Here is a 142,419-nt window from a genome sequence, read left to right on the forward strand (position 1 = left end):
GTCGTGTGGCATTTTTTTCGTTCCAGGAAGAACGTGTGCAGATAATTACCCACGTTCGTCCTGGAAAACAAAACCGCCACACACCGGGGTAGACCCAGGGCAGCTAAACGAACGCACCCCATATTACGTGGTAGTTTTTATTGACCACGTGTCCGTTGTCAATTTCTGACAACAATACGTGGTTATTTTTGTTGACCACGTGTCCGTGGTCATTTTTGACAACATTGGTGTTGGTGCATATGTTGACGCCGGGAACGTGGTTAAAAATAACCACATCGTGGTTACTTTTTAACCACGTATTTTTAGGAGTGTGTCTATGGCATAATATGCGTCTCAACCTAGCATGTTATACATTAGCTTACACATGGATAGGCAAATCCCCTTTTCATAGCACAGCCACATAGACATGTTGAATATAAAGTTAACGTAAAAATATGCCTATGCAATAACGTTTTCTTACACTGGAACATATTCTTATCGCTAGGAAAAATCAAATAAATTCATCTATAATATTCCAGTCAAGAGGATTAAGTATAGTTTATCTCGTTAATCCGCGATTGGATCAAACTACAGTCTTAAATGCATATGCTTTGGTATTCGAAGCCCCATGTATTATTTTGATAAATCTTATAAATCTCATAATATTACTCATCGATATAACGCAATGGCAATTGAATATTGCGGTTATTAAACTCACAATTCTCAACATTACTTTCGTAGGCGTTTAAAGGCACTGGACACCTTTGGTATTGTCAAAGATTATTATTCTCACTTGGTGTATGACAAATATTATGCATAAAAATAAGTATGTGAAAGTTTTGATACAAATCGAAGTTGCAAGAGAATGATGCAAGAAAAACACCATTGATAATGAAGGAAGTTTCATGTTATATAAATGTGGGAGTAAACCCTAGATAAATATTCCAGGGAAAACCCACGCAGTCAGGTAGGGACTTAAACCCACCTAGCGCCCCCGGTAGGGTTTGAACCGTGCTCCCAGAGGTAGACTGCAAGGCAGGATACCCCTATACGCCAAACCGACTGCCATATCATAATTCATACCAATTATTTCATTACTGTATTAAGGTTTAAAAACCATTGTTCTCTTAATAGTTCGGGAAAATTAATAATTTGAACATTTCATGGAGCACCCATAGGCTATGGGGCTTTGAGGCAGGCCTGGGGCATGGCCTGGGACAAGGCCCGGGGCAACTACCTCCATTGCCTCAATGCAGTACCGTATCCTTCCAGCAGTCGATTTCACAAAACTCTTCCTAACTTAAGACTTATCTTAGGACTTAGGACGAGACCCAACCCTGCACTGTAGTATGCAGACCTTAAGATTAATCCTAAGTTAAGGACGCGTTACTCGTCCTAACTCGAGATAAGACGAGTCCTAACTCTTTGTGAAATCGACCCCAGGCCTTCATACACCGTCCCATGTATAACTCGTTACCTCGACGCGAACACTGACATTATCAAGTTTCGTTTCCCGCGAGACGAACAAGATTCCATCCCGGGATTCTCGCCTAAAATGTTAATGCTATTTATACACGACATTGACGTTTATGTTTCAGTATAAGAGCCATGTGTTGAATCCAGCCACGATCATTAAAGGCACTGGAAACTGTTGGTAATTATTCAAAATAATTGCTAGCATAAAAACCTACCTGGTAATGAGCAATGGAGAGCTGTTAAAAACATAATACATTGTGAGAAACGGCTCCCTCTGACAACGTAATTTGTTTGAGAAAGAGGTAATTTCTCACTCAATCAACTGAAGCCTTTCAATATTACGCATCTGGAAGCACATACAATATTTTGTGCTACAAGGGTGTTTTTTTAATTCAATCATTCTCTACCGACTTCGACGACCAATTGAGCTTAAATTTTCACAGGTTTGTAATGTATGCATATTATGTTGGGATACACCAACAAATGAGAATACTGGTCTTTGATATTTACAAAAGGTGTCCGGCGTCTTTAATGGTATTTATAAACATGACATGAACCTTTATACATATTATATTATGTTTCAGTCTTTAAAGCCCGCTGTTGAATCCGGTCGAAGCCCCAACCATGATCATTATATTCTTTCCCTCTTAGGATTGGATTTTCAGAGCCTACACCGGACTGCGTGGGTTTTCCCTTGACTAGTTCTCTGGGGTTTTCCTCCCACATCTCAAACTGAAACTTCCTTCCTGATGTTCTCTCCATTGGATTCTTGGCTAGTAGATACCGTGATTAAGTTTGCTTTTCTGAGAGTACTTGGCTTCACGACCAGCAATATTAAAAGAAATAAAATTTGATAAATGGATTATTTTTACTGCATAATGATAGGCGAAATATTGACGAAAATGTCAGCTCTGCTCCAAGCCTGCCTTGTGAGGGGACAATTATACTGTACACTCGGGGTTTCCATTAAAAACTAAATCCATACATTTGCTGCAATAAAAAGTGCATTTTAGACGAAAATCTGTGGTAACTCAAAATGAACCTTTGTTCACAAATGTTACGTTCTAATAAAAACTGTTAGTTAGAAGTGCAGAAGCTTCCGATACAAAGTAATTTGTAAACATGTATAAAGTAACTTGAATATAAAGCAATTTGAGAATAATTTCACTTCGAAGTAGAATATTGGTTGCGGAAAAACACATTACTTGTTATCCTCCAGCATTTGAATTTGAGAAACACTACTGTCAGTCACGGTTCTTAGATCATGTATTATACGCGCCGGACTTTCGACGATGATCTCAAAAACACCTTATAAATGAATATTTAAAACAGTTAAAACGAACAGTTCCCGATGCCAAAATGTGTTTTTTTTCCTTTAATAACTTCAAAACAACCTCTGACAGTCTAAATCAGTTTTCAAACTATACGGGAGCGCCTGCATTATTTTATTGAAATGATCAATGTTGCTTTCAGCCCTGGCTTGAAAACGGTCCTTATAAAGGACCCAGTAATAATGAGTGTCTACTATTGAGTGCATAATCAAAGCAATCCAACAGCTCCCAAAACCAAAGGTTTGCGATCCATTTGATGACTAAAAAATAAACCATCTGAAAGTCACGTTTTAGTCAAGTTTAAAACATTACGGGCACAGGCACGTATATTTTGCTTTTGAAAGGGCCAGGGCACCAAGGCATTTTATCCATTCTCCCCTATGCGGAAATTGTGAAATTCTACAGGCACCAAGACAGTGACCAGAGGGGCACACACGCACATCTGTAAAGTATTAGATCTGCGGGTGGGTATACCTGCATTATTTAATTGGAATGATCAATGTTGCTTTCAGTCCCTGAACGAAAACGGTCCTTTATATAGTACCCGGTAATAACTATACTGCGCTATAGTGCCAAGGGTTTCCGGCAATCGGTATTTCGCTTGTATAAAATGGAAAACCTTCCATGCTACCATCAACCTCGTTGGCTTAAAGGCACTGGACACGTTTGGTAATTATCAAAGACCAGTATTCTCACTTGTTGTATCCCAGCATTTGCATAAAATAACAAACCTGTGTAAATGTGGGCTCAACTGGTCATCGAATTTGCAAGTGAATAATGAAGACAGAACAAACACCTCTTGCATTACTTTGTGTGCTTTTAGAAGCATAATGAAATGATTCAGCAGAAGTTTTTTATTGTTTGATTGATATTAATTTACCCCTTTCTCGAATATTCTTCAAAGGGAGCCGTTCCACACATTGTTTTATAGTATCAACAGATCCCTCTATTTGATCGTTACTAAGTAAGTTGTTACGACAACAATTATTTTGAGTAATTACCAATAGTGTCCACGGCCTTTAACGTTTAGTTTTTCAATTAAGTTTACAGATACATCTGCAATACACAGAGAGTTTGGATGACCAATTCCTGTCGGAGTTATTTAATTTTGGGCAGAGGGCACGTTGTATTGTGTATAACTGGAGGCAACGGGTTCCGAGCCCCACCTTGAAAGCATTCCGGGGTTCGATTTCACAAAGAGTTAGGACTAGTCCTAATTTAGGACTAGTCCTAACTTAGGACTAGTCCTAACTTAGGACTAGTCCTAAGAGATATCAAAAACGTACAGCTAGTCCTAAGTTAGGACTAGTAACTCGTCCTAACTCGAGATAAGACTAGTCCTAACTCTTTGTGAAATCCATCCAAGGCCTACTCTAAAAACTCTTTTAGTAAAGAAAATCATACGATCATAGTATACTCGAACCATATACGGAACCCTTCAGAATAACAAATGATTAAGAACATTCAACCCCCCCCCCCCGCCCCCCGAAACTGTGGGTCGGGGTCGAATCAAATAACTGGAAAATCGAAATTCAGTTTTCAATTCCAAAAGAAGAACTGTCGATGAGCATGCTATTGTTAAAGACACTGAGCACGTATCCCAACATATGCATAAAAAACAAGCCTGTTCAAATGTTGACTCAATATCCCAACATATGCATAAAAACAAGCCTGTGAAAATTTTGACTCAATATCCCAACATATGCATAAAAAACAAGCCTGTTCAAATGTTGACTCAATATCCCAACATATGCATTAAAAACAAGCCTGTGAAAATTTTGACTCAATATCCCAACATATGCATAAAAAACAAGCCTGTGAAAATTTTGACTCAATTGGTCATCGAATTTGCAAGAGAATAATGAAACACCCTTTTTGCATAAAAACAAATGTGTGTGTTTTGAGATGCCTAATAACAGGCTTCAGGCCTGAAGTCTTCAACTTTTTTTTAGAGAAATTACCCTTTTTTCTCAGACACTACGTTAATTCAGAGGGAGCCGTTTCTCGTTTGTGTTATACTATGAACAGTTTCCTATTGCTCGTTAAAAAGTTTTTACGCCCCAAAAATATTTAAAGTAATTACTAATAGCGTCCAGTGACTTAACAAAAATTAAACGGGTGAGTCAAACCGGCTAATTTCAAGATCAAAATATTAAACCTCTAAGTTGCCTTTAAACTTTATTTTGTAGCCAGGGTATTTTTACTTTGGTAAAAGTGTATCATCTTTCAGAGGGGAGCGCTTGAATCAATATTTATACTATTCATGGCGACATAACATAAACAAAGACATTTTACTGAGATCATGCAAAGCCTTTTACTGAAGCTGGCACAATGACAGAGCACTTCATTAGTGTCGCGTCCCCTTGTCACGTTTTATTTTCTTCCCCCGTTGTTTGACGTATGCGAAACGAAATAATGGGTCCGTTGAAAGAAACTTAACAGGGGAAACATTGTAACATTATATTCCTCACTGCTATTTCATGACTAAGTATTTAAGATTATGTGGAATACAATATTATTTCCCCCCTGAAGTATGGATATCTTCTTAGGAAATACACACACTCGACCTACTTAACGTTATTAGAAGGGGCGTCAGCGTGCCTTCACATTTCAAGCAAGGCCTACAATTTCATAGAGCTTTTTGGTTTGATGCCTTTTGCAGTTCAAGTTTTTGGCCATGACATGAATCCCTACTCACTGTGAGTGAAAATTATCCTGTAGAAGTTTCAGCTTCTTTTAGTCGCCAAGTGAAAATCACAGAGCAATGCTTCAGAAGAGTGGCGTAAATCCATTGTACATGCTAAAGTAATGTTCGTCTCACTACACGAACATTATTTACGTTACATTGTTTTACGCATTTCTCAAAATCTTCAGCAACTTCAGCAAGTATTACTTCAAGGGAAGCTTTCTACCATCATTATCGTTAAAAGCAGTGGACACTAGTGGTAATTACTCAAAATAATTATTAGCACACAACTTCGTGTGACAAGGGTGTTTTTCTTTCATAGTTCCTCGCAACTTCGACGACCGATTGAGCTAAAATTTTCACATGTTTGTTATTTTATGCATATGTTGAGATACACCAAGTGAGAAGACTGGTCTTTGACAATTACCAATAGTGTCCACAGTCTTTAAGGTAAATGTAAATCTGTGAACGTTTGTGTTTTGTATCGTACAAAAAGTATCCAAACCCTTGAAGTAGAAAATACCGCGTAACAATGTTCTGCTTTATAGGGTCATAGATACCGGTCACAAATTGTTCACATGACATAGTAGTTTGGCTGGTACCCTCATTCTGAATTTTGTTCTGTACTGGATTACTCGTTTGCTTAAGCAGCTCTATGAAATTGGACCACGGTCCACAGGAACATACTGCACAGTATCTCGCCAATGAAAACATTTACACAAAATACACAATTCGGACACCATGTTCTTAAAATTGTCAACGAATTTATTTTGACAAGAAGGTATTCCCAAGTCCAGGGTGCGTGCTCCAACAACACCATTAGAGAACAACATGGTCAAAATACAGTGACATGCACATAAGACGTTTGTCCTGCTGTATACATACAAACTGTATAGAATTCGCGTAGGCTATTTGTACGCCCACTTTTTGTCCCACAGTGTAAATAAAGTGGTAATGCCTTCTGTTTTCAACATTTGGTGCTCGATTATTACATGGTGTAGGCCTACCACCACCACCCCTCCTGGTGTGTCTTCGTTGTGTTCTGGAACTCTTAGGAATTCTTTACAGGATTTTAGGGGGAGAATCTTTACAAGAATAAGATACACAATGCAGTGTGCTAAAGTATGGGAACATTGTTGGAGAGTGGGGGGGGGGGGGGCACTCTCTGCCACAAATCGGGTATTGTGAGTTTGCAAAGATTGACTTTGGTTTTTTACCCATACACCGATGTGTGTTAGCACTGTATACTCAGTACTTTCCCGAGTCATGTGAAAAAGTATCACAGGCATATTACTAGGGTGGGATTCGAACCCACGACCCTTGCAATTCTAGAGCAGTGTCTTACCAACTATACAACCGAGGTTGCCCGGAGGGCCAGTTCGAATCGTATGCTTTGGCAGCGGGTACCGCAACGATGCACTTGCAATTTATGACCATTTTTGCCAGTGAGCATATCAGTTGCATTCTCTTTCCAATTGCGCAATGATGGCAGCTTCAGCAAACACACAATTATGTTACGTCAGCAAATATGTTGTTGTTTGCTCCAGTCATGCTCCATCTATCTGATCGCTTGATTGCATTTACGGTGACGTCATGTACTATCATTAGCAAACACTATAAGTGCACATTTTTTAACACGTGTTCGTTTAATCCCCATATCATGCGTGGACTGTGCATCTTGATTACATTTTACAATATTCTGCCATATGTTTTAGCCTAGGTGGTTTTCATATAACATCTGTGTTTTCCACTTTAAAGGAACATTACATTTTGTTGTTGCTATCAAAACAGTTGCTGTCAGTAAAGTTATGTACATGTAATCCTCCATATGCATTTAACTGACAAACTTGTAGAAGTTTGGGATCGATCGGCCATCTTGGTCACGAGATATAGTGAAAAATAAGACACGTTTGGTAATATGATAAAGGCCAGCATTCTCACTTGGTATATCCAAACATGTGCATGCAAATCTGTAAAAATATTGTCTCAATTGCTCATGTTGCAATAAAATAATGAAAGAAAAAACACCCTTGTTGCACAAATTGGTGTGCTTTATTCAGATGCCTGAGAATGGCTTCAGGCCTGAAGTCTTGCTCATGTTAAAATATTTTAGTGAGAATTTCTCAAAAACTACATTACTTCAGAGGGAGACGTTTCTCACAATGTTTTATACTATCAACAGCTATCCATTGCTCGTTACCAAGTTAGTTTGTATGCTAACATATATTTTATAATTACCAAACGTGTTCAGTGCTTTGAAGCCGATGTCCATAGTAATTCAGTTTACATCAAACTGCTGGTACTTGCAAACAAAAGTACGTACCGTCGAAAATAAATATTGTGTACAAAAGTCTGGCATGGACATTTAATCAAATAAATCACCTGCTGATATGAAAGCCTTCTATGCTACTGTTTATTAAATCATAGAGTAATGATTAAATTAACGTTCAAAAGAAAACATAGAAGACGAGAAGGGAATACAACAAACAAATAGGCAGCGTTGCCATGGAAACCTTCACACGTAAATCACACCAAATAAAACCGCGTTAATTACGTTACAGACTGAGTGTGTACTGTGAAGATTCTCCACTAATAATGTGTATATATCTCTGTTTGTTTCGTTATACGATAAAAGTAATGTGAAAATTTCATCTCAAAAGGCTATAGCGTTTTTGAAATATCGCTGTACCTGTATATCTGGAGCAGTTATACAGGAAGAATAATCGGTAATTTATACACAATCTGAGCAACGTTTCATGCAGAAACTTTCCCCAGATCAAAGAATCCTTCTCTAATGACATACATTAGAAGGGAATTGATTCTTTACATTACCATCAGCTGCAGTGCTTTTACAAAGTAAGTTTGTATGGCCATTAAAGGAACACGTTGCCTTGGATCGGACGAGTTGGTCTATAAAAAGTGTTTGAAACCGTTTGATCCAAGGCAACGTGCTCCTTTAATTGTTGGACTGACTATAAATTATAGTCGATACAAACACCAACTGACAATAAATAAAAGATGGGCTCCTTTACAATGAACTCGTTTTTGGAAAGAATTTTGGAATCCAACCTACAAGTCTAAAACCCCACATAAACAAATTGGGAAAAATACCATGTATTATTCTCTTTCAGAGCGAAATTTAAAATATGACGTCATTCGATGTCAACAATTGAATATCATGGAAAGTGCAAATGGCTGCTTTTTGGATGATGAAAATGTTGCACCAGATAGAAGGGTATCGAATACAACGGCATTAACATTGTTTCAATGCGTTGTCAGACTCAGAGACTTGCAATTATCTTTCCATTTTCAAAAGTAATATCTATTTGGAAATTTTGATAATTGAATTTGACCTTGGGGTCACTTATGTAGGTAGATTGGTGTACTGTCTACCCACTACCCAATTAATGCGTTGATCACTTTACAGCGCCTTCTTCAATAAAAAAGCGTCCATAAAATATAGTCATTGCAGAACTTGGAGGCAACCAACTACAGTGCTTGCTACAGGACCACTTTGGTAGCACATGAGTCACTCTTTAATAAGTAATGTATTCCAGTCCCCAAGAAAAATATGCGAACACTGAAATGTGCGGATGGCTTTTCTTTTTTGCTTGTACAGGGGTCGATTTCACAGAGAGTTAGGACTAGTCCTAACTTAGGACTTGTCCTATAGGACTATATACAAAACGTGTGGCTAGTCCTAAGTTAGGATAAGACTAGTCTTAACTCATTGTAAAATCCACCCCTGGTTGCCTGTAAATTGCCTTGAGTGACATGACCCTTAGTGGATCGAGAAATAGATGGTTGTGATGTGAATAAAAAGTATATCCTATAATGTCCTTTGCACTGTAGATAGTTTGGTACATGGTCTCTCCAAGTGTATGGATGGTCTCTCCATGGAGGAAGGGTCTCTTAGTCTCACTCTGTGATGTACAGATGTAACACTGGCTCACAAGGCCCAAGTTGGAATCCATGGACTATTTGCGATATCCTTCATCTTCTTTACACTGGGGTTGAGCTAAAAAATATGGTTGCACAAACCCCGGGTCAAGGCAAACCTTGGTCACATAGCATCCAACTCGAGTTTACACCCTACACCCTATCGGTGTTCTGTCCATTTCATGCCGAGTGTATATTGCCAGTCAAATAACTAACCATCATAAGCATGCATTTAAAAACACATCTTTAAGATGCAATTGATTTTAACTTGTTAACACCCTTTTTTTTGTCCGACTTCAATACTCGTCCTCTGGACTCGAGAAATCAAAAGAAACACCATTCCTTGTCTCATACGAGGAATGTCTAATGTTCAACTTATCGTTCGATTTCGAAACTCCCCTGTTCTTCATGTCACACGACACGGCTCGCCCCCTGAAGAGCTGCTCATAGTTGTTATTATTCGGCGCCCCGAGCGAGGACGGGTCGTTTATGCATTTCCAATCATGCCACGCACTCTCGAACGCCTTGCCGATGAAAGCGACGATTTTCTCGGCTTTCTCCTTTGAGGAGCACACGAACACATGGCATATCAAGACACTACTGTATGTTTTGCAGATGAGAGCCACAGCTCTTGGGTAGCGGAGGTCCGTAGCGCAGTACGCAACAGTCGCAATGGGGATAGTTTCATTGACCAGTTTCTCGTCGTCGTCGATGACCACACATCGCTTGGTGATGCTCAGACAGCAGGATTTAAAGAAAGACTTGCTGGTGGATTTCGGGCGAGGCGACTTCGGGGTGGCGAGGTTGGTCGGGGAAGAGGGGCGTAACAACTGCGGGGACGATGTGGATAAGTTAGAGGGTGATGGTGACGATGATAAGGAAGGGGAGGAGGACCGCTGGCCCCCGGATGGAGAAGACGCTGCCAGGAGGTCTTCAGTTGATGATGAAGCAGGCGATGATGATGACGATAATGCAGTGAGATCAGGAGCAAGTTTCTTCACGGCGTTCACGGCCTCGCTCACCTGTAACGTTGTCACCCTGGTCCGTCCCTGGTACCTCACGTGGAATTCTTTCCCCGTGAAAGTCGACTCCGACCCGGTATGGTGACTGCCACTAGTCCCAGTGCTCACCCCACCGTCCCACGAGTCCCTGCTGCCGTTGTTAAGATTTGCCGGTGGTTTGATCCTCCTCCTTAGCATGGATGGAGAATTCTTCAATGTGCTGAGGAGAGTTCTCTTGGTCTTGGGGTGGGTTGATGGACACATTTCTGGCGAGACAAGAGAAACCGGGTCCACAGATAGGGTCACCACCGGTAACGGTGCTGAATTATTGTCAGACATTGTTACTCTAAAAGTTGGTGAGTCCAATGTAGGCATGTGACTGGCTTGATGTCAGAAATCCAATAAGAAGTTCTCACTACTCTTTAGGAGTAGAATTAGTAGTAGTAGTAGTAGTGTACTCAACAATCTATCAACAAAGTCAATTATCAGCGACCGATTACTGCAGAAGCACAAACAAACTGCTCCTTTTTTCACCCGATGTAGGTGGGTAGAGTGGCCCAGCGGGTTGTATGCAGGTACGGAAATATTTCCTGTCGATGACTCATGCATTAGTTTCACTCACAGCAAAATATTCGTCAAAACACTATCAGTTCACGAAAAATTCAATTCAGCAGTGATAGTATAAACACACCCATCGCACATAACAGAGGAGCGCTAACACATGTACAGTACATTACATCCTATGTGTATGCAGCGTAAACACTGAATGGGACAGGTATAATAGTCAAACCATGCTCAACACAACAAAGTAATACGTCATAACTGTTGACGACTGTTGCGTGACTCATGAAGGACGTTGATTGCGTTACGTCCAGTCGTCCTCCGTCCATAGTGAGTTATTTATAGACTTTTAATTTTATGTTTCCATGTTATGATTAAACGGAAGACGGGACTCACCATGTACATGTAGAAGGTTCCCCAAACCCTGTAGCGTAACAACGGGGTTCATTGTTTTTTTTCTGATGAGTTCATTTTCTTTTAAAGGCACTGGCCACCTTTTAAAGTTATTGTCAAGTATTCTTACTTGGTGTATACCAACATGCATGACATACCAAACATATTTAAACTCAATTGGTCATCTTAATAGCTGCAAGAGGGTAATGCAAGAAAACAAAAACACCCAAGTTGCATTACTTTGTGTGCTTTCTCAGATGCCTAATAAAAGGCTTCAGCCTCAGGTGATGTCTTTTAAATGACCCATTACTCACAAAAAACTACGACGTTACTTCAGAGGGAGCCGTCACTATCTCCAAATGTTGTATACTATCAATAGCTCTCCATTACTCGTTACCAAGTAAGTTATTTATGCTAACAATTATTTTGAGTGATTACCAAACACTGTCAATGCCTTTAAGAGGGTAAGTACAAAACAAACAACTGATGAAAGGCTTGGTTATGAATCATACATCGTAACGGTAATTGTCTCAGCGTGATTTCTCCTTCATCAGTGCGGGCAGGAAACCCTCTACTGTCGGCCAGCCTCAAGGGTGCCACCCCACTAAATAAACGGAAAAGTTCCTGTATCCTGCCAACACTCAAGTTTGCATTCGTCGTGAAATAAAATAGTATTTAATTTACTCAAATGAGATATTCGCTTTTTGTGTGAAAAATGAGTGCAAAAGTGGTGGCAGGATGACACGGAAGGTTTTCCAAATAAACTCCCATAGAATACAGTGCAAACTTGTAATTGTTCAAAAATACACAAAACGTACTTAGAATCGAAGTCTCATAATTCTTTACCGTAAATGGTAAATTGTTCATTGACTCGTTACTATCTGCTTAATTTAATTTTGGGAGTCCTAAGGACTGGCACCGAATAAAACACCCCTTGCGGCAGTGTAACTTTCCACTTGAACGTCCGAACATATCGGCAATAAATGTGCCCCATCTAACCGCTGATTACACAATCACTAGATTAAATATTTTCGTCTAAGTAGTTACTGAATCACACTTTCTTGATTTGTGTAATTCATAATCATAGACGTTAAACCAATGTTTGTATGAGAGAGATTTGGCTGTTCAGACAAACAAACAAACAAACAAACAAGTTGAAGTCGAACCCCCATGTGCATTTGACTTCCGTATTAAAATTAACTTGTTCAGTAATATCCATTAAATGCTAATTAGATTAATTATATAGGCCTACTCGGACCTGGGTCAAATTATAGTCGCAAAAGCGATACTGCTTTAACAATTCTCTGCAAAGCAGAAACAATTAATGAGGATGTCACAACTTGTACCTGTGACACAGTTTGCTGGTAGTTTAATTTTTGTTGTTGTGGTAAGCTACTTTTTATACTTATTGAACACTAAGCCCAGGATACTTCACCATCCGTGTGCCACCTTTCAATGATTTCAGGAGTTTGTTTTGCTCATGAAACAGTCGTAAACACACCTGTTTTTGTTTCGAATAGATGACCAAATTGCATCACGTGGTTTAGTATACAGTTTAGTTACAGTTGTTTACATTACTTTGAGTTGACCCGTGGTTTACCCATACCCTATGTCCAATTTTGGTTATGACGGTTCATGCATCCATGGGGGATTTGTCATGGTCCACTCACGATCACCCCAATTTTGTAGTTGACGTCATCATCTGGAGCAAGGACTATAGACTTGCAATCAAGTTATTACTCTCACGATACCATAAAATATTACTTCAAACACTAAACGACCTTCCAAGAGCAATCGGGTGTATTCCGAGAATCACCGGTGCATAATACAAGTTCTTTTATGAAGCTTTTTTTTTTACAATGTTAGTAAACCCATGGCGGTTTATTTCTTCCTACATGGTAAACCATGCGTGGACATACAATGGTTGATCGGAAAAACACGCAGTGATCTTGTGGCAGTCGCGCAACCGAGCGAGGACGAACTTCTGGCATCAAAAATGCTGCCCTCTGTTGGCAAGATGAAGTGATGCAAATGCACTCGGTATGAAACATTTATCACTCGACCTAGCCTGAACGTCTGACGTCATTCTTCGAGGCTCGTGAATATAAAGACAGGGGCCCAGTCTACACTCGACCCAACACTTTATTTCAGACTAAATTTGGACAGTTCGATTGTTTTGATCCCGTAATGTAAATTATTGACAATAAAACATGATATTGACATTTCATGGCCGCGTTCTTGAGTCATTGAAAATCCAGAGTGAGTGTGTTTAGGAAAAAAATAGCCCTTAAAAGGAATACATAATCTGAGAAAAGTTACTGACAACGCTTCTGAGGTTCAAATTTGTGGCCAAATCTTTTTGAGTCCTCAAAATGCTCTATATTATTGAAGGCTGTACGCTTCTAATTAAAAGTTGATACAGTTTATAAAGTTTTTAAGAGTTTACGAAACAAATACATTGTGTTAATGTCTTAGCAAAATATCCTTTGAAAAAGACTTGCCCATAAGCTTAAATTTAGTGGATGAAAAACATTAACGGTATATATTGTTCTAAGAAAAACATTGAATTATCTAAATGGTCCGATGTGGCAGGGGGTCCCCCCCCCCCCCACACACACACCCCACTCACCATACGACGAACTGTGTGAACAAGAAAGTAGCTGGAGTACTTGCCCACTCATGCCCACTCCAAGCGGCGTCAGGGAATTCTGTACGCTGGAGACTATGTACCCCTCATGGGAAGTCGCATGGGCTCGAAGAGGATAATTCAAAAGAGGGCACACTGTATCAGACCAAAATCTCCTGCCACACAGGTGACACCCTCAAAGTTAGCAATGTGAACACATGTCAAAGGTCATTGCCACTATCCGCACCCCCCTCCCTTAATGCGAAGGCACAGTGTCTAGTTTTAATCACAGCTTATAAATATTCCTGGCGCAGAGATTACATTGTTGTAATTGCTCTCTTCCTCCGTCCGCGTCTGCTTTGTGGAAATCACAGTCTTTGAAACAATTCCAGTATAGAAGAATGTTAACATATTATTAAAAATAATATCACTGACTGATCCGCTGAACTGACTTCAGCGCAGTATAGTGTGGCATTCCGGCGAAATATTAACACCACAGGCATAGTGCAAAGGTAGGTAGCATACATGTTGAATCTCACGGGGCACCACCCTCTGGGGCACCACATGGACTTTTGTGAGCACAATAATACTAAGAGCCCAAAATATGTTTCGTAGCAATACTGCTGGAAGTTAGGGCACATTTTGGGCGCCTTTAAGTTGTTGGGCTTGAAAAGGCGTTTGTTATTAAATGAATGGTTTGAGGAATTTTAAAAGTGTAATTAATAGGTCTATAATGATTCACATCTCTAATCTCTAATTTCTATTAGAGTATTATATATGCCGAAAATATACAAGTTTTGATATCATAGGCACACTTTTAAAGAACTCTGAAAACACATTACTTTGTATTACATAAAGGAACTTCTTTATCGTTGCCATGTGGGCGTATGCTACAGTGCTACAACCATCTTCCGCGCGTCTCCATGGGCCGATTTCACGAAACTTTACGCAAAACTGCGTAAGTCCACTTGCGCGACGTTTATGGCGTATTAGTCGGCCATAAACGTTCCGCAAGTGGACTTAAGGCCGGTTTATAGTCGGTCGCACGATGGTCGCGCGATGGAAATCTTGACGCGCAATCATAAAAAGACACAGTTTTTAAGCCTCAGTCTTAGGATCGCGCGCAAGATTTCCATCGCACGACCATTGCGCGACCGACTGTAAACCGGCCTTTACGCAGTTGCGTAAAGTTTCGTGACATCGGCTGCATCATGCCTTTACCGTATGTGGGTCACTTCTACGAGAACGAGTGAGCGAAGTGCAAAGCTTGGTGGCACGGAGTGTTCCACTTTAGGCCACGAGAATTTGTTTTAACATTATCTGCACTCTATGACACTTCAGCTGCATGTCACACATTGTTTCCACCATCTTGAACTTTGCTTTATTTACCTTTTAACAACTGTCGGCGTTGAGGGGCCACTCGACACAGTTTTAAATACAAAAGCTTTCTAGCCAGCTCGATTTAGGGTCCAGAACGACGAGCAAAATATTGCGAAGCCTTTATGTCGTGGGGTCCGTGGCCGCTCTTGGGGCTAAGTATATGAATGTTTCTCCGTATTCTCATTTTTTACATTTTTTTTTAAACTAAGCACTTTTATGTAAAACAGCCGTTGTGCTGATATTTGCATCTTGTTGCAGATTTTGAAATAAATAAATAAACAAATAAATAAATAACTAAATTTACATCAGATTCTCTCCGGTGCAGTAGTAACAGTTTTGTTTTCTCAAGCTGTCCGTACCCCCTTTGGTGACGACCAGTCTTAAAGGCAGTGGAGTGGACACTATTGGTAATTACTCAAAATAATCATTAGCATAAAACCTTACTTGGTGACGAGTAATGGGGATAGATTGATGGTATAACACATTGTGAGAAACGGCTCCCTCTGAAGTGCCATAGTTTTCGAGAAAGAAGTAATTTTCCACGAATTTGATTTCGAGATCTCAGATTAAGAACTTTAGGTCTCGAAATCAACCATCTAAACGCACACAACTTCGTGTGACAAGAGTGTTTTTTCTTTCATTGTTATCTCGCAACTTCGATGACCGATTGAGCTCAAATTTTTACAGGTTAGTTATTTTATGCATATGTTGAGATACACTAACTGTGAAGGCTTGCCTTTGACAATTACCAATAGTGTCCACTGCCTTTTACATGGGTTGTGTAACCGTGTTTTAAGGTCATGTTGATGTAGGGCCAAGACCTTAGTAATCGCTCTTGAAACTAGTGGCAATAAAAACGTACGTGGTTAGAAGTCCTCTATCAAATTTAGAGAATCATTTCACTTTGAAGTATTGAGGTTGTGAACAAATATATCACTTGCTATCCCCTAAGGTGTGAATCCCAGAACCATTACTGACAGTAACGCCTCTCATTATTGTGATTTCCAATTACGGGTTATTCTTCTTGCGTGGACATAATCGCTTAGAATTTACAGCGTTATCTCATAAAACGCGATCACTGTTTGAATTGATATTGTCACAGTTACGTTTTTGTTGTTGGCCTATATCTTTATTTACATTAGATTAAAACAATTAAACGATTCCAAAATGTAAATACCAAAGGTGCAGTTTGACAATAAAAGTTATCGCTGCTTGCCTGTACCACCATGTATTCCTCATGAAAGGTCACTCTTTTGTGAAAGTGGCACCACTCACAGGTGAGCCTAACAACACACCGCATATTTGAATAACAATACATCACCGATTTGGGGGGAGTTGATGCATGCAATGGTGTACCGTGTGTAAAGTGTAGTTTATCTACAGATGGATGTGCAAGTGTAGTTTACCTATTAAAATAAACATGGCGTAAACAGAACCACGATCGACCAAGGACTTGTTGGTAAGTTATGGTTTGTCGACCTGTAGTGTGTTTTGCAATCGGTTTTGAGGTGATAGTATATTTGAATTTTGGTTTAACCATGGATGTAGAAATAGAATGCTACCTCCATGGTTGAATATGGATGAAGATTTAATCATTCAACCAGATGTCAAGCATGGATCTATCGACAACGTTGCTATTTAATTTCCAATGCATTATTGTTGGTTATCAGTGTGTGGGATCGATTGTAAAAAGTAGTGTTTGCCAAAATACAACGTTGGACCAATTATATTGGAGTCATCGCTTTATATGCCCATAAATAACACAAACACTACCTTTAGAGATCATTAAAGGCAGTGGACACTATAGGTAATTACTCAAAATAATTATTAGCATAAAACCTTACTTGGAAAGAGTAATGGGGAGAGGTTGATAGTATAAAACATTGTGAGAAATGGCTCCCTCTGAAGTGACGTAGTTTTGGAGAAAGAAGTAATTTTCCACGAATTTGATTTCGAGACCTCAAGTTTAGAACTTGAGGTCTCGAAATCAAGCATCTGAAAGCACACAACTTAGTGTGACAAGAGTGTTTTTTCTTTCATTGTTATCTCGCAACTTCGATGACCGATTGAGCTCAAATTTTTACAGGTTAGTTATTTTATGCATATGTTGAGATACACTAACTGTGAAGGCTTGCCTTTGACAATTACCAATAGTGTCCACTGCCTTTTACATGGGTTGTGTAACCGTGTTTTAAGGTCATGTTGATGTAGGGCCAAGACCTTAGTAATCGCTCTTGAAACTAGTGGCAATAAAAACGTACGTGGTTAGAAGTCCTCTATCAAATTTAGAGAATCATTTCACTTTGAAGTATTGAGGTTGTGAACAAATATATCACTTGCTATCCCCTAAGGTGTGAATCCCAGAACCATTACTGACAGTAACGCCTCTCATTATTGTGATTTCCAATTACGGGTTATTCTTCTTGCGTGGACATAATCGCTTAGAATTTACAGCGTTATCTCATAAAACGCGATCACTGTTTGAATTGATATTGTCACAGTTACGTTTTTGTTGTTGGCCTATATCTTTATTTACATTAGATTAAAACAATTAAACGATTCCAAAATGTAAATACCAAAGGTGCAGTTTGACAATAAAAGTTATCGCTGCTTGCCTGTACCACCATGTATTCCTCATGAAAGGTCACTCTTTTGTGAAAGTGGCACCACTCACAGGTGAGCCTAACAACACACCGCATATTTGAATAACAATACATCACCGATTTGGGGGGAGTTGATGCATGCAATGGTGTACCGTGTGTAAAGTGTAGTTTATCTACAGATGGATGTGCAAGTGTAGTTTACCTATTAAAATAAACATGGCGTAAACAGAACCACGATCGACCAAGGACTTGTTGGTAAGTTATGGTTTGTCGACCTGTAGTGTGTTTTGCAATCGGTTTTGAGGTGATAGTATATTTGAATTTTGGTTTAACCATGGATGTAGAAATAGAATGCTACCTCCATGGTTGAATATGGATGAAGATTTAATCATTCAACCAGATGTCAAGCATGGATCTATCGACAACGTTGCTATTTAATTTCCAATGCATTATTGTTGGTTATCAGTGTGTGGGATCGATTGTAAAAAGTAGTGTTTGCCAAAATACAACGTTGGACCAATTATATTGGAGTCATCGCTTTATATGCCCATAAATAACACAAACACTACCTTTAGAGATCATTAAAGGCAGTGGACACTATAGGTAATTACTCAAAATAATTATTAGCATAAAACCTTACTTGGAAAGAGTAATGGGGAGAGGTTGATAGTATAAAACATTGTGAGAAATGGCTCCCTCTGAAGTGACGTAGTTTTGGAGAAAGAAGTAATTTTCCACGAATTTGATTTCGAGACCTCAAGTTTAGAACTTGAGGTCTCGAAATCAAGCATCTGAAAGCACACAACTTAGTGTGACAAGGGTGTTTTTTCTTTTATACGCCGACGACCGATCACGCTCAAATTTTCACAAGGTTTGTTATTTTATGCATTATGTTGAGATACACCAAGTGAGAAGACTGGTCTTTGACAATTACCAATAGTGTCCACTGGCTTTAAACAGTCAACTACAAAACAAGTTGTATCGTTTAACACCGCCCAGTGAGTGGATTAGACAACTTCTGCACAATGCATGCTACTTTATTTTATACAGCAGGTAAGGTGATTAACGTTCCGTTTTTCCTAAACACAGATTTCGATTGGTTAAGAAAATTCACAAAGGTAAGTGACGAGGCAATAGTAGCATAAATGTACTTTGTCATCAGTTTGAGGAACAGTATATTTAACCAAACAGTGTATGATATGACAGTCAGGTTGGCTCAGTGGTTTCTTTCCCTGCCTGCACCTCTAGTCTGTGGACCCCGGTTCGAGCCCGGTGTCGCATGCAATTATGTCCTCTATACAATACTATCCGGAGGACATTATTGCATATGCAATAATGTCCGCCGGACGGTTTTGCATATGCTGGCTCTCGAACAAGTTATGGTGGTTCGAAACCCCGCTATGTCCTTGAGCAAGGCACAACTACCTCGCTTCATCCAGGTTAAGCCCTATGGTATATGCGGGGAAAGAGGTTGATAATGTTTTAAGGGATCTATTTGTTACTGGATGTTCCCCTTTTAAAATATTCCTCTTGATGAATTGGTGGCTGAAACGCTAAATTCAGAAAGGTCCAAAAGAGGGAAATTCAAACGAACATTTCATCGCGCGGACGGAACTCTTATTACTGTTCTAAAAACGTGCAGTTTTGGTGAGGCACTTCAAAGACCAGATATAGTGCCTAAACCGAAAGGCGTCAAAGCTCACCAAGCCGCGGTTTCGAAAACGGCCTTATAAAAAACCGTTTATAAAATCATCATAATGTTACGGAGCTCTGGAAGTGCCATCCGACTTGTTAATTTCCTTTGAGACCCGTACCCTGAACGTAGATGTCAACTTCCCGAAATAATATACGGATAAAACGTCCTGAAAAGGACAAGAACCCGAGACAAATTATTTTGGAAAGACGACACCTATCTTTACGTTTATGATGTCATCATTCTACAATTATGATCTTCTCATGTTCACAGCAAGTTTGATGAGACATTTCCAGAGCTAGTTGCGCTTCAACCATCTCGTTATATCTCAATACATTCAAAGAACAAAACATCTTCAGTCAGCCCCAGGTATCACTAATCTTCCTATGGTTCTCGCTCCTTCCAGAGCGCTGATGTGCATCTTTGGAATAGTTACCACACAATGCCAAACAGGCTGAAACCTCTGTGTTAAAACGCAGTGGTTCAATCAATGCTGTCATAATTTCATTTTTGTCTGAATTTTCAACATTTTCCTTCTCTCTTTAAGTGCATGAGGGACCTTACGGTGGTATGCACTGTCTATTGGTATTGCATATTTACAGATTCCATTTTTCCTTTGAAACACAGGTGAATGTTCCAGATATCGTAGGAGCCCCTAATTACATTTCTTGAAGCTGTTGGAATTTTGGGAGACAGTAGACACCCAGGAACCGTTAACTTTATTCCAGTCTCTGAAGGCTTTTGATAGATTCATCATGCTTGATCTAACCGGTATGTGGGTCTCTATCGGGGTCTTATGCGCCGCTGTTGCCTCCATGGTCGTCTTCGCAATGTACAAGCAGCTCTTCGGTGTCATTGAGCTGCCTGAACGGAAACTGGAGACCGTTGTAGTAGAGCCACCAGCAGCCAGCACATCCAATGATAAGGCCGAAGGGACCAGTGATGAAGTATCTCCTCCATACGTTTACGAACAACAAATCCAAGTTGAAACCAGCACCTAATTACATTGTATAGAGAAACTTAAACCCACATAGGCACGTAGTTAGCGAACTTATACCCAAAATTGGTATAATCCAGAGCAAACTTTTCGAGACCAATGGGAGACTTTGGAACGCTAGGGGGCAGCAGACATTCCAGAGCATGCGCAAATTACCGTGAACGATGGATTTTACCTGGTAAGTCTGCTGCCACCAAGCATCCGCAAAGGTCCCCCATTGTGGAGCCATCGCCAGCCAGCACCTCCGGTGACAAAGCCGAAGGGACCAGTGATGAGTACCTCCTCCATAAGTTTACGAACAACAAATCCAAGTTGAAACCAACACCTTATTTAAATTAGAGAACTTATACCCCAAAATGGTCACGTTACCCAAACGGGCACATAATCCATAGCACACTTTTCGAGACCATTGTGGAGCCATCACCAGAAAGGACCTCCGATGACAAGGCAAGGGACCAGTGATGACCTCCTCTACGTTCACGACATCAATTCCAAGCTGGAACCTGCACCTTATTAGAGAACTTTATACCCGAACGGGCACCCATCCAAGGGTGGATTTCACAAAGATTTGAGACTAGTCTTATCTCAAGTTAAGAAAGACGACTTACTCGTCCCATCTATTTGATGTCTACCTCCATGCTCATACTACAAGGACTATCCTGAAGTTTTGTAATAACTCCTAAAGAGTCCCGGACTACATGTAGTCCAAAGTTAGGACTACACGTAGTATCTTTGTGAAATCGACCCAAAGCACATGTTTCTCGATGTATGTATAATTATGAACATGTACAGTGTATTGGCACTTCTTAGTCAACTTGTTAAAAATAGTCAATTCCCACTCGACGCTGTTTTGAAAAAGAAACTGGTTTACTGCATTGCTCTTCTAACATATGTATTTCTCTAAATTGCGTGGTTTTCCCTTTACTTTGCGAACTAATTATAACACGGTCAGCCATTTTGTGGAGCCAAAATGGTTGGCGTGCCGTGTTACTTTAAGTTTACGACGTATAATAATAAGATCGTATTTTTGACTTTCAAATAATTTTGTTACAGTTTAATGGATAGCAGTTTATTACGTGTACATGTACACATGAAAATGTTTTTGTATCGTTTGTCTTTCACCCCCCCCCCCCCCAAACATTCTTGTAGCTTTAAAACGAAGGTGTCCGAGTATAGGTTTTTAAAGGTTGTATAGTCTTCCTATTAATGTTATATAATGCAGTATAATCGTCTTCCATACAAACAGTTTGATAACAAAAGTAATAATGTTTAGTTCTATTGTTTTACTCATACACCGATGTGTTGTAAGCATGGCTTGGTTATGAGCACTATCTCTCGAGCACTGTACACCTGTGGTAACTAACTGTCAAAGACCAGTATAATGAACATAACAAATCTGTGAACATTTTGACTCAATTTGGTCGTCGAAGAATAAAAATGAAAGAAAAACAGAAATTGCACAAAATGTGTGTGCTTTCAGACGCCAAAAATATTTAAAGACTTTAGGCCTAAAGCCTTTTTTTACTTTGACTAAGAAATTACCTCTTTTTCAAAAACTACGTTACTTCACATAGAGCCGTTTATCGCAATTTGTTATACTACCAACATCTCTCCATTGCTCATTTCCAAGTAAGTTTGTATGCTAACAATTATTTTGAAGTGCCTTTAAAGACAGTGGACACTATTGGTAATTGTCAAAGGCCAGTCATCTCACTTGCTGTATCTCAACATATTAATAAAATAATAAACCAGTGAAAATTTGAGCTCAATCGGTCATCGGTTAAGTTGCGAGATAACAATGAAAGAAAAAAAACACCTTTGTCACACGAAGTTGTAAGCTTTCAGATGCTTGAATTTGAGACCTCAAATTCTAAATCTGCACATAAAATCTATTGGGGCATATCTCAGGAAGTCGCTAATGAACTCTAGAAGAGCAATGTATTAAAGTCAGTGGACACTACATGTATTGGTAGTTACTCAAAATAATTATTAGCATAAAACCTTACTTGGTAACGAGTAATGGGGAGAGGTTGATAGTATAAAACGTTGTGAGAAACGGCTCCCTCTGAAGTGACGTAGGTTTCGAGAAAGAAGTAATTTTAATCGAATTTGATTTCGAGACCTCAGATTTAGAATTTTGAGGTCTCGAAATCAAGCATCTGATAGCACACAACTCCGTGTGACAAGGCGGGTGTTTTTTTCGTTCACTCGCAACTTCGACGACCGATTGAGCTCAAATTTTCACAGGTTTGTTATTATAATTTTATACATAGTTGAGATACACCAACTGTAAAGACTAGTCTTTGACAATTACCAATAGTGTCCAGTGTCTTTAGTGTCCAGTGTCTTTAAGAGCAGCTGTAAAGATGTTATGCTTATAAAGAGAGCAATGTTTTGTATTAAGTCCAACATATCATGCTTTGTGTTTCTTTATAACGACGCTGATGTTATATAAAGAGGTTTGGCCGGCAATGGTCTTTATATAACGAGAGTAGAGTTTTAAAAGTGCCTAATCACACAGCGGTATAGTACGAGTACACAAGCATTTTAACAAAATATTTTAACAGAGATGTATTATTACTATTGTTATGCGAAACAAACCAAGAAATCAAGTTGTAATTGAAACGCAAAATCCCATTGGAATTTTACTTATTAAATAGTTGTCTTCCTTCATATTACACTATAGACTTCTGAAAATATATAATTTTAGAATAAAAGACACTACGTAAAATAATAATATTCACAATAGGTGTGTGCTATTGATCTTTGTTTACCTGTTTATCCCGAGTCATACAAACAATTAGTTTGGCTTTACCCTTTCAACAAGTTTGTTGAAAGGGCAAAACCAATAAGGGGAATCCTTAAAGTGTGGGGCGGAGGAATACGGACACAGTGGCTTTGTTTGCTGTGGTTTATTTGAAAATTCGAGAACAATAAGTATGATCCCTGTTCTTGTTTCTTCCGCTCAACGACGTTGTGAGCCCCAAAAAGTGATTTGGTAGGCCTACCATAGAGAAAGAACAATCTATTGGTCTACAGATCCCAAGTTCGTGGCTCCTGCTTACTGCCGCTGCGCTTACGATCGCTTTCACCGCTTCCCGTAAGCGCTGTTTCTTTGCTTACGGTAAGCAGCAGAGCCATTGGGCCCTATGTTAAGTGATAGATTGTTTAGAAGTTGTCGGAAACCTGACGGTAAAAAGAGACCTAGCTTTCGACCTATGTTTCTTTTGGATGACTATAATTAGCTAAATATTGTTAACTTCCAACTTAACAAAATAAAATCTATCTTTAGAGTCATTTTGCATCTAAGTTACTGATTCTCTATAGAGGTAATGCTGCCATTTTGTAAAGTATTGTTCTTAAAACCCCCGATGAAAAGCAGTGACCATGACGGTAGAAATAAAACTCGGGCCCGACTCAAGCTCTGAGTGTGTGGTGGATGCGCCCATTTCAAGAAAATAATGGGGGCGCCCTTTACTTAGTCGAGATGTTTGACCCTTGACCCTTTTTAACAAGTACAACAAGGAAATGTGTTTATCGTCAAGTTATACGGGACGGGTAAGGCATCGGCAGTACGAATACACTATTTCTGCCGAAATTTAGGTATGTCAGCATTAACAAATCATCACCAGTGTGTTGAATAAGGTTTATTTATAATATCTATCCCTCGGTGACCCGCAGAAATAGGGCAATTATGGCCCTTTGCAGCGGGGATTTCAGTCGCCTTGATGAGGTGGACCCTCTTTCGTTTGGCCAAGACGACTCCTGGACATACCCGGAAGTCAGTGGTCGCGACAGTCGAGTTAAGCTCACCCCACTCGACGAAATCCTCAAGACAATATCGCTGGAGGAGTTTCTCATGAGGGACAAGGCGAACGCCAAAGAACAGGAGAAGAACTTACTTTGGTTCCACGGGAAGATCACGCGGGAGACGGCCGTGCACATCCTCCAGGAGAACGGCAACACCGAGGGGTTGTTCTTGGTCCGCGAGAGCACCACGGCGCCCGGGGATTTCGTGGTGTCGCTAGTCCACGACTCGCAACCGCAGCACTTTCAGATCCACTGCCTGGGTGATTTCTACTACCAGGTTGATAACGGGCCGCTTTACCATGGCTTGGACGCTCTGGTTAACTTCTACATGGAAGGGGCCAATGGTCTGTCTACGAGACTTTATGAATTTTGTAAAGGGGAAGTGCCACCAGCGACGGCTAGACGAAGGGGGAGAACGACCCCGTTACACAGGTACATAATTACAAATAGAAATACGGGTTGAAAATTTGTGGACAACCACAATCTGCTCTAAATCGTTGAGGTACCCACTGCTAAAATATATCCAAACTGTCAGATTGCTCTGTTAGTGTTAGAATAGTAGAAATATAATTGCAAATTGTGTGGGTTCGAATCCCACCCAAGTAGTATGCCCGCTATTTGTTTTACACTTTTACAGAGCTTGGGACTGAGTCAAGTAGCCAGTGCTAACATTACAACAAACATCGGTGGCTAAAACAAAAACAAACATATCTAATCTTGTCTTGACTTGACACCAACACTAGACCCAGTAACTGGGGCGCTGTATTCCGTTTTTTTTTTCTCAAAATTTTGACATCGGTACAGTGCCCCAGCTACTTGGTCTTCACCAACACCTCTTCTTAACTTGTCCTTAACGGTTCTGAAGTTGCCCCCCCCCCCCCGACAAAGACGTAAGCTTTTATTATGTTCAATCCATGATCCTAGGGATGAAGCAATAATGTTCTTTATAAAGTCAAATTGTCAAGAACTGGACTCGAACCTACACCCTCTGCCGTTTGGAACACCACACTAGCTCGAGTCTGGTTCCCTTGACTGATTAGCCAGTCACACCACCAACAACAATAACATCATATTAATGTTATAAGTCAGCATTTTTGTCCAATGGATCACTTCAATTTAAAGTCAACACTGAAGTTCTGTGGGTTTGAATCTCGGACCAGGCACTTGTGCCATTGAGCAAAACACTTTTAATTGCTCCTTGAGCGTTAATGTCCAAGGTTACTTATAAAAATATGCAGGCATGATACTTCATGGAGGAAACACAGGGGATCGCCTCCATGCCTGTCACCCCCTGGGTAATGCCCGTGTGCCCCTTGAAATTCTCCAGTAGAAATTTACAATTTTCGTGAAAAAAAATGCCTTGGTGCCTTGGTGCTCTTACAAAAACCAAGCATTCAGGCATGCATGGATCCTGCCCGGGAGCGAAGTACATGGTAGAAGTAAAAGTAAGCCCAAACATCACCTTTAAACATTTGTCAACGACTAGGAAGTGCTGCCTTTGTGCTGTCCTTGATTCTTACATTTGAAGTAAAGTTGAAATTGGTTTCATAGGCCTACTATGAGAGAAATTGACAGGGTAAACTTTAAAATAAGTTTGGGATTTAAACAAAGACAAATTAACTAAAACGGGACATGAACCTGTGACCTCCAGATTAACCTGTAAAGTATCAGGCCTGCTTTGTTATTTGTGTGTCAACAAGTTTCAGACAGAAACATTACATTTCCTTTTAACCTTTTTGGCCACAGAGCTGTTTTGGACGGCAACCTGTCTCTCGTCCAAAAGATCTTACAGAGTCCGTACTGCAGCCCCCTGGATGCGCGTAACACGGCTGGCCAGACAGTCCTACACGATGCGTCCTTTATGGGTGACGCTCAGATTGTTGAGAAACTGCTGGAGGGCGGGGCTAACGTCAACTGCAAAGACAGTAATTGTGTCACACCTCTTCATGTAAGTATTGCAAGGGTAAGCAGGAAGTACAATGCCAAAGTAAAGTTCAACATAGACTGGTCCCCTGTCTTCATCCGCAACGATAAAGATACAGTCCAGTTGTATTGACAAACCTGCTGTGACGTACATTTAAGCTCTCCATATGTTGGATTGGTCCGAGGTGATGTAATGTCACCTTGCACTTTTGACCGTCTGTATGTCTGTTGTGTAAGTCATGAAACCATGTGTGAATTGACTGCAAATCTTCATGTAAAATGAATGGAGGTCAAAAGTACATTTGTAAGGATCAGAACATCTGGTCTGGTATTATTCACGAGTTTTTAATATTGAAGTGTTCAGTTGAAGGTTGGACAAAGCATCAGGATAGGTTGTGTATTCTTAGAGAGGATGAAGTGACGTACACGCCTCTGGGTCTTCTCATGGTGGTTCACCTGCCTCTGGATAAGGCCAGCATTCCAAACAGGGGCTGCGCATTGGAGCACTGGGCGAAAAAAAGCCTTTGAACACTGTGAGAAGCTCTTCAGTAACTAGTCGGGTAGTGCTTTTGCATCAATGGTAATGATCTCCACACTATGTCATGTCCGTGTGTGGAGTGCACGGAGACCGATGACATTAGTGATTGGTCGGGCACACATAGACCCCTTTACAGATGGGCCGGAAGTGGTGATTATGATGCATTTTGGGAGAGTTTGCGAGTAAGCTTTGCACATTGATCTCCACGTCAGTATAATGGAGATCAATGGCTATGCACGTTTTATGTGTGACGAACATCCCAAAACATCGCATCCTATCCCAGAATGCATTGGTTTTTTTCCTATCTGTAAAGGGGTCTATGGAGTAAAGGGCTTTAGAGGACTGGCAGTTTTTAACCAACATTAGAACACACGATGTGCAATGTATGTATGCTTTCCAAATTCTCCACTCACAGGCAGGACTCCCCGTAATGTCAAAAAACTTTTTCCCCCATATTCTCCACGCGTTGTGGAGTAAATTTTGTTCATTTGAAACTGTAGTCGCCATCAGAATTGATGTAAAATACAGTGTATTCACTTCACCCATTTGCCTTGATATGTGATGTGTTTTTAGCAGTTGACACCATATTCAAAATTTAATTTTAACTTCCTGAAACCTAGCTCGAGTATTTACACATTGAAGCTCGGTATTTCCCCAGATCCCTTTGAAATCCTGTCCTGTCACGGATGTACATTATCGTGTTCCCTCTAGTTTTAAATAATAAACCACAAGGGAAACTGCGTTGGCACTATGTACATGTCTATTTTGGGGTAAAAGAGCTGGACTTGAAACTAGGTGCCTCAGTACTGACCTGCAGGTACTCTACCAACTAAGCTACCGATAGTAGGGTGTCTTCCTATTCTTATCAGTAGGGAGTTTTCATTTTGGATGTTGGAGGATTCAAAAATTTACATTGTATCAAGTATGTAGGCCTATCCTTTTAAAGCCATTGGACACTTTCGGTAAACAGTGTTGTCCAAGGCCCACACTTCGTGTACCACAATTTATATAAAAAATAACAAACCTGTGAAAATTTAGGCTCAATCCGTTATCGGAGTCGGGAGAAAATAACGGGAAAACCCACCCTTTGTTTCCCCACGTTTCGCCGTGTCGTGACATGTGTTTAAAATAAATCCGTAATTCTCGCTATCAAGAATTGATATTGTTTTAATGTTTTCTCAAAAAGTAAAGCATTTCATGGAATAATATTTCAAGATAAGTCTTTCACCATTACCTTCTGTAAACCATGTAAATTATTTGTAAATCTGTGAACTTTTAAATTTGTTTCTGTACCGAAAGTGTATAATGGCTTTAAAGGCAAAGTAGGCCCCTACACCTTGGTTTTTGGAATGTAGTTCAATGTTTTTCCTATGTAAATGTTGTAATAGCGTAAATGATAAAGGTGATCGCTTTTTAGAGTCCATACAGGAAGTTTAGTTTCACATGGCCCAGGCAAGGAATTCAAAGAGATGCAGGGCATGGAATAAATAAAAAACTTATTTGTTGCTACTGTATGAAAGCTTTTAGTTAGTCTTCAAGCTCTGCGCTTTCCTTGTAATTATATAGGCAAAATCTATTGAAGGGTACGGTTGACTTAGGGGGAGTTTATTTGTGTATCTCCAATGTCACTCAAAAAGGAAGTCAATGCACATGTAGGGTTAGTTCTGCTGGATTCTGAGTGACACACTAGGCAGTAATGAAATGCTTCCCTTGTGATCCTATCAGTGACAACGATGTACAGGTTTGGGTTGATTGCTGAGGCTTTTAGGCTTTATTGACTGGAGGCTTGGCAAGTTATCTCAGCAATGGCCTCCTCTTAAAGGGGTAGCACACTAATTTATCAGCAGGATTTTAAGGGAACACCCCACTACATGAGTAGATAACAGAACATATTCCTCATTTAAAAACAGCTACTTAGAAGCAAGTTATCTCATCAATGGCCTCCTCTTAAAGGGGTAGCGCACTGAATTATCAGCTGGATTTTTAGGGTGCACCCCACTACATGAGGAGAAAATAGAACGTCTTCCTCATAAACAGCTACAGTACTTGAGTAAGTTATCTCAGCAATGGCCTCATCTTAAAGGGGTAGCCCACTAAATAAGGAGAAACAGAACATCTTTCTCATTAATATTGTGTAGGCCTAAAAAATCTGATATGAGATATTTGCAAATCTGTCTCACATGAGAGCCCAATAAAAAGAGAGCCCAGTAAAACATTTTGTCACAATTGTGACCTAGTGGTTGGTTGTTGCCTTCCAATTTGAGGTATTTTGGTTGGATGACATGCCTGAAATAAACAAAATTGTCTTCTTTGCTGAGAGGTGTAGAGGAATTTTGTTTCAAGATTGATGTTTATAATATTGCAGTTAGAAAATGGCACTGCTGTAGGGTTGTTTTATTTTGAGGGAGATGGGATGTAACTCGGTGGGACGATGGACTCCCCAAATAAAATTGAGCAGAGGATTGAAGTTCAAGAGTCAATGGACAATAATTTCCTTTTACTGTAGAAAGCTGTGAGACTTCTTTTAAGAAGTTAAAAGTCTTCTTTGGTGTATTTCTGAATATTTAGTGATTACAGGGATGAGATTGTTCAGACTTTTGACTTTTTATGTCGGCCTGGTGAAGGAAATCAGACAATATTTTTTCCCACAAACAAAGAAATCCTGCTCATTGGTCTACTTCTCTAGTGCTTTAGATACTGTTTCCAAAAGCTCTTTGAAATCTATAACCCCAGGGGTTACCAAATAGATGAAACGGCATCATTTCAGCATACCTTTGAAGTTGTGAGTCGTGAGTAATGACTCTCACCCCTGTGATTAAAAAAACACCATAAAAACTTACTTGGCATTGGCAAGAATCAGTGTAGCTGTTGTATGTCTAACTTTTTGTAGAAGAAAGTATTTTTTTTAAGGAGAGTGATTAAAAAACATCAATGTGAGAAATGTTTTTGCATAAAAAGTTTCTCAGATTGTGTATTCTAATAACGGAACATGGGTGAACAAAACTGCTCCAGATTTTCAGCGCTATCTCAAAAGTTCTACCACCTTATAAAATAAAACTTTCACAGGGTTAGTATTATTGTACTTTGTATGTGGAAATATGGATTAAATGTTCTATTGGTTGATTGATTATACAGTTTAAAGGATTAAAACAACTGAGCTATTCCAAATCAGTTGTATATTTGCCTTGTAGTATCAACTTCTAAAAGTTGATAAAATATATTGTAGGGAGACTGTCAACAGTTTGATATGTTTTCCTCAGATGTCACAGTTATCAATTTAACTCAGATTAAGTAACACGCTGTTTTTTTGAATACGTAATGATCCAACAAAATAATGTTTTGGTGCAATTTGAACATGATTCTATGACTGATTATCTACAGTTTGACAGCACCTTTCAGTTCAAGACTCGAGAGACTTTAACATTGACCTTGGGGTTCAATGACTCAAATTTAATGCAGTCATGTCAGTAGACAGACATGCCTACTATGAGTGCCTGCATCAGGGCTATTAAACGTCAAATAAAGCCGATTCAAATGCAAGTTGACAACAAGGTATTGAGACTGCCAGTACATTTTCAATGATATTCTTTTTTTATAAGGCAAGGTTTGCGGTAGCACCATGTGAAAATCTCTTTTGAGAAGTGATGGATTCTGAAATGAACCGATGGTTGACAACTCAATGTTTCAGTCAGTATGCTCTGATCGTCTTCAGGAGAATGCAAACCTTGGCGTTGTGGGTGAGATTGTTATGGGGCTGTTGGCAGCGATTCCCCCCCCCTGTCTTCAAGAGAAGGTCAGAGCATACTGATCAAAACGTTGAGTTGTTAATCACTAGTTCTTTTCAGAACCAACACTACTCAAAAGAGAAAGCAGAGCGTCAGCCTCCATAATATTTTCAAAATGTTCTTTATTAGACAAATTTGAGAGCCTAATAAAAGGGTAGAGTGTAAATCGCCAACCTCAAACCTCACCTAATTATACTCCCACCATGCGAAGTTTCAAATCCTACTTTTGATATTCTTTTTCAAACATCTAGACGGCCTGTATCCACGCCGTCCCCCACATCTGCAAGCTTCTACTCCAGCGTGGTGCGGACCCCACACTACGCCACCCCATGACGGGTTGGGTACCCCTTCACGAAGCCGCCATGCACGGCCACACCAAATGCGTTCACGAGCTGCTACGGTTTGGAGCCCCTTGTCACCCCCGTAGTGTAGACAACGACACGCCGTTGGATCTGGCGCGCCGATACAACCACCCGGAAACCATCAGATTATTCAGTAAGTCAGATCTCAATTTTTTGTTTGCATTTTAGGTGCTTTGGCAACTAATAGTGGGTCACATGGGCAGGCCTGGAGCTGGTTTCACGAAACGCTAGGATGGGTTCAATGCGTCCAAAGTATAATGATAGGGAACTTAACAAGTCCTAATTAATCTTAAGTTAGAAAGGATTTGGTGAAATCGAAGGCTTGAGTTTTATCTCTGCGTGGGCAAGATTTTTTTTTTCAATTTGTGACGGGCACTTGTTTTAGAAAATCTTCAAGGCTATGGGAAACTTTTGAAGGAGCACCAAGGCCTTGTCCAAAATCACCCCAGCCTGTGCCTTCTCAAAACGGTGCTGATCCTCTCCACTCCGATCCTCTCCACTTGACAGCCTGTCGACCAGAGACACCCTACACATCCACCTGATCATTCTCATCTCTGCTCTTTCTATCTGCTGGATGTGCCCCACCATTGTGGGGCATGTCCAGAGCCATACACCATGCAGCTTCGGACACAGGCGGTGTGTATACCTTGCCCTTCATCTTCAGGGCAGCGCCTTGGATGTCATAAATGGGGCCAGCCCCCTGAACTAAAGTTAAAATGTATTTCACTTTTGCCAACAGAGAACTATCAACCTGCGACTCCAAAGACGATGAAGGTGCACTGGGACCACGGCACCCTGGATCGCAACACGGCCATGGAGATCATTCAGAACTACGGGGCACGAGACGGTCAGTTCCTTATCCGCAGCAGTCTCAACAAGGAAGGCATCTTCGTGCTGTCTATGGCCGCCAATGGCAGCATTTACAACTTTGAAATCAACAAAAAGGTTTGTACCCTTGCACTTTTCTCACTTGACCAGGGTGTTGAAACCCTGAGCGGCAGTTAACCAATGTTTTTATTGCCCTGTGAGGCCTGGTTTTCTTTTGTTAAATATACTAAATAATTATTTTTATAGTATAGACTTATACAGTGCACCTGATAAGGTGCTTGAACAGTTTTTAATGATTTTTGTATTGGTTCTTTTACTATATTACACAACACATGGGACCTACGGCTCTGTGTCCCATTCGAAGGACAAAGCAATAATGGTTCAGACTAGAATTGCCCATGTGTACTAAAATATACATATAACAATTATGCGAACAGAAAACTATCAACTTACAATTCCCACTTGCCACCTACTCCTACGGCTGAAACACATTATCTTTTTTACAGTCTGTAAGGATGTAGGCATGGGTATCATCCAATAGGAGCCTGGCTGGTAGAGCACAATGTAGGTGATTAAAGTACAATCCAAGTTGTGCAATCTGTGACCAAAATACCTGCGTTGTCTTATTTGTTTGTCTACAAAAGGGCGATCAGCTTTTCATCGATGACGGTCCGTACTTTGAAACCTTGGAGCATCTGGTCAACCACTACATGCATTACGACGATGGACTCCCCATGCGTCTACTGCACCCAATCAGCCAGCACGGTACCCCGCCCAATCAGCATGCCACAGAGAATCAGCATCGTAATCTCCCCAATGTACCGGTCAGGAATGGAGATCGTCCCCCGACACTGGGTCCCAGACCAACTGACCTGACTAGGGACTCTCCATTACCTGGAAGTGCCTCACCGTCGAGCCCATCAAGAGCCATGAAGAAAGGACCCTTTTCGGTAAGTAGGGATTTAAAAAAGGACCTATTGAGCACTTAAAAATATAAGTTAAGTACGTTTTAATGCTTACTTGTGTATACGAACAGTGCAATTTGGTACATTGAAGATGGTTGTGTACATGGTGGAATGTTTGTCTGCCATTTTTAGTAATTACCAATAGTGTACAGTGCCTTTAAACAGTCAGACAGTAGAAGGGTTGAACTAAAAAAAATTTGTAGTCTGGCATAGTTTTGCTATCATTAAAAATAGCACTGGATGATATGGAAGGGGTCAGACAGTAGGAGGGTTAATATTTTATAATTTTTTTATTAACAGAAATTTGACACACACTATATCACAATTAAGACCTTTCTGAATACCAAATTTCTTGAAAATGTTTTGTTTGGGAGTGTAACTTTTTGCACTCACTCACGTAGGGTATCAATTTCAATTCTGCTGGGTAAGTCATTGGAGTGTAGGTGCGAATACCAGTCGTGACACTTGTGTCCTTGAGCAAGATGCTTTACTATAATTGCTGCTCTTCACCCAGGGGGTACAAATGGGTACTTGTGAGGGTAGAGGTTCACCCAGGGGGTACAAATGGGTACTTGTGAGGGTAGAGGTTCACCCAGGGGGTACAAATGGGTACTTGTGATAGTAGAGCTTCACCCAGGGGATATAAATGGGTACTTGTGAGGGTAGAGGTTCACCCAGGGGGTACAAATGGGTACTTGTGAGGGTAGAGGTTCACTATGACTAGAGATGACTAGAGCAAGCTAGTCGAAACAATGAGACCAATTCAGAACTGACTCCGCGGCAGTACAGTTAATTACGATCCTTTAAGCTAAAGTAGTAGTCCAGTCTATTTTCTATACCATCCGCCTTGGTAATAGTTAAAAAAGCAGGACAGTTCTTTTCAGAACTGAGAAGTCTCCCAAACCTCCGATTATCTACTCCGCGGCAGTAGAATAAAGCAAGAAAGTTCTCTAAGAACAAACTCTACCTGGCAAGTAAATACACACATGGTGTTACCGCAAACCAAATACACAGTGATACCTCACCATGCAATGCCTCAAATCCTTTATAACTACCACATTATTTTCTTTCCCTCTCTGTCAAAGCAGGACCATCTTGACCATCATGCCTCCACCAGCAAGCCAGCAAGTGGCTTCTCTCGCCTTTTCTCTCGGACGAGAAAGCGCGAGCAGCAGAAGCTGCTGCAACAGCAGCAGCAGGAGCAGTTGAAGGCTGCCAGCGGTGAGAAGGACATGGTGAATATTAACGTGAAGGAAATCCAAAAAGGTAACTGGTTATCTCAGTATAGCCTGATAATTTGATTTCAAGAGGCTTGTGAATAACGCCAGATGACGTTCTTGAGCAACTTGCTTTGCATCCATTCACGTGGCAGAGATTTGCAGTCTACATTCATGTGTACATGCATTCATTGAGAATAAAACAAAAATACAGGTACAAACACTGACACATGCTCAGCTGCAGACGATCAAAAAGTTCCTACTGATGGTGATAGATATATAGTTTAGATAGTTTAAGTTTATTGTTTTTACATTTTAAACTAAAATAGTTTACATACATTGGAAGCTACATTAAAAGATTCAAAGAGACGTGCATTTGTGTGTAAATAAACCACCAACAAAACACACAAACGAAAGCAACTGCCTATTTAGGAAACTTAAAAAATAAGGAATAGGACTGTTTATGAAACGAGAGGTCCTTGTATGTACGCGGCTGGGAAAAATAATTGGCACTACACAGATTGCGAGAATGACTCTCATATCTAGTAGGAGGGAGAAGTCCATGGTTCGGGTAGATTTAGGAAGTCCCTCCACAAACCGCTGACAGTGATTCTCCCTCCTACTTACTAGATAAAGACTCAAGCTCGCAGTCTTGAAGAGCGTCGTTGTATGAAGTAAAGTTAATACCCAAGACTCTCCGGCATGGTCCCCTGTGTAGCTGACAAAACATGTCACTTCAGAGGAGCCCATTCATAACACAGATACGGAAAGATAACGTTGCTGCACATTGTTACTCAATAAAATCCTTGTATCCAATAAAATCATTTGGTCTGTAAGACCACCGCCTGTCTTTATCCGCAAGGATTAAAGAAGGGGGACAAGTCTAACAGACCTACAACTCAACGCCCATGAGAGATTTTTGTTATTGTTCTTTCATGGAGATAGGACAGGAAGAACACCATGCATGAATCTGGTTTTTAATGAACAGTAAAGAGCACCAGTTTTTAATGAACAGTGCATGACTGTTCAAATTACAAACACATTTTCTAGTTTCTTTATTATTGTTGTTTTTCTTCTTTCCATGTTAAGATATAGGACAGGGAGAACACCGTGCATGAATACGGTGCGATTTGATGAGCAGTGCATATCTATTCAAACCACAAACACACATTTTAAGTTACCTCACAAGCGCGAGTGGAATACAAAAAAATATAGCGCTTCTGCGTCCCATACCCAACGAGGCCGAAGGGCGCGCGTGTGATAACGTATTTATCTTCAAGCAAACTTGGCGCGTGACATAGAACACACAAGACGCATGGTAGTGATATTAGCCGTGCAATATAGGTTTTTATCACCACTCCATTCTGCCAATCTGATTGGAGGATTAGCGCGTACTTGAAGATAAACACTGTAGCTATTTTGTTCTTCTTTCTAGGTAAGGAGATACATTTTAGAGAGAGAACAAACACTGCAAAATGGTTAACATACATGTAACAAACACAGGTTTAGTTTTGTTTTTATTCCTCTTCTTTTTAGGGAAAGAGATAGGGCAGGGAGAATATGGCTCTGTTCTCCAAGGGAAGTGGCGGAATCATGACGTGGCCCTCAAGACGCTCCACCAGGATCATCTACAGACCGGTCAGAGAGAGTTCCTGCGGGAGGCTAGGGTCATGCATGGCCTGAACCATGCCTGTATCGTCAGACTACATGGTGTAGTCATGGGCCCTCCCATGATGCTGGTTAGTACAGTACTTCTTCAGGTGTTAACACAACAGTTTGATAATAATGCACAGTTCCTATGTAGCACTCACTCACTCACTCACTTGGTCGCCCACAGGTGGGCTCGAGTATGGCTTTTCCATTGCATTTGGCTTTGCATTGTGAAATGGAATAGTCCAGATTTCACATCATGATTATATTTTTTGAGGCAATGCACTCAAATCCAGCCAAAATTTGTAAATAATGGGTGCGTTCGTTTAGCTTCCCTGGGTCGACCCCGGTGTGTGGCATGTTTTTTTCCAGGACAAACGTGTGCAGATAATTACCCACGTTCGTCCTGGAAAAACAAACCGCCACACACCGGGGTCGACCCAGGGAAGCTAAACGAACGCACCCATAGTTAATCAATGGAAGCTGGTGATCAAGAGGAATCTACGTATAGCTTGTAAACTGAAGTAGGTTCGGCACAGCTCCACATCTCCTTTGTTGAAAGTAGTGAAAAACAAGCCTCAAACCTGCAAAATTACTAATGGGTATTAGAATTACCACAGTTATTAATCCAAGACTCTAAAACTTTGGGGGGTTTCCTCACTACAGATTAGACGAAATACACTACTTTTTAAGTTTGGCAAGAAGTTATTGAATTCTGTTAAATTTAGGCAAATGCTTCCCCCTGTGAAAGGAAGCTGAGGGATACACCTCTTTTGGGGTTAATAATACCCCATTGTAGAACCCAGAGGTATTACAACTCCACAATTCATACTCTAATGAGAATTCTATCATTTTTGCTTTATTTATTTTAGCATGGCTTACTCTTTACTTCGCTTGTACACAACTGGCTTTTAGTCCAACTGACTTTGATGTCTTTGCTCTTAATGTGTAGTTTTGTAAAACGAACTGTATTCTTCTCTTTTAATGGTTTCAATGTCGAGTTGAAACCAACGGTTCTTTTTAGAACCACCCCAACTCATTAGAGATAGTCATTACATGGTGTTACCGCAAACCTTTCTTTATATAAACTTCTTATTGTTACAGGTGCAAGAGTTAGTGTCGATGGGAGCCTTGCTTGATCTCCTTATTGATCATCCTGATCAGATATCTGAGGAGAACCTAAGATTATGGGCGGCTCAGATCGCATGTGGGATGATGTACCTCGAGACCAAGAAGTTTGTTCATCGAGATCTAGCTGCCAGGAACATCCTCCTCGTCAACAAAGAGCAGGTCAGTTGTTGGATCAACATTCAATTCAATTCAAATCAAACTTTAAAGGGTCTATGTACTTTAATCATAATTGTATTGTACCTTACTTCTTATTGTTCTTGCACATGGCAGGTCAAGATAAGCGATTTTGGACTTTCACGGGCGACCGGTGAGAACAATGATTACTACAGAGCGACTACAGGTGGCAGATGGCCAGTCAAATGGTAGGTTTGGTAATGGTTACGTTTTAACTCGTCCCACGTCCTAAGATTAATACTGAGTTAGGAATAGTTTGGTGAAATCGAAGACGGGGCATTTAGAGCATTCTGGTTCATCCACTTGCATCTGATGCGGTTAACAAAAGTTAAGGCATGAAGTAGAAACTTTCTTCTTGGTCTAAGTACAGTGTCTCTGTTGAATTTCTTGATTGTACATTAGGTACGCTCCAGAGTCCATCTACTTTGGGACTTTCTCCCATGCGTCAGATGTTTGGAGTTATGGTGTTACTGTCTGGGAGATGTACACCTACGGGGACCAGCCCTATGGAGATATGATGGGGGCAGAGGTAAGTAGTAGTTACTATTATAACACCCCTTACCAATATTCTGCCTGCTCATTGGTTTAGAGCGCGTCACATGACATGTCTTAGTTTTGCTAGACGACGGCCGTGTGATAGTGCATCGGTTTGCCGTGCGCTAGTCCGAAGCACTATCACACGACATGCAGTACCCAGACGTCCGTTGGGTGTAGGAGGATGATAAATTAATAGTCTGTAACCATTTCGGATTGCACGACACTACATGCAGCACAGTAAAAGTTTTTGCAATCTGTATTCGCGTCGTCCGTGGATTGTAGCATTCAGGTCTGTAACTTAGTAGTACAGTATTTAGAAATGTTTGGGGTGTTATCAAACAAATATTGACTGCTTTTACTCGTGCAATGGTTAAACCTATAACTCCCTCGGCGATCCCTGTAGCGTTCTAAAATCCCAATTGTGTATTGCACTAACCATAGGAAAGATGTATCAATGCAATGATCAATGCATATCACGTTGTACCCATGATGCCAAGATTTTTAATTAATCATTAATTATTGACGTACTTTGACTGATTTTAACAAACTGAAACATCTCTTATTAGAATCAATAAATTTTTCAACACAGAATATGAAATTTTGAAAACGAACAGATAAATTATTTTGAAGTTACTGTCAATTATTGTGTTTTTGACTTGTAAAACGTTTCCACTTTTAGCTCTATATGTTTTGTACACAGAAAACAAAACGCGCAAACGTACGACGTCATGATGACGCGACTGAAATTGTTAGGCTGGAAGTCTTATCTACACTTCAAGACAAGTCCATGACCGAAAAGAAAATGGGATCGGATATTTAATTCTTGAGATATGACTTTAACAATATTGCCTAATTAAATATTCACACGGCTGTAACTTGAATAATTAATTAAGAAGTTTAATCTAATTAAATCTAAAAATTAAGTTAGGCCATAAACTTTCATATGATATATGATTTGTCACTTTCTGATAATTATAATTTGACATTTGACAATTTTAAAAGTCAAGTGTTAAGTCAATACGATTTTGAGGAAAGAAAGAATAATAATAATAATAATAATAAAAAAAATCTTGACGATTACAATAGCTGTTCCGACTGAAGTTCGGAACAGCTAATAATAATAATATCGAAGTCTTATATATAGCGCACGTATCTACTAAACAAGGTACTCAAGGCGCTGAGTATATACAAACTTTCAGAAAGATATGTTAGTGCAGTGATGAATTCTGAGACCCAATTATTTAGCACCTTCCAAGGGTTTACAAGGTGCTACGGTGCATACAGCAGCCAAAGCCAGGAACATCGGGGCGAACCCCTTTTCTTTTTGATAAGTGCACTGGGTTGTTTTATATGCGTTACACAACACATGGGACCAACGGCTTTACGTCCCATCCGAAGGACAAAGCAATGGTTAAGGACATGTTTGGCATGCGGTTAATGGCCATGCTCTCGGCCACTTTTCTATCGCAGTAGAAGCGGCGCCTATGTGTGAATGAGGTATCAGCTTCTTGTTAGAACATCTAGAATGATGTCTTGGTTTTTTTTACATTTTTATAGGTGATCCAGATGATTGAGAGAGGGGCCAGGCTGACCATGCCGGACGGCTGCTCCAGGAAAGTCTATAACATCATGATGGAATGCTGGTCTTACGACGCATACAAGAGGCCGACCTTTAATGACCTCAATAAGATGTTCAGCGAGGACCCAGACTACCGAGAATTCTACCACGCTGGGGTGAAACAGGCACCCAGCAAGAAGAGATAAAAGGTAGGGGTTTGGTTTGAGCAACAATGGTGAGAGCTGGATTGGAACAACATGCATGCCATGGAGGGGGGGGGTAGAATTTGTTGAAGCAGATACCTAAATACCTCACACACTCGTTGACAAATTCTGGAGGGGTTTGGTTTGAGAAAGAAGAGGTAAGCGGGGGTTTGATTTAGTTGAAGCTGATACCTAAATACTTCATACACCCATTAAAGGCAGTGGACACTATTGGTAATTATTCAAAACAATTATTAGCATTAAACCTTACTTGGTAACGTGTAATGGGGAGCTGTTAGTAGTATAAAACATTATGAGAAACGGCTCCCTTTGAAGTATGGTAGTTGTTGAGAAGGAAGTAATTTTCCACGAATTTGATTTCGAGACCTTAGATTTAGAATTTGAGTGATACTTTTTTTTTTAAGAAAGAAGGGGTTCGGGTTGTGATGGATGGTGCTGTATTTGGTCTTAGCAGGCAGCAACCAATAAGAATAAGAGCAGAATCGGTGCTTAGGTGGGGTGTGGGCGGTGGGGTGTGGGAGGGAGGGGGGGGGGGACACAGAAGATTTGGTAGAGGAAGTATGTAGAGGATGGGTGGTTTATAGCTGGAGCAGGTATCTAGCAGGCAGAGAGGACTTAGTTCAGGATGTAAACTGAGAGTGACAGGAAACAGATTTGTATAATATAGTGAGAGACAAATTTAAAGCTAAATAAAACATTTTGTTAGAAGTAACTGAACTTCACTTACATGTAAGTCAGTGAAGTTGGTGGAAGGAAGTACAATATTATATTTTTGTGAGATGTAGTTGATACTAAAACAGGTTATTTGTTCCTTTTCACTCGCAACCTCGAAGACCAATTGAGTTCAAATTTTCACAAGTCTGTTATTTTATGCATATGTTGAGAAACATCACGTTACCACATACTCCTTGAGCTAAAGCAAGGTTATCCTATGTTTTAATAGGGATGTAGGCTTTTGTATCATCCATCAGTAGCCTGGCTGGTAGAGCAGAAAGCACTATCTCCTAACATTTTCGAAGCAATCATGGTTAGGGGTCTCGTATAAGGACACAAGTGTCAAAACCGGTGTGGTGTTTCAGTCTTCCGCCGTGTTCAGTTTTCCGGGTGACGTAGCCGGATATTTCAGCACGTTGTTTGAACGGTTTTAGCTTTCCGGCGTGTTCAGTTTTCCGGGTGACGTAGTCATACCGCCGCGCGTTTCCTGGCGAGTACTGTAGTTCTCTCAGTGACCCCCAATTGTTTCTATTTATTACAATTCTTTTCGTTTAGTCACATTCTCTTGTCCCATCTTTACACGTGTTCATGTGTACAACTTTAAGCAGGTCACACTGCCACTGGTTAAATCCAGGATAATTTGCTTGGTCTTCACACCAAATTCTCTTATACGATCCACGCGTTCGCCGCTCGTTGTACTCGTGGACGCCGCCATGACAGCTACCGGAGGGTAACACGGATGACTCAATACGGCACTAAAAATTTACTTCTTTCGCTTGCTGTGCGCAGGCATCGCATGAAGTAATGTTACCGTATTTGGTCATTCGGAAAACTGAACACGGCAGAAAGTTGAAACCGCCACAACGGAACTAGAACCAATGCTTGAAATAGTGGTCTTAACTGCTAGGCAATGACATGCCATGTTGGGTTATTGAAATATTTGGTCTCAAATTGATTGATATGATAACATGCCCACTTGAAGGTCAATGCTAGAGTTCAAAGTCAGAGGGGGACACAACCTTATCAAATTAAAGCAATATTTAGGTATAAATTTGTATTTTTCAAAGGTGAATTTGATATGCGGACAGTTGGTATATATTCCACTGCTTACTAACATATTTTTTTTGTTTACGTTATATTTTGGAAAGTATACACAGATGGTTTTACATATTTTTGTTACTGTTTAAATTATGACAGCAATCAGACACTGATAATTACTCAAGAGATTTGAAAAGTAACGTTGACGTTCTTGTTCCAATTGAAACAGATATTATGTACAATTATTAATAGATGTAAAGTCTTGCTTTATGTAAATAGGGGGACCGTCGTCACGATCATAGTACATGTTAGCCTTTAGTCAAGGCGCACGCTGCACCCCCCAGATGTCAAGCACGACCCCAAATATCACGCACGAAAAAAGACCAGCACGAGCGGTGGAGCGTGCATGCCCCATGACCCACACACACACTCAATGGTGCACATAAAAAGTCACGTGCTGAAGGCAACACACAGAAGGTGCATATATGAATAACTAATTAGATAAACGAGTTGCTAAAGGCGCTTCGCGGCTCTGCCGCTCGCACTTGTCTTCATTCACGCGTAATATCTGGGGGTGCTGTCGCCGCGTGCCCCTTGATTAAAGGCTAAGTACATGTTGGCCATACTGAATATGAAGTCTAACTGCAGTTACTGCATTGCCTGTATGCGTTGGCCATCACAATTTAACAATGATGGCGCCTTTAAAACTGTGACTGTGTGCAGTAACTGGGTTCATAGTTTTAAGTACAACCATATGCCTGTGCCAAATTTTATAAAGCTGTCAAAAAGAAAATACTGCTTGACAAATTTCTTTGCTATTGCAAAAATGTAAGTGGGGCACCAGTCACAGCTATGTAAATCTAAGGTAATTTTGGCTGGTAACTTGTTTCTGTTTAGCGATACTTTTGTGTGCTCAGCAAGCTTTTGTGCTTACAGGCTTTTTAAAAATTAGGCCATGTTATGATCCTGACGATAGTCCCCATTTAGGTTGTAACTTCAAAATCGTAGCCAACACTGACCAAATTGTAGGCTGGTACCTATGACACCATCATTCATGCTATATATTATATTACATCAACTTCAGGGTAATATACTTGTCAATGATTATGCGTAAGTTCATGTACTTTGCTCTTTGAAATAGTGTCTTTCAAATACAAAACAACTCAGAAGAAAAGAAGTCCTGTGACTCTACTCCCAACCTTATCTCAAATACTTGGTATGCGCCCGTTAGGCGAGGAATGAGGGGCATGCTGGTCTAGCTAGCGATCGAGTAAACAGTGAGCAATTGCGCAGTGGGTATTCGCGAAAAGGTGTCTCTGTGAAGTAACACATCCTTATGAATTATTCATAAGCTATGCGTTTTCAAAATGCTTTGGGCCAGTATAATTTGGCCAACTGAATATAATAAACCATTTTCTAGTTAGATTTGTCTAGTACAATGATTTGATTTGAATTGGACACTCCAATTGGAGGGTGAGAACTGTTTGAAGTTTGAAGGTTGAATTAATGAAAAATTTAATAATTATAAAATAATTATATATTTTGTTGTTAAATACTCGGTTTGTACAGAAAATGGGTCACAAGTGACTTAAAAGTGATGATGATGTGCTCATTAAAGGATTTGGGTACTTTTTGTAAAACAAAACACAATTTCCACAGATTTACATCAAACTTACACCGCTTGAAGATAATGATAGTAGAAAGCGTACTTTAAAATATTACTTGCTGAGGTGCTGTACTTTTTGAGAAATGAGTAAAATAATGTCATGAAAATCCGTTTTTACATGCTGAAATAATTTTCGTCTCATGATCACCGAGGCGAAAATTATTTTCATGACATTGTTTTACTCATTTCTCAAAATACTGCAGCACCCCAGGTGCTAATATTCTCAGGGAAACTTTCTCCCATCAATATCTTCAAACTGTGTAAGTTAAATGTAAATCTGTGGACATTGTGTATTTTGACCTACAAAAAATACATAGACCCTGTACTAATACTTTCAGATATTTAGAGGAGTCAAGTAAAATTTAATGACAACATTTTTGCAATTATTGTTTAAAAAACATAATGCTCTGGCTACATAATATACATGTAAATGGTTTCATTTATTTTCAGGGATGCAGCTTTTTAGTATTTTGCCAAGAATGTGTTAACGGAACAAATTGTCGCTGTGCATGTTAAATTGATTAGATTGTAACTACTGTTGTATATATTAATGCGATTAATAAAAAATGAATACGAGAATACATATCACTGGTTAACTCATTCCTCACAAACAAAACCTCAAGTACAAGAACATACATAGTCTTTATTTTCTGATCATAATCATAAAATGTGAACCATTAAAGGCAGTGGACACTATTGGTAATTGTCAAAGACTAGCCTTCACAGTTGGTGTATCTCAACATATGAATAAAATAACAAACCTGTGAAAATTTGAGCTCAATCGGTCATCGAAGTTGCGAGATAATAATGAAAGAAAAATAACCCTTGTCACACGAAGTTGTGTGCGTTTAGATGGTTGATTTCGAGACCTCAAGTTCTAAATATGAGGTCTCGAAATCAAATTCGGGAAAAATTACTTCTTTCTCGAAAACTATGGCACTCCAGAGGGAGCTGTTTCTCACAATGTTTTATACTATCAACCTCTCTCCATTACTCGTCACCAAGAAAGGTTTTATGCCAATAATTATTTTGAGTAATTACCAATAGTGTCCACTGCCTTTAAGTGGTGACCTGATGTGTTTATTTATGAAAAAGATTAACTGATTATTGTATTTGGTTATAAAAGTAATCAAGCAAAATCAACAATGTGAATTACAAAGAAAGCCAACCCAGAAAACAGTTTAAAATGTTGTGCTTTGAAGAATAAAACGTTATTAAAAGAATACTTTATAATAAAGCATGATATGTCGGATAGTAATTTGGTTTGCTTCCATATTTATATTAAGTCAAGTGTCCTGTCTAAACTCATGGTCAAACTCCAGTTCTGTTGTTGTCGCTAAGATCCCGAGCAGGAAAATTTTGTATTTGAGCATTTTACTTAAACCCTGAAACGAGACACAGCTTTAAACTATTGGCAATTACTCCAAATAGTTGTAAGCATACAACTCATTTGGTAACGAGCAATGTAGAGCTATTGATATATTATAAAACATTATGAGAAATGGCTCCCTCTGAAGTAACATGTTTATAATAAAGAGGTAATTTCTCACTCAACATTGATAAAAGACTTCAGCTGAAGCATTTGTTACTATTGATTTGAAAGCACACAAACTAATGCAACAAGTGTGTTTTTGTTGTATTATTCTCTTATAACTTCGATGAACAATTGAGCCCAAATGTTCACCGTGTTTGTTATTTTATGCACATGTTGGGATACATCGAGTGAGAATACTGGTCTTTGACAATTACCAAAGGTGTCCAGTGTCTTTAAAACCCTGGAATGAAGCACACTCATTTCATTCTCAAACCCCATTAATTTAAGCAAACAAATGAGCCCTATTGTCACCCTATGTCAAACTTCAGCAAAATTTAGCTAAAACTGAAAGGTTTACAATTCGTGATTTGATGTTGCCACATTCAGACTAAAATGCATCCCCCTTGTCGTTAGAAGAGTTTCCCATATATTTAAATTATTTGAGCTGTTGTCAATGTGACTCGTCAGCTGTTTATCAGTAAAGTTATTTTAATGTAAACCTTCAACTTGGAACCCATTTCTCCAAGACCAAGGATCCCGACCCACTGGCCTCATGCGTGTGTTAACCGAAAATGTCGAAGAGCAGTTTGAAAGTCCTGTTGTTTCTTATTATAGTTCTCAGTCTATGTTTGTACATTATTTTGTTTGATTCAAAGTTGCATAATTATTCATTGGATCGTTAAGTGTCACCGTAGCTTGATGGATTACGCTATGGACTGGGAGCCACGAGACCCGGGTTCAACTCCCACGAGTAATCTTTTTATGTTCTGCTTGGACTCAGTGAACTATATTATAAGTAGGGTCTAAAACCACCTTCAAACACCAACGGGCACTGTGGTGACACAGTGCACTGGATAGTTCAATTGCGTGCTATTCAGAGCTGGTACACCCGGTTCGAATCCTGCCCGTACCAAAAGGGACATGACTTTTACTGCTCGCACCAGTAAGTGATTGGGGTCCGTCATGTCTCTCCCCAAATTAGGTAGGAAAACGGGTGGGAAAGTAAAGGAGGGGCCGGGACCTGCCAGTCCCTTAAGGGTTCTAATGGGTGATCACCACGCTGGTTTCGACTAGACTTTGAGTCCCCTGAATGCCTGGTCTTCACTCTGACTAACTTTCTGCACAAATTTGCTTTAATTTTAATTAATTTTCACAACCTATAACTATACAAAAGTATTTTGACAACTCCCCTTGACATTTGTTTTAAGCATAATTTGAAAAAGAGGTCTAAGCTTATACTCCTTGTGATTTTATATGATTTTGGCAATATTTTGAGGAAAAATGCAAACTTTGGACTAAACTGCAAGGTCTCTACCCCCTTTTGATTGTATGCAGTTTGAGCACAATTTAGACTAAACTGAAAGGCTTACGCCTTGCGATTTTATCAGATTTTAGCCAAATTAGAACTAAACTGCAAGGCTTACTTACCCCTTACGATTTTATTTTGATTTTAGCCAAATTTAGATAAAACTGCAAAGCTTACCTCTTGTGATTTTATCAGTTTTTAGCCAAATTTAGACAAAACTGCAAGGCAGTTTTCTCTTGTGATTTTATCAGATTTTAGCCAAATTTAGAAAAAATGCAAGACTTACCCTTTATGATTTTATCAGATTTTAGCCAAATTTAGACAAAACTGCAAGGCTTACCCTTCACAGTTGGTGTATCTCAACATATGAATAAAATAACAAACCTGTGAAAATTTGAGCTCAATCGGTCATCGAAGTTGCGAGATAATAATGAAAGAAAAATAACCCTTGGCACACGAAGTTGTGTGCGTTTAGATGGTTGATTTCGAGACCTCAAGTTCTAAATCTGAGTTCTCGAAATCAAATTCGTGGAAAATTACTTCTTTCTCGAAAACTATGGCACTCCAGAGGGAGCTGTTTCTCACAATGTTTTATACTATCAACCTCTCCCCATTACTCGTCACCAAGAAAGGTTTTATGCCAATAATTATTTTCAGAAATGACCAATAGTGTCCACTGCCTTTAAGTGGTGACCTGATGTGTTCATTTATGAAAAAGATGAACTGATTATTGTATTTGGTTACAAGGCCTTATGATTTTTTGGAAAAGTTCACAAGGCTATAGCCTTATGATTTTTTTCGAAAAGTTCACAAGGCTATTTATTACCTTATGTATTTTTCGAAAAGTTCACAAGGTTATTACCTTATGATTGTTTTCGCAAAGTTTACAAGGCCTTATGATTTTTTTCGAAAAGTTCACAAGGCTATAGCCTCATGATTTTTTCGAAAAGTTTTTTCGAAACAACCTTATGATTGTTTTCGCAAAGTTTACAAGGCCTAATGATTTTTTCGAAAAGTTTACAAGGCTATGATTTTGTGGAAAAGTTCACAAAGCTATAGCCTATGATATTTCGCAAAGTTCACAAGACTATAGCCTTATGATTTTCTGGAAAAGTTCACAAGGCTATAGCCTATGATTCACAAGGCCTTATGATTGTTTTCGCAAAGTTGGCAAAGTTATGATTTTCTGGAAAAATTCACAAGGCTATGTTCACAAGGCTATGTATAGCCTTATGATTTTTTTCGAAAAGTTCACAAGGCCTTATGATTTTTTTCGAAAAGTTCACAAGGCTATGGCCTTATGATTTTTTCGCAAAGTTCACAAGGCCTTATGATTGTTTCGCAAAGTTCACAAGGCTATAGCCTTATGATTTTTTTCGCAAAGTTCACAAGGCTATAGCCTTATGATTTTCTGGAAAAATTCACAATGATTGTTTTCGCAAGTTTACAAGGCCTTATGATTTTTTTCGAAAAGTTCACAAGGCTATAGCCTTATGATTTTTTGGAAAAGTTCACAAGGTTATTACCTTATGATTTTTTTCGAAAAGTTTACAAGGCTATGATTTTTTGGAAAAGTTCACAAGGCTATAGCCTTATGATTTTTTTCGCAAAGTTCACAAGGCTATAGCCTTATGATTTTCTGGAAAAGTTCACAAAGCTGTAGCCTTATGATTTTTTTCGCAAAGTTCACAAGGCCTTATGATTGTTTCGCAAAGTTCACAAGGCTATAGCCTTATGATTTTCTGGAAAAATTCACAAGGCTATAGCCTTATGATTTTTTTCGAAAAGTTCACAAAGCTGTAGCCTTACGATTTTTTCGAAAAGTTCACAAGGCCTTATGATTTTTTTCGAAAAGTTTACAAGGCTATGATTTTTTGGAAAAGTTATTATTTTTTTCGCAAAGTTCACAAGGCTATAGCCTTATAATTTTGTGGAAAAGTTCACAAAGCTATAGCCTATGATTTTTTTCGCAAAGTTCTTATGATTTTCTGGAAAAGTTCATAAGGCTATGTATAGTCTTATGATTTTTTCGCAAAGTTCACAAGACTATAGCCTTATGATTTTCTGGAAAAGTTCACAAGGCTATAGCCTATGATTTTTTTTCGAAAAGTTCACAAGGTCTTATGTATTTTTGGAAAAGTTCACAAGGCTATAGCCTCATGATTTTTTCGAAAAGTTCACAAGGCTTATGATTGTTTTCGCAAAGTTTACAAGGCCTTATGATTTTTCGAAAAGTTCACAAGGCTATGATTTACCTCATGATTTTTTTCGCAAAGTTTACAAGGCTATATGATTTTCTGGAAAAATTCACAAGGCTATAGCCTTATGATTTTTTCGCAAAGTTCACAAGGCCTTATGATTGTTTCGCAAAGTTCACAAGGCCTTATGATTTTTTTCGAAAAGTTAACAAAGCTATAGCCTTATGATTTTTTTCGAAAAGTTTACAAGGCTATGATTTTTTCGCAAGCCTTACGATTTTTTCGAAAAGTTCACAAGGCCTTATGATTTTTTTCGAAAAGTTTACAAGGCTATGATTTTTTCGCAAGGCTATAGCTTTACGATTTTTTCGAAAAGTTCACAAGGCCTTATGATTTTTTTCAAAAAGTTTACAAGGCTATGATTTTTTGGAAAAATTCACAATGATTGTTTTCGCAAGTTTACAAGGCCTTATGATTTTTTTCGAAAAGTTCACAAGGCTATAGCCTTATGATTTTTTGGAAAAGTTCACAAGGTTATTACCTTATGATTTTTTTCGAAAAGTTTACAAGGCTATGATTTTTTGGAAAAGTTCACAAGGCTATAGCCTTATGATTTTTTTCGCAAAGTTCACAAGGCTATAGCCTTATGATTTTCTGGAAAAGTTCACAAAGCTGTAGCCTTATGATTTTTTTCGCAAAGTTCACAAGGCCTTATGATTGTTTCGCAAAGTTCACAAGGCTATAGCCTTATGATTTTCTGGAAAAATTCACAAGGCTATAGCCTTATGATTTTTTTCGAAAAGTTCACAAAGCTGTAGCCTTACGATTTTTTCGAAAAGTTCACAAGGCCTTATGATTTTTTTCGAAAAGTTTACAAGGCTATGATTTTTTGGAAAAGTTATTATTTTTTTCGCAAAGTTCACAAGGCTATAGCCTTATAATTTTGTGGAAAAGTTCACAAAGCTATAGCCTATGATTTTTTCGCAAAGTTCTTATGATTTTCTGGAAAAGTTCATAAGGCTATGTATAGTCTTATGATTTTTTCGCAAAGTTCACAAGACTATAGCCTTATGATTTTCTGGAAAAGTTCACAAGGCTATAGCCTATGATTTTTTTTCGAAAAGTTCACAAGGTCTTATGTATTTTTGGAAAAGTTCACAAGGCTATAGCCTCATGATTTTTTTGAAAAGTTCACAAGGCTTATGATTGTTTTCGCAAAGTTTACAAGGCCTTATGATTTTTCGAAAAGTTCACAAGGCTATGATTTACCTCATGATTTTTTTCGCAAAGTTTACAAGGCTATATGATTTTCTGGAAAAATTCACAAGGCTATAGCCTTATGATTTTTTCGCAAAGTTCACAAGGCCTTATGATTGTTTCGCAAAGTTCACAAGGCCTTATGATTTTTTTCGAAAAGTTAACAAAGCTATAGCCTTATGATTTTTTTCGAAAAGTTTACAAGGCTATGATTTTTTCGCAAGCCTTACGATTTTTTCGAAAAGTTCACAAGGCCTTATGATTTTTTTCGAAAAGTTTACAAGGCTATGATTTTTTCGCAAGGCTATAGCTTTACGATTTTTTCGAAAAGTTCACAAGGCTATGGCCTTATGATTTTTTTCGCAAAGTTCACAAGGCTTATAGCCTTATGATTTTCTGGAAAAATTCACAAGGCCTTATGATTTTTTCGCAAAGTTCACAAGGCCTTATGATTGTTTCGCAAAGTTCACAACCCTTATGATTTTCTGGAAAAGTTCACAAGGCTATATGATTTTTTTCGAAAAGTTCACAAGGCTATATAGCCTTATGATTTTTTGGAAAAGTTCACCTTATGGGTGTTTTCGCAAAGTTTACAAGGCTTTATGATTTGTTTCGAAAAGTTCACAAAGCTGTAGCCTTATGATTTTTTTCGAAAAGTTTACAAGGCTATGATTTTTTCGCAAGGCTATATCCTTTTGATTTTTTAAAAAAGTTCACAAGGCTATACCCTTACGATTTTTTCGAAAAGTTCACAAGGCCTTACGATTTTTTCGAAAAGTTCACAAGGCCTTATGATTTTTTCGCAAAGTTCACAAGGCCTTATGATTGTTTCGCAAAGTTCACAAGGCCTTGTGAACTTTGCGAAAAATTCACAAGGCTATAGCCTTATGATTTTCTGAAAAAGTTCACAAGACTATAGCCTTATGATTTTCTGGAAAAGTTCACAAGGCTATAGCCTATGATTCACAAGGCCTTATGATTGTTTTCGCAAAGTTGACAAAGTTATGATTTTCTGGAAAAATTCACAAGGCTATGTTCACAAGGCTATGTATAGCCTTATGATTTTTTTCGAAAAGTTCACAAGGCCTTATGATTTTTTTCGAAAAGTTCACAAGGCTATGGCCTTATGATTTTTTCGCAAAGTTCACAAGGCCTTATGATTGTTTCGCAAAGTTCACAAGGCTATAAGCCTTATGATTTTCTGGAAAAATTCACAATGATTGTTTTCGCAAGTTTACAAGGCCTTATGATTTTTTTCGAAAAGTTCACAAGGCTATAGCCTTATGATTTTTTGGAAAAGTTCACAAGGTTATTACCTTATGATTTTTTTCGAAAAGTTTACAAGGCTATGATTTTTTGGAAAAGTTCACAAGGCCTTATGATTTTTTGGAAAAGTTCACAAGGTTATTACCTTATGATTGTTTTCGCAAAGTTTACAAGGCCTTATGATTTTTTTCGAAAAGTTCACAAAGCTGTAGCCTTATGATTTTTTTCGAAAAGTTTACAAGGCTATGATTTTTCGCAAGGCTATAGCCTTACGATTTTTTCGAAAAGTTCACAAGGCCTTATGATTTTTTTCGAAAAGTTTACAAGGCTATGAATTTTTTGGAAAAGTTATTATTTTTTTCGCAAAGTTCACAAGGCTATAGCCTTATAATTTTGTGGAAAAGTTCACAAAGCTATAGCCTATGATTTTTTCGCAAAGTTCTTATGATTTTCTGGAAAAGTTCACAAGGCTATGTATAGTCTTATGATTTTTTCGCAAAGTTCACAAGACTATAGCCTTATGATTTTCTGGAAAAGTTCACAAGGCTATAGCCTATGATTTTTTTCGAAAAGTTCACAAGGTCTTATGTATTTTTGGAAAAGTTCACAAGGCTATAGCCTCATGATTTTTTCGAAAAGTTCACAAGGCTTATGATTGTTTTCGCAAAGTTTACAAGGCCTTATGATTTTTTCGAAAAGTTCACAAGGCTATGATTTACCTCATGATTTTTTTCGCAAAGTTTACAAGGCTATATGATTTTCTGGAAAAATTCACAAGGCTATAGCCTTATGATTTTTTCGCAAAGTTCACAAGGCCTTATGATTGTTTCGGAAAGTTCACAAAGCTATAGCCTTATGATTTTTTTCGAAAAGTTTACAAGGCTATGATTTTTTCGCAAGCCTTTTGATTTTTTGGAAAAGTTCACAAGGCCTTATGATTTTTTTCGAAAAGTTTACAAGGCTATGATTTTTTCGCAAGGCTATAGCTTTACGATTTTTTCGAAAAGTTCACAAGGCCTTATGATTTTTTTCGAAAAGTTTACAAGGCTATGATTTTTTGGAAAAGTTCACAAGGCTATGGCCTTATGATTTTTTTCGCAAAGTTCACAAGGCTTATAGCCTTATGATTTTCTGGAAAAATTCACAAGGCCTTATGATTTTTTCGCAAAGTTCACAAGGCCTTATGATTGTTTCGCAAAGTTCACAACCCTTATGATTTTCTGAAAAAATTCACCTTATGGGTGTTTTCGCAAAGTTTACAAGGCTTTATGATTTGTTTCGAAAAGTTCACAAAGCTGTAGCCTTATTATTTTTTTCGAAAAGTTTACAAGGCTATGATTTTTTCGCAAGGCTATAGCCTTTTGATTTTTTCGCAAAGTTCACAAGGCCTTATGATTGTTTCGCAAAGTTCACAAGGCTATAGCCTTATGATTTTCTGGAAAAATTCACAAGGCTATAGCCTTATGATTTTCTGAAAAAGTTCACAAGGCCTTATGATTTTTTTCGAAAAGTTCACAAAGCTGTAGCCTTATGATTTTTTTCGAAAAGTTTACAAGGCTATGATTTTTTGGAAAAGTTATTATTTTTTTCGCAAAGTTCGCAAAGTTTATAATTTTGTGGAAAAGTTCACAAAGCTATAGCCTATGATTTTTTCGCAAAGTTCACAAGACTTATGATTTTCTGGAAAAGTTCACAAGGCTATGTATAGTCTTATGATTTTTTTTAATCCAAGCTGTAAACCATGTTAAGTTTCCTAAAAAAAGTGAAGAATTTTGCCAAAATACTTTTCAAAGTGCAAAAACCCTTTCAAAACATACCAATTGTGGTTGGAATTGTCTATACTTCACACAAAATTTAACCGAGGGTTGGATAGTTAATTTGGAAAGTAAGAGGTTGCAAATAAATTAAAAAGTCTGACTTTCAAGAAGGTGCATTTGTATAGATCATTATTTGGTCATTATTACACTCCCCTTTGTTTCAGGTACAACATTAAAAGGAACTTCACTCTGCGCTCAAAACACGCATCGGGTTAATGGCGACACCAAGATTGAGCTTCAGCTGCCGATGACGTCACCAGTGCGGCTAGAGTTCACAGGCATGAGCAGTGATGTTGTATGTGTGTTCTTTTCCCCAAACAGTCCTGGCATTGGTGAAGCTTTGCACGCAGTACGTGATACTGATAAGTACTGATACTGATGACACTCTCAAATAAAAACATAAAGTTAAACCATAAAAAGGTATCTTAAAGGAACACGTTGCCTTGGATCGGTCGAGTTGGTCTTTGAAAAGCGTATGTAACCAATTGTTATAGAATGCATATGATTAGAGAGATATTTTAAAAGTAGAATATAATGATCCACACAAGTATTACTCGAAATTGCACGGTTTTCCTTTTACCTCGTCGCCAAACACGGGCGGCCATTTATGGGAGTCAAAATTAATTTTGACTCCCATAAATGGCCGACTGTGTTAGTTCGCAAAGTAAAAGGAAAACCACGCAATTTCGAGACAAATGTGTGTGGATCAATGTATTCTACTTTTTAAACATCTTTCTAACCATATGGATTTTATAACAAACGGTTACAAACGCTTTTCAAAGACCAACTCGACCGATCCAAGGCAACGTGTTCCTTTAACACTGTTTTATCTTAAAACCCATCCTAGTCTGTATAACTAAAAATGAAAACTTAAAGAAACAACATTATTATCGTGAAGCATGTTGTAAAATAATTTCCCTCAACGTTCAGATAAAAATAATTAAACCCTTGTCGAACTCTTGTGCGTAGAAACTGCGGAGTTATCTTATACGGTCAAATCTTGTGAAACAACCCATGTTTAAAGAATAATTTAATAATATCAGGTACTTCATTGAAAAAAAAAATGTAAAGCCGTCTTCCAACCTAATCCATTATTTTCAAGTACCTGATTGAAAGAAAAAAAGTCAAATCATTATCTTATTAATAATAGATGAAATTATGTTAAAATTTTATTTACGTATACGCACTGTAATTATTAAAATAAATACAATGCGTATATTAAAACAGGTCCATTTCAAGCTGTAGCCACAACATCTCCAGACTAATTACTTTCAACATAGAATAATTACAAACTAGATGACACACACACTATTAAAGGATACATTTTACGAAATTTATTCATTTTATTTTATTAGCTTTTTATTTCGTAGTTTTGATAACCGTTTTGCAGTGTTTGCAAATAATGACAATTCTTCATGATATTATGATTACGTGTATTACTTGCACTCAAATCTGTTCACTGATAAAGCTTACATCCTCAAACCACTACCATCATCTGCCAATTGGCTAACCGTTCAGATTAAGAATGGCTTAAACTACATTGGAGTACCAGTTGTCATCACCTACGATAACGGTCGCTTTGAGGTGGCAATTCAAGGGGTGCAAGAGTCTACCCGGACCTATGACGTCACATCTCTACCTCAGCCCACCAGTTGGTATGTTAGTTTTTTCGCCGCTACTGGGGTTGAATTGGGTTTCACTGAGCCATGTATTAACGATTTTAATCCACAGTTCAATCCATATTATCGCTAAGAAACAAGTGAGAGAAAAAAATTCTCTAACTTTACCATAATAATAATAATACAAGCATTTATAATAGGCCCACAAAGATCGGAGCGCTTTACAATTTACATAAAAACAAACAATGCAATGACAATGCAATGACATTGCAATGACAATGCAATGACAATGCAATACAAAAAAGCAGTACAAGGACAATAGAAACAAAATGGCCGAATTAAACGAATATATGAGTTTTGAGTCTATTTTTGAACAGCTCCAGTGTGTTGGCTTCCCGGATGATACGGGAAAAGAATTCCAGAGCCGGGGAGCAGCGGCTTTAAAATCATGATCTCTCTAACGATTTCCCCGTTAATGATTTATTCATCATTGTAAAAACATCCAACACACGCCCTAAATAGTTCATTTCATCAAAACGAAAATGTAAGAGATGTTTGTTTACGAATTATTAAAAGCATGTAAAGAGTGGCAGTCATGCGTGATCCGGTTGTTTCAAAATATTTGAGCAAAGGTGATAAGTCTACGTTTGACTATGGCCCTTAGTCTATCGGCAGCCCATGCGCTAATAAGCATAATGGGAGACTTTCTGGGACGATAGAGGGCAGAAGACTTACCGGGTAAATCCATTGTTCTCAGAATTATGCGCATGTTTAGAACTACGTAAACAATGGAAATTTACCCGGTATGTCTGCTGCCACCTAGCGTCGGAAAGTCTCCTATTGCCGGGTTTTACCCGCAGCATTTAAGTGTGTTTTTTCATGCGTGACCTCGGTTTGAAACTTTAATTAGTCCAAAGGGCTGCTGAAATTCAGTCTTTTCGGCCTTACCTGAAAAGTATAAACAGAAATAATGTAGCAGTTCATTGAAATCAAGAGCACATCTGTCGTTTTGTATGAAGAACAATCTGTGCAACTCAAAGAAAGAAAACAAGCCACAAAAACACGGAGGTTTTCCCGATATGAATGTCGGCAACAGTCCCAATTAGTAAATACGGATAGATTATTTCATATTCTTCCCGGAAATGTTTAAAGCGAGACCGGATCGTAGCTAGTGTAGTCCAAAACTCCCGTTACGAAAAAATCAACCATTAAACAGCATGGTTTTCTTTCACGGTGATTGGCTGACGATGACATCATGCATTGATGTGGCAGCTTCCTGCTTTTCGTGGGTATGGTGCCCCGACTGCCGAGCCAGCGTTAGTCAACACAAAAGCACCTGTCTACTATGAGCTGACCCCCCAAACTCAGCTCATTCAGCTCATAGTAGACAGCTTTACAAGAGCGTTACCGAAGATTTGTCATTTCAGGCGACGCCCGCAAAGCCACATAGTTAGAGTAGTAGTCCCTTATCCCATGCAAATTGACAAAACAAATGACGAACAGTAAAGCCGCACGATTTACACCCTGGTGCAACACCTCCAAGTATTCACATTTTCATAAACAGCAACGATAAATACTTTCTGGATTACAATTTTTTATACAATTGAAAAATACAATTCAAGGATTGTATATATTATGTACAGAGGGATAATATTTGATTAATTTCTAAATATCTAAATATTTTAATATAATTTCTTTATATTAACAAGCAGAGTATATAAAGTTTCAACTGTAATCATTCATCACAAAACTAGACTTGTGGACAAGTCGTTTATGGTCTTACGCGGTGAGATAGTCGAGATGCAGCGGTACTGCAAGGTGCTCTCCGCGTTCGATAATGTGACCACGCTAAAAAATACACAAACCGTGAAAATTTAAGTCTGCTGCCACCTAGAGTTCCAAAGGCTCACATGAAAACACACTGTGCTTTAGTGAATGACAAAATATAAAGAGCAATTCCAAACAGCAACATATCGAGAGATTTGAAGGCAATTTTGCCCTTTTAACCTCAGAAGTTCTAAGAGGTCGAACATGGCCCGTCCATGGCAACATAGCCTAACCCGATCTGGTAAATATATTTTTGAATACATGTACAACATAATTTTGGGTAAATTTAGGGTGCTTTCGTATTTCAAAGTTTCAAAGGCATACTAAATGTTTTTTTATTTATTTTGTTATGCAAGACGCCAGCATACAAGGCCTAAAGGCCACTTCAAAGTGTGGGCTACAATTATTATTTTTCCAGTGGCCGTTGCCACCTTATCCTAGGGCTGAAAAAGGGTTACCCCTTTTACAGTCCATACGGATGTAGGCTTGGGTATCATAGAATATCATTTAATAGAACACGTCCCACCTTGGCTTATTTTTTTTACACATTTCTGTTTTTATGGCAAAACAGCTTATCTCTGTACCTGCTTTCCCCAAAAAGTTAATTTTGCGAGTTAGACTGTTTGTCATGATAGGGCTGAGCAGCTATCTGCATGTACTCATCTGACTTTCCACAAAGTGCTAGAATGCTGTCGCTGACGTCGTGTTAGTCTTTCGGGTTTGTGTATCTGAGTGATCGCTTGAATGCCCAGAAGAGGCCGACACTTTGTTCTTTCCCCGCCGCTTGAATGCCTTCTGAACCTGTGAATGGGGTTACAGTTTTAATAGATTGTTAAATTTGCATCGGGGATAAAGGAATGTTCATTTTGGTTTTACCCATATACACACCAATGTTTGTTAGCACTGAATACTCGGCACTTACCCGAGTTCTGTGGACAAAAACATCACAGGCCTACTACTCCGGTGGGATCCGAACCCACGACCTTTGCAATTCTAGAGTCAGTGTCATACCAGCTTGACCACAGGATTTGCCCGGTAGCTAGGAGCAGTTTGAATCCTATGTTTTAGCAGCGGGTACTGCAAACGATTTAGTAGATTTTAAATTTGCATCGGGGATGAATAATATTATTATTTTATTTTAGGTTTTTTTTTTTGACATTTGGGGGATTAAAGTTACTTCACATGACATACTGTTCAGATTTGACCCAATCCTGTTCAGGTTCAGTCGCACTTTCGTCGACTAGACAGAGTTTGGACTACCTTTGGTCGAACTATGGTCAACTGTAGTCCTTGTGCCAATTTGGCTTAAGCATGTTGGTTTTAGATTTTGGGAGGGAAACCTAAAGTGGGGGAAACCTACGTGATCAGGTATAGGAAAACCCAAACCCTTTACTTTGTTACGGCTGAGATAAACCGGGTTCTTATAAGGCTTTTTGAGATAATATAAAGTTTGGGTAAATTTGTCTGTATATACCCAAAACCAAACAGTACCCTCCTATCACGTCCGCCATACCTAAAAAAAGGCTAATGAGGCGAAAGGCAGAGAAAAAACACCAAGCCAGCTCCAACAAACGTCCTCGTATCAATGCTTCCCGAGCCGAGGGATTGTTAAAAAACTGTCTTCTCATCACCCTGGCGTTTAAAAATTGTTGACAATTTTGTACGCGATGGTCGCAACATTTTTACAACCAGAGACTAACAGCAAACTTGAAATTCAAAATATTTTAGAGATGTTCACAGTTCTTTACCAATGAATAAATACTGTGACGGTAGCTTTCAACAATCTCGATAAGGTCCAAGGTAAATTTCCTGTGAGATGATTAGTATAAAACTTCTAACAAATACCCAGGAAAAACATAAAGTTCAAGGTTGTTTCTTACCTCACTGTTCATAACCACATGACAGATGAAAACCATCAATCCCTTTGGAAGATAAGAAAATTAACAAATCAGAATCAATTCAATTTTTTTCTGATGGAGCTGCAAGAACATCGCTGTTTCGATACTTTCAAGCCTAAAATAAAATGAGTTTTCCCGGTCAATTTCCGCTAAAAGTAATTCAATTTCTGTAACAGCATGCAATTTCGTTTTCGTGCGAACATAATTTTCTCATTCAGTACCTCTTCAGTCATGCTATTTCATTTATAAGTATTTCAGACTAGACTATACTTTGAACGATAAGTTTTATTTCCACTACCTAGTTACTAAATAATGGTTAACCAGCTCTTGCTGCTCGTGGAATCTTGCTGTCTATCTGTCTTCTTCATCGACTGGCAAGTTTTTGGTTTACATTTTAAACCACTTCATCATTTCATCTTAAGGGTTTCTTATGCACGTGTGATTGGTTCCGCAACCCTTTTTGATTCAGGTGATTTCACCAGGTATAAGACACTGGACACTATTGGTAATTGTCAAAGACCAGTCTTCTCACTTGGTGTATCTCAACATATGCATAAAATAACAAACCTGTGAAAATTTGAGCTCAATTGGTCGTCGAAGTTGCGAGATAATATGGGGAAAAAATACCCTTGTTACACGAGATTTGTTTGTTCCTACCTGTGAAGAGTTGAAGATGACGAAGAGATATTCAAATGCGACTGACGTACTCTGTAAGAAGCCGAATACCCACGTGAGACCAAGGATGGGTACGAGGACCACCATGGCACGGAAACTAGCTCTGAGGAGATAAGACAACGATCGCTGGTCATTAACGATGATCAACAGACAACTAAAATACTAATGAGCATAGTCTGAAGTAGTTAAGTCCTATGTCAAAAAACATCCGCATCACGTCTACCTTTACAAAATACGATTATCGGTACAAAATCTCTTTCGAGTAATGTTGACTCAAAAACAAATTGTGTTCACCAACTGTCACATCTCTTCTAACTAAACTCCATGTAAAGCTTACAATCCTATTTGAAAGGAATGTACTTCAAATCTAATCTCAATGGGAGAGAGTGTTTATAACAGTTGAGCAATACTGCACTGTGAATACTTCAAGTCAGTTTCCTTCTTTAAATGCCATCTCTAGTGCAGACGCTTGGTGGCGCACTATAATGTCGTACCCTTAATGGTGCAGCGTGCCAGAAGGTCGCCCTGGCACTTACTTATTTAAAATAGAATCCAAGTCAATACTAAAGGCACCTTTTGTAAGAGTCAAAGACCAGTATTCTCACTTGGTGTATCCCAATTTATGCATCAAATATCAAATCTGTGAACATTTTTACTCAATTGGTCCTCGAAATTGGTCATTGTTACACAAACTTGTGTGTTTTCAAATGCATAGAAAAGAGTTCTGTGAAGTATTTTAATATTTGATAAAGAAATTACCCCTTTCTCAACAACTACTTTTCTTCAGAGGGAGCCGTTCCTCACAATAAATTATACTAAACAGCTCTCCATTGTTTGTTACCCTGCAGTAACTTTATTTTTTGCTTACAATTATTCTGAATAAATTACCGAGTGTCCAGTGCCTTAAAGCAAAGACTGTACAATTTATAAAGATGAACATTATAAATTTACCTGATTTTGTCGGCGTTGTCTTTGTCCGTGTTCATTTTGAGTGACATGAATGTTCGCATGACCATAACAAGAATCCCTAAATTCACCTGGAATAAACAGAATAAGCCTTTTTGAGGTATGGCGGACGTGATAGGAGTGTACTGTTTGGTTTGGGTGTTTACAGAAAAATTTACCCAAACGGTATGGAAATCACAGCATATTCACCTTGCGCTAAAATCTGTCACAGACTTGTATTACTGTAATCTATTGAAGGGGAATCGAAGAGAGGTCATTGAAGAGGACCCGGAGAGACAAAAATAGGCCTACATTTCTTTAAACTATCATTATTGGCTCAAACAAATCTCAAAAACTACAGCTCAAAGACCACATTTCAACAAAGAAATAAAACCAAACACCGACACCAACAAGCATTGGTGTAGGATTTGAAACTTTGCATGGTGGAAATATGATATGGAAAGGTTTGCGGTAACACCCTGTAATGACTGTCTCTAATGAGTTGGGGTGGTTCTGAAAAGAACCGATGGTTTCAACTCGACGTTTCGATCAGTATGCTCTGATCGTCTTCTATGGAGAAAGCATTTTTGTGTAATGGCCTTCAATCGTTGGAACTCTTCTTCAGTCAACTATTAATTTGTCCCTGCTATTATAGGACCACAGTGTTTCCCTTTGTTCTAGCTATCGAGACTTGTCGTCACTGTTGATCATCGATTTGAAAAATTTACTTCAAATACACTCATCACCCCAACACTCAACTAAAACAACAAACGAACAAAACTCAACTTACCAGGATGACGACAATAACTAGGGACACAAACGCCCAGATTTGTCCTCGTTTTGTGGACAACCAGCAAGCACTGTGTGATTGAAACAAGAAACGGTTGCATAGTTCAGCTGATAAGTGAAACGTTTGTGAACCTTCTGTGGGAAAATAGATTAAACTTGACACTCTTTTATGTTACACAAAGCATTCAGAAATTACATTTTTTTAAAAGTAATTTCCATTCATACAATAAATCATTTTAAGACAAAAACTGATAGAATATTATACAGTTTATATGGGATTAGAGGTTTGCATGGTGATGTTTCGATGGTTTGCGGTAGCACCATGTGTGTGTCTACTTGCCAGGTAGATGTTGTTCTTTAGAGAACTGTTTTGCTATTATTTTTCAAACCGCGGAATGAAACGAAAGGCAAATGTATGAAAGAGAGTGACATCAGAGAGAAGGAGAAGGCCCTTCCGTATAGACCAAAGTCTTCTGTCATATTATTACAGATTGAAGTAGTTTATAATGAGCTCTACTCACGGTTCACGTCCATAATCTTCAAAACCAACTGCAAAGGATATCACCGTGATCAAAAATGGAACACCTGTTGATTATCCAAAAATAAAAATACATCAATCAATCAATCAATCTTGAAAAATCCAAGGTGACACTCCAATCGATGACAAGCTATTCAATCGGCTGGTAATCTTTTTTTGTAAGCACAGTATTTGTGCTCAGCAAATTGTTCGTTATAAGCAGCTCTTTGAAATGGGCCACATGTAACTGTAGTTTGGGCATATATTTGCTACTGTTGTCACCGCTGAAGTTCTGGCTGACTTTTGTTGATGTTGTTTATCTCACTAAGGAATTTAAACTTACCCCAGCCAATCAGCATCAGGATAAGTATCTTCGGCTGCTGCTTGGAGACCATCCTCGCTCTCTGGAACAGGAGCCCGCCCTCAATCAGCATCCAACAGAAAGTTCCACTAAAGAAGAACTGGACCAGAACAGTGACGCTCTTACACAGAATCTGTTTCACAAAAAATTGTTGACAATCAATAATTAAGTCTGAGACACAACAATCACATTAAATATATAATATAGAAAAAAAGCTCTTGTTAAACTTTCCTCAAAGATGTTAAACGCAAGATATCTGAATGTAGTACATTTCAATGGCTTAATGCTTGATTGAGTGTATCATTGGAAACCTTATGCCAAATTAAACTTTCTTTATTATGTCATTGATTTGTGCCTTTAACGATACAAGCAAGGAATTTGGCACAAAGTCATAATCATGAAAAAGATATTGGTCGCAGTTTTGTATTTCAAAAATCAGTAACATTAAAATGGCAGCAATTTGTGATTTTCCCATTGAAATTGTGTATTATATTCTGCAATGTTCCTATTGGTAAGTATTTTCTCCATGAAATGAGACTTTGTGTCGAGATCCATGCACAACCTTATCCTCTATTGTACCTGTCGCACTGGTAATGCTTCAACAACAATTGCTGTTTGACGAATAATTTTTCATTTCAATCTCGGACAAAAAACATCGACAATTATTATCAAGCAAGAATAATAATATTTGATTACGAGATTCTCAGTTGCGTTGATGCCGGTGAGGAATATGATTTGTCCAATCAGCAGAGAACCCATGAGATTTGCGTGCACTTTAATCTGTAGAAACTTGAATAGCCTGGGAAAATAAACGACACAATTTTTTATTTATTGGTATACAACAAAATGACCCGCAGCTTCAGCTTCAGCTGAAAGCTTGCTTGAATTTACAAAACGTAAAAATAATGAAATTTTGGCATTCTGCAGATTCAATAGCCAACGTAGTTTAATTATGGACTTCTTTGCTCTTTGTTTAAACATAACGACAAACCAAAGCGTTCACTATGTTGTATATTGCAGAGCTACATTAGGAATTATAAGGCAATTACATGAAATGGTATTTTCGTAGTGGGGATACCGCTGCAGAACACATAAGGGTGTCCTCAAATGCAAACCCTTTGTATTTGTGTGTCCTCACATTTCTCGTGTGCTTAGTTAGAAGAGTGTTAAGTTAGAGGGACAAACGAAGATCCAACAATTAGCAATAACTTGTTCATGTAACGGTTTACCAGGTGTTGAAGTGCAAACCTAGTTTCAGCTAACCATACCCAAAAACATGATGATACGCATTCTCTTAACGATAAATGTATTGTTTTCTTTTACGTGATTGACACAACACACGGTACCTACGGATTGACGTCCCATCCAAAGGACGAGGCAATACAGGTCAAGTGTCTTGCTTAAGGACACAAAGTGTCCAGGGCGGGACTCAAACCCACATTCTGCTGATCTGTAATATTATGTGTTTATTGAAAACTACAGGCTGAATCAAAATCGGTTCTCGACGTACCAAAAATGAATGACGAACTTTCCATACAAATCTTACCTGAGGTAGGTATACAGCGCTAAACCCATACAAAGACAGAGTATGGACAGACTGCCCAGAATACTACTGAGTAAAGATGTGGCAATATCAGCGTTTCCCTGCAAAACAAAACCACAATGTAGAAACTCTGTCACTTTAGAGTGTGTGAACTGAACAAACTGTAACGTTTTGGCCAAGACGTGAATCCCTACTCACTGTACATGAATATGTATGTAATATAAATTTCCTCTGGAAGTTTCAGCATAATTAGTCATCATAAAATAATTGTCGTCTTCATGATACAAAAACAATTTTTCGTGTTTTACTCATTTTTTTCAAAATCTACAGCACATCGGCAAGTAATATTTTTTTAGGTAAGCTTTCTAACATCGTTATATTTAAAGTTGTCGTGTAGGTTAAAGGTAAATCTGTGGACTTTTGTGTTTTGTGTCGTATAAAAGTACCCAAACCCTCGGGCAAATGGCAACCTCCGCTTCGCCTCGGACACCATTTCCCCCCTAAAACACAGTGGAGCCAAGAATCGTATACTGGATGATCACAGCCTAAATGATGATTAACAGAATTGTTGGCAAGATATTTCACCTGATCAGAGACCGGACTATCCGTAACTCGGAGTAGGATAGCGAAGCTTGTGTTGTGATTACAGGAGCACGAGGTGTAAGACGAAGTGTTGCCAGAAGCTTCCGTTTTGCAACCCTCTGTTAACCAAACCCTACTCCGTAAAAAAAGGATATTATAATTATTGAACCTGTATAGAACAACATAATTGAGTATTGTGGCATACTTTAACTCACCTGGAGTTAAGATCATAAACACGTTTACCATTAGACAGTAATTTACCCAGCAGGTCTGGCTTCACGCAATCAACCTTTAACTGCTGGGTTACTGGATTTTAATTTATTTATTTCATCATAAATCCAACAACAGCAAAGGCCAATACGGTGGTAGATCTGCTGCCACCTAGCGTCCCAAAAGTATCCAACTTCATGATGGTGTATAGACAACGAGAATAAATGTTCAGTTTTAATGTGCTGGGAAAACCCAAATGAGGAAAACACACGAAATCAGACATGGCCCGAAACCCAATCTACACCCCGATCTCCGTACCAAGGTTGGGTTCGGACCAGGATAAAGTAAAGAAGAAGGTTTGTAAATGAACCATTGGGCCAACCTGATTTAACACCAATACGATTTATTTCCATACACGGTGTGTTTAAAAACAATACTGGTAAGTGTTACGCCGATGTGTGCCATTAATATGTATTTCCAATAGAGTGCGCCACCAAGAGTCTTCTCGGAACAACATTGTTTACTCTTGGTTTATTTGTTAGACTTTTTGCCAATAAGAATGAACGGTCAATTTAATTATGCGAAGCTTTTTTTATTATTTATATATAATCACAAATCGTGTGCGGTTGGTAAAGACCTTTTTGTATTGTGGATAAACAAACCACGAAGGTTAACGTGAGCGATCAAACGTTAGTAACACTTAAATCGCGTTAACAGATGGTGTGACAAAATTCACCATTTTCTGCAAACGTCAATGAATTAAAATTCCCTCTCATGATTGGTTACTTTGTTTTCTACAAATCCAGCACTATTTTCGAATAATTTCGTGATATTTATACAAACTCTGGCCATCTGTTTTAGTTTTGCATTCATTGCCATTTTTTAGCTGCTAGCATGTTTATCTGACGTCACACTTTGAGGCTCTTGACTAACGCCAGATACTAACCTGAAAAACAACACTACATGAGGTACGCAACATTGGCACACTTCTGCATGCAGACGATCGGAAGTGCAAGCTGACACTACATATACATCGGCCCAATAACACAGATATGGAGAGATTACGTCACAACACGTTTATTCAATGACATCGGTGTATCAACTGGAATCATAGTACCCGTATAGGCAGACAAAGACAGGGGACCAGTCAAGTCAGATGCCTTCTTTCGAATGACCTCTGGATGATGCAATTTAGTGTAAATCTCACAAAATGCAAACAAACCTTACCTTCGAGTATTGTTCCAGAAACTACATAAACGTTGCACATTTTGGTCTCCAGCCGGCAAGTACTAAAATAAATTGAGTGTTATTTCGGAAAAAATAATTAGGCTAATGAAACAACAAAATAATCAGAAGTGTATAAATAGTCTGATGTCTTACTGGTATAACTTAAACTAAACTGTATCAGTGATATTCGGTGTGGTTCAGCCGAGCGGATTAGAGCACTTTACTTCGAGTCCCGATCGTGACACTTTTGTCCTGAAGCAAGGCACTTTACTTTACTGCTGTGTCCTTCGGTTTGCGACGTAAAACCGTTGGTCCCGTGTGCCGTGTGTTGTTTAAATCACTTAGAAGAACCCAGTACATTTATTAAAAAGATAAGGGCCTTTTCCCCTGGGTTTCCTGCTTTGATTACATATTGCACCGAAGAACTTTGTGAAGACATGATGCTATGAAAAGTTAAGGGTGTCATACTTCAAGCTCCACCATCTACCTTACGCAGGAGTATACTAAATGTTGAATGGCATTGAGTGACGAGTTATGGGCGTTATTGAGAAGTCAATAAAATAGTAATTTAGTTGACACCGTATGGCAGAACACGAAGACGCCGTAGCAAAAAGACGAGAAAACGGTGCTCATTTTCGGAAACCCATAGACACCAATGAACAAACAAAAAAGGGACAATAAACAGTTCCACTGGGGTGGTTCACAAGGAAATGTGTGTACAAAGTCTAGGGGAAAATGCAGGGAAAAAGACAATGGGAGACTTTGGGACGCTAGGTGGCAGCAGACTTACCAGGTAGGTTTCCATTGTTACCAGGTAAGTTTCCATTGTTTACGTAGTTCTGAGCGTGCGCACATGACCGAGAACAATGAATTTTACCTGGTAAGCATGCTGCCACCAAGCATCTCAGAAGTCTCCCATTAAGAGAACAAAAGAATGCACTACAAGGTATGCATTTCTGAGATGTATGTTCTCACCGGTTTATGATACAGAGAGAATTTGAGAGCAACCTCTAGTGCTTCGCCTTCAGTCAACACACTACAGGTCAAGATTCCACTATTAACGTAAGATGTACCGTTGGTGCTAAATGAAAAAACATAAAGTAAAGGTAAACCATATTATTAATCATTCAGTTGACCGTGTTGACTGCTTTAAAGGCGGTGGACACTAGCGGTAATTACTCAAACTAATTATTAGCATAAAACCTTCCTTGGTGACGAGTAATGAGGAGAGATAAATAATAAAAAAATGGGTGGTATAATAAAACATTTTGAGAAACGGCTCCCTCTGAGTGACGTAGGTTTCGAGAAAGAAGTAAATTTCCTTCGAAACCGCAAGTTTAGAATTTGAGGTCTCGAAATCAAGCATCTGAAAGCACACAACTTCGTGTGACGAGGGTGTTTTTTTCTTTCACAGTTATCTCGCAACTCCGATGACCAATCGAGCTCAAATTTTCACAGGTGTGTTATTTTATGCATATGTTGAGATACACCAAGTGAGAAGGCTAGCCTTTGACAATTACCAATGGTGTCCACTTCCTTTAAAACAATTCAGGTCGAATAATATGTAGGCCAATGATTTTTTTCACAAGCAAATAATTTGAGCGACTGTTACCTGTTATCTGCTACAAGGTGGGTGACCTCGGACGTGTTGCTGCTGTCTGTATAGATAACTAACACGCTGAAAGACCCTTGAAAGAAAAATCAATAATTGGTAATTGAAAGATCATTAATTCTTGTTCCAATTAGCCTTTTAACGTTAAATGGGAATCAACCATCCAGTTAATTCAAGGGCGTCGTTTAATATGATTTATGTGAATGGGAGAGGTGGCCTTTATATCTTTTAATGCCAGTAGATGATTTAACAACTCGTAGTTGTCTGTTGAGTTGCGAACTAAAACTGGATTAAAAATAAAATTTCGGGTAGTAAATAAGCATCAACATTCAAATGTCGGTTTGAAAACAATACAAGGGAAAAATGGTCCTTTTTCACGCTTTGTCAAACAATAACGCGCACACAAACTTCATAAAGTCGACACCAGATTTATAAAAAAAAATTTGTTTTACTTTGAGCGGCAATTTTCAAAAAAGGTTGATACCTAATTTAGGGGTGTTGTTTCCCCCCCAAAACGTCTTACCATTGATATCTTCCGTTGATCCTGTTGATATCTCAAGAGTTGCTCCATGACCCTCTGAATGGTCTTTATCTTTGTCAGCAGCCTTCTTAGATTGCCCAGCTTTGAAGACGTAGCCACCAAAGTCCTCAGATGTCTGGAAAGATTTCGCTTGAACCACTGCAAACACAAAAACGAAACGATGTTAACAATGTCGTGGGTTCGAACCCTCAAGCTAACCGCTAATTTTACACTAACTACAATAAGTATTCTTGTCTTATATAGATGGAATTTTGCATCGGGGATAAACAAATAATAATTTGGTTATACCCATATACAGACTTCCAGGGTCCATTTTTATAGAGCTGCTTAAACAGAAAATACAGCTTAACATCTTTGCTTATTGAACAGGACAGCGATTACAAATTGTACATGTGACATTGTATTTGGGCTCGTAACCTTAACCTGGTTAGAAGTTTTTTGCTGTGCTTGACTTAATTTTCTTTCGAGCAGCTCTATGGAATTGGGTCCAGAACTTGAATACCCTTGGCCATGACATCCTACTCACCGGCATCGCCAACGGTCATATCAAGCGTTTCGTCGGGACGCAGACCACCAACGATCTTCGCCAAGTTACTCTCAACAACTGTAGTCACTGCCATCTCTGTGAGTATTGCCTTTAAAACAGATTAGGTTCAACAATGTTGGTTTTAGGTATTTCATTCATTCATTCATAGATATCCAAGACAGTTTATCCGTTCTGATTGGTCGAGAGGGCATCACGTGGGGGTGTTTAAACGGATGAACACCAGTAAACATTTTTAAAACATTGGCGTGACACGCGAGCTTGCACCTGTGCTTATAAGACAGTTTCTTCATTTATATTGGTCGAGAGCAACGGCTGGAACAGTTGTGCCACATCACGCGATACGCGTGACGCGCAAAGCAATCCCCAATAAGGATTTTTTTACCCGAGGGCCTTACCATTTCATAGCTTCGTCTCGGCAAAATTATCAAGAACCAGGCTTCAGCGGCGGGTTTAAACCACTAGTTGATAACCTCTTCTCACCACATTAATTCCCTTATTCTTTCAATCATCCATTCATTCATTTATTCATTCATTAATTCATTCATTTGAAATATATTTCGACTCTTTTGAGTTGATACTGGTTGGGCTGTGGGCGGGATGAGATATCCGTAATGTTCCGAGCTTTAGAAGGCTTACAAATACACAAAAAACACAATTTCTCCTCTTACCGGTTTGTCTTTCATTTCCAGGAGACCATATGTGTTGTCCAATATTTTCTGTTGATACAATATTGACAAATAAAAATTGCTTTAGTGCTACAAATGTGAAAAGCTTTCTTCATTTCAAGCAAGACAAAGAAGAAGTTTTTTTTTTAAAGAAATTGAGGCTGGAGGCAAGTTAAATAGACTGGTCCCCTGTTTTTATCATCAAGTATCAAGATAGGCACTTGCTTTACAGCACCAGTGAGTTCATAGGATACCAAGATGTCATAAACGTACGTGCAGTGGCGTTGTTTTACATATCTGTGTTTTGATAAGTCCGACGTGATTTGGGTGCAATTGACCAACATCATCGAACAAAAAAAAACTTACTTTTGGTCGTTTGCATGCGTTTCTCACAATGTTTTATACTATCAACAGCTCTGCATTGCTTGTTATCAAGTAAATTGTTATGCTATTAACAACCACTTTGAGTAATTACCAATAGCGTTCAGTTCCTTTAAACAAGAACTCACCTTTGACGCATTAGTCAGTGTTTCGATAGGCGTGTTGCCAGGCAAAACCTCAATTGTCTTGAGCCATTCTTTGAGTTCGTCTTCAATGTTAGAGATGAACTCCTCCTCATCCTGATGGGACTTGTCAGTGGAGACGGACAATTTCAGTGGTTCCGTAGGTATAGTACCTGCAGTTGTGTTTGGGTAGGTTTTGTTTATAAGTGTGTGACATGAGAATGGTGCCTACAATTTTCAATGTGAACTTGCCAATCACACGACCATATTATGCAGGCCATTTTGGGGGTGTCTGAAAAGTGAGAAATAGTATTGACCCGGATCAAGGTATTGTGTGGTGCCTGACCCAATTCTTGGTCCTAAAAAAATGACCCAAGATCTTGGTCAAGTTTTTATGCGTATAGTCTGAGTTAAAAACCCTTTTGTTAACCACTTACCGGGTCAGTCTGACACAGACATGGGTTTCCGGTAAATTTTGACCGCGGGGGAGGGGGGGGGGGGGTATTCCGGTAACGTTTATGTGCTGCACACACTAAAAGAAAAAATTGACCCAAATTCCGGGTCCTGCAGGCTTTTTGACACGGTTACGGGTCAGACTGTGTATGGAAAACTTTTCCCAAAGTTAATAATGACGTCAGTTTTCTACAGCCAAAAGGTGCTCTTATTCACACCTGCCACCACTCAAATTTTGCAACTTAAGCTACCGGTCGTAAAAAGTTGTCAAAATAAACAATGAATATTTTCATTTCATCGTTCAAATCTCACAATGTTAATAACAATTTTAAACTTTTAATTGTGTTTGTATTCAAGGGCATATACATGTACCTGCTGATGACACAATTGACGTAGTAACTTGCTCAGTGGTTGCTGACGTCATAATTGGGCCAGTTGGTGCTGGCGGCTCCGGGGTGGTGGTCGGGTTTGCTGTGGTGATTTGGTCGGTAGTGATTGGCGCAATGCTTGCTGACGTCATAAGTGACCCAGTTGTTGTAGGCGGCACTGGGGCGGTAGTCGGGTTCGCATGGGTGGTTTGGTCGGTAGTGATTGGCTCAGTGCTTGCTGACGTCATAAGTGGCCCAGTTGTTGTAGGCGGCTCCGGAGTGGTGGTCGGGTGCGCATGGGTGGTTTGGTCGGTAGTGATTGGCTCAGTGCTGGCTGACGTCATAAGTGGCCCAGTTGTTGTAGGCGGCACTGGGGCGGTGGTCGGGTTCTCATGGGTGGTTTGGTCGGTAGTGATTGGCTCAGTGCTTGCTGACGTCATAAGTGACCCAGTTGTTGTAGGCGGCTCCGGAGTGGTGGTCGGGTTCGCATGGGTGGTTTGGTCGGTAGTGATTGGCTCAGTGCTTGCTGACGTCATAAGTGGCCCAGTTGTTGTAGGCGGCTCCGGAGTGGTGGTCGGGTGCGCATGGGTGGTTTGGTCTGTAGTGATTGGCTCAGTGCTTGCTGACGTCATAAGTGACCCAGTTGTTGTAGGCGGCACTTGGGCGGTGGTCGGGCTCGCATGGGTTGTCCGGTCGGTAGTGATTGGCTCAGTGCTTGCTGACGTCGTAAGAGGCTCGGTTGTTGTGAGTGGCTCCGGGGTGGTGGTCGGGTTTGCTGTGGTGATGGTTTGGTCAGTAGTGAGTATTGGGGTAGTCGATGGTGGTGTTTGAGTTGACAGCGCTTCGGTCGGCGTTGGTGCTATAACAACAAAAAACAAGAGCGAATAGTTGTAAGTTGCATTGTTTATAGAGAAAAGTGCTTTTCCTATGTCGCTCATACAGCGTCATCACGACGTGGTCCCATTAACTATGGCGGATTAAAACTAGAAGGAGATAACTGAGAAATACACACCATCAAACAAACAAACAAACAAACAAACAAACAAACATTCCCCATGTGTTTTCTATGATCTCTGTTCTGTAATCTTTCCTGTTAACTACAATGTGGGGTCCACCCCACATTGTCAAAACAGCCCAAAAGTACAGTTCCTAACTCAAAAATCACTTACAATGTAGATATTATAAGCCCAGACAGACAGGCAAAGAGACAAGCAAGAAATAAACAGGAAACAAAAAAATGGCATCATACCATTTCCCTGGTCCGTTAATTTTCCATAATAACAGGGCCAATGCCACTACAAAGGGCTTCATACACCGTATCATCTCCCCGTTTAATTCAACCACCCAAACCAGCCCTTCCATCGACATTTTCCATCAATCCATCTCTTATCTCAAAATCCAAGCCAAGCAAGTGCTCCAGCCCCCCCCCCCTCCCACTCATCTTGCCATCCAAGTCCATTTTGGGTCTTGCAAGTTTTCCGTCTGTTCTTGTTTAGGTTTTTCTTTAATTCACACTACATTTGTCATCAAACATAAACAAAATTACATAACACATTACTGATTTTCTCGAGAAAAAAAACAACGCCAAAAGACCTCTAAGGTTTATTACAGTCACGGTATGTCCCTCTTTGTTGCACATCTCCTCACTGTAACACAATAATTAACCTTGACCAATTGTTGCAAACATGTTCGGTATAACGATCGTGAGCCTTCATCTTATGGCCGTTTATTGTTTCCTTCCCACGTAAACGTGCATTACACCATGAAAGGTACTTGACACTATTGGTAAATATAAAATACAAAACATACAAGGTAAAATCGATCATAAAAAGAGTGCAACAAGAGATGCAGACTACACCATGGACCACTGCCTCCATTGCCCACTTTATGAGGCAATTAGGTCCAATTCTGAACCGCTTGATGGGTCAGCCTGACTCATAAGTGGGTCAAGACCCCTGATACGCAGAGCCTCGGTCAATTCTGACCGGGGATGTTTTATTGATAAACTATTTTAGTTGTCGGCTATTCTTTGACGAAAATGAGGTATGTCAACACCGTTCCTAAATTTTATTTGCAACCACATACGGTTGGATCATGGAGGTAGAAGATTCGTTATACAAAAATGTAACAACACCAAACTCGGTGTCAAGTGCCTGTAAAGAAACTGTCTGTCAATTTACGCACATATCAATAATCTTGTCTAGTGTAGGAAAATGATCTGGTTGCCAATAGATTTGTACTGTCAATGAGGTGCTGCAAAACCAACTGTATCGATTGAAAAATAAAAATTGTGTATAATGATAACTATACATAGTTGTCTTTTTATAAAAAAGTTAGATGTTTAAATTAAATCGGGGATATTATATATTAATTTAGGTTGAAGTCCCTACACCGATGTGTTATCAGCAGACATCTTTCAAAACCGTGGTTAGTGGAAGTCATACTGGTACAAAGATTGACCCTATGCATGCATCATGGTAATACAAAAGACATTTAGGCGCCTTGTCAAAACCTCCAAGCTGTTCCATTCCGCGTGCATTCTGCGGGAGTCCGCGGATTTTTGTGACAAAAGAACCTGTAGCAACCGGGCATGTCCACGGCCACGACGGCTCATTTACATGTCAATAAACATGAATATTCCGGGGGCTCCGCGGAGCGACCGGTCGGCCATTGTAAGGTCCAGCTTATGAGCTGACCGGCGGAACCGCGGAGGAACGTAGGTGGTTAACAATGGTTTTACCTTAATTTGCAGATTAAAAAGCAAAGCGAGGGTGGATGTGTAACTAAAATCCATTTCCTCCAATGTGTGATTTTTAAGACTTGGTTGGGCCTACATTACCAAAACATGAATTTTAAAAATGGTTGTCTTTATTCCCGGATTCGACAAAAGTTCCAGGCTACGTGCAAACTCCGTTGTAAGCTAACCCTCTAGTCACTGCACCGCCCGAGTTTCTGAAAACCAATTTTTCAAGATTCTTGCAGTAAACAACTTGAATCGTAGTTCAATTTTTAAAAGATAGCTTAATATTTATGCACATTTTTTTACCCTTTTCGACGATGAAATAATTTAGCTCATACCAATTAGTAAACACAAAGGAAACTGTATTTATTCATCATTAATATTGATATTGTCGAAAACTAACGCCTTCGCATTTAATTAGTTTGAGCATTGAGTCAGATAAAAGCCTTGAAAAGCTATTGTGTCCATTTTATCCTTACAAAAAAATATTCGAGAGCCGATTATTGTTCCCAATGGGAGCTTGTACTTTTATACAAACATTACCGAAAGGGTAAACAATTGTGCATGAATATTAAGCTATCTTTTAAAAATTGAACTACGATTCCAGTTGTTTACTGCAAGAATCTTGAAAAATTGGTTTTCAGAAACTCGGGCGGTGCAGCGACTAGAGGGTTGTCAGAGTATCCAGGGGACAATTTTAACTGTTCGTTCTTACTTTCCAAGCGGAAAACATTAGTTTCTTATTTATAAAATCCCAAGTCACCGTCACCAATAAACAAATCTACACACCTGTGCGAGTGTGTCTCCATGTCAAAACAACCAGATAGTCTGGTTTGTCCAATGTCGGGGGGGGGGGGAGCCACAGTTTTAGACACCGGTGTTTCTATTGGCTGTTGAATTTACATATAGCGCGTAACGAATGTTTTCATTGGTCGATTTTGCCCTACTGCCAGAGCAGCATATTGTATTCAACATCATGGAAGAAAACGTTAAGTAGTCGCGGCGGCGGTGATTTCTTATTAATTTAGCATCGTTTTTCTTGCGGAAATCGATTAAATGTGAATGGTTTCAAGTTAAAAATCGATATTTTTGTATCAAGCATAAATGTTGCAAATTATGCTTCGCAAATTGGATCGCAACATTTGCGATGCACTTTTTACAATTGCATAGCAAATCATCAAAATTGCATCACAAATTGCGATGTGATACAGGCGAAATCGTTCCCTGATTATCACAAGCGCTGGATGGTGTAATTGTCTTGTCGGTGCGGCCTGTCCGCTTCCAGGAGGATGTTATTCATGAGTAAAAAATGTATTGTTCTGGAAGAGCACGGCCGGTCCGCGTCCAAGCCGCTGATATTTATGACCTGAAAATACAACTTGTTTATTCATGAGACTGATTGTTATACTAACAATAGCGCCCGGCAAGGATAGCTCATTAACTTCGCCGCGCTTCAACGCACATGGCCGTTCTTCCACAGACTGTCCGAGGTCCTTAGCAACGGCGGTATTTGCTGTCCAGTCCGCAGACTGTCAGCGGAGGAACGCCCGGGAGGTTTTGACAAGGCGCCTTAAATTACCACAGTTGAGCAAAAGAGTTTATACAAAATTGTAACAATTAGGTATAACAGATCTAGACACTGTAAACACTCAGGATGAAGGAATGAAGCCAAAAATTACACCCGGCGAAATTTGAGTATTCTAGGTTGCCGAAAAGATAGTTTTCAGTTTCAAGATCTTTGAAGTAAACTACTTACCATCTGTGCTCAAATTTCAAAAGACTATTGAAGGCTTGTTTTTTTTTACAATCAGTTATTCACATGTACGATAAATGCACTGGTCATGTTTGACAATTGTCAAAGACTAATCTTCTCACTTGCTGTATCTCAACACATGCACAAAATAACAAACCTGTGAAAACTTGATCTCAGTTCAAATATTTTAGTGAGAAACTACTTATTTCTCAAAAAACTACGTCATTTCAGAGGGAGCCGTTTCTCACATGTTCTATATATACTACTAACAGCTCTCCATTGCTCGTTACCAAGTAAGTTTTTATGCTAACATTTATTTTGAATAATTACCATCAGTGTCCAGTGCCTTTTAATATCGTTATTGAATAACAGTTTATTTCAAATTCAGAGGAGTGATAAGTCCCTGAAGAACAATAACTGCCTTCCGTCAACCGCGAGTATTTTCTTTATGATCATCACAATAAAACGCCAAAAGACCACTAAGATCTATTACAGTCACGGTCTGTCCCTCTTTGTTGCACATCTCCTCGTGTAACACATTAATTAACCTCGACCAATTGTTGCAAACATGTTCGGTATAACGATCGTGAGCCTTCATCTTATGGCCGTTTATTGTTTCCTTCCCACGTAAACGTACATTACACCATGAATGCACTTGACACTATTGGTAAACTAAAAATTATTAGTAGCATAAAAACCTAATGGTTAATAAGCAATGGAGAGCTGTTGATAATACTTAAAAATGTGAGAAACGGCTCAAAGTAACATAGTTTTTGAGAAAGAGGTAATTTCCAACTCAAATAATAAAATACTTAAAGACCCTGGACACTACTGTTAGTTTTCAAAGACCAGTCTTATTCTCACTTGGTGTATCTCAACATATGCATAAAATAACAAACCTGTGAAAGTTTGAGCTCAATTTGGTCGTCGAAGTTGCGGAATAATATTGAAAGAAAAAAAACCTTGTCACACGAAATTGTGTGCTTTCAGAAGCTTTTTTTCGATACTTCAAATTCCAAATCTAAGGTCTCAAAATCAAATTCGGAGGGAGCCGTTTCTCACAATGTTTTTATACTATCAACCTTTCCCCATTACTCGTTACCAAGTAAGGTTTTATGCTCATAATTATTTTGAGTCCGAAGCCTTTATTATGCATCTGAATTTTTTTCCCATCCATTATTCTCTTGCAACTATGATGACCAGATTGGTCCAAATTGTCACCAATTTGTTATTTTATTGCATTGCTGGGATGCACCAAGTAAGAACACTATGGTCTTCGACAACTACCAGAGGTGTCAAGTGCCTTTAAAACGTTTAAACATACGTGTGCCATTCACGGTCAATACAGAGGACTTAATTAACCTTGGCCATGAATTATGCTTCTTCGCGTACAATAATAATAAAGCCTTAATAATCTCAAGCAGCAACGCTATAGCGATATTTATTTAACGTTGTTATTCCCGGCGAGAGCCGGCGTCAGCTGAATCTGTTGCCATGGTTATAGAGGACATCAAACAAACTAATCCATGGCATATTTCACAACTGTCATCCCGGATGATTCTATAAAGCCCACCCATTCCGATAGATGTTTGTTTGTCTATTTGTTGTTGTGTTTTGTTTTCTTGTTTGTGTATTGTTGGTTTTTGTATTTATTTATTTATAAATATATATATACATTTGTTGTGTACATATTTTGTTTTCTTGGGGTGGGGGTTGATGACTTCTTGGGAACTCGGCAAAGCTATACCAAAAGGGGGTATACACACCATGCTAGCAACAGCATATCTCCCTCATGCAAACATTGGGTTGACGTTTATGGGTTGATGTGCTTAAAATCAACAAATTGTGATTGAGTTCAAACAACAAACCTTTACTACCATCTGGCCTTTTCGTTTTACCAGACTAATTATATCAGACTCAAGCTTTCAATAGGCTCCAGAAAATGAATTGCAGTGGACCGGCACAAAAAACTATATCATTAGTATTTTTTAAGTGCAAAAAACTAAATGTTGATGATCTCGTCTGAGCCGTATATGTATCATCTAGAAAATTTGCCCACACCAAAAATGCAAAAGCAACCTCGGTCAAAAGACAGTCGTTCCCAAAGAACACTTAAATTGCAGAAATTTGATATAAATATAAAATACAAAACATACAAGGTAAAATCGATCATGTTAAGAGTGCAGCAAGAGATGCAGACTACACCATGGACTACTGCCTCCATTGCCAACTTTGTGGGGCAATAAGGTCCAATTCTGAACCGCTTGATGGGTCAGCCTGACTCATAAGTGGGTCAAGACCCCTGATACTCAGAGCCTCGGTCAATTCTGACCCGGGATTGTTTTATAGATAAACTATTTTAGTTGTCGGCTATTCTTTGACGAAAATGAGGTATGCCAACACCGTTCCTAAAAAAAAATTGAAGTACAATTCTATAAGATTCGGCCTATTGCACTGCTAATTATTGGATTCGAACGTCATTGCACCCTGTCACCGGACGGTGGTATAGCGGTTGTTTGACACCTTTGCTGGTTGCACATGGATTTTTTCCGGAGTTTATTTTCACACATTGGTATTGTCGCTTCTTCTTATATAGCGCGCATATCCGTAACTCAGTGAAGCTCTCGGGGCTGTAACATACAGTATTTACTGCAAGGTATGTGGGACTACGTTTGAATTATGAGACCTAATCCTTAACACCATGTAATCGTTTTACCATCATATTTAGCCACCCAAATCCCCTTTACTGTTGGGGGGGGGCGGGACATACTAACATTATGCACACCACGTGTATGCAGCAGACGATCAAAATTGTGTAGCTGACAAACTATACATCACCTCGGAGCAAACCAATCACAACGAATATGGAAAGTATACGCCACTGCATAATCCAGTAGTAATATTAAAAGTATAGAATACGTAGCTCAATAAAACTACCACTCTCCCTTCCTGACATGGCAGGACAATTTCCAATGGTTTTCTTTGACATTCAACAATGTACTTTGCTAAAAAAAAATATTTGGTTTATGAGTAGCCGAAAACAATGAGTAGACAATCCCCCATATTATTGCATAATGAAACTTGCCAAAAGAAAGGTTTTAAGACTTTTGAAGTTAATTACTGAGAATCGTAATGTTTGAATTTTTTTTTAATTTGCATTATCCGTTGAGCGAGAACAAACACAATAACCGTGTAATTTTGTTTTGTGATCTCTCAAATTTACACAAAATTGATTATTCACTAATTTATTAAAAGATGCTTTTGTGACCAGTTATTTTGAGTGTCATGAGGAGTAGGAGTAGCGGGCGGGGGGGGGGGGAAGGGTCGGGAGGGGGTCCGGGGGGGGGGGGTCCGGGGGGGGGGGGGTCCGGTCAACAAAACAAAACAATGAGAGCGTTAACTTGTAACGAATTGTGTAGGGTATCAATCGTATATTTTACGACTGTCTGCTCAAAAATGCAGATTTTGCAGTATAATCACTTGATGCAACTATAGCTGTAAACTATAAACTGTATACTACAACTGTATAAAGAGTATAATTTACAGATTTAGAATAAACGAGTAATAATAACAAAAATAAGTATATTTTTACAAAAAATGCGTACAACCGCTAACCGGATATATTACAAACTTTGTCAACAAAATGAAATGGGCAGGTCATGTAGCAATGATGACATACAATAGATGGACAATAAGAGCCACAAAATGGCAAACGTGAGTAACATCCAAAGGTAGACAAAATAAAAGATGGAGGGAAGAACTGGACCAGCAGCCGATTTCACGAAATGATAGGATTAATCATATCTCGAATTAGGACGAGTAACGCCTCCATAACTTAGGATGGGTTCAATGCGTCCTAACGTCTATAAATATGGAACTTAAAGGGAAGGTACACTATAAGTAATTGTCAAAGACCAGTGTTCTCACTTGGTGTATCTCAACATATGTATAAAATAACAAACCTGTGAAATTTGAGCTCAATATATTGGTCATCGAAGTTGGGAGAAAATGATGAAGAAAAAACACCCTTGTTGGACGAATTTGTGTGCTTTTAGATAGGAATAAAAGACTTCTAGCTAGAAGTCTTTAAATATTTTAGGGAGAAACTACCCCTTTTTCAAAAACTACGTTTCTTCAGAGGGAGTCGTTTCCCACAATGTTTTATACATCAACAGCTCTCCAATGCTAGGTACCAAGTCAGTTTTCAAGTTAATATTTGTTTTGAGTAATTACCAAAGGTGTACCTTCCCTTTAACTCGTCCACAGTCCTAAGAATTATCCTAAGATAGGAAGAGTTTGGTGGAAGAGTTTGGTGAAATCAACGGCAGACCGGCTAAGGAAAAGGTTACGGAGAAGAATCTGACAGAGGGCTACATCATGCAGTGGATTAACGATGTCTGTTGTACGGTACACGTTACAAGACACCAAACGTAGCTACAAGAATGTTGTCCTACTGCAAAACAAAGAGTGCGTTCGTTTAGCTCCCCTGGGTCTACCCCGGTGTGTGGCGGTTTCTTTTTCCAGGACGAACGTGGGTAATTATCTGCACACGTTCGTCCTGAAAAAAAACCTCCACACACCGGGGTCGACCCAGAAAAGCTAAACGAACGCACCCAAAATATGATCGGCGTGGTGTTTAAATGATCAGATGTTATACTTACTGGTTTGTTGTGTAACCAAAGTTGGTGGAACGGTTAAAGCATCGGGATAATCTATAAAATATTCTGGTGGGCTGCTCAAAAATACCGGTGGTAGCCCTACGTAAAATAACACCACCGCAAGAAAAATGGTAGCAGGCTGCCTCCACGGTTGGCAACAACGCTCCATCGTCCAAGGTTTCATTTTTAGAACTCCGATTAAAAATGTCGCAACAAACACCTCACGGAGAAAGGCTTTGACAAACTCGAGGTTCAGTTGAGACTGCTCGGATAGTATTTGCGGTTGCCAATGGCTTTACGAGAAGCAGCTATACATGTGTTCCTCCAACCGCTCAAGTGTATCTATATCAGTGTGCTTTCGATTGGCGTGCACGTTTAAATTTACACAAAAGCTACTCGTATCTGTCCCTGTGTCAGCCACCACATTCTCTGTCCTTACTATTATGCTCAGACCAAGCTCCCGAGAGGGTCTCTAGATGCCCATTGTGTGATGATAGAGTTTCAGACAGACTACAAGCGTTATCATAACAATATGCCGAGGCGATTTTTTTTCCCCCAAACGACATTGCAATATTTTTTTCCCTGCCGCTGTGATTGGCTCTTTCCGCCAGATTACGTCATCATGAAATTGGCCTGCTCTTTCACCAAACCATTGCAATGTCGTTTGGGGAAAACAAATTCGCTGCCGGGGGACCAGTTGAATTTGACGTTGGTACACTATAACGTTCCGGTGATAGGAAACTCTCACCAGGTATAGTTTTTCATCAAAAGACGTAACATCAAACGAAACTAGGTAGTCAACGTCGGTACGCACTGACAGATGACAATCCTTGGATAGATCATTAGTAATTTCCCCCGTCACAGCTGACTTGCTGACTGTTAGTATTGTATTATTAGTAATTATTATAGCCTTGAAGTTTCCTTCCATCGCAATGGTCAGGTCAAAACTACGACTTACGTGTATTAGATGTTACATGTAGCAACCAAACAGTATAATCACTTGATGCAACTATAGCTGTAAACTATAAACTGTATACAACTGTATCAAGAACTGTATAAAAAAATAAAAAAAAGGTTCATTATGAACGCGTTTCCGCGTATTTTTTTAAACACCTCATTGTGTATGACGCATTAAGTGTTTATGTTTAAACGTGTTTTAGTGTTCATAAAGCGTTACCAGCCTGTAAACGTGTCTTGTAATCGTGCCTGTAAACATGAGTTGGGGTGGTTCTGAAAAGAACCGTTGGTTTCAACTCGACGTTTCGACCAGTATGCTCTGATCGTGTTATGGAGAAAGCTGTACTCTGATGCTGCTTAAGTACTGTGGAGGCGGAGCAGCTTGGTGATGCACGGAGCGGGAAATAGAGGTGGGAAATGGAGCTCGGTGATGCGTGATGGTAACACTGCTCCTGTTCTGGAGACTTGGTGTAGTGTGTGGGGAGTGTGTGCTCACTGAACTGTGTCAGTAGGATCAAGCACAGGGGATAAAAATGAGGGTGTGGGGCCTGTGACATCGGCTTCCACCTTAGTGACATCTGGTTCCCCCTCCTCCCGACCAATGGATCTTCTATATCCACGGTCACTCCCTAGGCACCAATCCCACCTTAGTCACCCACCACTTATACAGCTTTGGGTCATCTATACACCTTAGTCACCTAGGTTCCTACACCATTGACTGCTTTGGGTCTCACCCTCAGTCACCTAGTCCCCACACCACACCCTCATTATCCCCTGTGCTTGATCATACTGACACATGTCAGTGACCACACATTCCCTACACACTACCCCAAGGCTCTAGAACAAGATCCATTATGAGTAGCCGGAAAAAAGAGTAGCCATAAAAACCTTCGGTGTTTCCTGATAATGAACAAATGTTACTTTTGAGGGGTGCAGTTAAGCCTGTGCACAGTGCATCCAACAGCTCGTGTACTTGGTCACCCAAACGTCATCCCCCCTATCCTAAAGCAACTCCACTGGTTACCAGTTGAGCAAAGGATAGTTTACTAACTCTGTCTCCTTGTGTTCAAATAATCGCAAAACATGGCGCCATCCTACATCTCTAGATCTCATCACTCAATATGCTCCTTCACTACGCAGTAACCTAAGATCAGCCGATCAACGTCTACCGATCAACGTCTACTACGTAGAACACATGGCAACGAATACACTTGGGGGAGCACTTTCTTTCCTGGTTACTGCGGGGAAGGTGTGGAATGGTTTTACCTACCACATCAGGACTGTTAATACGACATCTTCTTATAAAACTGCCCTCAAAACTCACCTCTTCAAAATTAAATGTTGACCAGTGATTTTCAACATACTTACTTACATACATACTTCTGTTCCTTTGCGTTTGTATCATGGGCGAGCGCCGTTAGCATATTTTTTTTTGAGGATACCGGCGCTACATAAGACTCTTTTATGAGATTTTCCCGGTCAATTTCAACAAAAATCCATTCATTCTAACTCCTGGCTCATTAATTTTCGTTTTGAAAACGAATGCACTTTGAATCATTCAATTTCAACAGTTAATTAGCATTCACTGGTAAAACAAAATCATTCAAGTTCATCAGGCCGCATTCAATTTCGTTAAAGCCAGCAGCAAGAGCTGGTCAACCATTCAATTTCATTAATGGGAAAACATTTTCCAAATGTTTGCATTCAAATTCATATGTTATGTGCTTATATTTGCTTCTGTATGTTTTTAAGTCTGTTTTGTAATTGTTTGTTGTAATTTTTACTGATTGTTCTTTGCTGTAACCTTCTAATGGATTGCTGTAACTTTTTATGGATTTTTAATGTTCATACGCTTTTGATTGTTTTCGTTTGGATTAATTAATTTTCATAGTTTTATTTTGTTTTACTGGAATTGTGTAAATTTGTTATGCGCTCTCGAACAGGCTGGTCCTGGTTCCTTTGTCGTAAACTATTTGGTTAAATTTGAAAAGCGAGCATGCATAGATTAAATTGATTACCCACACAACAACGAGTGTTTGTAATCAATGTTTATTTATTTATTTATTTTATTTATTCTTCTTCTGCCAATACAATAATACAGTCCATCCAGTGAAGGACAGTCAAAAAAACTCATCCCAAAAAAAAGTGTGCCCTCCCAGACTTTGCTCATAAAAAAGTAAAAACGTTAGTGCCTATATTCCTAATACATGTTAGTAAACCTGACTGTAATTTGAGTCCTCATAGTACAATTGAAATTGTGCCGCATCACACTGGCTAATTATTGGATTCGAACGCCATTGCACCCAGTCACCAGACGGTGGTGTAGCGGTCTTTGACACTATTTCTGGTTGCACATTGATTTTTCCTGCAGTTTATGTAGACACATTTGTATGGTGGCTTATTCTTATAAAGCGCGCATATCCGTCATTTAACCATTTAGTCCCTGCACCGCCCGAGTTTGCTGAAATCCAATTTCTCAAGATTCTTGCAGTAAATTACTGGAACCGTAGTTCAAATTTTAAAAGATAGCCATGGCTTAATGTGTATGCACAATCTGAACCTTGATATTTGTATAAAAGTACAAGTTCGCATGAGAACAAATCATGTCTCTCGCTAAACGGCTACGGTAATTTTTATGGCGAATATTTACGTGCACGGATAAAATGGACACAATAGCTTTTCAAGGCTTTTGTCTGGCTCAATGCTTATACTGATTTGGCGGCTGGGCGGTACAGCGGCTAAATGGTTAATGGCGCTCCTAAAAGCACCAAAGGTTGATGGTATAAAACATTGTGAGAAACAGCTCCCTCTGAAGTGACGTAGTTTTCGAAAAAGAAGTAATTTTCCATGAATTTGATTTCGAGACCTCAAGTTTAGAATTTGAGGTCTCGAAATGAGATACACCAAGTAAGAACTGGTCCTCGACATTTACCAATAGTGTCCATTGTCTTTAACTGGCTTGGTTCATGGGGAAACGTATCTCAACCTTGAAGCTACGACTGAGAAAATTAACACTAACGCACACACCAACAATGAAACGCTTGGCTGAACAAAATCGCCCCAGTCAAATCGCTCAACAACAAAAAACGCTCAATTTATATCGTCATTACTTACTTGGCAGTCATAAACTAATTAAATAATAGTTTCAGAAAATTCGGAATGCTCATTCACAATGCATCTTCCTCCACACACTTGCGTGCAATAAAGTGATACAACGGTGAGCAAGACTAATTCAGAACTCACAAATTCTGCTCATTGGTCAATGTTAGACTGGCGGAACTACTCGGTTATTCATATACGAGGCACTGTATATAAAAATATACTAACTCTCTCAATGGAGAGCTGTTGATAGTATAAGACATCAGAGAAAGGGCTCCCTCTGAAATAACGTCTTCTTGACAACAAAACAACAACAGGGTTCCCGGTATGGTGAAGGTCCCAAGTTTAAACGTGTGATATCGAATGGAAACAAGCGGATTGGGAAAAACTGTTAATTTTTTTGATTGGAACATTTTAAAAGAAAAAAGTATTTTTAATTTGTTGCCGATTTCTCAATTGTATTGTCTTACTGGCGGAACTACTCGGTTATTCATACGAGGCACTGTATATAAAAATATACTAACTCTCTCAATGGAGAGTTGTTGATAGTATAAGACATCAGAAAACCGGCTCCCCCTGAAGTAACGTATTCTTGACAACAAAGCAACAACAACAACAATCGAATGGAAATAAGCGGATTGGGAAAAAATGATGGATTCTTGGATTGGAAAATTTTCATAGAACAAAGTATTTTTAATTTGTTGCCGATTTCTCAATTGTATTGTCTTACTTTTTACTTTTCAGTGACATTATCTGAGGGAACTTCACTCTGTGCTAATAATACCTTTTGGATTAGTGGCACAACATGGCTTCAGCTGCCGATACCGACACCAGTGCGACTGCAATTGACAGTCATCGAGGGTGGTGTAGTGGTGATTTTTGTTTTCAGTGATCCTGTTCAAGCCTCGTATGACTTTATAAGGTTTTATGCTAATAATTATTTTGAGTAATTACCAATAGCTTCCACTGCCTTTAATAATATATTGTTCGGTAAGGTTGACTCCATCTTCGTTGTGATCGAAGGGGTGCAACCTACGGGAGAACCCTTGTGGGGTCTCTATACAATGGAACAATGGACCACTCAAGAAAAATCTTTGTTCAACATGAAGTGGAACCTCGATAGAATTATAAAAGGGAATATTAAAACAGCATTAGCAGATACCCAACAATTGGATCCGTGAGGTGGGTGGGGGGGGGGGGGGTGTTTTAATTAGCTACCTGACGGGAGAACCATGACAACATGAGCAAAAAGACCCCACATGGGAATTCTAAAGAACAAATAAAATCTCAACAGGTAAGCACATTTTATGAGTCTGTTTTTTGCACTCAGTTAGTAGCGGATTGTATGTTTCTTAAATCTATCAATGGCCTAGACTTGTGGAAACAAGTTGTTAAATGTTCGTCGCGTTGACAGCGAAACGGCTAGCCTGAACATATGACGTCACACTTCGAGGCTCGTGAATAACGCCAGAGACCGGTGTCAGATGCAATTGTGTCCGCCATGCAATAATGTCCGCTCCGGACACTTTTGCATATGCAATCGTGTCCGGGGCTATGCAAAAACCGTCCGGCGGACATGTACGTGACTGTACACGTATGTGCGCGCGTATAAAGACAGGGGCCCAGTCTACGAAACGGCTCTCTAACAACTATCTCACGAGAGGGCCGCAATGAGGGAGCGGGCTGCTCAGGATTATTAATCTCATAAAATGATAGCAGTAGTGATGAGAGCAGCCCTCTCGCGAGATAGTTGCGAGGGAGCCGTTTCGCTATCACTGCAACAGGCATACAACGACTTGTTCACACGTCTATCAATGGCATAGAAGCTCATTCAATTTTAACATGCCCTCTGTGTACCACTATAATTTTAAAAGCAATGGATTCAATGGCTGCGACACGTAAAAGCGATTGCCCTACTCAGGGCCCAATTTCATAGAGCTGCTTAAGCACAAAATTTTGCAAAAGATTCATTGCTTAGTAAAAACAGATTACCGGCCAAGACTCCACTCAATTGTTATGCTAAGTAAACAACAGCTAAATACTAGTCATAAGCAATGTATATGGCAAGAAATTTTGGCCAGTAACATGTGTAAAATAAGCGAGCTATTTTCGTGCTTAAGCAATTTTTTTGCTTCAGCAGCCTCTATGAAACTGGCCCCCTGTTGTAAGAGCAATGTGAAGTTGGAGGAGAGACAGATAGAAACTGAAATAAAGAGTAAAGGCCAATCACTGCAGCAATAACGTAAACGATAACGATAACCACGCAAAGAGAACGCATTATATTGGTTAAATTGCTCCACCCAGAATACGCCCACGCTTATTCAACCAATCGAGGGCGTGCATTTTTATCTTTCTTGTTTTCGTTGTCGTTATCGGGGCCTGTGTCGGGCCTTAATGCTATTTACCATAACACTGTGAATGTTTTCTGCCTTGTCTTGTTGTTGTTGTTTAATTGACTTGTTTATTTGTTTGTTTAAAGCCATTAGACACTTTCTGAACAGAACAAAAATTATGAAGTTCACAGATTTACAAATAACTTACAGGGTTTACAGAAGGTAATGGTGAAAGACTTCTCTTGAAATATTATTCCATGAAATACTTTACTTTTTGTAGAAAACATTGAAACAATATTGTCAACTCTCGATATCGAGAATAACGGATTTATTTTAAACTAATGTCATGACACGGCGAAACAAGGGTGGGTTTTCCCGTTATTTTCTCCCAACTCCGATGACCGATTGAGCATAAATTTTCACAGGTTTGTTATTTTTTTGTTAAGTTGTGATACACGAAGTGTGAGCCTTTGGACAATACTGTTTACCGATGTTGTGCGATTGCTTTAAAATCATGAAGCAATTAACACCTCATTTCAAAGGAGGGGAAGGGATGGTGGAGATGGGGATGGGGAAAGAATAAATTCAAGAAGCTTTGTTTCATGAACACGTTTATGTTGCTCCTATCGGATAAGTTATTTCTATATTATTTGTATCTATTGTTAAGTTTGTTCGTGTGTTTATTTGTTTGTCTGTAAGGGGTGTTTGTCTGAGTGGGGTGTGAGTGGGGTATGGGTGTGTGTGTTTGATTGTTTGTTTGTATCATTCATAAAATTCGCCTTTAATGACGGTGGTCCAATGCAAAACAGGCAATTAATTACTGCAGAACTGCAGTATTTTTTCTTTTATTATTTTTCTTGCACCTTCGATGACCGATAAGGGAGCCCAACATTTGACAGGTTTATTATTTTATGCATAATATGTTTGGATATACAAAGTAAGAATACTGATCTTTGACAATTACAAATAATATATTGATTGGTCAAATCTACGGATTAACTTCAAATTTACATGGCTGTAACCGATGAATAAAATTGAAGACCAATTATTAGTTTGAGAGAAAAAAAAAATTAAAGAGGAAAAAAACCACATCAAACGAACAACCAAACAATCAAACATTAACAACAAGCAAATAAATAAACAAACAAACAATAAAATGCGAAATAAATTCACCCTTGAAAAAACACTCACCAAGCGGATAAAATTAACCCTTTCAAAATGGATCAGAGGGTCCATTATCCTCGATGTTCATCAAATTTTTATGGCATAAAATAAGCAGTAAGGCTATTAAAAGCATAGTGTAAAGGAACATAAGAAAACATAAATTATAAAACATTTCAGGTTATCTATTAATAATTCGTGTTAGATTCTTTGCATGAAAGCAGCCATTTGCTTGTTAGGTTTGAATAATGGCTGGTATACCATGACGTGCTCGATCATAAGTTACCACTTAAAATTTGAGGTTGTTACAAAAAAGCTTGCCAGAATCATGTGACATAGCAACTGTCTCGATAGTCTGAGGAATTCAAAGGTAGGCGGTAACTTGTCACCAGGCAAGTCATTGTACCAGACATTAATTAATTTACACTTGCAAATGGCGTATTCAGATACAAAAAAACAAAAAAAAAAGGTCCTAAATATCGTAATGCAAGGCTATACATCTTCATCATTATATCTCTTTAAAGAAAAATCAACCGCATCCCAATCCTGTATTAAATATGAAGAGAAGAGAGGACAAACAATGCTGTCGTATTTGAAGGCCATCTGTATGACTGGAATGTAATGGCCTTTGTTTACATTAAGGTTAACTAATTACTGACACGGCATTTCCTGAGCGATAGATTCGTGGTACACATCAAAAAGCCATTATTGGTGTATCACAGTTATGATTTAGACGGGGTGGCAGCACAGACCTGATTAAAATTGAATGAATGACAGGCAACTGTTGTACCGTTAATAGCTTGTACTGGGCAATAATTATGAAATATTGCCATATTTACGAGACATGTCATAGTTATGACTTATCTATAGTAAAAATCATAATTATGACTTTATGTCTCACAATTGTGACGTGTTAATCGCAGGTTCGAATCCCGTTCTAGTCAAGCAAATTGTCACACACACAGATAAAAAACGGGGGTTTGTATGTTAAATTTGTATATAATTCTGCTTGCTTCATTTATTATAATTTTGTTTTATTTTCGCGTGGGGGGGGGGGGGGGGTTACATGTTTCCATCATAAATCCCTTTTAATAATGACCGGTAACGAATCACTGTACGACCATAGAGCAAGGAACAGCTTGCTCTATGGTACGACTTGACTGACACCTGTCACTCGCCGTTTACCTTTGAGAAATTTACCCTTTTAAGCCTGTTGTTCAGCTGAAATCATAAGTTACCCTGTCAGTTTCCCTTATGGCTTATAATTTTATTACAGAGGGGCCTGTTCAAGACACAATTGTCAAAGACCAGTCTCCTCACTTGGTATCTCTCAACATATGCATGAAAGAACAAACCTGTGAAAATTTGAGCTAAATTTGGTCGTTGAAGTTTCGAGATAACAATGAAAGAAAACATACCCTTGTCACACGAAGTTGTGTGCATTTTAGATGCTTGATTTCGAGACCTCAAACTGTAAATCTGAGGTCTCGAAATCAAATTCGTGAAAAAAATACTTCTTTCTCAAAAAACACTTCACTTTAGAGGGAGCTGTTTCTCACAATGTGTTATACTATCAACCTCTCGTCATTACTCTTTACCAAGAAACGTTTTATGCTAATAATTATTTTGAGTAATTACCAATAGTGTCCATTAGCTTTAAAGGAACACGTTGCCTTGGATCGGTCGAGTTGGTCTTTGAAAAGCGTCCTATAACCGTTTGTTATAAAATCGGTATGGTTAGAAAGATGTTATAAAAGTAAAATACAATAGTCTACACAAATATGCCTCGAAATTGCGTGGTTTTCATTTTACCTCGTCGACAAACACGGTCGGCCATTTATGGGAGTCAAAAATTTGACTCCCATAATTGGCCGACCGTGTTAGTTCGCGACGTAAAATGAAAACCGTGCAATTTTGATTGATACTTGTGTGGATCATTATATTCTACTTTTAAAACATCTCTCTAACCATATGCATTTCATAACAAACGATTTCAAACGCTTTTCACAGACCAACTCGTCCGATCCAAGGCAACGTGTTCCTTTATTGGGAAGGCATCTATTGTAATTATGGAACCGTTTGATTGTTTAATCATTTTGCGTTATTCAAATATTTGGAAATAAAAACAAATGAATCTATTCTCGAAATTATATATACTATCGAAAACTTAATTTTCAACCGAGTAAGATTTCATCGCCATTATTTTTGGAGTGATTAACTTCCTTTTAAATATTAGCATAAAACCGTACTTGGTAGTGAGTAATAGGGATAGGTTGATAGTACAAAACATTGTGAGAAACGGCTCCCTCTGAAGTAACGTAAATTGATTTCTAGACCTCAGATTTTGAAATTGAGATCTCGAAATCAAGCATCTGAAAGCACACAACTTCGTGTGACAAGGGTGTTTTTCTGTCATTATTATCTCGCAACTTCTATGACCAAATGGGCTCAAATTTTCACAGGTTTGTTATTTTGTGCATATCTTGAGACACACCAACTGTGAAGACTAGTCTTTGGTATTTATCAATAATGTCCAGTGTCTTTAACCATTTAGCCACTGGACCGCCCAGCCACCTAAAGCGATACACTGTATTATGCGGTAGGAGGAAACCTCGCTATAGCTTTTGTTTGTAGAAAATAAGAAACATCAAAATAAAACTAGGTAGTTAATAGTATGCCTACGCATTGGTGAATCCATCTAGTTATTTACATACATTATTAATTTGTCTCTTCACAGTTGACTTGACGAAGCTAATGATGATGAAATAATTTAGAACTTACCCAACAAAACGCTTATTAGTAAACACAAAGGAAACTGTATTTATCATCCATGGTGATATTGTCGAAAACTTATGCCTTCGCAAATAATCAGCATTGAGCCAGATGAAAGCCTTGAAAAGCTATTGTATCCATGTTATCATTATACAAGAATAATCGCCATCAATATTACCGTAGGGTTTTTTATTGTTCCCCAATGAGGACTTGTACAAATATTACCGAAAGGGTCAAAAATTGTGCGTTTAATTATAAATAATAAGCCTTGGCTATCTTTAATTATAAATAATAAGCCTTGGCTATCTTTAAAAAGATTTCAGTAAAGTTACTGCAAGAATCTTGAAAAAAAATAAAAAATTATTTCGGCAAACTCGGGCGGTGCAGGGACTAGAGGGTTAAGGCAACGTATACCTTTGACTTTTAAAACCATTTAATTTGTTTTAATCCTGTAATAATGCAGATATACATAGACAACAACTAGCGTGGTCGCGTTTTTCTGATGTCCACGCATACAGGAAGAACAGCCCCTTAAACAGGAATGCATAATCTGAGAACCGCTACGCGGTAACGGTTCTCAGATTCAAATTTCTAACTTTGTCAACTGCTATCTTTCTGTTATCTTTTTACATCGAATAGAAATGTTTCTCAGAATGCGTTATATTATCAAACATGACCTTGGCCAAAGGTTTGATTTCTTCTAATTAGAAACGTGTTTACCAAACGTTAAAAGGATATGAGTTTTGTTGTCACTTCTTAAACTATTGGTAGTATACACGCAATAGTGAAAATGCATATAGAGTAACATTTTACTTAGAAGTAAAATGTGGGTAAGTAACAAGATTTGAATTTTTGTTCCCAAATTTTGAATCTAAGAATTTTTACTGACAGTAACCTTTATGAGATTGATTTTTTTCATCTGCAGATATTTTTTCCTGAGTAGATGTAACCGCTCCAATTATTTCAAAACGCTATTGTCTTTTTGGAAACGAAATTGTAAGGTGTATTTAAACTAATTAAGGACCGACACAAACAATGGGTTTCAATATCAACCGTATAAAATCACTGAGGGAGGAAACAAATGCAAACTTACTGGTTTCCGATTTTGGGGTTGTCTGAGGCTGAGACGCTTCTGTAGGTTCCGGGCAGTCATTATGATTTGGGTGGTCAGGCCTAATGCAGGCAGGAGGATCCGCTTGAATTTGGACCGCAAACACCCCGACAGCTATGCAAACAAGCATTCGTGTCGGCATAAAGCAGCCACTACCGAACGAAAATGTAGCTCTGACTCGTTCCATTATTTCCCTTTCACTTTGGTAATTCACTAAATACTCCACAAATCTGCAGATTTATTCTCGATCGACACAAGTCATATTATACACAGCCGCAGCAAATTGTTGCTGTACCCTTTTGTGTAAGTTGAACCGGTATTGTATTGCGCGTCACTGCAGATGTGCAGATAGAACGTTTTTATTGTGGCACTGTTATACTGCAGTTTCTTCTGGGCTGCGCAATTACCTGTTAAATGAGGGTTTATTCGCGCAGGTGCGGTGGTGGTATTAAACAGACCAATTAAAGAAACTGTAGTCCTGCAATATGAGCTATCAAAATATGATGTGTATTCTCTCCTATAACTAAACAAGATTACTTTGCCATCAAACTTTTTCTGTGAAGTAACTCAATTGATGAATGTGTAGATTATTTGTACGTATCTAAACTTAACTGTGTAGATTCGTTCAGAACTACACTGTACTTGATTGATTCGTTACAAATTCTAGAGATGGTTCAATTTAAAAATTACTGTGTTTTCAAATTGAATGATAATATTATGTGCATACTCAGCTGTACATGTTTGGGGCTACTTAAGGTCCGGGCGACATTTAGGTACCTCTTTTGGGGCTACATTTAGGTCCGGGCGCCATTTAGGTACCTCTTTGGGGCTACATTTAGGTCCGGGCGACATTTAGGTACAGGTTTGGGGCTACATTAAGGTCCGGGCGACATTTAGATACAGGTTTGGGGCTACATTTAGGTCCGGGCGAAATTTAGGTACAGGTTTGGGGCTACATTTATAGGTCCGGGCGACATTTAGGTACAGGTTTGGGGCTACATTAAGGTCCGGGCGACATTTAGATACAGGTTTGGGGCTACATTTAGGTCCGGGCGAAATTTAGGTACAGGTTTGGGGCTACATTTATAGGTCCGGGCGACATTTAGGTACAGGTTTGGGGCTACATTAAGGTCCGGGCGACATTTAGGTACAGGCTTGGGGCTACATTAAGGTCCGGGCGACATTTAGGTACAGGTTTGGGGCTACATTTAGGTCCGAGCTACATTTAGGTACATGTTTGGGGCTACAGTTATGTCCGGGAGACATTTAGGTACAGGTTTGGGGCTACATTTAGGTCATGCGACTTTAGGTACAGGTTTGGGGCTACATTTAGGTCCGGGCGACATTTGGGTACTTGTTTGGGGCTACATTAAGGTCAGGCGACATTTATGGCTTGGGCTACATTTAGGGGCCGCACACACGACCGGACGAAATTATAGCTCTGTTGCGGTTTAATATTATCCCTCTCTTGTTTAGGCAGTTCGCTGAAATGGCATAATTATTCTCGATCGAAATAAATAAAACACAGGCTTAGAAAATTATTGATGTACCTTTTGTGTGGGTGGCAAAGGTATCATTGTGCGTTACTGCACATCTGCGCAGCCGTGGTGTTGGCATTTTACAAATTTAATATCTAAAAGAATATTACAAAATTGGTAAGAAAAACAAACTCCGCTTAGATCACAGGTTTACATAAGGCTTACTCGGTCTAATGATGATGATGGTAGTTGAAAACATCCCTTGAAATATTTAAAATGGCATATTTGATGAAAAGTTAGTCAAACTAATTTCCTGTTTGGAGTTGATCACTCTGTGTGCATTTTATTAAATTTTATTTTAAAATCGATGACATCAAAATCTGTAATCTTTTTCACTTTTTTTCTCTCGTGACCCAGATGGCCGATCGATCTTAAACTTCTAACACAGGTTTTTCGGTTTATGTATAATGTGGATTCAAAAAAAGTGCTTACACTGCCAGCAAAAGTTTTGTTAGCAAAACAGTTATGAAAATGTTCTTTGGTACAGGAGGTTTGGTACGAATATATGATTTATATAATTCGATTTATATAATACGATTTATATAATTCGATTTATATAATTTGGCAGTCCATTTGTAAACACAACTTGTTCCCTCCAAAGTAATTTGGTTATGGAAAGATATGGGTTTTTGTACCAAAATTTGAATCTGAGTGTACTGTTAGATACTTTTTTCGACCCTAGCAGAGTCTTTCTCGATGGCTAAATGACAACACAACAAACATGAACAGGTAACAGGTAACTAGTTACCTGTTCATGTTTGTTACATTTTATAAAGAACACAATCGAACATTTCCAAAAAAAACAAGATAACAAATGATCCGGTACTACATCACAAGAGCATATCTCTAAACATTGTAAACATAATTGAATTGTTATGGGGTTTCTGTCTATAGCAAGCACGATACCAGTGAAAATAATTCCGTGGGAAATGTTTTTGATCTGGGACAAAAATACAGCAAACGTCTGCAAAACAGTATCCGGTTTTCTACGACGTGTGTGAGCTCCCGTATCAGTTGGTAACGTGTATGCAAAATACGGTTGTCGCGGATACGCGTCACGTGAACACACAAAGTGTCGACGTATCGGTATCTGTATGTGTATCCGTACGTTGCGAAACCTCTCTACTGCCAGGAAGCACCGGACAGAAACAACTCTTCAAGCGATAAGTGTAATTATACCGGGTGCAATACCCAATACACAAGACATTCGCCCTTAATCCTCGTCAAAGGTACGATGCAATAACGGAAATGTCTAATACCGCAACGATACCAGTGTACGTAGGACTTGATCGCACACTCTGCTGATCAGAAACACCTTAAATATCACACCTCATTTTTAGTTAAAAATAGTCCGAAATTGATTAAATTTAAAAAACTGAACTGAACACAAGATTCCCTGACAACAGTTGGATTTGTGTCTCGAAAATTTTACCAAATAAACCGTATATTAATTTTTACCGAGAAACGAGATGATATGCCTATATTTATGAATTTATGAAAAAAAATCCTTTTGTCAGCACCAGATAATTTTAGTTGACCACTTTCAAAAGAAACGCAAGGCCTATTGTTGGTGGGTTTCTTTACGAATAGGAGAAATGCGAACTTGGCATAATTAACTGTCGCCAACTCCACAGGTACCGTATTGATGCAATATTGGTTTGCTCGCTTGACGTTGGCATAGATTCCATCGTGTTGTTAAAGGTGTGGTTGCACATTGACAATGAGCCCGCAATACGTGTAATTTCTATCCGCAACTTCAGGCCCGAAGCCCTTTTTAGGCATCAAAAAACACACAAATAATGTGTGCAACAAGTGTGATTTTTTTCATTACTCTCTTGCAACTTCGATGACCAATGAGTCAAAATTTTCACAGATTTGTTATTTTATGCATGTTGGGATACACCAAGTGAGAATACTGGTCTTTGACAAATGCCAAGTTTGTTCATCGCTTTAAGTTTGCTGCAACCTGTTGACTCCTGTGATGTGTTCAGAGAATGACAAAATCCAATGCAATCATCTTCTTGAGGCCAACCCACTGATCTTACATCAATATATTAGTCAATATTGGGCATCATTATAAATGGATATGTGTTTCGTTCACTGTGTGTGAAAAAATGCAAATAAAATGTAAGGGTACCTAGCAATTTCGGGGCAAGGCATTTAAGACACTGGACACTTTTGGTAATTGTCAAAGACCAGTCCTCTCACTTGGTGTATCTCAACATATGCTTAAAAAAAACTGTGAAAGTTTGAACTCAATATTGGTCGTCGGAGTTGAAAGATAATAATAAACGAAATAAGAAAAAAACACCATTGTCACATGAAGTTGTGTACTTTCAGATGCTGATTTCGGGACCTGAAAAAGGTAATTCTGAGGTCTCAAAATCAAATTCGTTGACAATTACTTCTTTCTCGAAAACTACGTTACTTCAGAAGGAGCAATTTCTCACAATGTTTTATACTATCAACAGCTCTCCATTGCTTATTACCAAGTAAGTTTTTATGCTTACAATTATTTTGAGTAATTACCAACAGTGCCACTGCCTTTAAAGTGATGATATAACATTCCTTGTTCTATCTATCTGACAAATCCCGGTTCAAACTAATGCGAAAGAAAGGCGAATTTTGACGTCACATGGATGTTTTTCGCAGAAGTTGAACACATTTGAACGGTTATTTTCGTTGTGAATTTGTGACGTCAAAATTCGTACCGCATTCGCATTCGCATTCGCAGGAAGCTTGCATCGAGCTAACTAGATTGTCGTTCAATATTGTGAACCTATTTTTTACAACAGATAACACAGTCACCGCTATTGAAAGTGTTTCCCTGTGACGTTTGCCATTACGAACACGTTGCCTTGGATCGGACGAGTTGGTATATATAAAGCGTTTGTAACCGTTTGTTATAAAATGCATATGGGTGGAAATATGTTTTAAAAGTTGAATACAATGATCTACACAAATATGCCTCGAAATTGCGTGGTTTTCCTTTTACCTCGTCGACTAAAACGGTCGGCCATTTATGGGAGTAAAATTTGCCTCGAAATTGCGTCGGGTTCCTTTCACTTTGCGAACTAACACGGTCGGCCATTTATGGGAATCAAAAAATTGACTTCCATTAATGGCCGACCGTGTAAGTCGACGAGGTAAAAGGAAAACCGTGCAATTTCGAGGCATGTTTGTGTGGGTCATTGTATTCTACTTTTACAACATCTTTCTACCCTTTATAACAAACGGTTACAAACGCTTTTCAACGACCAACTCGACCGATCCAAGGCAACGTGTTCCTTTAATTGCGTTTTTACCTCTCTTCATGATTTTCAACCAGACGCAACGATTCACAGCTAAAAAGTGAGAATTGGTAATGTCAACGAACAAAAGCTCCCGATTTTTTTTTATTTTTTTTTGTGATATCGAATAAGAGCAGTGCCTACGCCTATTGGCGCAGGGTATATAGGCATACTCTGTGAAAGGTTGTTTGTTATCCAGATGACCTTCAGATGCTCTTTGTTATGTGGTTTTTATTCTCATAATGCTTTTTAGTGCTTGATGAAGTGTTTTTCTTTGACAATGGTTCGGCTCTTCAGATGTGTTCTTATACATTCTATCGAGTGGAAATCTACATAAGAGCACCTACTGCTCTATTCGTGTGGGCTTTTTTTTTAATTTTTTACTGACAGTCAATCCAAGGAGAAGGTGATTATGTAATTTTTTTTGTCGCTTCTTTTATTCAAAAAGAACGTACTGTTGTATTAAGCCCAAACAGCAATCGAACTATCCAAAATTTGAAACACCGGAAAATATAAACAATTTTGTATGTTATGGTAATTTTCTGGGGGTTTTAACAATGCAAATAAAAATCAGGTTTAAATTGTCATTTTTTTTATGAGATATACATTTTTAAACACTATTTTTAATCAGAGGCTGCAGGAAACAATACCGCGGCATTAATCGCTTTTTTCCTGTGATGTTTACATCTCAAGCCAAACAGTGAATAGTCCTACAGTGTTCACGATATCTCAAAACGAAATCAACCAGTACACTCCTACTATTGGCCACCATATCTCAAAAAGGAACCAAACAGTACACTCCTATTATTGGCCACCATATCTCAAAAAGGAACCAAACAGTACACTCCTACTATTGGCCACCATATCTCAAAAAGGAACCAAACAGTACACTCCTACTATTGGCCACCATATCTCAAAAAGGAACCAACCAGTACACTCCTACTATTGGCCACCATATCTCAAAAAGGAACCAAACAGTACACTCCTACTATTGGCCACCATATCTCAAGAAGGAACCAAACAGTACACTCCTACTATTGGCCACCATATCTCAAAAAGGAACAAACAGTACACTCCTATTATTGGCCACCATATCTCAAGAAGGAACCAAACAGTACACTCCTACTATTGGCCACCATATCTCAAAAAGGACCCAACCAGTACACTCCTACTATTGGCCACCATATCTCAAAAAGGAACCAAACAGTACACTCCTATTTGGCCACCATATCTCAAAAAGAAACCAAACAGTACACTCCTACTATTGGCCACCATATCTCAAAAAGGAACCAAACAGTACACTCCTACTATTGGCCACCATATCTCAAAAAGGAACCAAACAGTACACTCCTACTATTGGCCACCATATCTCAAAAAGGAACAAACAGTACACTCCTATTATTGGCCACCATATCTCAAAAAGGAACAAACAGTACACTCCTATTATTGGCCACCATATCTCAAAAAGGAACCAACAATCACACTCCTATTATGTCCACCGTATCTAAAAAGGGAACCAAGCAGACGCTGGTGTCCGTCACAACTATCTCAAAAAAGAACCAAACAGTATACACTTTTGAGTATCCACCATAACTCAACAAAATTAGCTCGATTTGGGTTTACAGAAAAGAGCGTCACTTCGATTGATGTTTTACAACAATCGTTTTTTTCTGCTTTAATTGACCTGGAAACCTTTTATATTGTAAAGATGTGATACAATTTGTCATGACCTTGCATATAAAGGTCTGGACTAGATTTGTTATGCCACTTCAATTATTGTCAGGTAATAATATTGCAACGCTGACCTACAGGAAGTGGTCCTTATGGTCACTGTTTTATTGCATTGTGTTGTTGCATTTATCTGCAGGAGCCGATAGAAAAAAGGGACAGTAGTGCCCTGGGTTTGGTGAAGGTCTTCAGTCAGAAAATTCTACAAAATCAATGGGAGATGTTTCCATAAAAACGTACAACAAAAGACGAAAGTACAAACAAAAGAGGAAAAAAAGAAGATTGCGAATTGTCGGTGTGTGCGAGTTCGAGCGTTACATACGAAAAGTGGACCTGGTAATAAAACAGATCCACACAAATGCTGACTCTTATAATTTCGACGGTTCGTCTCACACACCGCCTATCCGTAGTTTAAATTACGGGCATGTTTTACACTCGGCTTAAGGTTGTACGTAGTGTATATCTACTTTGCTTTGTATATTTTGCTCTGTGGGACCTTGTCTTACAAGAAATGTAGATTTATGGTGTTACCGCTATACGAATACACAATGATATCTCACCATGCAATGCATCAAAACCAACATGGGTGGTTTTGTGTAAGATTAAATCTAGCTGTTGAAAAAAATTAGGGAAAAATACAACTACGTAAACTTACTATTAATTGTGTCCTTTGAAGATGCAACACGACTTGAACTGGTCACATATCTCGGTGGGTCTATTGCGATCCCCGTTGCGGTAAGCTCGGGTATCAATATTATGGCAACAACGATCGCGCACCGTGTAAAGGCCAGAATCTGAACGGTCAAACAGTCCAATATCCCGGCAGTCATGGTGCTCCGAATACGGTGAAAATAGTCGCAAACTAGAGGTTTCTATATAATGTTCATCACCGCCCTCGGAAGATTCAGTATAAATGTATACTTTTAATGTCAAAGATAGCTATTATATAGTGTTCTTAGAGCATGAGAAGCTGACATATGCGGATCAAAAATGGAACTGTTGAGTCAACAAATGTTATAAAATATTGATCACATTTAATTACAGTCTTCTCGTCTTGATATCGATTACAGAGTAGGTAGAGCAGAAGCAAATGATCCCACCCCCAAAAATAGATAGAAATAGTCATTCATCAAATAAACAATGGGTGGTATTTTATTACAACGGGCATCTAAACAAATCAACACTGACATTTAGTTTAATTCGGTCATAATGATGACCGATCTCCTCCAGTCATAATGGGTGTTTTAACGCACGGAGGTACGGCTAAAACGACGGTTTTCCGGTTGTTGCAGCTATAACGACATTTCAGTCGTTATCTTTTGATAAGGCATTTTAGCAAGTTACGGTTATGCATGTCACAAAACGACAAGTCTCATCCAGCATAAATAATGAACGACCGAAAGTTCCGGTCGGTTAAGAAGTGTATACAGCCCAAAGACTTTTTCGCAAATCCCATAACGCAAGCACTTACTGCAAATTGAGGTGCATGCTGGTCTAGCTAGCGATCAAGCTCAATAGCTAGCTAGACCAGCATGCACCTCGTTCCAGGCATAACGCGCGCGTACCGGGTATTTTGCGATAAGGTAAGCATCCGTCTTCATATTCCCACCAACAGTCCTTGTCGTAAAACAAAATCGACCGCACTTTTGAATGTCAAAAACCTAAAGGGATATTTACTTCTTCGATTTATTATAACTTTTTATTAATTTTTACTATATTAAGCTTTTCAAGGGCAAGCGATCTCCGGTTTCGTGAGACAGCTCACGGTTGAGTTATTAATCATAATTTGACCGGATAGTATTGTATAAAGCAATAAAAATTCATGATATACTGTTTAAAGACACCGAACACTATTGGTAGTTGTCAAAGACCAGTCTTCTCACTTGGTGTATCTCAACATATGCATAAATTAACAAACCTGTAAAATTTGAACTCAAATGGGCGTTAAAGTTGCGAGATAATAACGAAAGAAAAAATACACATGTCACCCGCAGTTGTGTGCTTTCAGATGCTTGATTTCGAGATCTCGAAATCTATCTCTGTGGTGTCGAAATCAAATTCGAGGAAATAACCTCTTTCTTGAAAACTACGTCAATTAAGAGGGAGCCGTTTCTCACAATGTTTTATGCTATCAACGTCTCCCCATTATATGCTAATAATTATTTTAAGTAATTTACCAATAGTGTCCACTGCCTTTAAACCTCAGTTTATTAAAGAATAATAATTATAGGATGATAACACAGTATATATGTAAATATTCCTAGCTAAAAGAGTGACCTGTACATTGAAAGGCAGTGGACACTATTGGTTATTACTCAAAATAATTATTAGCATAAAACCTTTCTTGGTGAAGAGTAATGGGGAGAGGTGGATGGTATACAACATTGTGAGAAACGGCTCCCTCTGAAGTGCCATAGTTTTCGAGAAAGAAGTAATTTTCCACGAATTTGATTTCGAGAACCTCAGATTTAGAACTTGAGGTCTCGAAATCAACCATCTAAACGCACACAACTTCGCGTGACAAGGGTGTCTCTTCTTTTATTATTATCTCGCAACTTTGTTGACCGATTGAGCTCAAATTTTCACAGGTTTGTTATTTTATGCATATGTTGAGATACACCAAGTGACAAGACTGGTCTTTGACAATTACTAATAGTGTCCACTGTCTTTAAACCTCAAGTATAGAATGATAATTATAGGATGAAACACAGTATATATGTAAACATTCCTAACCAAAAGAGTGACCTGTACATTTAAGCGTCTTTATGACAGAACATGCGGGATTCTACATTGCATGGTCATATGGGTTAGTTACATTTTGGTGTCATAATTTCAACACAAATTGTAGATCTTAAAAAATATTTATAAAAAATGCTTAACAAGTCTAAAGATGTGCCCGCTTTCGTCACACCAAAAGTTGGAAACAGACGGTCAAATATTAGATTTATTCCATTATTAGTGTGCGTGCAAATCGCACCTGCAGAAAGTCAAGGCTCTGCGGATCTTTTGTAAGCATGGATGTGAAGTAGTCTCCGGAATTCCAGAATCTACTCCGCAACATTAGAATAAAAACAAGGCCTTTAGTTCCCAAAGGACAAAATACACGCAGGAAAGAAGATCTACACATGGTGTTACCGCAAACCGAATGTACATTGATACCGTACCATGCAATGCCTAAAAATACTATACATGACTGTAACGTCACATGCTCAATCGGGCGACATGTCTTTTTCTTCAGCTGCGCCACGAATCGGGAACTCTCTACCACTTATCCTAATGGAACTTGTCTTTGTACCACAAAATTCAAATCTCTTCTCAAAAATGATGTTATGTCACAGGTTTTCAAGAACTAACTTTTTTAAGTGTGTTTTCTTTCGGGTTTTTTTTTTTTTTTTTTTTTTTTTACTGTGCCTTGAACACACAGCAGGGTATATTATTTTTATTGTATAGCAGAAGCTTATTAAAATGACTGATAGTTATCTGCATTTAGTAATTACCAGAAGCGATATCAATCATTATAGCAATACACTCGGGTGCTGTTATTGTATCAGGTTAATATTACAACCATAGGGCCAAGAAAACAATAAACCGGTAGCAATTATACTGCCACTGTTGCAGGCATCCTTGAACTTTAAGCGAGCACATAAAACGCTTAAAGATGCGAGGTCTGAATTTTGGTTATTTTCCCCCCAAAACTAGATTTCTATTTTAAGTATTATTTTGGTATAGGTTCACAGAAATTGTAAGCTTTCGTTTATGGTATTTTACGGGACAATCTTCAATGCTAAGTAGTTGATAATTAAAACATACAATGAACTGTCGGGATAAAACTATTTATCTCACGCCCATCATAATAAACAAATCAGCATAATTCGTGCTTAGTTCGTGACATGCGTAAAAAAAATGGTATACTCTGGTAAAATATGTTGCACCTGTGTGCAACCAGATCCAATTAAGTACAATACACAGCTAAACGACACGCATCTTATTATTCCCGACTGTGTCAGCGTTTAATTATCAAATGAAAGGTACTATCTCGTCCTGCTTTCCCAGCGCAACAACGTACATTCTATCATTTGAAACACTATGGTAAATGATTGTATTTAAAGTTTTCTGCAGGTTAGTGTATACGGGCGGCGGTCGTGGCGGGCGCTATTGGTGAGTTGGCCGCACTGTGCGTGAAATGAAAACGAGAAACGTCTTGCACCAAGACTAGTCAAACACTGGTCCCCTCTCATTCATCTTTGATCATGCGGCATGTAAAAACTGTATACAGTTTAGGGTGACTGTGTAACGGGTGACTGTGTAACTGGTGGGTTTTTATTTCGCATCAAAATATTTGCACTTTAGCACATCCGGGGGGGGGGGGGGGGGGGCGGGTAGTGACGAGAGGTACCAACTGTGCGCTGCCATGTGCGCTGCCATAAGGTTTCTCTTATATTCGATAGTCGCTGCATGTAAATAGTTAAAGTTTTACTGAGAACAAATAGTTTTAATTCTGACAAGGAAAATATTAAATGTTTTTTCAGAAGAACTCGTAGAATGTAGACTTCGTTCCGACGAAATGTGAAGAAATGGCCGCTCCTGAGGGCGTACTATTGGGGAAAATGAATCACTGATGGTGCCTTTGTAAACAAAACAATTCCTGTGCTGTGAGTCAAGTGTTTCATATAACAAAAGTAGTTATGTAGGCATCATCAGTAAAAACTAAATATTAATTTTGGTTTTCACCCATACACCGATGTATGTTAGCATTGTATACACAGTACTTTCCCGAGTTCTGTGAACAAATTACAGGCATGTTACTCGGGTGGGATTTGAACCCACGACCCTTGCAATTCTAGAGCAGTGTCTTACCAACTAGACTACCGAGGTTGCCCGGTAGCTAGAGGCAGTTCGAATCCTATGTTTTGGCAGCGGGTACCTTAACGATATAATTGATGTTAAATTTGCATCGTGGATAAAGAATTAAAAAAAAAACCTAAATAGATTACTCACCGGTATCACGTCCGAAGCATTCCAAGTCCCCAACGCTGTAATATGCAGCGGAAAAATATCCTTCATGGTAATTGAACTCCAAGCCCACGACGGGCAGCGTGTCCTTGTCTGTAATGTAGCCCGCGTCCACGTAGAACCCATGTGGGCTTAGTACGTCACAGTTACAGTGCCCTCTACCGGCACAACCTGGAACAGAGAACAAGTCGATGAGCTCAACGATGTGAGAGTGTAACTATTGGCCTTTAACGGGAAGGTATAAGTTTGGTCTTCATTATTTAAATTAATGGCAATGAAAACTATTGGTTAGAAGCCCAGGGGTGGATTTCACAAAGGTAGTCCTAACTTAGGACTGGTCCTAGGCAATGCTAAGAGATAGGACTGGTCCTAAATTAGGACCAGTAACTCATCCTAACTTAGGACTGGTCCTATCTCTTAGCATTGCCTAGGACTAGTCCTAAGTTAGGACTACCTTTGTGAAATCCACCCCAGGACATCTTTCGATAGTATGAAGCATTTTGAGAAACGTTTCACTTCGAAGGAATGTGGTGATGTGGTGATGTGAAAGTATCAGTTTGAATCTGAAAACCACTACCATTGTAACGCTTCTCAGATTGCGGGACGCGGATGTTTATATAGTTTCTATAACTGCATACCAAACAAATTATATGATTTGCTGTGACATTCAATAAAACATTTCATTTAGTTTGACCTTTTGATTTAGTTATGCAAAACTTCCTCTTCTTGGAATGTACTTATACATTTGTTGTTAACATCCAAATGACCTCGAGTTAGTTAGGCCATTTGCGAGTTAGATTTGAATTATGTCTGGCACAATTTAGTTACGATGCGCTGCTTGTTTTTGAATTCCTCAGGCTATCGAGACAGTTGCTACGCCACGTGATTAGGGGCAAGCTTTTGTGAAGTTACGTAAGAGACGGTGAACACCCATACACAATTCTGAATGGATGTGTATGGCACAGTGGTACCAGGGTTTGCTCACCCTGGAGGTGGCTATACAATGGGTGCGTTCGTTTAGCTTCTCTGGGTCTGTCCCGCGGTGCTCACTCGGGTGAGCCCCTGACAAGAGCTAAACAAACGACCACTCACCGCTCTCGTGGTGACGTCGTGTACCCGGGGCCAGCCCCAAAGTGACCCACTCCACAAGCAGGGCACTGGGGGCTGACCTGGGTGAGCCCCTGGAATGACGTCAAAAGCTATTCGAACGCACCGGGCAGACCGGGGATTGCCCCTAATCACGTGGCGTAGCAATTATCGATAGTCTGAGGAATTCAAATGTAAAGGGTTCATTGTAACTAAGCAAGTCATGGTACCAGACATTATTCGAATTTAACTCGCAAATGGCTAACGAAATCAAATTGACATTTGACACCATTTTAAAATGAGGCTAGAGAGTAGAGTTTCTGCCATCTTTCATAACATCACTATATATTGCTTTCAAAATCAGTACAACACAGAAGTAAATTTGACCTTGTGGTCCTTCTATACGAGGTGCTGAAAACTCTTACTTGCGTTCCGACTACAGGCACATCTTCCATGTCCAGTCTCTACCCCTCCCCAGTTAGGCATATATCTTCCGTCCCACGACACCCAGGCTACCTGCTGGACTCCGTTCAGCCACATGGGGGCGTTTTTGCACTGGTATTGCAGATACTGGCGGCATCTTGCAGAGATATCAATGAGGGCCCGGATGGAGTCTTGGTTTTGTACCCCGTCGTAGGTGATGGTGATGCTTGAGTTTCCATGCACAGCGGAGTTGGCATTGTCTGCAGTGCGAATAACGGTGGTGCCTGCAAAATAAAGTGTTGGAAATATCTAACAACCAGATTGATCGTTGAGAAAATAGAATTAGCTGTTGCAAACTGCTTTATAGGCCTACCAACCAAAATGCCCTAAGGTATATTATGCAAAAACATCAGTTAATGGAACATTACAGAATTGGTTTTTGCTAACAAAACAGTTGCTGGCAGTGTAAGCACTTCAGGTAATCCACCTTATACATACACTGACAAACCTGTAGAAGTTTGAGATCGATCGGCCATCTGGGTCACGAGAGAATAGAAAAAAAACGATTACAAATTTTGCATTGCATCGATGCCAAAATAAAAATGAATAAAACGCTCACTGAGCGATAAACTCCAAACGCGAAGTTAGATTATTTATTTCTCATCAAGATATGACATTCCAGACAGAAATATATCAAGGGATGTTTTCTACTATCATCATCATTAGACCGTGTAAGTTTTTTCGTTTCTTACCAACTCTGTAACGTTTCTACCCGAGGAGAGTCTTTCTTCAAGACTGTTCAAGAAACACAAAGCAAGTAGGGTCGAAACGTCGAGCCAATAACTATTTTTTGCAAGATCGATCATGGTTGAAACTTGTAAATCTCAAAAATAATGACCGTAAGAAAAAGCAGAGAAAAAAGCTAAGATAAAAACATAAAAAAACAGCAATAACCAACAAACCTACGCATGAGAATTTTACTTTGCGTGTTAAAGGTTTATAGGCAACGTTTCACATCTTCCTGTTTGCTTTTTTTTTACAAAAAAATGTGACTTGCTTTATGGCTGGATTCTCGACGTTATGACATCATATGCATTACAAATGTTTCAATAGCTATTCTAGAGATAAATTATTTTGAGACTGGGTCTACCAAAGGGATGACAAACATAATTTTATGTTCTTTCTATTCACTCATTGCACATAATGTCACGTTGAGAACCCAGCCATATCAGCAAGTCAACTCTTTTTGTTAGCGTTCCTGAAAGGTGTTATTTTCTTTTTAGAAAGCAAATCATTTAAAAACACACATGAATGCACAGAATTGTTTTACAGGTGTATCATTTCATAAAAATTATAAGGTCTAAGGCATCCTAAAAAAATAACCGTTTGATTGGTCAGACCAAAGCCTGTGTCCTCATCCTCAAAATGATGAAGACAGGGGATCAGACTTGTTCAATTATTTACCTGGGTGGTCATGCGTAGAATTGAGCCGACATAACACTTGGAACCTTTGGGCACCAGACTGTCCATCCGGGTCGATGAGGAAGAATCCATCTAGCTTGGGAATAAGAGAGTTCAGCACGTCCATACATGATCTAAATGGTGCTGAAAAAGGGACAAATCAATTACAAATAACAACTTCTATAAATAAATACACCCGGCTTCACAAAATAGAGCGCCACCTAGAGTTTGCTATAAAGATATTGTTTTCAGCAGTCGACCTAAACCATTCATAGCCTGAACATTTGACGTCACACTACGAGGCTCGTGAATAACGCCAGAGACCTGCCTCGAGAACCGGTGTGTGTATTCACCTTTGACCTCATTCATTTCAAATAGAGATACGCAGTCAAATTCTATTGCGGACATGACAGCAGTCTTTAGCATATGGGTGCGTTCGTTTAGCTTCCCTGGGTCGACCCCGGTCTGCCTCGGTACGTTCGAATAGCTTTGATGGGGCTCACCCGGGTCAGCCACCAGTGCCCTGCTTGAAGAGCGGGTCACTTGAGGGCAACCTGAGGAGCATGCCGTCACTACGAGAGGGCGAGTGTGATCGTTGAAGTGGCTCTTGTCAGGGGCTCACCTGAGTGAGCACTGCGGGGTCGACCCAGGGAGGCTAAACGAACGCACCCATAGACACTGCACGTTTATCAAATGATATGATTGTATCAAATGAAATCACTGGATCTAGCGGCATGGACCTGTCTTTATTCTTGCGGATAAAGACAGGGGCCCAGTCTAAACGATTCATAGACTGGTCGAAGGATAAAGACCGGTATTGGTTTAACAGAACCAGTGATATCATTGGATACAATGTATGATGATGTTTCATAACAATTGTATACGTGTTATGGGATTGCCAACGGCGGAAAAAGACTATTCAAAGCCCACAAATGGACCTCGATAATAAAAAAAATTAAAATAAAAGCTGCTTTCAACAGTCAATTACAGACATGTACAATCATAAAAGCATCACATAATCATCATATCTTAATGAATATTACATTAGATATGATTTTTGGATGCTGAATTGACAATGACTTTTCAATATCCGGCAAGACATGATGGCGCTTTTATTTATTCAGCTGTAATGGAGTGTTGAGTGGAATTAATGAAGCAAGGAAATACCACTGGCGGCCACTCAGTGGATTTTTAAAGGCACTTAACACTATTGGGAAATACTCAAAATAGTTGTTAGCATAAAAACTTACTTCTTGGTAACGAGCAGTGGAAAGCTGCTGATAATATAAAACATTGTAAGAGAGGGCTCCCTCTGAAGTAGTGTATAGTTTTGAGAAAGAGTTAATAAAATACTTCAGCTGAAGCCTTTTATATTATGAATCTGAAAGCACAGAAAGCAATGCAACAGGGGCGGGTTTTTTTCTTCTTGTTTTTTTTCCTTCTCATTATTCTCTTGCAAATTTGATGACTAATCATTAAGCCCAAATTTTCCCAGGTTTGGTATTGTATGCATATTTTGGGATACACCAAGTGAGAAAACTGGTCTTTGACAGTTACCAAAGGTGTCCAGTGCCTTTAATGCTCCACGAATGAAACTACCCTTGATTAAAATTAAAAGCAAAAAGATGACGGCATGATGAGACAAATGGTAATGGATTTTGTTTATCATTATCATGCCCGTGCTGAATAAATTAAGCGTGAAAACCCAAGGAGCGTGCACAGAGACTTGGTAAAGTAAATGCTCTTAAAGGCAGTGGACACTATTGGTAAATGTCAAAGACTAGCCTTCACAGTTGGTGTATCTCAACATTTGCATAAAATAACAAACCTTTGAAAATTTGATGAGCTCAATCGGTCATCGAAGTTGCGAGATAATAATGAAAGACAAAAACACCCTTGTCACACGAAGTTGTGTGCGTTTAGATGGTTGATTTCGAGACCTCAAGTTCTAAATCTGAGGTCTCGAAATCAAATTCGTGGAAAATTACTTCTTTCTCAAAAACTATGGCACTTCAGAGGGAGCCGTTTCTAACAATGTTTTATACCATCAACCTCTCCCCATTACTTGTTACCAAGTAAGGTTTTATGCTAATTATTATTTTGAGTAATTACCAATAGTGTCCACTGCCTTTAAGCCACGGGTCTGACAACACTGGCATTTTGAGGCACTTTTTCAAAACTATTCAAGACTAACTTGCGGATAGACTTTCTCCACAGTTGATTTCCCATCACCCACATAATGTCCCTAAAGCGGTCCGATTATTATTGTTATTGAACAAGCTTGAGGGGGAAGTAGTGCAACAAAGACTGTGAAGTTTGTTTACAATAATGACTACGCCACCGACCTTTTAAGATTATTTTCTACAGGAAACTAGCTCCAGATTGTATTAAGCTCTAACGGCATTAAAATAAAGATCAGTAACGAAAATTCTTGCTGAGCAGATATGGGTTGCCACCCAAAGTCTGAGTGGTTCATGCATGTAACCATGGTTCCTTGATAATTTCTGCTCAGCGGATTCATGTGGTTAAACAGTTTACAATAGACCCGTCCGATTGCCCTCATCACTGATGAGCACGCATCGCACACAGAACCTCAGCCAACGACAACCATGAATCTTCATTAACCCCAATGGTGGCGCTGTTTAGGCTTGTGACGCCGTATGCAAGGCAGGGGCCATTTAGCCTGAATATCAGACGTCACACTTCGAGGCTCGTGAATACCGCCAGATACCAGCCTTGAGCTTCAGGCGGGATCCTGCCAGATGACCTTTGACCTCTCATCCATCCACACGTGTCAAACCAGACACTCTAAGGCACTAGACAATATTGGTCATTGCTGAAAATAGTAATACTTGTTAGCATAAAAACTTATTGATAACGAGCAATGAAGAGCTGTTGATAGTATTAAACAGTGTTAGAAACAGCTCCCTCTGAAGTAACGTAGGTAATGTCTCTCTCAAATAATAAAAGACTTTAGCTAAACCATAAAGCCCAAATTTTCACAGGTTTGTCATTTTACGCATGTTGGATTACACCAAATTAGATAAAACTGGTATTGGGCAATTACCAAACGTTTCCATGGTGCTTTAAAAACATAACAAAATTATTATACACACAGTACACGCAGCAGTATAGACGATCGAAAGTGTGTATTTTGACAAACAACGTCACTTCGGAGCAGACCAATCATAACGCAGATATTGAAAGCATACGTCACTGCACGTTTATCCAATTAAATCATTTGGCATGCATGTAAAACCAGAGCCTGTCGTTATTCTGACCAGCCATGTGCCCAATTTCATAGAGCTGCTTAACGGCCGTTTTTGTACTTACTGTACTATAACCATTTCGAGTCGCTGCTAACCGTTAGGCACACGAAAATAACCTTTCGGTGCTTACTGCACGAACATAAATGACGTCATAGTGCAAAACCATGGTGAACGCTCAAGATGGCCGCCCAATTTTCCTGCTAACCTGTGAAAACGCTTGCGCCTTAGCAAATTGTTCTGCTACAGTAAGCACGAAAAAGCAGCGCTATAAAACTAAGCCCCGAACGCTTTATCCTGCCTTTGCTTGTCCCAACAAGTCTTGATATTTCATTGTTTGTTCTTTCACACCTGCTCATTTCTCGTATATTTACAACTCTTGCCCGCTGTATTTATTTATGCTTCCCAGTTGTTACCGCTTCTCGTTATTGTCGCCTTTAAGACACAAACTCAGATCGAAACGACAGGAATGAATTACGGAAATGTTCACAATAAACGCCAGATTATTCAAATAGACATTAAAATGTATGTGCATTCCTTTTTTTTATTATTTGAAAACACATACAAATCAAATGTCAAATACCCGACCACGAGTGTCCATGGCCCAATTTCATAGAGCTGCTCAGCAGAAAAATTTGCTTAGCATGAAATCTGTTCCTTGATAAAAAAAGGATTACCAACCAAATGTCCTAGTGATTTTCAGGATGAGTAAACAACAGCTGAATACCAGTAACAAGCAATATGCAACAAATGGAAATTTGGTTGATAATTCTAGTTTAATCAAGAAGAAATGTCATGCTAAGCAAATTTTCGTGCTTAGCTTAGCAGCTCTATGAAAGATCAGTACAGTTGAGAAATATTTGTTGATATGATTAGATTAGATTAGATTAGATTAGATTAGATTAGATTAGATTAGATTAGATGGATGATGTTTTAGTATTCTTTTAAATGTATGCAGTGAGACAGACAGTTTTAAGGTATTTTTTAAAGATATTTTTAAAAATGTCTGGATTACTCTTGGGCTAAGAAAACAACTTAAACGTAGACTATTATTTGTGAATTTGAACAAATCGTCTTTCGAAATTAGGCCATTTTGTCAATCACGCCCGAATTTGTTCGACCATTACAATAGGTTTAATGACATTATAAGCATCAGCTGGACAACAATTATAATTGTTTCCAAGTGGTCGGAAACGTAGGTCAGTTTTTATTCGCGAGTTGACTTCGTTATTATGTTGAATTGGTTTTACCATCAGTTCAATTCAATAATACATTTAGTTATTCTATGCATATTATGTTGAGATACACCAACTGTGAAGGCTAGTCTTTGACAATTACCAATAGTGTCCACTGCCTTTAATATACATCCCCAGCAAAACACATCATTATAATTACCATAAACTAGGTTAAACTAATTGACGAAACAAAATATTGCCCAGGCATCCCTACATAAGCCTCGGCTTCCAGATGATGCCTCCATACTCTACGTATTTATTTTTCTCACCCTCATTAAATAGCTTTGTTTATTGGTTATTCCTTAAAAGCATTGTTTGTACTCTGTTTTCATGAAGTATGGAAATAAATATCAGTTTGAATGAATGAATGTAAAAACTCCATGTGGGTGGTAACACAACTATCCCGGATGTTCGGACACGCGCGAAACGTACACAGTATAATGTTGCACCAATTTATTTGTCCGAATTCTACAAGTTGGTGTTAAAATCTCACTTTGTATTTACAACACTGTTTCTTTAACTGAAATTATGAGTTTAATAATGCCATTAAAGGCTCCAGAAGGTCACATTATTATAAGTATCGGGTTTGTAAATGCTTCCAGCAATAATGTTGCGTGTTACCGGTCTGTCAATGTCAATAAAAACTGCTTTAGATTCTGAAATGTTCTGAAAAGTGCATACATTTTGCAGTACATAATTGTAATACTGTTTTATGTGAAGAGCGACTTCAACACTTCGCTTGGTTTGCCGACAAACGTCGTTTATACAGTAATCCGTTTATATAATTAACCATGACTCACCTACACCAATAATGGGACAGCATCGTGGGGATGACGGTGCGATAACATTTTCAGGAATTGTATGTTGTTTAATTTTAACCCTTAGTGGACTAAACTGCCTCTCGTTTACCCGCTGGATTGTTTGCAACACAGACTAGTCCGCTGTATTAAAGGCCGTGGAAACTATTGGTAATTACTCAAAATAATTATTAGCATAAAACCTTACTTGGTGACGAGTAAGGGGGTGAGGTTGGTGGTATAAAACATTGTGAGAAACGGCTCCCTCTGAAGTGACATAGTTTTCGAGAAAAAAAGTAATTTTCCACGAGTTTGATTTCGAGACCTCAAGTTTAAAACTTGAGGTCTCAAAATCAACCATCTAAACGCACACAACTTCGTGTGACAAGGGTGTTTTTTTCTGTACTTGTTATCTCGCAACTTCGACGACCAATTGAGCTCAATTTTTCACAGGTTTGTTATTTATGCATATGTTAAGATACACCAAGTGAGAAGACTGGTCTTTGACAATTACCAATAGTGTCCACTGTCTTTAAGGGAAGTGTCCATTGACTTGTACACAAACGAGCGGATCCGGCACATTCACGGGTCCGCCCCTGAAATGGTGAAATACAATCTCTATATACCATCTAAAAGACTGTCGGATTGCAATCAGTTATAGTTAATCCCTCGGAATATGACTGGTATATCGAGATGAGCGTTATACCAGGTATCAATTTAATTACAACAACCTAAATGGATTCTTAAAAAAAGTGACTACTCATTATCTTTACCTTCAACTGATTTGTTCAATTCGTCCATCGGAGTTTGCGAAGTCCAATATGCATTTGCCAGTGTGGTACTTTGCGTGGTGCTGCCAGTATCCCGCCCTGAATATGAGTGTCTTCGCCGGTAATTACCCCATCGTAATGACTCGGTGACAACAACCATCAATATGACAATCAGCAAAACTACAACAATCTCCACACACCCAACACATCGGGATGCCATTCTTCCGAGTCCAACAAAAGCTTGACCGAGATTGGAATTTCTCGACAAACGAACACTTTCAATTGCGAATGAATGATTAAAGCTCCATGATTTCACGTTGCTCACACTTAACGTTCCTCTCAAAATGAATAATACATCAGCTGCCCGACCGGACAGCTATTATTACACACACAGGGATTGAATCACGTATGAGTTTTTGGAAGGTGCTCTTTATAATAACATCCCCTAATTGGTTAAATTACTAATAACAGCACTAAAGCTTGTTAAAATAATGATCCAAGATTATGAGGTCCTCCCTAATGCAAATTATATGAAAGGGTCCTAAAACCAAGAAGCTATACTTTAATTACTAAAATTTTTCAAACAAATGTCAATTCAAGGTGAATGAATGCCATGCCTGATTTGAGAAAAACTGACCAGTTTATTAACTACTTGTTGTCAAAGCCATTAAGGACTGATTAAAAAATCATCAAATTTGCTCATATAGTGATTAAGAAGTTAAAGCTGGCCAAAGCTGGGCCAAATTTCATAGAGCTGCTAAGCACGCAAAGTTGCTAAGCATGAAATGTCTTCATTGAAAAAAAAAACGGATTAATTTATATTTGTTGCATATTGCTTGTTACTAGTATTCAGCTGATGTTTGCCTTTTACTCAAAATCACGTGGACATTTGGTTGGTAATCTTGTTTTTATGGAGGAAGAAATTTTATGTTAAACAAATGTTTGTGCTTAGCAGCTCTATAAAAATGGGCACTGGTCAGGGATGCGCGCCAACGGGCCGGGACTACATTAGGCTCGGGTTAAATCATAAGCCACAGTCCAGGCCACGCTTAGACTGCACTTTCATGCATAGGTCTAGATCTTCGACTACATCAGATTAGGCTTGGGTTAAATCATTAGGCACAGCCCATGGCCACGTTTAGGCTGCACTTTCATGCATAGATCTTGATCTCGGACAACACCAGATGCCACATGCTAGATGACACTGTTTGAAATTACACAATGAACATTCACATAGTCTGACAGTGAATGTCAACGTTGTTTTTTTCCGGTTTTTTTTTCGATAATAGACAATGGACATTCAAGTAGGTTTGCATGTCAAACATCGACGTACAAAATAGACATTCACTGTACAAATTTTTGACTGGTTACTGGTTACTAGTTTCTGTTAAGCACGATTTGTAGTGCTAAGCATATTTTGCTTTGTGACTGAACAGATTTATGGAATTGGACCATATTGGCAGAAGTGCAATCATATGCTTATCGTAATACGCTTAATCATATGCTTATCGTATACTCGGTGCTGCTCATGTTCAAAGTATGCATAATTCCACTGTAAAGCAAGGCTCACTCCAGGCACAAACTAGCATGTTTCTATCGGTAAGGTTCTCAAGGTGTTTGATCAAACAAAAACATTATATAAGACAGCTTTTTATATATATATTTATTTAATAATGAAACCAATTTAAGTAGCGCCTTATAAGTGTTAACAAGGTGCTGTGGCGCATTCAGCAGCCACTACCAGAAACACTTTGCCTTTATTAAGAAAACGGCATAAACACAGCACGGTTGCCAATTTCCATCAAGAACATCAAATCCATCCATGTAAAGGGATGTGCCAGTGGGTATCAACCGCATTTTGCCGTATGTGTGCAGCATTCGGAAATTTCCCAAAGGCACATGTAGATGATCTTTGGATGTTCACATTTTTTGATATTCTTTCAATGGTTTGTAATCAACTGGGGGAGTCTAGAGGAAGTAATTTCACAGAACGCTTATTTCCATCACCATCTTTGTAACATTACAAAGTTCTGAGCAGACTACAATTTGTTTTCAGAGTCATTGCCTAAACAGACTCATAACTTTAAAGAAGAATTTGTGAAAGCTCTACAGTCAAACCGGCTACTGGATTTCCTTGTGTATGGCTGATTCGTTTAGATAACTTCAATTCCCTGATTTAACAAAGAGTTGATAATGGTTTGCTTTTTGTATTTCCCCATTTCATCTCGTCTCGTACAATTTGTTTTCAGAGTCATTGCCTAAACAGACTCATAACTTTAAAGAAGAATTTGTGAAAGCTCTACAGTCCAACCGGCTACTGGATTTCCTTCTGTATGGCTGATTCGTTTAGATAACTTCAATTCCCTAATTTAACAAAGAGTTGATAATGGTTTGCTTTTTGTATTTCCCCATTTCATCTCGTCTCGTACAATTTGTTTTCAGGGTCATTGCCTAAACAGACTCATAACTTTAAAGAAGAATTTGTGAAAGCTCTACAGTCAAACCGGCTACTGACTTTCCTTGTGTATGGCTGATTCGTTTAGATAACTTCAATTCCCTGATTTAACAAAGAGTTGATAATGGTTTGCTTTTTGTATTTCCCCATTTCATCTCGTCTCGTTTCAATTTCGGTTATTCGATTCTTTGATTAAGCCTAACCTTTAAAACATTGAGACCTGCGACATCAAGTATACAAAAGAGCAACCAAGCACAGACAACGTTTAATACTATCAACAGCTCCCCATTACTCGTGTAATATTGTACATCTCTTGTGTGCTTTGTTCTGTATCCCAGTTCGGTACCTAATGCGCTGCTTTCTTGACGTAGTGGTGTATGTATGCTAATAACTATTTTGAGTAATTACTAAACCGTGTCCACTGCCTTTAACCACATTTTTATTTAAACTCAACAGGCCAGCACCGCGTACAGGGGACAAACCATGGGGTATAACAAGATGGAACTAGGTTTGTAGTAGAATCCATGAATATCGCGACGGGATACGAAACCATCCATCTTGTCGTTCCTTATTAGATCGCACTAGATTTCCCTGAAAAGGTTTTCGATGTAAAATAGGACATTATACCAACATTTTAAAAATCTTCTTTAGAACGTATACTGCGCACACAAAACTAGTTTAATAATCTCAGAGATCAAAACTTCGAAGGTACCCATGGCATCCCTTTACTTTATAGTTGCACCACCAAATTCATGAAGGGTTGCGTGTCTCCAAATAGTAACATGAACACTATCTAGCTTGAACTGTTGTACTCGTGCTCGGTACTTGTACTCGAGTACCACGCATTGTACCTAGTACTCGTTGTACTCCAGTACCACGGTTTATACCTAGAATATTCGTTAGTACTCCATTACCACGGCTTTATACCTAGTAATCGTTAGTACTCCAGTACCACGGCTTGTACCTAGTACTAGTTATTACTCGAGTTCTACGGGTTGTACCTACAGTACTCGTTAGTACTCTAGTATCACGGTTTGAACGTAGTACTCGTTAGTACTCGGGTACCACGGTTTGTGCCTAGTATTCGTTACTCGAGTACCATGGTTTGTACCTAGTACTCGTTAGAACTGCGGTACCACGGTTTTTACTTAGTATTTCTTAGTACTCGAGTACCACGGTGTGTACGTAGTACTCGTTAGCACTCCAGAGCCACGGTTTGTACTTAGAACTCGTACTTGTACTGGTAATCGAGTACCACGGTTTGTAGCTAGTCTAGTTCTAGAGTTCCAGCACACCTACTTGGCTAGCAAAATATTCTTACTCGAAGTTCACATTCGATGCTTGACTGAAATGTTTCTTTCTTCTATTACACATTGACAGTGTAGCTTTTACCTCCACATTAGATTATTTTATTATGCAAAAGGTAGACAAATGCAAAACAAGAGCGTTGAAAGGCGTTTATTTAATAAAAATCTAACGGAAATGGAGGAGAATTTCCTTGGAAAAAAACCTTGCGACCCCTAAATCTGTACTCCATTAGCAGCCGCTGTGTGTACTCCAAATTTGTAAAGCTCTTTGCACGACGCTTTCACTGTACTTTCTTATACTTAAATTCATTATTTCAGTTCAGTTCATTTCGATTTATTTCCGTATAATCAGTTTGCTTACACAGTAATAAACAAGGCGCTACTTTGTACACAATGTAATGACTAAGTGGTGAGGGTCTCCTAAAAGCAAGTTTGTTCGTTAGAGACCCCGTTCGAAATACTGAGTAGGAACCTAGAAATGTAATGGGAAGAAAACAAACTAGGACATCACAGGACAAAGTTACAAACACATAAACACAGAAAGTGCAGCAGATAGCTGCTCATCTCAGTGCTATTTTTCGAATCCAGTGCACCTCGGGCCAGCACCAAATGACCCGGGCCCAATTTCATGGCTCTGCTTACGACAAGCAAAGAATCAGCGCTTACGGAGCAGGGAATTCTGTGCTTACGGCAAGCGTATTTCACGGGTTAGCGGCGAGTTTTGGCTTCTGCGCGTGCGTACTCCACGTTACTAGACATTCTACGGTCACAAGGCTAGCGCAGAAATTCGGCGCTCGCTCGGCGCTTGCACCGTAAGCGGGGAATCATGGTCGTAAGCGCAGAATTCGGCGGTAAGCAGACCCATGAAATGGGGCCCAGATCCACAAGCGGGGCACTAGGGAGCTTGCCCAAGGTGCACTGACGTCACCACAAGAAGGATGAGTGTGGTTTTTATCCAGGAAGAACGTGGGTAATTTTCTGCACACGTTCGTCCTGGGAAAAATTGCGACTTTTCCCAGGACGAACGTGGGGTAATTTTCTCCCCACGTGAGCACACCGGGGTCGACCCGGGGAAGCTAATAGAACGTACCCTTGGTTTGAAATACAGCAACTTTTGAAAGTAGAACGAATTTTGAGAATCATTTCAATTGGAAGTGGAGCGCGGTAACTCACAGCACCGGCGGTATACTCCACAGGGAGCTGAGATGGTTTAAGGAATGGAATATTGACCCACTGACCAGAGGTAGTAATTTATGTCAGAAGCGCTTCGATACGCCATTTGGGATATGATAAAGCGCTATATAAAAGTCGATTAATAGATAACACTTCTTCTTTGCATTGTTAGATCACAACATGTATTTCACACAAAAACAGATCACCTACAAATTAGACACACCTTCCAACAACATGTAAAAAATACACTCACATTTGGTACCAAGTTCTTGTCGTTGTGAGATCCAACCATTTCATAAAGAGCTACGTTGTATTATTTGATCTGAGAAAGTACAATTAGCTGTTGCATACTGATTTAATACCAACCTCGAAAGCAATGTTTATTTCCATAAAATAACAATTTAAAGAGCTTCCAAACTAACACCGACATTCCACAAACCGAATTTAATAAAAAATAGGTCTGATTGCTGTGTTGCCCTGCGGACAGATTTTGTGAAGAAGTTGTGTTGTTCCACTTCTTGCTTTTAGGGACTATCCTACGCATTGTACGTATTTCATATTCCATTATTTTGAGAAACAAAAATTAACGTAAGCTGTAATTTAGTTTGGTGCAAAGGTTTACATTCACTGATCTGGAATCAAACTTGAAGAGAATAATTAACACGCTTTGAAAAATTGTGTACCAACCTGATGAAGCGTTTCGTTGTGCGATACCTCCAATCCGTCTGTTTGAATCCGGTTCACCCCAGCCCCAAGCCATACGCCCCACCACCGCCAGCAGGAGCAGCACGGTGCGGGCGTGGGTCCGAGAGAGCCCCAAGCCCCCACGAACTGACGTTCTCAAACCACGTCTCGGGATCTTCATCATTCACTCGACATGATCCAAAGACAGAGAATGTTTCACTATTCGTGGATAGATTTGCAATAAGACACGCACTGACATTCCCCCGAAAGTCATATGTGGGCAGCAATGTGTCAAAAACCACTTAAATCCTCGGCGCTCAACAGTCCCGTCACGATAAAAAAAAAAGCTTGTCTTAATTTGCAAGCAAAGCACGTGTGACGGGAACCATTTGAATGGTTAACAGCAACGTGCGTGATTTCCCCAAACAATACTGCAGATTAACTGCACATGCGCAGGGTTACCAAACAATTCATTACTGGATGCTATCGCTCAACCTTGCAGCAATATGCACTCATCTTTAAATAACTAGAACTAGAACAGTTTCTGAATTACACCGCAACTTTGACAATGGGTAACTGGGTTACTTGTTACAGTTTACGTGTTTGGCGCGCAACACACAAACTCCTAAAACATTCGATGACGTCACATTTGAACTATGGGTTGTACGTTTTGCACAGAGAAATGTCAATTCTTTCCCGCACTTTGATGATACTCAATCAAACCGGCAATGAAATCAATCTAAAATCCTGGCGCAGAAATTTCTCTTTGTGCTTGCTGTCTGATGACGTGATGCTTGAAATTTTGCTCTGAAAGATAATACGAAATGCTGTAGTTGGTCGCTCGTACCTTTTTAGAAGTTGTGATTCGATAACTTTTATCTAAGACGTTTTTTGGTTCAAGTTCGTGCAAAGCCTCTTTCAGTTAATTCTGGCCATGAGAAACTCGAAAAAGCACACGCCTCTTCATGATGAATTTCATGTCTGCTTGGACCAAATAAGTAAATTGTCGAGAGGTTCTGTAAGGTCAAGCCTTTTTGCGCATAAAAGCTTAATGGGTCCTAAGCCTGTCCCTGCTTTCAAGTCACATTTCATAAGACAAGCCCCGTACTTATTTGCTTTTAAACACACTCATGACAATTCCTGAATTTCCTACTTCATCCTCAATATTTTGAAAAAAGAGGGATCCCATTACATTAGACCTCGAGGGAATTAATAAAGCTACATAACGTACATGACACAGTAAAGCCATGAAGTTGCTAGTATACGTGTTCAGTACCCACATTAGAAAGGTCATTATTGAGTCCGTCAACGAGCAGTATTATCTTTAGAAATAAATGGCATTAAAAAAGGGATTGCCCTATTTTTACGAGGAATGCAGACCTGCTTTCATTGCGCTCAAAGATTAACTGAGTTTACCTTGAAAAGAACGAGAGTAGGCTTACTTATCCGAGGATAGCTGTGAGAGATGCAAAGTATCATTTACGTATAGGATTTGAAACTTTGCATGGTGAAAGTATACCTAATGGAGCCTTGCGATCAGGACATACTGATCGAAAAGTTGAGATGTCAATTACCGGGTCTTTTCAGAACTAACACTACTCAAAAGAGACGTTCACCTATGTAAGCACAAACCTCTCTTAAAGGTTAATATATTGATTTTTGTCATTTTGTTTCTTAACTGCAACACTCAAAAATCACATGAAAAGAGTTGGATAGTTGTTTGAGTGCATAAATTCAGCAAAACTTGATTGTTGCTTCATCAGCTCCATGAAAGTGGGCCAGCACGGTGTTACCGCAAATCAAATAATATTGAACGTTATTACTTTCCCTGCATGGACAATATTTAAAGGAAACACGTTGCCTAGGATAGGACGAGTTGGTCGATACAAAGCGTTTGTAACCGTTTGTTATATAATGCATAATTTTGGTTGGAAAGATGTTTTAAAAGTAGAATACAATGATCCACAGAAATTTGCCTCGAAATTGCGTGGTTTTCCTTTTACTGTGAGAACTAACTCGGTCGGCCATTTATGGGAGTCAAAAATTTGACTCCCAAAATGGCCGACCGTGTTAGTCGACGAGGTAAAAGGAAAACCGTGCAGTTTCGAGGCATGTTTGTGTGGATTATTGTATTCAACTTTTACAACATCTTTCTACCAATATGTATTTTATAACAAATGGTTACAAACGCTTTTCAAAGACCAACTCGACCGATCCAAGGCAATGTGTTCCTTTAAACGGTGCGCTCTGTTTATCTAACGCATTAAATCAGAGCTCAAACACCAGCAGCATGTGACCACCACAATTTCTTTCCCGAAATCACTTCGAACGATTGACTGCGTACCGCGGTAACTTAGTTATAAACACACGGGTAAATTGTTCGAAACGTTTGCGTTAAAATTCAATACAAACTGTGGCAATTGAATAAGCGACTTCTGAAGTTACGACAAATCCCTAAAAGTTACAATTTCAAATAGCGAGTAAGGAAAACATGCCTTTAATAAGACGAACATTTATGGTAGAATTGTTTTCAAGAAACATCGACTGAAGCTTTTCTTAAAGGCAGTGGACACTTTTGGTAACTACTCAAAATAATTATTAGCATAAAACCTTACTTGGTAATGAGTAATGGGGAGAGGTTGATAGTATAAGACATTGTGAGAAACGGCTCCCTCTGAAGTAACGTAATTTTCGAGAAAGAAGTAATTTTCCACGAATTTGATTTCGAGACCTCAGATTTAGAATTTGAGGTCTCGAAATCAAGCATTATGAAAGCACACAACTTCGTTCGTGTGACAAGGGTGTTTTTTCTTTCATTATTATCTCACAACTTCGACGACCAATTGAGCTCAAAATTTTCACAGGTTTGTTATTTTATGCACATATTGAGATACATCAAGTGAGAAGACTTTGGCAATTCAATAGTGTCCAGTGTCTTTAAAGGGAATTATACGTTTGATAACTACTCTTTAAAACTAATGACAATAATTACATTTGGTTAGAGGCATTATTACGGTAGCTTTCGGTATAGTAAAAAGCATTTTGAGAAACATCTCACTTCGAAGTATTGTGGTTAGGCCATGTAAAAAGATATCAGCTTTTATGCCCCAAAATATGAATCTGAGAACAGTTCTCCTGAAGACGAGCAGAGTGTACTGTTCGAAACGTCGACACCAAACCGGCTCTTTTCAGAGCCACCACTCCTTAAAAAGATATTTTACTCATGGTTGTACCCGCAAGTTTACTATTCATATTTATACTGATAGTTACTCTTAGTACTCATGTCGTGTATTCTTTTGTGCAGGGGACCGGTCCTTCTCATCAGTTGCTGGTCCCCGATCCTGGAACTCTCTCCCAACTCATTATTCGCAACACCAACTTACTCCAGACTTTTAAGTGTACATTTTTTTTTCTCGGCCATTAACTTACTTGTTCGTAGCTTTCTTTACACCAGCAGATTGTACCCGAGAAACAGCGCTTTATAAGTCTTATTTATTGTTGTTATTATTAGTGACTTCTGCGTGGAAATAACCACTTCGGTTTTTCGACGATATCAACAACGTGACCACCTTCTGAAATGCAAGGTTCACATTTTGGTGTTGTTTTTATTTGTCACAATAATCAGAGTATCACAAGAAAGATATCTGGCTACAGAACATTACCCCCCCCCCTTTTTTTTACAGAAAGAGCAATCTTGTACATTGCAATGCTTTTTTGGCAGGCAAGATATACACTGATACTAAACTATAGGAACTGTTACATAGTGTGTCTTTAATGTTCGTGTAAATTCAAGAGTTACAAAAACTGGTTTTAAGATGTGCCCCTTTCTTCACATCAAAAGTTAATCAAGAAACAGACAGTGGCAGTCTCCATAAAACGCAAGATTTACCGCGGGTTTGTTTTCCATCATGCTGTGTGTTTAAAGGAACACGTTGCCTTGGATCGGACGAGTTGGTCTATAAAAAGCGTTTGAAACCGTTTGTTATGAAATGCATATGGTTAGACAGACGTTTTAAAAGTAGAATATAATGAGCCACACAAGTATCACTCAAAATTGCACGGTTTTCATTATACGTCGCGAACTAACACGGTCGGCCATTTATGGGAGTCAACAATTTGACTCCCGACCGTGTTAGTCGACGAGGTAAAAGGAAAACCACGCAATTTCGAGTGATACTTGTGTGGATCATTATATTCTACTTTTAAAATATTTGTCTAATCATAACAAACGGTTGAAAACGCCTTTCAAAGACCAACTCGACCGATCCAAGGCAACGTGTTCCTTTAAAGTTTTCACCAGGAAGTCCGGGCTTTAGGCTCACGTGCACTATAGGATAGTCTATAAATATTCTAGGTGACCCGCTCTGTGAAAATGAGTGATCAGATGTTGCCAATTTTAAAAAATTGAGTTAAATGCATATAACTGGAAACAACACACCAGCAGCATTTATTTTGTATGTCTAAGCTTTGGGGTGTAACGCGTTTTACATTCATTATAATTCTCTTACAACTACGATTGCCAATAGAGTCCGAATTCTCCCAGATTTGTTATGTCATATGCCTCTATTGGGATACACCAAGTGAAAGTACAGTGCCCAATTTCATAGAGCTGCTAAGCACAAAAAGTTGCTTAGCATGAAATTTCTTCCTTGATAAAAAAAAGAATTACCAACCAAATTTCTATTTGTTGCATATTGCTTGTTACTGGTATTCAGCTGTTGTCTGCTTATCCTGAAAATCACACGGACATTTGGTTGGTAATCCTGTTTTTATCAATGAAGAAATTTCATGCTTAGCAAATTTGTGTGCTTAGCAGCTCTATGAAATTGGGCCCTGGTCTTTGACAATATAACCAATTGTCCAGTGCCTTTAACTAGACGAGGTCCGTTCAAGTTTCAAGCGGCTGATTGAAATGGATGAGCCTGCATGAGAATGACTCTTTGCGTGTTATTAAAGCTGTCAGGTTGCTTCATCATTCCACACTCACTTTACTCAGTAAAGGCATCGTCTGATTTCTCGTTTTTTTGTTTACTTTTAGACATTAACACGTCCTCTGATATATGTGGTAAAATAAACATTTTGGAAGGATGATATACTGTTGGAAAACTATAGTTAAATGGAATAATAAACAATGTAGATGCATTGATTGATCGGCACTGAAGTTCATACAGCGTTGGTTTTTAAAATGTATAATATTTTCGGGGGGGGTTCAGGATTAACACTAGCCTTGCTCAAGGCAGTCGCATTATTCATTCCGAAAAGACGCCACTGTAAACCCACCCGTAAACACTGTGCGTGGTGCGTGTAATCACACGGCACGATCCACCCGTATACACACTGTCACATCGTACGACTACTGTGCACACAACATGTCATCCGCACTCGTACCACTAACCGCATGCGGAGGTCGTCAGGCGACGCATGCGGATAGTGTACGAGGGGCATCGTGTCGTGCGATGTGGTTACACACATTTTACGCACAGTGTATACGGGTGGGTTTTTATACAGCGGCGGTCTTTTTTCGGAGTGAATAATTCGACTGCCTTGAGGCTAGATTAAAGGCAGTGGACACTATTGGTAATTGTCAAAGACCAGTCTTCTCACTTGGTGTATCTCAACTTATACATAAAATAACAAACCTGTTAAAATTTGAGCTTAATCGGTCGTTGAAGTTGCGAGATAATAATGAAAGAAAAAAACACCCTTGTCACACGAAGTTGTTTGCTTTCAGATGCTTGGTTTCGGGACCTCAAATTCTAAACTTGAGGTCTCGAAATCATCGTGGAAAATTACTTCTTTTTCGAAAACTACGTCACTTCAGAGGGAGCCGATTCTCACAATGTTTTATACTACCAACAGCTGCCCATTACTCATTACCAAGTAAGGTTTTATGCTAATAATTATTTTGAGTAATTACCATGCAATAGTGTCCACTGCCTTTAACACACAATTTCACATTCGTGGATATTGTTATCTTGCTTTCATTTTCACTACCTTATGGAGACCAAGGACAAAAAAAATAAATAAAAATGAAAGGACTCCATAGGGACATTCTAAAGACCTGGGTGCTCTTCAAGGAATTTTATGTACAAAGTCTTTGGGAAGATCTATAGTACAGGAACAATGGAAGAATAAAAGATGTCTCCACAGGAATGCAAAAAAGGGAATGTGTGTACATGTACGTTCGCGAAAGATAAAGTAAACATGTAGGTAAACGAAAAGATATCATGTAGTAGGCCTAAATATCAAGATATATTGAATGTAATGCGTATGATAGTTATTGTGTTCGTGTGAGTACGTAACGACAAGTCCATACAAAAACAAGTGCACGTGCATCATGTACACGATATGTATCATGTACCTGCGAGATATGACATACATACAATGTTACCATCGTGTAAATAATAGAGCGTTTTTCTGCCATGTTTTAACTATGACGTAATCGAACGTTTGCACTTGAAGGGTATCAAAAACAGTCATTTTAAACAGGCTTTATCGTGAGGTTAGAGCCTAGCAATTTTCCCCCAATGTTCCAAAATACTACATCCATTGGAAAATAAGTGGATTTGAATACCACATTTTGATCTTGGGGACCTCTTTAAATATGAAAACTACAGATTCATTTTAATTAATTCGTTGAAATACGTATGTAGTCTGCCGACATGAAATAAACCGTAAATTGATTTGAACATATTTACATTAGACAAAAAAACACTCAACGTCATGCAATGTTCAGCCTTCCTTTTCTTTGCTCTGCTTTACACGTAGTTGATATCATCCATTTAATAATCATGTATAAAAGACCAGACAAGGGACTAAAAATTGAAATTAAAAGTCGCGCTCTACCGCACACTGGGATTATAATGCATTTTTCATTCGCTTCAATGCGTAGTTATTTTTATTTCAAGGAACATTGCAGAATTTGTAAGAAAAAAACCTCGTTTAAAGATAAAGATTTACATAAAACTTTAATATTGGTCTAATCATGATGATGATGCTGATAGTAGAAAACATCCCTTGACAATTTCTGCCTGAAATGTCAAATCCATTAAAATGCTCCCAGGCACTTTACCATAAGAAAAACTATCATTAAACCACAACAAGCAAAATCATCAATAAACCATCTCCACAGCGGGAAATTCAAAGCTGAAAAGAACAAGGTTGAAAACCTTTTTGCATTCACGGCTCACCAGGAATGACCAGACATCAAACAGTAATAATTGACACCATTTACAACCCGAGGTCGTGTGTAACTTATCATCATGCAGCGATACAAAATAAACGCACGACACGTAATGACACCCTGTCCAGTCCCATGGGTACCGATGAAGTTATATCTTAAGACGAATACATGTCGTCGAACTCACGGTTCACGAGATAATAGTCTGTCAAATTTGAGACTACCTTGATTTTCCAATCAAAAAAGGGGAACAATTCCTTAGTTAATTGAGACCTTCCATAATCGCGACGTGCGTAGCTATAAATCTGATATATCAGGCTTATACAATGTGTGCTCTGCTGTGCCCAGTTGCTGCTTGCAATTAAACTACAGAATTGAAAATCAAAGTGGCATACAGAACCGATTCATGCATACCATAAGGTGACATGGGGTTCTTTTGCAAGGAGCCATTAGCTATAATTGAAAGGTTGAAGACCATTAGTAATAGGTTGAAGAGTAAACAACGCTTGAACCAGGCGGATTCGGTCGTCTTCTTCTTCTTCACAGTGATGCAGGCAAGAACTTTTTAGTTGGGTATCACTGGTATCCTGTCTGTATTACTTTTCAGAACTTCCAGTGGTTTCATTGGATACAATGATGTCATTGTATCCAGATGACGTAAGCTTTACATATCTGTGTTTTTATTGGTCTTATGTGATGTGGGTGCAGCTGAGTGACAAACATCACCTCAGACCTCGGACCAATCAAACCGTCCCACAGAAAGCTTACTTCCGGGTGGTCTGCATACATTGTCCACATACAAATGTGAATTAAACAAACTGACACTATAGGGTCCGGTTGAAGTAACAGCTTTTTTTCCCCAACCTATGGACAACAAGGACATACATGGACCATGGACAGACATACATGAAATGGCAGAACAAAACGGAAAGACAATAAATAAGCCCGCGTTGTTATTCCCACAATATACAAAATTACATAGGCCTAAAGTGTATTGGGATTGATTAAAAAAAACGAGTTTATAAAATAGAAAGAGACCGTAATGATTTAAAAGAGCCATCCAGACTATTCAAGAATAAAATGCCACTGGACAAGTCTAGCCCCCACCCCTCCAACCCCGCCCATCCACCCACGGACTCGGGCAACCGCACCCCTTCCGTCAACAGAGGGCGTCATTCTACATGTAACTTCCGCAATCGCTGTGTTGATATTGAACCGATCATCCTGAATGCCCCACCAAGTAAGTCCTAATTTTCACATTTTCTCGCTGTCAATCACTTGTATCATTCATTTTAGGGGCATCTTACATTACCAAAGCATAGATAGATTGCTGCGCTAGTTTGAAAATATGGTGATTTTGTGAGAAAACTTCGTGTGGAATTCTGTTTCATCGGTTTGTTTTACACTTACAGTGTTGATGGGGGAATGATGGGCGCACTTGTTGTACACTGTATGTACGGATTATTGCTGGGGGCTGGGCGTTCATGTACACATTCCTAGCATACCGCACTGAGTGCTCAGCAATCTGGATCAGTTTTGTATGACATTGGCATATTGTACATGTTTTCATGTTTTGACATTGCATAGAGACGGAAGCTTGGTATTTCCTTCCCTTGTAATTTGGGATGTTTTTATATTGTTGGTTCATCCTGTGAGAGTAGAGTGTGGGACGACATGGCCATGGATGGGATACATACATTGGATTGCTAACAGTTTTATTTACAACTTGCAACAATACATCTACATTCAAGTTCTACAAATAATTTATAAACTATGTAGTTTTTTAAAGGATTTGTGGGCTTTTATGTAGTTTTTATGAGAGACTTAAACAGCAATTTTGAGTATGATGTCAATGGTGTAAACCCAAGATGAAAAAAAGAAGAAAAAAGATGACTACCAGTACCACTGAAAACAAAATGTTCATTTTATTTAACCATCATTCAAGTGGCATTCTCAATTATGTCTGAGTGTGTGGGCTATTTCTTTTAATCTTAATGAAGCAATAAATGAAAAGTAGTGGTAAGATTCAACATCAATTTGTAGTTGGTATTTGTTTGATATTTTACCCTTTCACATGCTTGAAACTTTATTAAGACAGTTCTTGTGATTTATTTTGAAATAAGCGCAGGTAAAGAATAGTAAAATTTAAGCAATTGAGTTTTATGATTCAAACTCTAATCTGTGTAGCTGTGTTGTTTGATTTTGATTATTTAAGTTTTCGAGGTAGATTACATGCAAGCTGTTGATAAATTTGTTGATTTGAATGTTCAACGTTGAACCTTCCTACTCTATTTGGTAACCGATGGTGTACAACTCAGGGGGTACAGGGGTGGGCAACTGACCTCCAAAGGTTTTGTAAACATTCAGGCACAGCAAGGATTAGAAACAGAAAGAGAGGATTTAGAACTTATGTATCTTTTTATCTGTTTAATAATTTTGATGTTTTCTCACTGTATTTTGTGTTCAATGTCTCACGGTTGGCTTCTGCGTAAAGCGCTCATCTCTCACCAAGGTTACCCCGATTCGATTCCCGGCCAGGGCCATGTGAGTTGAGTTGTGCGTTGGTTCTCTGCTGTGCCACAAGGGTTTTCCATACTATCCGGTTTTTCTCCCTCGGAAAAATCAAACACTTTCGATCTTGGCTGTGCTCCATGGTCATAATGGGTTAATGTGGCTGGCAGCCAAAGGCACCCTTGCATGCCTGCTTCTCTAGCTGCGTCTTTTGCAATTCAGCTCTTAGCTGCGAGTAAGGATGATTAGCCCCCCAAATTATTGTTATAAAAATTATGTTCTTGGTTTCTTTGAATCGTAGCTCAATATGTCGCTGGGTGGGATATCCATCTGTACCCGCTGCACTGATGGGTTCAGAGAGGATGAAAAGATTGTCAACTCCAACGGGGAAATGTGGCACGAGGAATGCTTTGTGTAAGTTATGTTGTGTGAGTTGTGTTAAAAGCGTGTAAGTTTACATGAGGATTTAAAAGATGGATTTCCTTAATCCTGACCTATTTACGTCCTGTTCAGGAGGTTGTCTGATTGCTGAGAATCGAAGACAGGCCAAAATAACAATTACTTGTCTTCACTTAGACTGGTTCCATTTCGTTATCCGCAAGGATAGACAGGCTGGCACTGGTCTTGCAGGCCTCTAATTATGTTGGTTTTTCATCATTCTCAGTCTTAAGTTACTAAGTTTTTAGCAATCTACCCTTTTCTCATTTCTAGATGTGCTCAGTGTTTTCGCCCCTTTCCTGAGGGAACCTTTTTCGAGGTAAGTTGTCAAACTGTAAGCCTTTGCAGGGCGAACCTTTGGTTAGTCTTATTACAGTGACCACATGTAGCAGAAATCAAGCTTTCTAAATTAATCTTGTTCATGATGTTATATTTTGAAATGTTGTAACTACTGATATTAAATTTCAATATTATCAGGTCCCAACTATCATTAAGACTTTCAGATTCAAGAGGGGAAAACCCCTTTAAAAAATTCCAGGAAAAAACCCTCGCAATCAGTTAGGGAATGAAAACCAAATCCAGTGATTCGAACCAGGTCCCAGTGATGGAAGACGAGGAAAGATACCACTCTGCTAACCCTACCACCCAAGATGTGGTAGAAACCCCAATCCTGCCAAAGGAGAAAACCCACGCAGTCAGGAATGGACTGAAAATCCCATCCACATAGTGCCCTGGGAGGATTCGAACCAGGTCCTAGAGGTAGAAGCTGAGGAGAGAGATCACTACGCTAACCCAAGGCGTCTAGGCATAACATAATATAACCAACTATAGTTAAATCATAGTCTTGGTTGTTGACAGCTGTCACGTCACGGTTACCATGCAGCTAAGAGTACAGTTGTTTGGCTGCGTATTGCGTCACAGCAACTTGTAAACCATTACATGGTGATCCCATGTAAAAGAATCGGTTTTCAGCATGTTGCTCCGTATACCTTGTAGGACAATACTGACAGCGCATAGGGACCTCGTGGTGATATGCACTGTAGTGTGTAAGAATGTTCATTTTGGTTTTACCCCTATACACTGATGTGTGTTAGCACTGTATACTCAGTACCTTCCCGAGTTCTGTGATGAAAGACAAAAATCGCAGGCATATTACTCGGGTGGGATTCAAACCCACAACCTTCGTAATTCTAGAGCAGTGTCATACCAACTAATGGTTATTCATTACTATTATTATTTATTAATATTTGTTTTATGATTTGATATATCTTTGGTTAGTTTGAAGGTAGGAGGTACTGTGAGCATGACTTCCAAGTGCTGTTTGCTCCTTGCTGTGGAAAATGTGGTAAGTTCCTAAGCCTATGCCATATAAGGACAAGACTCCTGTGCAATTTGCAATACATCCTTGTGCAGTTTATGACAAAACCAAACTAAAGCGAGAGGAAAAAAAAATCACTTTTTTTTTTGGGGGGGGGGGTTCAAATCTGCCAGATAGTTTTACTGACATTCAGTTCCTAAGCCTATGCCATATAAGGACAAGACTCCTGTGCATTTTGCAATACATCCTTGTGCAGTTTATGACAAAACCAAACTAAAGCGAGAGGAAAAAAAATCACTTTTTTTTTTTTTTGGGGGGGGGGGTTCAAATCTGCCAGATAGTTTTACTGACATTCAGTACCAATAATTACACACACAAGTTTTTGTAATTATAATTGACCTTCCAATAGACACAGCTGTGTTATTTTAATGACTATCTAAGCCAGCCTACAATGTAAGCTCGTACATTAAGTGCATCTAGCAGTACACACATTTACATCTGCCTGACCCAGTGATAAGATGGGACTGCATCCCCTCTGTTTTAAATCCTTCAACTCGGGAAAGAGGATATAGACCGTATCGAGTAACTCCTTTGTTGCTATTATAAAAAGTCGCCATCTTGTAGGGCAGGCTGTATGCGCGTCTAAACACATAATTGAATGAAGCACACAGCATTCCCGGTTTGGTTTCTACGGCCAAGCACAGCGCCCACACGCACCTGCTTTCAGACGCCATGTTGAAGGGCAGGTATTTGAATGGTGACGTCATAATCGATATGGTCTAAAGACAAATTTTTGAGGGTTAGAGTTTCAATGGATTTTTGCTTCTTTACAGCACAACTTTTGGATAAAATCCTTTTATGTCACAACAATCCATGTCCGTTGCACTGGAGCAACGAAGACAGAATGTTTGTTGCCTTATATCCTCTGATTCCGATTCCCACTTTGTTATCTCTGATAGGAGAGTTTGTGATTGGTCGTGTGATCAAGGCAATGAATAACAACTGGCATGCAGAATGCTTCCGCTGTGAGCTTTGTACTGCCGTCCTGGCCGATACTGGATTTATTAAGAACAGAGGAAGGTAAATAGAAAACTTTGAATTTATTAAATGAGTAATACAATATTTTGACACTGCTCTAGATTTGATCATTGGTTCGAATCCCACCTGAGTAATATGCCTGTGATTTTGTGTATATGGGTGAAATTTAAATTAATATAAAATTTTACTCATTTATTTACTTATTTTCTATCTTAGCCCCTCAGCCGTTTATTAGTACTTCTGGTCAACAAGTAAAAGTCGTACATGCAAAATGAGTTGTAGAATACCTTTAACCCTTTCATGCACCATATTTTAGTGATAAACTAAACCTATTGACACAGTAATTAATAACTTTTTTTTTCGCAAAAAGCGACCCCCCCTAAAAACAGGTCACAATAACACCCTATAGGGTCCTCTTTATCATTCTGAAAACTGTTTGGTCGTGCGATCATTGTTTTTTGTTTTACAGCTATTTTTCTGAGGAGATTTAAACCGGTCGCTAAAGACCATTTGGTTTGTGAAAGAGTTCATTTTAATCAGTGTGATTTGTAAATTGTCAGTTTCCTTGTTTGTATCGCTATATTTGTCATAGAAAACTCATCTTCCTACATGTTTTCTTTGCATTTACAGAGCTCTGTGTCGCCCATGTCATCTCAAAGAAAAAGCAGCAGGTAAAATACATACACATAATGTGACAGTGCTGAAGGACTTGATTTCGGGCCCCGATTTCATAACACTGATTAAATACCGCATACCAATATTCCCACAGGATCATTTACTGAACTTACTTTGTGATTTTTTTTCCATTTTTGCAGGAAGTGGAAAGTATATCTGTTTCAAGTGCCAGTAAGTATCTCAATTACAATAACTTTTTTTCTTACAATTTTACGTGGCATGGCTGAGCGGATAAAAACACGTGGCTCAAGCTCATGTGTTTCTGCTCAGCAGAATGTTACTTCTAGTCCCGGTCGAGACACTTGTGTCCTTAAGCAAGACAAATGACAATTTTTGCTATGTCCTTCGTTGGGATAAAAGCTGTTGGTCCCGTCTGTTGTGTAATGCATGTACAAGAACCAAGTGCACTTATCAACAAGAGGAGTTCGCTTCAGTTTTCCTGGTTTGATCGTATTCATATTGTTTTGCAACAATAAGGTGCTCAAAGCGCTTGAACAAAGTCAGAGACTTTTTTAAACAGGTTTTTATGGTTTTTTTGTGATTTATAAGACCGATTTATATAGCACCTTATAAGGGTTGTGGTAGTTTTGAAAATAACAGCTGTGGTTAACAACTCAAAAAGTTTTGATCAGTGTGCTCTGATCGCCTTCTAAAGACGATCAGAGCATACGTTGAGTTGTTAAACCACAGCTGTTATTTTCAAAACCACTACAACTGAAGATTTGTAGCGTGGTGTGTCAGCAAGCTTCACTAGAATGCCTTAGAGTTTACAAATATGATTAATCTGTTTTATATAACACCCAAGCCGATCCTTGCCATTTGATTGGAGGATTGTCCGTCACGTGATAGCAAATAAAAGTACCAATACACGCTGAGTCACTCACCATGCTTTTTCGTTCCATCCGAAAAGTACCATTGCACGCTGCCAGCGTGCAATGGTACTTTTCGGATGGAACGAAAAAGCTGAGTAAAAACATCACTGCGTGCGCGTTGTCTTCGGTAACCCAGCAAGGCATATTAGTAAAAATACTAGTATTCGTCTTCTACAATTAAAAATTGGAGGCCTACGCTTTGTTTGTTTTGAAAGTTGTATCTTTCAATCAAAATGACAAAGATCTACTTGGATGTTATATAAAACAAATAATGAATGTTTTTCATTCGTGCAATGGTGCGAATATGTTCATTCGTTGAAAGCTGGAATGTTCCATTCAACTCGGCTCCGCCTCGTTGAATAGAACATTCCATCTTTCAACTCATGAACATATTTGCACCATTGCACTCATAAACATTCATTATGTGTATATTATACAGTGGCCTGATTGAGGAGGATGGACACATTAAGTGGAAGATGGAGTATTATCACCCGTATCACTTCAACTGTTGCAAATGCGGGTAAGTACAGCTGCATCAGAATAGCAATCTGTGACCTTCATTGCAAATGTTTAATCTGTACTATTTCCAATTCCCATACGTGTATTATGTACCTCTTTCTTTATGCTTTTGTCACCACTTGATCAATACAAACTACAATGACATGTAGGTGTAGAATTATATTCGTTAAAATCATTTCAATGTTCAAAGTTTTAATAAATTGTTATGATGTAAGGTAAAAGCAATACATTTTGTTGTTAAAATGTATCTGGGATTCTTACTTACTCACACTGAACTTCAAGGAAAAAAAATTCTTTTATTGGTTCATTGTATGAAAAATAGTAATGCAGGCCGCCTAAAATTCATTATACAGTTGCTTCACATCCAATAAGTCTGGTAATCGTCTCTCTGTTCCCCAGAATGCTCTCTGTCGCGACGTACAATCATGCGTACTTTCAAAATGTACTTTCATTGAATGTGTCATTCAAATTAAGGTCTTGCACTGAACAAGCACATGTATAAAACAAAAGTGTTTCCCTTTCTCGGAATTTCAAAATTGTACCGCTAATCCTACAAGTAATTAATATTTTGTCACATTACCCTTAACAGAGAAGAGTTGACTCCAAGTGCCCGTGAGCTGCGAGGGGAGCTGTATTGCCTACCATGTCATGACAAACAGGGAATACCCATCTGCGGTGCCTGCCATCGTCCTATTGAGGAGCGTATCGTCACTGCTCTGGGCAAACATTGGCATGTGGAGGTGAGTCAGCTACTATAGACCGTATTGGATATGACGTCACCGTTCAAATATTTGCCCTACAACATGGCGTCTGTGCGCGTGTGCGCGGGTGTCTGCGTACATGTGCTGTAGAAATCAAACCGGGAATGCTGCGTGCTTCATTGATGTACGCGTTTGGATGCGCATACGGTTTGCCCTACAAAATGGCGACTTTCATAGCAAAATGGGGGTTATTCACTACGGTCTATAACCAACCTTAGAGAGGATTAAACATGTTATTTCATGATGTATGAATCAGGAATGTACGCCATGGAGTTACATGTATGTGACTGGCTCTATCAACACCTTAAACTTTGACGGGGTCCAAATCACTTATATTCATTTTGTGCAAAAGATGTCAAATCCTATTAGTATTTTTTTCATTCATTGTATTTATTTGTTTACTGTTTTTCCCCCACTTCACCTCCTCTGGTTGGTGTTTCTACTTACATTTGACAATTAGGGGCCTTAATAGTTTTAATATGGTGGTTCTTGTTTATATCGTTTGTGTACTGCTTTTACTTGCCATCTTTTGTTTGAATTTTCACTACAATTTAAGATTTCTGTGTTATGTATGGTATTGACCCCATTCACCTGACGTCATCATCAGAATAATCTTGGATGCGTCATTTTGGTGGTCAATGTCAACGTGCGTTATACATTGAAGTGCGCACGCAAACCTAATCGCCCACCAATATGGTGAGCATGGCACAGTCGCCGCGCCGCGTGTGACGTGCGTGCAAGGAGTCAGTCTGAATTTGTACTCTTTTTATGATTAAGGTCTATTTACAAATAAGGACAGGGGACCAATCTACGTACACACGTGCATGTTTTTCATTGTTTGTCCTCGTTTGTCCTCGGCGATTAGGCCAAATGCAATGGGTCTGTCGGGGAGTGATCCTGACTCGAGGATTTCATCTTGCGACACAGAAGTACGTCTTTACATGTCTTGACTACTTTTTGTTTGTTTCTGTTTTCTTTGCAGCACTTTGTGTGCGCTCGTTGTGAGAAGCCATTTCTTGGTCATAAGCATTATGAGCGTAACGGCAAGGCCTACTGTGAGATCCACTACAACCTGGTAAAACAACTACTCCGTTTGTTAACAAAAACTCATTCTTTTGTAAATATCTTGAGTACTATAGGATCTATCGCTTACCTTCAACAGTCAGTACTCGATATTTGTCATATTTGTATAATTTTGGAAAATAGAAACAACATTTATTTACAAATCTAAATGACATGTTGTAGAAATGCAGAAAGTGATAATTGTATTGTATTACATGTATGTTTGATTCCAAACTGGAACACACCCCATAACCCTGGGGAGGGTAACAATATAATAAAAACATGGCCCCTGCATTTGACTCCAGTACAGTCCTAGAGAAAGGCTCGGCTAGAGTCAAAATATGAGGCCATATTATTTGTTGAACTTTTGTTCGTACCTGTTTTTATACTAGAGACAAGATATACTCATCTAGTGTTATAAATACCTTCAAGATAGACCTTTTGCTGACTCCTTACTTTAAACTTCTGCTCCAGACTTAAGTGTTGTACCTGCAACATTTAAAAAAAAGAACAATTGTTTTAAAAAGAGAGACACACTGCAAGAATCATATTTGTTTCATTGAAGGCAGTGGACACTATTGGTAATTGTCAAAATAATTATCATCATAAAACCTTTCTTGATTAAAGCCATTGTACACTTTCGTCACAGATTTACAAATAATTTACAGGGTTTACAGAAGGTAATGGTGAAAGACTTTTCTTGAAATATTATTCCATGAAATGCTTTACTTTTTGAGAAAACATTAAAACAATATCAATTCTCGATAGCGAGAACTACGGATTTATTTTATACACATGTCATGACACGGCGAAACGTGGGGAAACAAGGGTGGGTTTTCCTGTTATTTTCTCCCGACTCCGATGACCGATTGAGCCTAAATTTTCACAGGTTTGTTATTTTATATATAAGTTGTGGTACACGAAGTGTGAGCCTTTGACAATATTGTTTACCGAATGTGTCCAATGGCTTTAAGAGTAATGGGGAGAGGTTGATGGTACAAAATATTGTGAGAAACAGCTCCCCCTGAAGTGACGTAGTTTTCGAGAAGAATTTGATTTCGAGACCTCAAGTTTAGAATTTGAGGTCTCGAAATCAAGCATCAGAAAGCACACAACTTTGTGTGACAAGGTTGTTTTTATCTTTCATTATTATCTCGCAAATTCGGCGACCGATTGAGCTCAAAGGTTTGTTATTTTATGCATATGTTGAGATACACCAAGTGAGAAGACTGGTCTTTGACAATTACCAATAGTGTCCATTGTCTTTAAGTATTTGTTGAATGGTAGAAAACTCAACGCAATTGAAGAATCTATGCAGTATTAGTTGAATACAAAGAACAAATTCCACTTTCAAAAACGAGTGTAATATCTCTATGGTACAATATTTATGTTGTTTTGGATAATCGGGGGAAAACAAATCTCATGGAGAACAGGAAATTCAGGAATAATAAGAGTGCTATTCCAATAATGATTTAGTGAAAGAGGGTAAAGCTCGATCAATGTTAGGGTATGTGTGGAGAAAAGAAAGACATGACAATTTTTGCAGAGATGGAACCTTTTTTGTTTTTTAATTTGCAGCTTTTTGGAAACATGTGCTTCTACTGCAACAAGCCTATCACCTCAGAGAGTAAGTCTGCTCATTTTAATTCGATCTTTCTGTTGAACTTTTCCCGCTTTCAAACAATTCTATGAGAAGGACACAATCTTTCTGTAGTAAAGTTTGAAGATTTGAAAGTTTGCACGGTGGGAATATACAATCAAGTGAGGTTTGAGCTATGGTGGTTCTGAGTTGTGAAACCACCTGGGCCCAATTTCATAGAGCTGCTAAGCACAAAAATTTGCTAAGCATGATATTTATCCCTTGATAAAAACAGGATAACCAACCAAATTTCCACGTGATTTTCAGGACAAGCAAACAACATCTGAATACCAGTAACAAGCAATGTGCAATAAATGGCAATATGGTTGGTAATCCTGTTTTTATCAAAAAAGAAATTCCATGCTAAGCAAATTTTCGTGCTTAGCAGCTTTATGAAATTGGGCCCAGTTCTTTTCAGAACCACCACAGCTCATAGAGATAGTTAATTTACTTTGTGTCTCTGCAAATCGCACTTGATAGTTTTGATTGTGAACAACAACACAGTACCATTCCTTTTTTTATACTAATTGTCATTTGAGTCAACCAAAATGCCAGTTTTTAGAGTCTACCGTTCTTCCTAAAACATTTTGGTGTAAAATGACCTAAAACACACATTTGACAGTGGTTTTGTTTCAAGTTTGGGTCAAATTTTGTTCAATTGTTAAACACAATAATGGTGCAGAAACTTGGTAAGCAAACATAAAATTTGCTCAGTAGGACAAGCTTCCCAGGATTACATGTCAAGTCTCTTATGGTAACTGATTCCCGGCTGACTATTGCTAAATAGCCAAGTTTGCTAAGCAAGATTTGATAAATGCCTTTGATGGTTCTTTACAGTGATGTGTACTATGAACAAGACATGGTGTGAGGATCATTTCTTCTGCTCCGCGTGTGATACCCTTCTTAGTGCTAAGTGAGTATGGACTATGTATAACATCAAGCTAATATGATACTTATTGCATTTGGAGTCACTGTCATAGTCAAGCAGTCTGATCCGGCATGCATACACCATGTAACCAAGTAAGCCTCTAGTCCTTCAGTCCAGCATGGAGGTAGAATCTAATTCTACCTCCATGAGTCAAGTGTACTAAGTAAGCAGATATCAAGGTTTATCACTCACTAGTGCACCAGACGTCCAGCTGGTGTTGTCAGAAGGGTGGGTTCAGGTTCAGGTGATGACACTTGTGTTCTCGAGCAACACACAAAACCATAAAAATTGCTTTGTCCTTTGGATGGGACGCTAAGCTGTAATAAGTCCTGTTTGTCATGTAAAGTGTTATGTACGTACAAGAACCCAGTACATGTTTCATACTCTTCATCAGTGTTGTAGCCACAGTGGGCGGTGCTGGGCGAGCCTGCCCAGGACTTACATTTTTTTGCCCAGCACTCTGAGCAAAATACAATGTGTCGCCCAGCACAGACTTAAAAAAAATGTCCTCTTTGCATTGATTTGAGACACAGCTGATGATAAGGAGTATCAAATGTCACAGAGAAAGAACACAATCAAAAGGCCATTCAACTTGATGCATGGCCCCATAACACAAACAGCAATAATGACCGCATAATTTAACATGAACAATTTTGTTGATCCCCTTGCTCTTGGTAGACTTCCAACAAAATTTGATTTATTGCCCACCACTAAAACTGGTCTAGCTACAACACTGCTCTTCATTCTCCTGACGTTAACTAGAGCAGGGTAGTCAAATAGTGACCTATTAAGAACTCGCTCCATGGTAGTGAATTTAGTTACGAGAAGTCCCTTTGATCCACTTGGCGAAAGTACTAGTCCTGGCTGATTTCCTAGCTTCCAGGAAATAAATAGTAAGCAGGACAGTTCTTTTCAGAACTAAGTTTCCCCCGAATTCCGAAATCTACTCAGCGGCAGTAGAATAAATAGCGAGACAACATTTTAAGGAACAAAGTCTACACCACAGCGTAAAATATACACGTGGTGTTACTGCAACAACAAAAACGATTCCAAAACCAAAAGTATACCCTAGGTATACTTTTCTTCCACTTTCCCTCACATGTTGAGGCAATGTATGTTGGAACTGGAAATACTCAAACTTGTGTGAGACTGATCTAGTCTATTCTGGATTGGAATTTTGATCTAGCCTCTTTCATGTCTTTCACATTACAGGAGCAAGTTTATTGAGTTTGATCTGAAGCCGGTCTGCAAGAAGTGCTACGACAAGTTCCCCAATGAGCTAAAGAGAAGACAGAAGAAAGTCGAGACAACCAGCAAGAAGTACGGCAAGGCAGAGAGCAAGTAAACCCGAGACATGGGTCGTATGAGGACCTCAATCTCTAGGGGTAGAGATGGGGGTACAGGGGAAGGTTATGGGGCCGTTAGGTGGTAGAGTAGGGAGGATTGGGAGGGTAGTAGTGGAAGAGATTAAGGTGGAAATAAGGAGGATTTGAATCTTTGCATGGTGGAAATACGATATGGAAAGGTTTGTGGTAACCGTTGGTTTCAACTCGACGTTTCGATCAGTATGCTCTTAAAAAAACCATTGGTTTCAACTCGATGTTGCGATCAGTATGCTCTGAGAAGAACCGTTGGTTTCAACTCGTCGTTTCGATCAGTATACTCTTATCAGAGCATACTGATTAAAACGTCGAGTTGAAGCCAATGGTTCTTTTCAGAACCAGCCCAACTCATTTAGAGATAGTCATTACATGGTGTTACCGCAAACCTTTTCATAAGGTGAAAATAAGGAGTCTACATTTGCAGTAAATTGAAAACGGGTCAACCTGAGACACTGCTACTGGTACTAATTTTAGGTTGAAATGGCCAATCTGAAATGGTGTCTAAACTGGTTGCTATAAGTCTGAGGAATACAAATTTAAGCAGAAATGTGCTACTAAGCAGGTCAATGTACCAGACATGCAAATCTAACTCGCAAATGGGGATTGTCCATAGGGATCTCTTTGGGTGCGTTCGTTTAGCTTCCCTGGGTCGTCCCTGGTCTGCCCCGGTACGTTCGAATAGCTTTGACGGGGCTCACCCGGGTCAGCCCCCAGTGCCCTGCTTGTGGAGTGGGTCACTTGGGGGTGACCCGAGGTGCATGGCATCACCACTAGAGGGTGGGTGTAATCGTTCGATCAGCTCTTGTCAGGGGCTCACTTGAGTGATCACTGCGGGGTCGACCCAGGGAAAGCTTATCGAACGCACCCATAGTAAGTTGTACAGAACATTACCCAAGTGCGAATGGCCTGGAAGGAAAGTGTATAGTAAAACAAAGCTATTGCCCACATGAGAGTAGAAGAGAAGTGTATGCCAACTAATGACCACAACATATTTTCATACTGACACCAATTTATCTCAGTAGTGACTAAATCTTAATATTATAAACTAATCATCTTGTTTACTAAATATTAGTAAAGCTAACCTAGGAAAATCTGAGTCTTTTTCCCGCAGTTGTGTCATAACAGTTTGAGATGAAATTCTGAATGGTATTTCATGTAGGTTGTTTATATGCATAGTTTTATTTAATGTGTACATACATAGCTAACAGCATTAACACCGCATGTTTCCGCATAGCTTGCTCTTGTACTGTTAGGGTTATTTTTTATACTTAAATACTATTTAGAGCATTCCCAGGCAGATACCCTGCTGGCATGTCCCACTCTCACTGTACTTAAAGAAAGCATTTGTGGTATAAATAGACCAACATGTGGTTATCCCACAAATCTTTCAATTTGCCAAAGTCAGTTTAAAAAAAAATAAAGTGTCGGTCAAGTTTTTAGAACAAGGTCCAAATTTATTGCTTCTGGAAAACGAAACTGAGTGGGGCCCAATTTTATAGAGCTGCTTTGATGCGCATAAAGTATGCCTAGACATTTTCTGCTAAGCAAGTATAATTGGGATGGATACCAATTGTACATGTACAGTCACAAATTGTATACGGGAAATGGTATTTTGGCTGGTAATTCTGGTAGTTTGGTTCAGTTGTGCTTAGTTACTTTGTTTAGATCTATTAAATTGAGCCCTGGATGTACTTGTCTGGTAGGTCCAAACAAATGGGATCAAATTTGTAAAAAAAACTACCAGACTAAAGTTCCCAACCGAATGTCACATGTATCATTTGTGACTGGTTTCCTGCTTGTTTTTTTTTTTTTTTTTTTTTTTTTAAATGTCTGCTTAAGTAGCTCTTATTTGGTTTTTGAAAGGGCAAAGACAAAACAATTTTCAGGTCTATGAAATCAGGCAGTGAAATAGCGTCTCCCTTCAATTTATGACCTTCTATCTTTCTAGAGTGACTATTAAAAAATTAAATTGTTAAACTTAGGTTAAATTTATCAATCAATACAATTTAGACTATATCTAGGATGACTTTATGTTATTATCTTTATCTATGCATGATGATGAATAAGACTTTTTTAAAGCAACCAATGCTTGTGTTTTGTTTCATGTTCTTTGTGGGACATTTAAACTTTTAAGTTTACTTTCAGACACTTTATAAAGTTTGGCATGGTGGTCATGGGTTGTGATGGGTCATGCGATGGTGTTGAATGCATATCTGGAGGTCATCTTGATTTGAATGTTTTCAACCCATAGCTAGGGTTTCAAACCCGGTCAACATTTAGTGGGATCAAGGATCACAGAAATTGAGTCAGGCTCATTCTGGGTCAGTATGACCCGGATTCTGTGTCAGAACTACGTTTCTGTATCAAAAATTACCCGAAACTCGGTAAAGGTGATGCAGAAACAGAGTAAACAATCAAGATTCGGACCACTTGAAGGGCCAGCCTGACCCAGGCACCATGGGACCTGGTATCTGACCTGGGACTTTTCTAAGCTATTAAATCACTCCAGGGTTAGCCTGACCCAGGACCGGATCAAGCCCCTTGTGACCCTTAATCTGATCCAGGAGTTCCTAGGGTATTTAAGTGAATTAGAAGCAGAAGAAAAAAACGTTCCCTCAAATGACCCAAATGAGTCGACGATAAACCTGTTGGCATTATTTATTCTCACACACCCCTCCACTCCTCAACTAGTTGACAATTTTTGTTTTTATTAAAGCCTATCTAGATTCATACATAAGTAGCATTATTATGAGTTTGCTTTTTAGGAACTGTCAACATTGTCAAGTACTGTAACCTTATCTTTACTATTTTGCACTGGGTATTACGTTTATATGTTTGCGGTAACACCATACTTGCTGAGTATTATTATATTCTTTTGAGAACCTGTCTTGGTATATTATATTCTACTACCGCGGGGAGTATATTTTTCGGAATATACAGCAAGTTTGGAGACCAAAGACAAAACAACAAAGGGGAAACAAAGGGACCAAACCGGGGTACTCCACCAGGCAGTTTGTGTACAAAGTCTAAAGGAAATCTATTCAGCGCAGGGGGAAATGAGAGAGCAAAAAATGCTCCACAAGGATGCATTTTTTAGAATGGCTGGTTCCACACTGTGTGTGCAGTGCTTGCTCATCATTCACACACTTGCTGCAACACACAGTTGCAATCACTCTGTGGACATTCGTTTGGTGTGTAAGTTCACATAGTTTTTAAAAACCCTTGTGAGCCTCTTTCGTTCTCATGTCCACACTTCGTATGTAATGCTTGACCACTTTTACACAATAATAAAAACACAACATTTAGCAAGGACTTTATAAAGTTTCTCGCACTTGCATGATCGTAACTCTATCATCAAATCGATCAGAATATCGGCAATTTTTGATCATTTAACCATCCAACCCAACCCCACTTCATAACTGAGTACACAATGGCTCCACCCCACCACCACAACCGACACTGGCCGTCAAACTGGGGTTTATGAATATAGTGTTTATACATAACGATAACAATCTATGTGATAATGTGTTTGTGATGTTTGGTTTCATGTCAGCAAACAATCAAATCATCGTGTTTTACAAAAAGCAAGTACTCACGTGACCTCAACTGTCCAAAGGTTAGTATAACGTGTAACTCACACTTTATACTGCTGTGTGGATGATAAAAATAAGCATGGGCGTTCAGCAAACTTAAAGGCACTGGGCACGTTTGTTAATTGTCACAGACCAGGGCCCAATTTCATAGAGCTGCTAAGCACAAAAAATTGCTTAGCAGGAAATTTCTTCCTTGATAAAAACAGGGTTACCAACAAAATTTCCATTTGTTGCATATTTCTTGTTACTGGTATTCAGCTGCTGTTTGCTTATCTTGAAAATCACGTGAAAATTTGGTTGGTAATCCTGTTTTTATCAAGGAAGAAATTTCATGCTAAGCATATTTTTGTGCTTAGCAGCCTTATGAAATTGGGCCAAGTATTCACACTTAGTGTATCTCAACATATGCATAAAATAACAGATTATGATGTTGAATTTGCATCGGGGATAAAGAATGATAATTTCGGTTTAACCCTTTCACCGATGTATGTTAGTACTGTATACTCTTCCCAAGTACTTTCCCAAGTCATGTGGAAAAAATCATTTTCATAACTCGGGTGTGATGTCGGATATAGAATAATAATAATAATAATATCGAAGTCTTATATAGCGCACGTATCTACCAAACGAGGTACTCAAGGCGCTGAGTATATACAAACTTACAGAAAGATAGGTAATTGCAGTGATGAATTCTGAGACCCAATTATTTAGCACCTTATAAGGGTTTACAAGGTGCTACGGCGCATTAAGCAGCCACAACCAGGAACACCGGGGCGAACCCCTTCTCTTTTCGATAAGTGCACTGGGTTCTTTTACATGCGTTACACAACACATGGGACCAGCGGCTTTACGTCCCATCCGAAGGACGAAGCAATGGTTAAGTGTCTTGCTCAAGGACACAGTGTCACGGCTGGGGATTCGAACCCACACTCTGCTGATCAGAAACACCAGAGTATTGAATTCGGTGCTCTTAACCGCTCGGCCACGACACTTCCAATACAACTTCTGCAGAATACAACTTCTGCAGAATGTTATCAACTGTTAATCCCACTTAGTCATTCGGTTCCTTTAGTTTTGAGACGAAGTGAAAAAAAAAACACGAACCAGACGCATGGACTACAGACTTTATATCAGACCTGAACACCCACAAAGTATATCAATTCAATGAAAAAGCTAATTTAAAGGAACTTTACAGAATTGGGAAAAGAAAAAAATCGTCTAAAATCACAGATTAACATCAAACTTACACGGTTTAATGATGATAGTAGAAAACATCCCTTGAAAAATTTCTGACTGAAATGTCATAATATTTTATGATAAATAAATAAACCTAATTTCCCGTTTGTCTAAGTTTATATTTCTAAGTTTATCGCTAAGTGAGTGTTTTATTAATTTGTTTAAATCGATGTCACGCAAAATGTGTAATCGTTTTTTTCAATACTTTCTCGTGACCCAGATGGCCGATCGATATCCAACTTCACAGGTTTGTCAGTTTATGTATGTTGGTGCTTACACTGCCAGCAACTGTTTTGTTAGCAAAAAAACAGGTGTGTAATGTTCCTTAGCCTAACGCGTAATTTTAACAAAATTACCCTCTTTGTATTAACATATTGTTTTTTATTTAATTCACTTTATTTTATTTTAATAGAGTGATATATATTTACAGGTATAGTTGATTAAGCTGTGCAAAATAGTGTCCATGCTTGGGTTGTGTGACCAACAACTAGGAATAACATTACTTCATAAACACTAAGCTTTTCATCGGACCCTAAGATTAAACAATGGTTTTGTTCTATCCTCACCAATCCGGTATAACACTTTAATTCGTATTTATACATTAATTGAGAGACTTTTCTTGGAGTATGTAAATTTCATGTATATATGTTTTTATCGGGACACAATGTGAACACTACACCTTTAACCTCTTGATCATTGCGGGACATATCAAAATAGATGAGTAAATAAAGTCCACCAGATAACCACCCACCGTAAGTTGACTTAATAAACAACCAAAGGCAGGCTATATAGATTTGTACTCCAGAACGCAGCACTGAGTCGGTTTCCGATCACCACAGCTAAAAGTCAACTCGTCCCGATCGAAGCCAAGCCAACCTGCCGTTAATATTGAACCATGAACCGCAAGGCCTTGGTCGGTGGTCTGGTGGTCCTCGTCGTCGTAGCGTTCTTGGCTATTTTCCTGCCCGTGTATCTCACGCAAGGCAATGACGCGGTCACACCACCGCCAGAGAACCTAACGCCCGACCAGCAGTTCTACCAAGATGTTAAAGACGAAGAAAGGTATAGTCTTCATAACATCTGAACAAAAAAATGGTCGGAATTTACCCGTGTGCCATTTCCAATGGGGTCTGACCCATTTCTAGGTCAAGTTAACAACTAATTTGTCAACAAAAAGAATGTTGACCCATTATTTTCTGAGTCATTTTGACACCGATTCCTAGTCACGACACCGGAGTTGGCCATGACTCGCGGGACACAGGTTTTGTTGAATTACCCTTTAGTTTTTAGAGACGTGGTGTGCGATCTCAATAGAGATTTATATTAACTTTTGTTTAAGAATTAAACTTAGGAGAGAGAGTTTAGCTGTTATTTGAGATATTGGTTTGCCCGGTCAATTTGGTAAAATGTTG

The 142,419-nt window shown here is 39.0% G+C and overlaps 5 protein-coding genes across 7 annotated transcripts; 2 read left to right on the forward strand and 3 right to left on the reverse strand.

Moving 5' to 3' along the window:
• Nucleotides 1-9,168: 9,168 nt before the first annotated feature.
• Nucleotides 9,169-11,161, reverse strand: LOC117298865. Its single transcript, XM_033782221.1, has one exon. It carries the CDS (start codon nt 10,785-10,787, stop codon nt 9,708-9,710), a length of 1,080 nt encoding a protein of 359 aa, XP_033638112.1. The 5' UTR covers nt 10,788-11,161; the 3' UTR covers nt 9,169-9,707.
• A 13,042-nt stretch (nt 11,162-24,203) lies between these two features.
• Nucleotides 24,204-52,474, forward strand: LOC117298421 (tyrosine-protein kinase HTK16-like). 3 transcript variants are annotated; one of them, XM_033781677.1, is made up of 12 exons: nt 24,204-24,907; nt 26,222-26,423; nt 30,973-31,216; nt 31,823-32,028; nt 32,556-32,861; nt 33,962-34,142; nt 35,630-35,832; nt 36,848-37,033; nt 37,145-37,236; nt 37,451-37,577; nt 39,143-39,352; nt 52,328-52,474. In XM_033781677.1, the coding sequence occupies exons 1-11, from the start codon at nt 24,360-24,362 to the stop codon at nt 39,347-39,349; spliced, it is 2,502 nt and encodes an 833-aa protein (XP_033637568.1). In that variant the 5' UTR covers nt 24,204-24,359; the 3' UTR covers nt 39,350-39,352; nt 52,328-52,474. The 3 variants fall into 3 exon arrangements, with proteins under 3 accessions (XP_033637568.1, XP_033637567.1, XP_033637569.1); XM_033781676.1 differs by lacking the exon at nt 52,328-52,474 and having other exon boundaries at nt 39,143-39,630; XM_033781678.1 differs by lacking the exon at nt 52,328-52,474 and having other exon boundaries at nt 33,965-34,142; nt 39,143-39,630.
• Nucleotides 52,475-54,550: 2,076 nt separating this feature from the next.
• Nucleotides 54,551-89,931, reverse strand: LOC117298587 (adhesion G protein-coupled receptor L3-like). Its single transcript, XM_033781905.1, has 19 exons — nt 89,612-89,931; nt 69,050-69,904; nt 68,231-68,397; nt 67,725-67,772; nt 67,036-67,144; nt 66,492-66,647; nt 65,969-66,044; nt 65,332-65,437; nt 64,357-64,418; nt 62,923-63,052; nt 62,341-62,438; nt 61,491-61,593; nt 60,777-60,927; nt 60,438-60,501; nt 59,918-59,987; nt 59,134-59,219; nt 58,165-58,285; nt 57,490-57,531; nt 54,551-56,410 (listed from the first exon to the last, which is right to left on the reverse strand). Exons 1-19 carry the CDS (start codon nt 89,814-89,816, stop codon nt 56,291-56,293), a joined length of 2,769 nt encoding a protein of 922 aa, XP_033637796.1. The 5' UTR covers nt 89,817-89,931; the 3' UTR covers nt 54,551-56,290.
• Nucleotides 89,932-100,601: 10,670 nt separating this feature from the next.
• LOC117298640 (contactin-associated protein like 5-3-like) lies at nt 100,602-116,036 on the reverse strand. Its single transcript, XM_033781957.1, has 5 exons — nt 115,859-116,036; nt 104,172-104,312; nt 102,710-102,991; nt 101,184-101,369; nt 100,602-100,835 (listed from the first exon to the last, which is right to left on the reverse strand). The coding sequence occupies exons 1-5, from the start codon at nt 116,034-116,036 to the stop codon at nt 100,798-100,800; spliced, it is 825 nt and encodes a 274-aa protein (XP_033637848.1). The 3' UTR covers nt 100,602-100,797.
• Nucleotides 116,037-124,222: 8,186 nt separating this feature from the next.
• LOC117298905 (LIM and senescent cell antigen-like-containing domain protein 1) lies at nt 124,223-136,357 on the forward strand. The gene is made up of 13 exons (XM_033782282.1): nt 124,223-124,275; nt 125,848-125,960; nt 126,258-126,303; nt 127,263-127,329; nt 128,262-128,382; nt 128,971-129,011; nt 129,156-129,186; nt 130,327-130,407; nt 130,996-131,146; nt 132,150-132,242; nt 133,808-133,856; nt 134,706-134,781; nt 136,009-136,357. The coding sequence occupies exons 1-13, from the start codon at nt 124,264-124,266 to the stop codon at nt 136,139-136,141; spliced, it is 1,014 nt and encodes a 337-aa protein (XP_033638173.1). The 5' UTR covers nt 124,223-124,263; the 3' UTR covers nt 136,142-136,357.
• The last annotated feature ends 6,062 nt before the right edge of the window (nt 136,358-142,419 follow it).

The sequence above is a fragment of the Asterias rubens genome, chromosome 13, assembly GCF_902459465.1.
Source record: "Asterias rubens chromosome 13, eAstRub1.3, whole genome shotgun sequence".
In the NCBI taxonomy this organism is placed as follows: Eukaryota; Metazoa; Echinodermata; class Asteroidea; order Forcipulatida; family Asteriidae; genus Asterias; species Asterias rubens.

Coding starts and splice junctions, on each gene's coding strand:
- LOC117298865 (XM_033782221.1), bottom strand. CDS start 10,787: ATGCCTACATTGGACTCACCAACTTTTAGAGTAACAATGTCTGACAAT.
- LOC117298421 (XM_033781677.1), top strand. CDS start 24,360: ATGGCCCTTTGCAGCGGGGATTTCAGTCGCCTTGATGAGGTGGACCCT. Junction 24,908..26,221: donor AGAACGACCCCGTTACACAG/GTACATAATTAC, acceptor TTTTGGCCACAG/AGCTGTTTTGGACGGCAACC. Junction 34,143..35,629: donor CGTGAAGGAAATCCAAAAAG/GTAACTGGTTAT, acceptor TCTTCTTTTTAG/GGAAAGAGATAGGGCAGGGA.
- LOC117298587 (XM_033781905.1), bottom strand. CDS start 89,816: ATGGAACGAGTCAGAGCTACATTTTCGTTCGGTAGTGGCTGCTTTATG. Junction 69,905..89,611: donor AACCCCAAAATCGGAAACCA/GTAAGTTTGCAT, acceptor TTGTTGTTATAG/CACCAACGCCGACCGAAGCG. Junction 68,398..69,049: donor GTCAATTGTGTCATCAGCAG/GTACATGTATAT, acceptor ACACAACTGCAG/GTACTATACCTACGGAACCA.
- LOC117298640 (XM_033781957.1), bottom strand. CDS start 116,036: ATGAAGATCCCGAGACGTGGTTTGAGAACGTCAGTTCGTGGGGGCTTG. Junction 104,313..115,858: donor ACAACGAAACGCTTCATCAG/GTTGGTACACAA, acceptor TCCCTTTTTCAG/CACCATTTAGATCATGTATG. Junction 102,992..104,171: donor TTCTACGCATGACCACCCAG/GTAAATAATTGA, acceptor TTTATTTTGCAG/GCACCACCGTTATTCGCACT.
- LOC117298905 (XM_033782282.1), top strand. Junction 126,304..127,262: donor CTGAGGGAACCTTTTTCGAG/GTAAGTTGTCAA, acceptor ATCTTTGGTTAG/TTTGAAGGTAGGAGGTACTG. Junction 130,408..130,995: donor TTCAACTGTTGCAAATGCGG/GTAAGTACAGCT, acceptor TACCCTTAACAG/AGAAGAGTTGACTCCAAGTG.